This window comes from Hemibagrus wyckioides, linkage group LG15 (genome assembly GCF_019097595.1).
Source record: "Hemibagrus wyckioides isolate EC202008001 linkage group LG15, SWU_Hwy_1.0, whole genome shotgun sequence".
NCBI lineage: Eukaryota > Metazoa > Chordata > Actinopteri > Siluriformes > Bagridae > Hemibagrus > Hemibagrus wyckioides.
Genome location: NC_080724.1, coordinates 870182 through 1012166, shown reverse-complemented (window position 1 = coordinate 1012166; position 141985 = coordinate 870182). Strand labels below are relative to the sequence as shown.

At 40.3% G+C, this 141985-nt stretch overlaps 11 protein-coding genes across 18 annotated transcripts in view; 2 read left to right on the top strand and 9 right to left on the bottom strand.

Moving 5' to 3' along the window:
• cfap126 (cilia and flagella associated protein 126) overlaps positions 1-2218 on the top strand; it is a 2413-nt gene extending 195 nt beyond the window's left edge. Inside the window, exons 1-5 of the mRNA XM_058410300.1 lie at positions 1-60; positions 177-239; positions 327-398; positions 1571-1768; positions 1847-2218. The exon at positions 1-60 is cut by the window's left edge and continues 195 nt beyond it. Of these exons, the coding sequence (XP_058266283.1) occupies positions 34-60; positions 177-239; positions 327-398; positions 1571-1768; positions 1847-2077 (591 nt within the window). The 5' untranslated portion in view covers positions 1-33 and the 3' untranslated portion in view covers positions 2078-2218. The remainder of the gene's footprint in view (positions 61-176; positions 240-326; positions 399-1570; positions 1769-1846) is intronic.
• Positions 2219-2439: 221 nt separating this feature from the next.
• Positions 2440-10773, bottom strand: b4galt3 (UDP-Gal:betaGlcNAc beta 1,4- galactosyltransferase, polypeptide 3). The gene is made up of 8 exons (XM_058410299.1): positions 10073-10773; positions 9825-9897; positions 8409-8680; positions 8069-8304; positions 7751-7941; positions 7127-7249; positions 5394-5498; positions 2440-5032 (listed from the first exon to the last, which is right to left on the bottom strand). Exons 3-8 carry the CDS (start codon positions 8671-8673, stop codon positions 4705-4707), a joined length of 1248 nt encoding a protein of 415 aa, XP_058266282.1. The 5' UTR covers positions 8674-8680; positions 9825-9897; positions 10073-10773; the 3' UTR covers positions 2440-4704.
• A 1682-nt stretch (positions 10774-12455) lies between these two features.
• bgnb (biglycan b) lies at positions 12456-27163 on the bottom strand. The gene is made up of 8 exons (XM_058410883.1): positions 26893-27163; positions 19537-19829; positions 15825-15937; positions 14791-15004; positions 14555-14665; positions 14265-14358; positions 13674-13812; positions 12456-13445 (listed from the first exon to the last, which is right to left on the bottom strand). The coding sequence occupies exons 2-8, from the start codon at positions 19817-19819 to the stop codon at positions 13248-13250; spliced, it is 1152 nt and encodes a 383-aa protein (XP_058266866.1). The 5' UTR covers positions 19820-19829; positions 26893-27163; the 3' UTR covers positions 12456-13247.
• A 7768-nt stretch (positions 27164-34931) lies between these two features.
• si:dkey-32e6.6 (extracellular matrix protein 2) lies at positions 34932-51240 on the bottom strand. The gene is made up of 9 exons (XM_058409845.1): positions 47708-51240; positions 46042-46094; positions 45177-45651; positions 44930-45045; positions 44006-44138; positions 43223-43380; positions 42998-43137; positions 37276-37602; positions 34932-35469 (listed from the first exon to the last, which is right to left on the bottom strand). Exons 1-9 carry the CDS (start codon positions 47865-47867, stop codon positions 35292-35294), a joined length of 1740 nt encoding a protein of 579 aa, XP_058265828.1. The 5' UTR covers positions 47868-51240; the 3' UTR covers positions 34932-35291.
• Positions 51241-51449: 209 nt separating this feature from the next.
• Positions 51450-53846, top strand: tnnc1b (troponin C type 1b (slow)). The gene is made up of 6 exons (XM_058409846.1): positions 51450-51617; positions 52698-52728; positions 52876-53022; positions 53246-53360; positions 53458-53594; positions 53670-53846. The coding sequence occupies exons 1-6, from the start codon at positions 51594-51596 to the stop codon at positions 53699-53701; spliced, it is 486 nt and encodes a 161-aa protein (XP_058265829.1). The 5' UTR covers positions 51450-51593; the 3' UTR covers positions 53702-53846.
• Positions 53847-55026: 1180 nt separating this feature from the next.
• On the bottom strand, positions 55027-63816 carry tktb (transketolase b). Its single transcript, XM_058409843.1, has 14 exons — positions 63581-63816; positions 61725-61842; positions 61483-61596; positions 61242-61339; positions 60968-61159; positions 59592-59719; positions 59292-59488; positions 59027-59191; positions 58601-58757; positions 58313-58443; positions 57748-57831; positions 56806-56902; positions 56036-56155; positions 55027-55867 (listed from the first exon to the last, which is right to left on the bottom strand). The coding sequence occupies exons 1-14, from the start codon at positions 63685-63687 to the stop codon at positions 55695-55697; spliced, it is 1881 nt and encodes a 626-aa protein (XP_058265826.1). The 5' UTR covers positions 63688-63816; the 3' UTR covers positions 55027-55694.
• Positions 63817-66211: 2395 nt separating this feature from the next.
• On the bottom strand, positions 66212-71786 carry lrrc23 (leucine rich repeat containing 23). Its single transcript, XM_058410278.1, has 8 exons — positions 71149-71786; positions 70869-71002; positions 69469-69578; positions 69085-69347; positions 68663-68793; positions 68418-68554; positions 67117-67321; positions 66212-66962 (listed from the first exon to the last, which is right to left on the bottom strand). Exons 2-8 carry the CDS (start codon positions 70965-70967, stop codon positions 66927-66929), a joined length of 981 nt encoding a protein of 326 aa, XP_058266261.1. The 5' UTR covers positions 70968-71002; positions 71149-71786; the 3' UTR covers positions 66212-66926.
• A 146-nt stretch (positions 71787-71932) lies between these two features.
• On the bottom strand, positions 71933-76593 carry si:dkey-32e6.3 (uncharacterized). The gene is made up of 6 exons (XM_058410277.1): positions 76390-76593; positions 75814-76126; positions 74888-75282; positions 74651-74811; positions 73851-73983; positions 71933-73765 (listed from the first exon to the last, which is right to left on the bottom strand). The coding sequence occupies exons 2-6, from the start codon at positions 76067-76069 to the stop codon at positions 73589-73591; spliced, it is 1122 nt and encodes a 373-aa protein (XP_058266260.1). The 5' UTR covers positions 76070-76126; positions 76390-76593; the 3' UTR covers positions 71933-73588.
• Positions 76594-77616: 1023 nt separating this feature from the next.
• Positions 77617-100002, bottom strand: usp19 (ubiquitin specific peptidase 19). Of its 5 annotated transcripts, XM_058410272.1 has the most exons (27): positions 99800-100002; positions 98882-98911; positions 98281-98597; positions 92595-92723; positions 92324-92460; positions 91702-92214; positions 91201-91546; positions 90783-90933; positions 90410-90481; positions 90199-90314; positions 89059-89282; positions 88266-88458; positions 88029-88162; positions 87746-87904; positions 87346-87456; positions 86982-87092; positions 86776-86877; positions 86530-86670; positions 86320-86438; positions 86074-86217; positions 85649-85986; positions 85432-85542; positions 85109-85325; positions 84789-84941; positions 84500-84666; positions 84033-84208; positions 79334-81596 (listed from the first exon to the last, which is right to left on the bottom strand). In XM_058410272.1, exons 3-27 carry the CDS (start codon positions 98441-98443, stop codon positions 81321-81323), a joined length of 4503 nt encoding a protein of 1500 aa, XP_058266255.1. In that variant the 5' UTR covers positions 98444-98597; positions 98882-98911; positions 99800-100002; the 3' UTR covers positions 79334-81320. The 5 variants fall into 5 exon arrangements, with proteins under 5 accessions (XP_058266258.1, XP_058266259.1, XP_058266255.1 ...); XM_058410275.1 differs by lacking the exons at positions 79334-81596; positions 98882-98911 and adding an exon at positions 77617-79308; XM_058410276.1 differs by lacking the exons at positions 79334-81596; positions 98882-98911 and adding an exon at positions 77617-79308 and having other exon boundaries at positions 89059-89276.
• A 1825-nt stretch (positions 100003-101827) lies between these two features.
• On the bottom strand, positions 101828-131707 carry lamb2 (laminin, beta 2 (laminin S)). 3 transcript variants are annotated; one of them, XM_058410268.1, is made up of 35 exons: positions 131399-131707; positions 131221-131296; positions 121372-121541; positions 121125-121260; positions 119028-119101; positions 118759-118947; positions 118585-118648; positions 116693-116895; positions 116478-116598; positions 116204-116392; positions 115930-116109; positions 115541-115653; positions 115109-115188; positions 114869-115004; positions 114587-114745; positions 114376-114503; positions 113769-113898; positions 113492-113684; positions 113226-113369; positions 112909-113140; positions 110631-110794; positions 110331-110366; positions 108872-109096; positions 108201-108418; positions 107952-108048; positions 107337-107709; positions 106354-106538; positions 105958-106199; positions 105678-105878; positions 104972-105116; positions 104276-104483; positions 104021-104162; positions 103769-103945; positions 103534-103693; positions 101828-102722 (listed from the first exon to the last, which is right to left on the bottom strand). In XM_058410268.1, exons 2-35 carry the CDS (start codon positions 131249-131251, stop codon positions 102586-102588), a joined length of 5382 nt encoding a protein of 1793 aa, XP_058266251.1. In that variant the 5' UTR covers positions 131252-131296; positions 131399-131707; the 3' UTR covers positions 101828-102585. The 3 variants fall into 3 exon arrangements, with proteins under 3 accessions (XP_058266251.1, XP_058266252.1, XP_058266253.1); XM_058410269.1 differs by having other exon boundaries at positions 131221-131292; XM_058410270.1 differs by lacking the exon at positions 110331-110366 and having other exon boundaries at positions 131399-131706.
• A 1039-nt stretch (positions 131708-132746) lies between these two features.
• lamb2l (laminin, beta 2-like) overlaps positions 132747-141985 on the bottom strand; it is a 41766-nt gene continuing 32527 nt past the window's right edge. For both annotated transcript variants that reach the window (XM_058410244.1, XM_058410245.1), the window contains 11 exons: positions 141905-141985; positions 141424-141796; positions 141131-141315; positions 140786-141033; positions 140443-140658; positions 138473-138617; positions 138093-138300; positions 136442-136583; positions 136083-136259; positions 135839-135998; positions 132747-134568 (listed from right to left, as the gene is read on the bottom strand). The exon at positions 141905-141985 is cut by the window's right edge and continues 16 nt beyond it. In XM_058410244.1, the coding sequence (XP_058266227.1) occupies positions 134432-134568; positions 135839-135998; positions 136083-136259; positions 136442-136583; positions 138093-138300; positions 138473-138617; positions 140443-140658; positions 140786-141033; positions 141131-141315; positions 141424-141796; positions 141905-141985 (2072 nt within the window). In that variant the 3' untranslated portion in view covers positions 132747-134431. The remainder of the gene's footprint in view (positions 134569-135838; positions 135999-136082; positions 136260-136441; positions 136584-138092; positions 138301-138472; positions 138618-140442; positions 140659-140785; positions 141034-141130; positions 141316-141423; positions 141797-141904) is intronic.

Sequence of the window (141985 nt, the reverse complement as noted above, 5' to 3'; positions counted from 1 at the left end):
CTAAGCGACGGGTTGCCGATCGATCGATTAAAGATGTCGTCGAGTTTCTCCGCAAACCAGGTCAATATTTATCATTTTAATCAGTATAAATATAGTTTTTCTATAAAAGTTCTTTACTTGCCACTTCTAGTAAATTATACATATATTATAAATAACGTCTATCTTTTTTTCTGTAGTATGACAACGCTTTCAAATCGAATAAACTCCAGAACTGGACGGTACCAAAACACTACAAAAATGTAAATCTATTTATTTTTAACTATTTGATATCTCAATATAATCTAAACGTCCTCCTGCATGAGAAATATGTTCTGTTTATATTTTAGGAGCCGTCTCCAGCAGAGGGCCACACTCTATTTATAGCCACAGACAGAGGACACCTGCTTCCTGGTGTGAAGGTCAGAAATAAATCTGAATATAAAATATACACACACTTTAAATCAAATCAACACACTGCACCGACCAGGGGTATCATTTCCAGACCTTGTTTTTTTGTTGTTGTTGCTTAAAGACACGTGATACACCAGTCAGGCATAACATTGTGACCACCTGCCTAACACTGTCAGTCCCCTTTTGCTGCCAAAACAGCCCTGACCCGTCCTGCACTGTGTATTCTGACCCCTTTCTATCAGAACCAGCATTAACTTCTTCAGCAGTTTGAGCAACAGTAGCTCGTCTGTTGGATCGGATCACACAGGCCAGCCTTCGCTCCCCACGTGCATCGATGACCAACCTGTCTCCGGTTCACCACTGTTCCTTCCTTGGAGCACTTTTGATAGATACTGACCACTGCAGACCGGGAACACCCCACAAGAGCTGCAGTTTTGGAGATGCTCTGATCCAGTGGTCTAGCCATCACAACTTGGCCCTTCGTCAAACTCACTCAAATCCTTACACTTGTCCATTTTTCCTGCTTCTAACATCAACTTTGAGGACAAAATGTTCACTTGCTGCCTAATATATCCCACCCACTAACAGGGGCCATGATGAGGAGATACTCAGTGTTATTCACTTCACCGGGTCATAATCTTATGACTGATCAGTGTATAACTCTCTGGTTATTTATCAGGCTTAATCACCAGGAAATCATCAGACTGCTGAAATCTGTTGCTCCTGGACTAGAAGTGATGATCCCTGAGTTACACAGATCCACACAATACTCCTTACTACAGTCTTATCCCACTGCTGGTGTGATGTTGACTCATAGCCCCAGGGTTCAATCATAAACTCAAGTTAGTGTCTGTGTGGAATTTCGCATGTTCCCTCTATGTCCATGTAGAAGGTCCTCCTTCGCAAAAACATGCTTGAAGTTTGATTGGCTACTCCAAAAGGCCCCTCGGTTTAAATCAGTGTGTGTAAATCGTACAGTGAGATTAATTGGCATATCCATGGTATATTTTGGTAACTTTTTCTGGGGTAAGCTCTGGGTCTCTTATGACCCTGACTAGCATAAAGAAAGACGAAAGAATGAATATTACCACATTTTACATATTTGTTGTTAGTGCAACTCCTTTGGTTAAACCTTTCAGCTTTAATTAATCTCCTTTCTACTGAATTTATTTTTTCTCAGCGTGGATGTCCCTGGACTTCATTCCAGGGGACCTGGGACTTACCGAGGCATATCCCTCCAGTTCACCTTAACCCTACGGCGCGTTCACAGGAGGGTCAGCAGCGCCTCAGGGCACAGGGGCAGGTGCACAGCCCAGTTCCATCACTCACTGGCAAACTGAATGTAACCAGTGAAAACAGCAGGACACCACAGTACCAGGTAAACATCTGTCACAGTCCAGTTGTAATCCTGTTGAATTCAAACATTAATTTGAATAATCAGACGATGTTGTTTCAGGTCACTAGTGGTGAATATCAGCACAAGGAAATTTCTGAGAGCATTCCTGCTCCAGACAGACCCGAACTGGAAAGGCCCAGTCCAGCCCAGTCTAGACCAGCAACTCAGCAAAGTCCAGCCCAGTCTAGACCAGCAACTCAGCAAAGCCATGCCGTGTCTCGGCCAGCCTCTACACAAAGCCAGGCCAAGTCCAGACCACTGACACAGGCCAGCCAAGATCAAGATCTGTAGAGCACCTAAAGCATGAAAAAATAGACTACAAGGTAATGTAATTATAGTATGGAGTTAGTGGTGAAAATATGAGTTTGTATATCAGAATCTGAATATAATTTCAAACAGGTTCTGTTCTTTAATAAATGCTTACTGATGTTCCCATTGCATTCAGCTTGTTTTCTGGGAGGAAAAAAGTGAGGTTAAGTTAGTGTTAAGTTAAGTTAGGTGTCAGTTGGATCATCACAAGACCTGAAGCAACATGGTATGACATTAAAATGTTTAGGAACAGCTACCAAAATTCATGAACAAAAAAGTCACTAGTGAAAAGGAATGTGCAATACATAAAGACTTGTTCAAAATATCTCCAAATAGCCAGAGTCTGTCAATTCAACATCGTTTATTTCTCTACATAACTCATATGGTGAATGGAATAAAGCATTAGCACACCTGTAGTCCCTCAGGTACAGAGCATCAACTAATTTCACTAGTCATCGGTTTAATGTCCAGAAGCAATTTATGTAACGTTACCAGCAGCTACAATAACTCGCAGGAACATGGGGAGATCTTGTAAGTCATCAGTAGCAGTACTCAAGGATCCATGTCAAAGGTTCGATCCAGCAGTCGGAATACTGAAATAAAGTGACCCGTGGGTGATGGACGGTATCCTACCCTAGAGCAGTTCTGAGTCTGAGATCTAATCTTTAGGCGCCGTGAGAAGTGAAATGCTTCTGGACATTTCATACTCTGTTATTAACGTCCGTGAAGTTGCCTATAGAATATAACAGATGGCTCCAGACAGTATGGACTCCTCTAGATATGTGATCAAATTAAAAAAATAAATAAATAAACAAAACTCAATCACAAAGATCATTACTATAACTCTAAGCAACTGGGAAAATGAGTTGTGTTTAGACTATGATACTCTTAGATATTCCAGTATATTATGACTATTCCTAAACATCTCATATAAAACTACTGTATTAAATAAATATATTAGTGCCTTGGACATACGGTGTAAAGAAATAGGTTTTTGGGACACATGCTAATAAAGAAAAAGGGTGTGTACCTATTTATACACACACACACACACACACACACACAGATAAAGATAATATCGATAATTCTATTTATACTCTCTACTAGATTGTGGTGATGAATAAATAAATAAATAAATATCACAGGTGTATTTCATTACCTATGGTAAGGTTAAAGCACTTTTAAAGTACTACCTCTAATGAAGTCTTCATTAAAAAATAAAGATAAAGTTTTATATGCAGGTCTTTGTTATATTCTTTGTCATATTTAAATCCTGCCACACACACACACACACACACACACACACACACAGACACACAACCACTGGCAGCTTCAAATGGGAGTTTGTGGGGAGAGAACATTACCAACATAGTTGGAATAAAATACATTCAAATAATCATTTTCTGATATTGCCGGATACAAGAAAAAATAGAAAAAGTGCTCTATACCCTCGGCAAGGAGACAACACATTTACAATACCAACTATCTTCAGCAGTGTTAGGGTTCAGAAAGAGATTCAATTTCAGATTCGTCTCTGTGAACTGATACTTGGCCGATTTTTTTTTTAAATGAGAAATGTCATCTTTTGCATATGGTATTATTTTTCTAGAATAAATATAGCTTATGTACAAAGATTATAACGATCGTTATATCGATTAATCCGCAGCAACACGTTCCGTTAGACCTGCAATAAAACAATTCATCATCGTATCTGTGATAACTCTCATACAAATCTAGTGGAAAATATCTCGAATAAATCTAATTCACTATTATAATGTAGAAGGATCAAAAACAAACTTTTAAAGACAGAAATTTTTTAACTTATCGATTTGTCAGCTATTTAGCTTACCCTTATGATTGTCTAACCAAAAAAAGAGCCGTCTGGCAATAACGTATATTCCCTATTCTATTTGGAAATTATTATTTGACCAGCAAAAAAAAAAAGCACTTTTAGACATTTCTAAAATAAAAACACAAACCTGTGGAAACACAATGAGCTGCACATTTTCATAAGCAAGATCAAAACTAGAACACAGTGCTAACAGTCTGTTCAAGCACAAGCCCACAAAGCTGCATGGTGATGAGAAATTAGGAGCAGCAGCAATTCAGAGCACTTAAGTAGCCTGTCACTCCCATACACAAGTGTGCACTAATACGCTTGTCTTTTCCATTAAGGACATATGTAAGAGGATGCTGATGGAAAGCTGGTTCTAGAGCGAGAAAAGGCACAAAGAGACAGAACCCACACGTTGGTGTGAAGATTAGCAGATAACCGCAGGCTGGCTGAATGATAAGCACACAGGACTAGCACTGGTGCAATGTGTCTCTAGAGCACAATTATTACACACGAGCACATCATTTTCAGTAACGTTTAGCTCAGTGAGTTTCGTGGCAAGGAGATCGTCGGGAAATGGTTCAGCAGAGGTCTGTGCAAATGACACCATGCCAGTGTGGACATTCAGTGCAATAATTCAACTGACCTGCAAGCTCACCTCTCAGTGCAATACTTGATGATATTAAAGAGGAAACAATACAAACTGGTATGTGCAGTACAAGTCCACTTCAGATCCACGTGCACTGCCGGCGCTTTATGGACTAGGTCTATTTCATCAAACACTTTCCTGTTTCACAGCAGCTTCCTGACCAACGTCTGAACTCCTGTTGGTTACTTTTAGGTGACCCTCCTCTAATGTGGTAGCTTGACTGGACTGCACTCCTAGTGTTTCCTTGTCGTTGTCTCTGTCTTTGGGTCTTTCTGCAGGATAAGGAGCAGGTTTAGGAAGTGCAGACTTTTTGGGAGGAGGATGAGGGTCTTCACCAATATTGACGCTCAGATTGGTGTAGAGCGGCTCTAACTCTTTGGACAGAAGCTCGTAAGTGAGCGAGTTGAGCCCATCTGATCTCCAGTTTAGCCTTGTGTGCTTCAACAAGTCAAACCTGTGAGTGAATCAAAGAAGAGGAATAAGCACATGATGGGAATGGTTTTGTAATGCAGACACACACAGCGCTATGATATTTTAATCGAATTAAGATACACAATCTACCATGTAGAGGTGTGTGCATCTCAGATAGTTTCATAAAGTATACAGAACTCCTTTAAATCACAATGGTAACCAGGATAAAGCAGTTACTAAGACACATGCCCAATACACACCCACGCTAAGGAACACTATGGGCTTCATATTTGAGCACATGCTTCCACTCGAGTGAAAATCAAAACCACCCACTCCAACAAATTTGTGTTGGTTTCCCTGAGATCCCAGTCCAGATGCACACCTTTACTTCAATGCATGATTACCTTCTGGGGTTCTGCTCATTACCCTTGTCCCCCTTATGCTTAATCATCTTGTAATGACCCACAGCCACAGGAGGGCGCACTATCTTCATCCCAGATAGACGAACTCTGTGGAGACACACAACACGCATAACAAGTGGAAAACAGAAATGCAATGCAGGAGCAATAAGAGAAAAGACATCATGCTGTAAAATTGATGTAAAGATGTTGTGATAAAATTGAAGAAAGGTCTTATGTGTGGAGAAGCTGCATCTTCAAACAGGATTAATGAGAATGAAGTGAGCTACGAGTCGGCTGTTAGAACGGACAAAGCTTTACTACAGTGATATAAAGTCACTGGATGAGGCGACTTAAGGAGGTTGTGTTTTTCTATGCATTTTGTAAGAAACTGTAAATTATTAGGTATAAGACCAAAACTCAAGATTCCTTACTTCTGGATCCCTCCAGAAAAGGTGGCAATATAGAACAGCTTCTTTAAACCCACCTTTCCCGATATTGACAGCAGAAATAGACATCTATACACCAGCAAGCCCATCACTACCAGGGCCAAGGAGCAGATCCCTACATCTCTATATTGTAGACACACTTATGACCACTTTATTAGGAACACATGTACCGTGTATTCATGCAATTATCCAGACAGACAGTGATGGGGCAGCACGAGCGGATCATGCTGATACCATTAATGAGCTTCTGTTGTGCTTAGGTTCACAAGCAAGCAGTCAGAGGAGAATGGCCAGACTGGTTGAAGCTGACAGAAACACTACTGTAACTCCAAAAAGCACTCATTACAACCATGGGTATACATACAAGCATCTCAGAATCCAGAGCATGTTGAAACCTGAAGCAGATGAGCTAGAACAACAGAAACCTCAATGGGTTCTACTTTTTTCAACTAAAAACAGCTGTTAGAAATTACAACAGGCTTACTGAAACCAAATAGATGAGGATTGGGAAATTATCACCCAGTCTGATCTCCTGATCTTTATTTCTGCTGTGGCATGCAGATGAGAGACAGAATTTTGAATCAACTGAATAAATCCATGGGGCCACGGTGGTGGTGGTGGTGTAATGCTGTGGGGGAATGTTTTCTCACCACACATTAGGGCCCTTCATATCTTGTGAACATTGTTTGAATGCCACAGATGGACGAATTCCTTTATGGCTGCAATTTACCCATCTACCCATGCGCAATGTCAAACAGAACACAACATCTCCACCTGCTTCAGTGAACATGGCTTCAGTGGCCTCCACATTCACCAAATAGTTGAGGTGGTTCTGAGAGCAATAGTCAGATCCTGCCAGTATGGTGTTCCTAATAAAGTGTGTCTTTGAGATGGACGAGGAAGTAAAACTGAACAAACAAAATTTCAGAAAACTAAAAACAAAGCTATATATTGTTCCAAAGCATCAACTTTTGTTTAACTTTTAAACACAAAATATTCTACATCCAATGCTCTTAGACATTTAGAAACAATAGAGAAAAGCAAAAGTTGAAGCCTTTGAACATCAGTGCTGGTCATTCAGGCATGTACTTACTGACCCTTCCAGTGGCTATGTAGGAGTGATCATGGAGGAGTGAAGAGATGCAGTGGTAAAGAGCATGGTGATGAGAGGGTCAGTGAGAGCGAAATGTAGAAAGAGAGGTAAAAGACACATACAGCGTGCAGCACATTCACATGATGCATGATTCTAATATGTTTGTTGAGTGCGTGTTCATGAAACTTGGACCTCACCGAGCAGCGATGTCATCATCCTCTCCTCCCCAGCCCCAGTACTGGTTTGGGAAGCCATTCATTTTGAGGTACTGGTCTGGAGTGACGGCAGACACTCCACCAAAGTACTGAGGATATGGAAGCCTAGAGGGGAAGAAACACTGTTTATTGTAGTCTCTTATTTATGTTGACGTTCTTCTGCAAGCCTTCTGAAGACGGTGCTGGACCAAGGCCAGGAAGATAATCAGCCATCCTAACAATGGACTCTTTTCTCTGTTGTGTTCAGGGAAACGCTTCAGCTCCTTGAAGCCAAACACAGAGAGAATGAGGAGGAGCTTCTTCCCAGAGGCCATTCAGGGAGGACCAGGAGAACACCAAGAGCCTGGACTTTTTCTGGACTTATGTCATAAGACCCACTACCTCAGCCAGACTTTTTCTATATTTTAATTATTTATTTTCCATTGCAATTTTCCACCAGATCTTCCCTATATGTAAATTTTTTAATGTATCTTATTTTTATTCTTTTACCTTTATCCTTATTGATCCTATTTCCATATGAAGGACAGTCATAAAAAGCATTTCACTATATGTCGTACTGTGTATGATTGTGGATGTGACAGATAATATTAGATTTTGAATTTGAACCTGTATCTGAACTTGTCCATAGCCACAGAGAGGTGAGTGGGGTACTGTGGGTGGCAAGTGTAGGTGTTGTGGTCATTTTCTGGAAGCAGGTCCACATCGTGGAGGAAGATGCAACCCCAGTCCTCCTCCTTCAGAGCTTCCCGCACTCCCACGTTCAGCAGTTTTGCACGATTAAATGTTGAATTTCCTGACTGACAACAAGACCAAAATATCCACTGAGAACCTGATAGCAAGGATTCATTACTAAATATGACCGTTTTTAAAAAACATAACTTCAGCAAGATTTGGATTCAGTAAATGTGTGTGTAATGAAGAAACCTGGTGTACGATGTAGATGCCATAGTGTATCTGCTGCCTCTGCAGGAAGGGGTGCAGATGGTAGAGGAGTGTTCGCAGGTGGCTCTGCCGGTTCCGGTAGGGGACCACGATAGCTGTGTGGTGCCTCGGTTCACAGTCCGGAGGACGGTAATGGCCTCCTGGGGTCACCAGAGGGTTCTTCTCTTTTATCTCCTCCAGGGAAAGAGGAGAGGACAAGCGCACAGACACAGGACCCACTAACACAATGCACAGAAAAAAACAGAAAACAGAAATAAAATATGAATTATTTTTATAACTGCAAACCTTAGCCATTCTGACATCTATAAAAACAAGGACTTACCAAGCAGTGGTGATGGCAGCAAACAGCCCCTATGCTGCTGCTCGGCTCCGCTGGGGTGAGGGGGCAGCAGGGCACTGAGCTGGCTAAGGTTTGTGTAAACGTCATGCGGCCGAGAGTAGTCAAACTCGGGTTCTGAGGAGTGCACCAGCACAGAGACAAGGCCACGGAAGCCTCCCAAGGAGAAATAGAGCACAAATGCAAACTGGAAGCCCACCAGCAGAGCTAGAGTACAGGGAGAGTCCAGAGCTCGGCCACAGCACAGCATCACGGCACTGAACACAGAGAAGGAGAGACGAGGAACAAAATAAAGAGGTAGAAGAAGAGGTCATTCGGGTCATGATTTTGAGAAAGGGTGGGGGTAATGAGATATTAATGACAAAAGGGAACATGGAAAGGAGAGAGGAGCTGGAAGTAAAAGGTTAGGGAGGAAAGGCATTGCTCACGCTGATGAAGTAATTACTGATATTAACTGACAGCCCTGTTTTAATGTATTAGAAAGGGACGGTCATGTGTCCTGTAAACTGACCACTGTATAACAAGAGACACCAGTCATTAAAATCAGGAAGTGCAATCTTTAAAATGATATGTACATGCTTTATATCATTTTCAATTTAATCAATAGATCTATCTATCTATCTATCTATCTATCTATCTATCTATCTAAAATTAGAGAAAAAACATTCTATACTTTGAACACATATAGCAGGACTTGTTGAAGCATCCTTTAAAAAAATATGCAAATACATTCAAGAATTCTTCAAATATATTCTAATTGATCTTTCATAGAGAAGGGTATTTTAAAAGGTACACATTTGTGTTGAACTGAATGAGCATGGATGCCAAAAACCCTTACGAAAATTATAATTAGTTTGAAAATGAAGACTGAAGTACTTCTTTAAAGAGGAAAAAACCCTCTAAATATTCAGTAATATATCCCGATCAGGCTTGATCAAGTTGATGTTAGAAGCAGGAAAAATGGACAAGCGTAAGGATTTGAGAGCCAAATTGTGATGGCTAGACCACTGGATCAGAGCATCTCCAAAACTGCAGCTCTTGTGGGGTGTTCCCGGTCTGCAGTGGTCAGTATCTATCAAAAGTGGTCCAAGGAAGGAACAGTGGTGAACCGGAGACAGGGTCATGGGCGGCCGAGGCTCATTGATGCACGTGGGGAGTGAAGGCTGACCCGTGTGATCCGATCTAACAGATGAGCTACTGTTGCTCAAACTGCTGAAGAAGTTAATGCTGGTTCTGATAGAAAGGGGTCAGAATACACAGTGCAGGACGGGTCAGGGCGGCACAAGGAGGACCAACACAATAGTAAGCAGATGGTCATAATGTTATGCCCGGTCGGTGTATATAGGTGTATACTGCATGAATGGCAACAGAAGATGTTACTAGTAAAGAATGACAGTTTACCTGTGCTCTCATCCACACTAGCCTGAGTGCTCAGCCTCCTCTTCCTCTAGCACGCGACAAAACATTGTACAACCTGCACATGTATAATAATAATAATAATAATAATAATAATAATAATAATAATACTGATCATCATGATGAAAAAATAGCATTAATAAGTAGTAGTAGTAAATATTTAGTGTAATATAAAAATAATGAGGAATGTGTTAAATGTTAAACAGAAATGCTGCGATTTCTCCTGAACTCACTCTCTTTAAGCGCAGCTTCTCAAATCCAGCCCGAGGCTCCAGTACCGGCCTTCATCCGGTGCCGAATCACCAGTGCTGGGATTTTATCGGCTGTCGGTGATCATCTCGACCGCAGAACAGAACCATATGCAAGCAGACCTCATTCCGCACATGCTGTCCGGTGAAAGAGCGTCCGTTCAGGCGTCCAGGTCCAGTGTGATGACAGAGTGCTGCGCGCTGACGGCCATGTTGAGGGTCCAGCGCAGTGACGCGCCTTCATTCATTCACCGGGAAGCAGCAGCTCAAGCCTGTGCACCTCATACCCGAGACGAAGCAGCAGCACAGATAGAGGCAAGATTGCCAAAAACAGGTCGATGTCGACTTTCTTAGTGTAATGTTCCCAATATTTAATCTATTTTTACCTGTTTGATCCACTTACACACAGCTCAAAAGCTTACAGTTGAATAAATTTCGCTGCGTTGATTCATCCCTAAACTAAAAAAGTGCAGGCGTCTAAAAAAAAGAAAAGCACAACGATTTTTTTAGGTGCTTAAACCCCATGCATCCCCTGCATGCACTGTTTATTGCACTGTACTGCGCCAGTGCTTTCCAGTTTGGGGCCTGATGTGCGCGTGCACACATTTACCACGCACACATCTGGATTAGTCAAAAAAAAAACCTTGATGTGGAGACTGGTAATTTCCACTTTACGTTTGCAGCAGGTGTGTGTGTGTGTGTGTGAGTGTGTGGGAGAGAGAGAGAGATTTGGCGACTCCAGTGGTGAAGTACAAAACATGATTTTGCTTCACGTTCATGAAGCGACTTGAGTATTGTGACCAACACTGATTAGGCATAAGATTATGACCACCTGCCTAATATTGTGTTGGTCCCCCTTTTGCTGCCAAACAGCCCTGACCCGTCAAAGCATGGACTCCACTAGATCCCTGAAGGTGTGCTGTGGGATCTGGCACCAAGATGTTAGCAGCAGATCCTTTAAGTCCTGTAAGTTGCCAGGTGGAGCCTCCATACAGGACTTAAAGGATACTTTTGATAGATACTGACCACTGCAGACCAGGAACACCCCACAAGAGCTGCAGTTTTGGAGATGTTCTGATCTGGTGGTTAAACTCACTCAAACTTACACTTGTCCATTTTCCTGCTTCTAACATCAACTTTGAGGACAAAATGTTGACTTGCTGCCTAATATATCCCACCCACTAACAGGTGCCATGATGAGGAGATACTCAGTCTTATTCACTTCACCTGGCACTGCTTACTGCCTGATTGGGGTATTTTGAGCGAGATAAAATTGTTGTTATAGAGGTCCTCCCCAAAAATCACATAGTGGGATTGGGCCTGTTCTCATGGAACAGGGAGGACAAAAATGTCACCTCTGGAAGATCTAAATCTGTAAATTATTATATTTCTGTGCAGTATATACTATACAATATTTTGGTCCTCCTTCTTTGCCATGTCTGAACTTTTTGTGCCTGAGTGTGAATGGATGATCTGCTGTTGCTAAAGATGTACAGTATGTAATAAATGCACATTAATATAATTTATACATATTTATCATTTTGTCAATTAATGTCTTGCTGATTCCATGATTATGTGTTTAAAATAATGCAATGTCAAGTAATGTTATTTTCATTACTGGTAATGTTAATTCAAAAAGATATGTTTGGTGAACCCCATACCCCATAGAACCCCATACCCGGAGTGCAGCATTACAGAACCCCATACCCGGAGTGCAGCATTACAGAACCCCATACCCGGAGTGCAGCATTACAGAACCCCATACCCGGAGTGCAGCATTACAGAACCCCATACCCGGAGTGCAGCATGGTGATGGCAGCATCAGGATTCAGGGCTGCTGTACTTCAGACAGAACTGGGGGTGGAGGGAATCATGAATAGCTACAAATACCCGTTGATTTCAGTGCAAAACCTTCAAATGTCCACACTAATAAGCTGAAGATGAAAAGGAATTTCCCCTTTCAGAATAACACTAACCTAAAGCATGCATCCAAATCCAATCAAAAAGTGCTTAACGAAAAGAAACGGGAAAATATTGCCACACTGATAATCTCTTACTCAAAAAGACTGAGTGGTGTAATAAAATCAAACAGTGTTTTAACGAAGTATCAGTTTAGGGGTGTGCACACTTATGTTACCAGGTTATTGTAAGTTTTTTAAACTTTTAATTTTCTCTTAATTTTTATACCTTGTAATTTCACATGGGTGGAAACAAATCTGACTTGATTTATCTTGGTTTAATTTTTACATCACAAAAACCTGCCATCATTTTAACAGGGGTGTGTAGAATCTTATATACAAACTGATATTGTGTGTGTGTGTGTGTGCAGTATATACAAGATTTGCATACTGTATTTGCAGATTTTAGACCATTATCAAGTCATAAAGAATTTTATTTTATTCTCAAAATGCAGCAGATGAGCAGAGTACAAGCATGGACAGGCTCAACCCATCCTGAACCTCTATCTGGAACACGATGAGGCAATGTGCAAAACAGTACATTAGCATAGATCAGCTCCAGGCTCAGTAAAGACACTGAATGGACATATGAGGCCTGGGGATTGTGACAAACTGCATTGTAAAGCATAGGACAAGTAGTTTTCTAACATATACAGTATACGTTTACTACACCCCCTCAGCAAGAGATGCCGGAAGTACAAGAAGCAAGACAGTGACTCAGTAAAGACACTCATATAGGCAAATCTACACATAAAGAGCACCGTATCATTAAAATCTATACTTAATTTCTCTGTTCAAATAATAATAATAATAACAATAATAATATTAATAATAATAAAAATAATAATAATAATAATAATGACACATAGGAATTACTACTACAGCATATTGGTGAACAATAACGGTTATTATAAAAACTGAACTAAACTTTTTGTATGCCAGCTCGGTGAATGTTTGAGTGAATATATCCTAGCATGTAGCCAGGCTGTGCTCTCAGGCTGTACATTTGAACCATGACAAGCCCCTTATTTAAAAAAAAAATGCTTTTAAGCTCCTTCTACATCAAGGCCACTCTAATCTAACCCCACTGTTCATTTTATCTCCTTCCCTAGGATTCTGATGTCCTTTCCTCTCTTCAGTTTTATTTTTATATTGTTCAATATCCATCACTCCTTCTTTCTTCTCTCTGCCTCTGCGTGCACCTATTTTTTGTAGTTTCCAAAATGGATAGCCAGGCGGTCAGTAATACAGCGGAAAGTTGCAGGCTGCACTTCCCAGTACTGGACAGGATTTCCATAAAGACTAATGCCGTTGTAGAAACTCTTCTTCATGTGGTAGCTTCGAGGGCAGAAGTCATCCACGTTGACCTGGGTGATGTTGTTGGAATGGAGGTACACCACCTGGAGGGTTTAGATTAAGTCATTAGTTTAGAATTAGAGTCAGATTTGTTTCTTTAGTGATGGTATAAAGGTCTAGCTTTTCTTGCTGCATCTCTGTTGACCTGCTTCTTACTGTACAACACTGAGCTCCCTGTTTCTGACCATGACAGATCTGACCTATTCCAGATATGACCTTGTGAAACATATTTACTTTATGCTTTCCTCAGTTCATCTACCATCTTCACTTACCTGCAGATACTTCATGTCAGCCAGGCCCTTGGGGACACGGGTCAGCTGGTTGTTTTCTAAATGCAGTTCTCTCAGGTTTGGCAAGTAGGACAGACTCCCGCTCTCAATATGGAGAATGTTGTTAAAACCCAGGCCCAGTCTGGCAACGGTATATGAAAAATGTACATGTGAGAAACAGTACAGGATGCCAGCAGATTAAGGAACGTAACATGGAAATCCACTAAAGCTGAATAGATATTTTAGCTCCACCAGACAGGTTATACAAAAGAGTTGATCTAGATTAACTCCCACAGAGGCCATTTTAGCAAAAATAGGACAACATCTCTTTAGTCAAATCTTGTTTTTTTATTATTATTAAATTATTTAGAAAATATAAGTGCCACATACACAAAAATTACCTGTTTCTGTGTGTTTTCCCATGTAAATTAACCTTGAATTTCACTGTTCATCATTTAAAATACTCTAAACTGTAACACTTAAACTATGGCCTCATTCCTCAGTGCGTGTGTATGGATCAGAGCATTAGGTGGCACTGTTGCCACAGGGAAGCCCCAGCGCTGCAGACGCTTGGGAGTTAAGAGTTGGACAAACCTATACAGTTGTTTGTAGCGCCTCAGGTCTTCCAGCTCAATTGCTTGGATCTGGTTATGGTCCAAATGGAGCTCATGGAGGCTGTCAGGGAGCTCTGAGACAACAGAGATTACTCACAATACAATCAGTTTCATATTGTGCGCAACTGAATTTATATCAGAGCTTAACTTAACATCTGTAAACATGTATTCCTCCCTTTCAGGAAGACTAATATGAACCCGAGAATAGCGAAGCATGTGTGCGTTTGGTTAATTATATAAATGGAATAAATAGCTGACTCAGATAATCACCTTTAGGCACGCCAGTGAGCTTGGCTTCTGAGATGCGCAGGTAGCTGAGTTTGAGACCATTGAAAGCTCCGGGCTCAAAGCCACTGTTCTGAATGGGGTTCCCACCCATCTCTGCAAGGAAAGTTTCGAAAGATGGTCAAAAATTAGTCAGAGCATCCACCACAAAACCAACAGTCTACATCTAAAAAGGGAACTACTGAGACACTGTTCCACGTTACAGTCAGGGAGATCCAGACCTATGCAGTTCATGCTGCCAAGACGGGAGAAGGTGCCCGCAGACACCTTCCTAATGCGATTGTCATGGATTCGCAACTCCACCAGCGAGGGGGGCAGGTTTTTGGGCACGGCTGTCAGCAGGTTTTTGGAAAAATAAAGCTTCTGTAGGTGCTTTAGTGGTGTGAAGGCCCTCGGATGAACTTTAGAGATCTGATTGTTGACAAGTGACAAAGCCTGATGGGACAGAAAAAAACAGAAGGAAATCAGACATGACAATCTAAAGCTGGGCAAATAATTAGTGAGGCTCAGAGCTGTATTTGTTATTGAGTTCTTAGAGTTATTTGCCTGTTTGATTGTTCAGCTGAATTTTAATGGGTTTAATCCAAACCTCAATAATTAAAAAAATAGCTCAGATTATAAATAATGTATAATATAGCTTATAACTTTAATCTAACAAATTCTGTAGGGAGAAAGTTCTGGAATAAAAAACTCTATGGCTGAATATTACACATTTATGTTTATAGTGAGCCTGGATTGTAATAAAATAAATTTGTGCATGGGGTATACTTCACAGGTAATGTGGACCTTGCAAATGTTTGAAAAGTAGTACCCTAGTACCATAATTTAGGATCTTCTGGTTCGTTAAAGGAAACCCCAAACTTAATTAAATAAAATGAAATAAAAGCCATTTTAACTGTATTTTCTTTTTTTTTTCATGGATTTGCCATGTTAAATATTGAGTTTGGTTGAAGCCCTAAATAAATGAAGAGGAAAAAAGTGCTTGGCTGTGAGTGCGCGACAGAACTAAAATATTCAGTTTGGCAGAAATCCACGCTCCGAGAACAGCAGGGGCATTCTGTTGTAGGACAACATGGTCTGTTTCACCATCCCATTGGATTGTTTTGTCATCTTTCCTCCCACATATTTTCCCTCTATCTATATATCTGTTCAGATAGCTGTAGTTCATCAGTTCTTTAACCCTCCATTAAATTCTCTCTAAAAAATGCCCTTTAATGACTTTTCTTCTAGTGTGTATCTTGTTAGCCTTACTCACATAGAGGTTACTGAGACCTTTGAAGTCATTCTCCTTCAGCTCTGTAATGTGGTTGTTCTGCAGGTCTAGCAGCTTGGTGTCAGTGGGGATGTTTTTAGGGACCGCCACCAAACCTGAACACAAATTATACACATTCTATTTATATCATTTCTATAGATGTACAATTGTGTGTCCATATGACTTACAACATAAACACATTCACAAAACTTCAGCAGAATTTCACTTTGTAGACACACACACACACAATTCTAGTCTACTGAAATAAAGTGTCAGTTTCAGGGACCAACCAAATGTCCCCACGGGGTCAAAACTGTCTGATATCTGACTGTCTGATTGTGGGGACTTTTTATTTGATCCTCACCAAGATGCACTATCACATGCACACCATATGCTCTCCAGCTGGTTTAGATTCACATAAGCTCTTAGGCCAGGGCTTGCACTGTGTCAGCAAGTGAAAACCAATAAATAAAAATGAAATGGAACACCCCAACTCTGACATCTTCTGTCACATTCAATGCTGAGAAATGAAGTATTTACTGTGAGCAAAGCTTAGTGTTTTTAAGATGTTCCATGAACCATTAAGCTGTCTGATTTACAGGCAGCAAAGTGACCACATGAACATTAACAGCAGTCAAACATGCCGGATTTATATGGAGCTGCACTCTGAATGAGAGGTAACTATAACACAATCTATAGTGATATTCTTTGTGGGTTTTGGCCATGACCAACTTGCAGTAGTTTATTGCTATAAAACCTGCAGCAGGATATTCAAGACCCCCAGTAGAGAGGAGTGAATTATACCACCTCCTCCCCTATTTAACTGCATTCATTTCCAGTGCAGTAAATGTTAAATAACTCCAGCTTATGGTTTAGAGTCATGAGATGGAAATTAAATACTACTCACCCTATTAGAGGCCATTTTATGCATCACTATGTACTATCATTATGTACTGGAAACGGTAGCTCAGTATTTGGAAGGTTGTGGGTTTAAATCCCAGAACTGCCACACAGTCACTCAGGGGCTCTTGAGCATGTTCTATATACACGTACACTGATCAGGCGTAACACTGTGATCAGTAAGAGGTGAAGTGAATAAGACTGATGATCTCCTCATCATGGCCCCTGTTACTGGGTGGGATATATTAGGCAGCAAGTCAACATTTTGTCCTCAAAGTCGATGTTAGAATGATGATTTGAGCGAGTTTGACCAAAAGGTCAAATTATGGTGGCTAGACCACTGGATCAGAACATCTCCAAAACTGCAGCTCTTGTGGGGTGTTCCCGGTCTGCAGTGGTCAGTATCTATCAAAAGTATCCTGTAAGTCCTTTAAGTCCTGTAAGCTGCGAGGTGGGGACCCACAATCAGGCAGTAAGCAGTGAGCGGTGAAGTGAATAAGACTGAGTATCTCCTCATCATGGCACCTGTTAGTGGGTGGGATATATTAGGCAGCAAGTCAACATTTTGTCCTCAAAGTTGATGTTAGAAGCAGAAAAAATGGACAAGTGTAAGGATTTGAGCGAGTTTAACCACCGGATCAGAACATCTCCAAAACTGCAGCTCTTGTGGGGTGTTCCTGGTCTGCAGTGGTCAGTATCTATCAAAAGTATCCTTTAAGTCCTGTATGGAGGCTCCACCTGGCAACTTACAGAACTTAAAGGATCTGCTGCTAACATCTTGGTGCCAGATACCACAGCACACCTTCAGGGATCTAGTGGAGTCCATGCCTCAAAGGGTCAGGGCTGTTTGGGCAGCAAAAGGGGGACCAACACAATATTAGGCATAATGTTATGCCTGATCGGTGTATATATTTGCTGTGCCATTAAGTGGGCATAACTAATAAAATTGGATATGTATGAGTATATGTACATCATTCACGAGTATCTTTATCTTTGTTTTTTTTTATCTGATTTCCACCTGCCACTCCAGAAAATACAATAAGCCAACCCAGTCTGACTCTTTACTGGTATCCAACAAATCCCCACAATCTATCTGATTTCCAACCACAACTCAAAACTAAATTGCACACCAACTGCAGCAAACCAACTGCAATGTCCCACAAATCTGCGATCCAAAAGCTGGCTTATATTTTAAATAATTTAGACACACAAGTGGCTAAAGGGCTGTTTCTAAATCTTTCAGAAATAAGCACAGACAGCATTATATGATAAAGTCATAAAATATACGTATGTGGGATTAAATGCATAACTGGGAATTTCATTCATTCATTCATCTTCACTAAACACTTTATCCTGGTCAGGGTTGTGGTGGATCCAGAGACTCACATTGTGCCATACACCCTGAATGAGATGATGCTCTATCAAAGAGGATCATGCACACAAATATTCACACGCTCAATGTGCAGAGTAACATGTTATAGTTTTGGAATATCATACTTTAATGTTATTTTTGTTTTTGGGAGGAAGGAAGAAACCAGAGAACCCAGAGGAAACCCACACAGCCACAGGGAGGACATGTTTAGAAACTCTATACAGACCTGAGGTCAGGATTAAAACAGAGATCCTGGAGCTGTGAGGTGCCACCTCTACCTGCTGAACCCTTGAGCTGCCATCCAAAAGATGGTCCAGTTAGCTTCAAAAGCTAAAAAGGGTTTTAGCTAGGTTAAAAAAAAAAACCTTGATGGCTCTTCAGATGGTTATTGTTTTAAAATGGTTAATGTTTTTTTTTAAAAGGGTTTTACTTGAACTGAAAAGTAAAACCCTGTGTTGTAGATTCTTTAAAACTGTGCCAGAGGGACAAACAGTAGAACCCTTGAGTATGGCAGATGGAATTGTTTTCTCCAACAATGTTCTCATCATAAAGCAACAGACACACAAATATACAAATAAATAGACTCCCATGCTCAAAACACACACACACACACGCACACACACACACGCACACACTATATACTATATATATCTAAAGCCTATATATATATATACACGAAAGAAAAAAAAATGTGTGTTTTTGTTGACTCTCTCTCTGTCTCTGTCTGTCTCTTCCCACTGCCTGTGTCATTTATAGTGTCTTTTATGGAGACATTTGTTTATGACAATACAATAATGACAAATGTACACACAGTTTGAAGTAAAATAAGATATTTCCATAAAAGTGGAAAGTAAAACAAAGGACGACAAACAGCCATCTGGTAATATTTCACTCTTTGACACATGCTTCTGTTAACAGTGATATCTGTCCCAATATCTAAAGGTTCAAAGGATAGATCGTCCATTTTGTTCTTAATTTATGGACAAACAAAAGCTCTTCAAAGTCAGCCTTTCAATATGTCTCTGTCTGCAGGACGTCACTCTTTCCCCCTTTTTTTTTGGTAAAATATCCCGTGTCTGCCCCAACAACAACATGAAATGTCTTCTTGACGCTTGCAAGGAAATTACACAGAGAAATCTCATTTGCCATCAAAGGCCACATTTCCTCCGGGCTATTTGGGTAAATCCCTAAAGAATGCCTGTTTTTTTTCTCTATGTCTTGCTTTCAGACTATCCACTGGGAATACTGCATTTTACTGCTGCCTGAGACAGAGGGGTTGGGTTTTTATCTTTTAATTGATTAATTGATTTAATTGATTTCTTTCTTAATTGGTTAGTTTGCTTGTTTATTCATATTTTAACTAGGGATGCATCTCTCTTGTTCTCTCATTTCTCCTTTAAGCACACACACACACACACACACAAATACACACATATTACTCACCCAGGTCAGAGCATTGTACCACTTTTAGATGACATTGGCACCCAAATGGACACATAGGAATCTCAATAGGTGGCAGATCTGTGGGTAGCACAGCCGAGCCGTCTTCCTCATCCCTCATCATAACTGTCAGACCATCCCCATCGCCGTCCATCGCAAAGTCCCAGAAGCCTCTCTGCTCAAAGGGCAGTGCCAGTGAGAGTGAGGCCAAGCTGAACACACTCAGCAGCAGCAGGAGAGAGAAGTAGGAGAACATGACTGAGATACTGACAGAGCACAAACACATACGCTCAGACCTGAAAGAAAGAATTAGAAATAGGCAGACATGAATGTAGAGAAAATGTTTTATACAGCTGATCAAATCTAGTGTCCACATTAATATTTACATTTTGTGGTTTGTTGAAAGTTATTGCTAGGTCTGCTCTCAAAAGAGACTTTTGTACACAAACTTCCATAACCCAGCAGCTGGGTCGGGGAAAACAGAAGGTTAGTTGAAGGATGTTGGGCTACTATCCCTGTGATTCATAATGAAACTGTAATGCACATGTTTACCTGCTAAAACTAGGATTTGACATTTGCACGCTGGGCCAAAAAGCTTGTCAAGCACCAAAAATCTTTAGATACAGACTTCACAAATCTTAGGAAAAAGTAATAACGCTGCACCCGTGCGTAATGCAACGATAATAGGCCAATTGTACTGCATAAATTCAGACCAGCTTCTCTTCAGCAATACTGCTTTCTTTCATAAGTCAGCGAACTCAGCAAGTCTGTTAAGCATTGTTTTCAGTAGAAACCTTTGAATAAAAAGCCAAGTGGTTCACTGGTTTCTGCCATGTTTACATTTATCAGGTTAACAAACCCTGCACCTGTATTGGAAATAAATTAAACACTTACAATCCAATAAATAACTCATTTCCACATATAAACAGTGTACTAACTTAAATCCTCTGAAAAACATTATCACATATTAAGTACTCAGAAATAAAGACATCTGACATCAAGGTATTGTCTATCTGATGTCTTACATTTTCACATAGACCATATTGTGTTGCTTCTAACTGCCTCAGCAAAAAGGTTTTTCACCCTATTGTGTGATGAATGTGAGCTCAAATCCTGACTATACCAATGTCACCAATGGCCACAGGTCCAGTCAGAGAGACGCGACATACAAAAGAGAGCAGTTATCCTATCTGTCAAGCCTGTTTAGCTGTGCTTCCTTATGAACAGCACATGGAGACATGCTGACAGAGCGGCGTGTTCCTTAGAGAAAGCATGAATTAGTGCCTTTTGCTCTGCAGCTGCTAGATCTAATGCAATGTTGAGTATTAACATGTGCTTATGTGAAAACTGGATAAAAAAATCTGAAAGAAAGAAAGAAAGAAAGAAAGAAAGAAAGAAAGAAAGAAAGAAAGAAAGAAAGAAAGAAAGAAAGAAAGAAAGAAAGAAAGAAAGAATATGGTCTATGTCTTGGACAAGCACTTTAGCCATTAGAAATGTAATATACACCGATCAGCCATAACATTATGACCACTGACCGGTGAAGTGAATAAGACTGATGATCTCCTCATCATGGCCCCTGTTAGTGGGTGGGATATATTAGGCAGCAAGTCAACATTTTGTCCTCAAAGTTGATGTTAGAAGCAGGAAAAATGGACAAGTGTAAGGATTTGAGCTTTGAGTTTGACGAAGGGCCAAGTTGTGATGGCTAGACCACTGGATCAGAGCATCTCCAAAACTGCAGCTCTTGTGGGGTGTTCCCGGTCTGCTGAAGAAGTTAATGCTGGTTCTGATAGAAAGGGGTCAGAATACACAGTGCAGGGCAGGTCAGGGCTGTTTTGGCAGCAAAAGGGGGACCAACACAATGTTAGGCAGGTGGTCATAATGTTATGCCATCAGTGTACAGTATTGTATTATTTAAAAAATAATAAAACCAGTTCCACTGTTATGTGGGCAACAGGATACGGTGTCCCAGGCCTGAGCCATGTGCAGACCCAGAGAATCCACTGAGTAACTTAAGTATATGTGTTAATCATTGCCAAATCTGATTTCATAGTTGTCATAGATGTCAAGCTTTTAAACAAATCCCCCAAATCGTAGCAGAATGGAGAAAATAACGAGACAACCTGTGCGCATGTGTGTGTGTCTGGCTCAGGACTGATTATACAGTTTGTGGTGGCAGTGGAAAAGTCTAACAGGCCTTTTACAAACACACAAGCTTTTCATTAGACAGGAAAGGGGAAGGTGGGGTTATTTCAGTCATTCAGTCCTTATGTACATGTCTGGGAGGTGGACAGCAAGTTCATGATGTCATGCCTAAACCTCTTCCAGCTGAGGTGATTGTGTCTCACTGTGACAAGAACTGAGATGAGCTAATGCTTCACTCTGTGGCAAAAGGAGAAACCAGCACATGACTGCAGATACTACAATCATAATATTCTCATAATCTTTATTTTAAACAAAGCTTAACTGATCCACTTTTCTTCACTGTCCATGAACCCTGAACACTTAATCTGACAATGAATCTAACTTACCAAATTATTAACTCTATATCCAGACCTACCATCTTAACCTGTAGCACTGGATAAAATCAAGAAGGTCATTTACATCGATCAGCCATAACATTATAACCACTGACAGGTGAAGTGAATAAGACTGAGTATCTCCTCATCATGGCCCCTGTTAGTGGGTGGGATATATTAGGCAGCAAGTCAACATTTTGTCCTCAAAGTTGATGTTAGAAGCAGGAAAAATGGACAAGCGTAAGGATTTGAGCTTTGAGTTTGACGAAGGGCCAAATTGTGATGGCTAGACCACTGGATCAGAGCCTCTCCAAAACTGCAGCTCTTGTGGGGTGTTCCCGGTCTGCAGTGGTCAGTATCTATCAAAAGTATCCTGTAAGTCCTTTTAGTCTTGCAAGTCGGAAACTTACAGGACTTAAAGGATCTGCTGCTAACATCTTGGTGCCAGATCCCACAGCACACCTTCAGGGATCTAGTGGAGTCCATGCCTCAACGGGTCAGGGCTGTTTTGGCAGCAAAAGGAGGACCAACACAATATTAGGCAGATGGTCATAATGCCTGAACTATGTGTAAGATTATCCAAACAGCATGGCTCAGAGTTTCAATTCATGTGCTTTTTTATATTCATTTCCTTAGTGACAGATTAAAAACACATAGAAACTTGAACTCTGTGTGCAGCCTTAATGTTGAAAAAGCATTCAAAATTCAGAGGAGAAAATTCCCTCTGACGCTCTGGAGGGAAATTGCCCAGGCTAGGTTATACAGCAGGAAGAGGCACAATCTAGTCATAGCACACACTCCAGTACGGATTGTTCACTATTAAACTACTGAATTCTTAACCTCGCTCTTGTTGTGTGATGAAACAACATTCTTTTTGCTGCTGCGACAATAAATACAGCTGGACCATGCGAGGGCAGGACCTTCGATCTGTCCCACAAACAGCGCACCGAAGAAAGTAGAGTCTGGATTCTTCCCCACATATGTGCTTTGCAGTCTTTTTACCTAATTGGGTATGCATTACAGTCTCAGCTTTTATTAATGGTCACAAATCAACACTATAAAATACTACACTACTTATCACATTGTTTAATAACTGAAAAGTACAGGCATTTCACTCATGCACTTGAATTAAATGTAATTATTCTAAAAATACGGTATGTTCCTCTTTGTAAAAATAGCAGCTAAATTACACCATACTCTCAGTTCGGCTTGGCCGGAGGAATGCCGGGACTAAAAAAACAAAAATCACCCATTCGTCTCTGCATCCTGCTTGCCCTGCAGTCTACAGAATACATTAAATCCATTATAACACCGTATTGTGAATAAGTATATATTTTAATAAAAAGGAAATATACAAAACTTTTCTCAGGCACATTTTAATAAGCTACAAGACACAGTGAGACCCTGTGGTGTGTCTATGATGTGGGAAAACTTTTAATCACGTTCAGATCAGCAGGCTATTGCAGTAGAATTCAGCTACTTAGAAATAAGCTGAACTGTCCTCGGTAACAGAAGGATCCGACTGTGAAATCCTATTTATATAAAGAAAAAAGAAGGGATTAAAGAAAAAGAAAAAAGGGAAGCCTCACAAAAAATGTCTGCTTTTTGCAAAAGCACACAAAAAAAGTTAAAAGTTAGAGCTGACCCGCAGAAGGACAAGGGTTACACCAAAGAATGGTTTCTCTGGGTAATTACTTGACCACATTCCCCTTCTCCAGGGGCTGAAGGCAACTATTTCTGTCACCCCATCCAGGCACTATGTTAGTCTTGGTGGTGCAGTGGTGTGTGAGAAAGAAAAAAGAAATGAAAACAAGAACAGAAAGAGAACAGAGTGCAGTGTGATGGGAAATAGAGAGCTGATCTAAAAGACAATCGTCATGCAAATTGTATGGAAATGATATTATAACTTCAATTTAAATGCACAGCTTTTAATGACATCTTGCAGAATGTAGACACATCATGACTCTGAGGGTTTAACCTTCAGCATGTGCGTCACTGCTCCATAAAAGTTTACAGTTTTCATAAATCTGTAGTAGTCTCCACCTAGTCTGAGGACTTACAAGCATGAACGTAAAATTATTCATTAGAAATACAACCCTCCAGACATTAGCACTCATTTGGTCAGCAAATGAACCTTCTCTAGGTAGCTAAGCATGTTTGATTACGACAGTAAAACAACATTAACAAATCATTTCCCCGCTGATGTTTATGTTCGTGTTTGAATGAGACACCTTCAGAAGTTGAATCTAATAATAAGGACTGTCACACCATCATCATCATCATCATCATCATCAAAAGCCACTGTTTTGTAAAAAAAAAAATTAGGGAGAGGTCAAGACTCAGGTCCCACTTTTAAACTCTGTTTGAATCCGAAGTCATCAATTTGGTGAGAGTGGGAGTGATGATAAAGTGAGTGTTTGTTAACGTCACCTTGCAAGGAGATATTTTGAACATCCCAAAAATAAATAACCCTAAAACCGGGGCTTCAATTTTCAATAATTTAGTATTCCTACACTTTTCTGGAAGGCATCCGAACCAATCACACACATATTCATTTAGACATAAAAATAGTTAAACTATTAGATAAATATGGGTCGTAAAATTGAATGTCCAGTAGAGATAAAAAAGGCAACATTCATTTGGGATAATCACACAATTTCTGTCAGTGCCATGCCAAATTTAGAAGGAATAAAACATGTCATTATTACATATGGCTCTATAAAAGGCAATGAACTGGCATAAACTTTATTTACCAGCAGGGCAACAACCTCCAACCATTTCCTGTGTCCTGTCTGAGTGACACTGATGGTTAAAACGGACAATTAGTTAATATCTTAATGTCTTTTATACTCTCATTAGATAAAATATTATTGACTATTATTATTATTATTATTATTATTATTATTATTATTATTATTATTATTATATACAATTTCCTGCACTGAACATCCCTCAGGGGAGTCCATTCACTGCTCTGCTCCTTTACAAACTATTGGGTGGTTCCTAAATATGAACGCTTAGCTGGAATTAACTATGCTCTCAGCTGTAATTTGGTGACTTGTGTCCCTAAAAAAGCCCCTGTCTGGCAAAGTGTGTGACACCACTCTTTTTGGATGTGGTGTCTGGCTTGAAACTCAGCACAAGTTTGTCTAATCAGCAGAAAACAGTACTAAATGTAGGGCTGCTGGAGTTAAAAACCAATTCACACACTACTAATCCTTGGAAAACAGTTTAGTGCTGTCCCTGATACTGTTCTGTTTCTTACGTCCCTACGACTCGTTTAAAAAAAGGACAAGAAGCAGACTGAGGAGAAGATCGAATGTGGAAAGAAGACAGAAGTTATTAAGACGTAAAATCTCCTCTCCTTTTCCACGGCAAGTGTAATTAGCTCAAACATGGGTTGTGCCACTGTGAGCCTAACAAGCTGCGCATTCGTACACTGGCTTGCATAAAGTATTCACCCTCCTGGAACTTGTCCATATTTCGCATGTGTAACAACCTGGAAATGAAATGGACTTAATTGGGATTATGTGTCACGAAACAACACAAAATAGCCCATAATTAGGAGAACCGGTGCATTTTGCTAAATTATTTACAAAGCATAACGATTCTGTTTGCTCATAAATATCAACCAGCATTGTTGTGAAACCCGTCAAAATCTGTATTTCTGTTTAGCTCTGCGTGGTTGGCATCAAAAGTCACAAGATGAAGGAAATTGACCTTTGTGCAATTAATGAGATCTCGGTAGAAATATAACTTAAAGTTTCTAAAAGTCTACAATACATATACAATGCAATACATATGAGGGATGTGGTAGCTTAGTGGTTATGGCATTGGACTAAAGGTCGTCAGTTCAGATCCCAGGTTCACCAAGCTGCCACTGTTGGGCCCCTGAGCAAGACCCTTAACGCTCAGTTGAATAAAAATGGGATAAAGTGTAGGTCACTCTGGATAAGTGTGTCTACCAAATGACAGAAATGTAAATATCCATGCTTTTCCTGTACATGCTTTCATTCCACAGTGTCATAATTTTCCTAACTGCTCTGTTTACACCATGGGCTGAGGCAGGGGCCCAGAAACACAGAAGTAGGCAGGGGCCATGGAACATGTGAAATAAGTGCACATGTCTGTTGAAGGTTTAGGGTCTGGCAAAATTTTCCCAAGGGGGTCTAGACATGATTTCTTCAATTTATGTTCTCAACCTTATACTGTTATTATTATAACTGTTCCACCTTTGAGGAACTGTTGTGAAGGTTTCATCAGAGAGAGCATTTAGAATTATGGACCTGTTGAGTTACACTCTGATCTAATCATCACACAGCAAACACTACTTTCTTCACACAGAAGAGGTTCACATGTTGTCTACGTTCCACTTGGCATGATACTAGGTAATGAATATATTATTTATTTACACCTACATTAGCTTTAAACATGTCCTGTCAGTATTTAAGGTGAGTGGAAAATCTCTGTAATTATTGTCTTTCTGTGAATGATTCCTTTAAATGCACCTGAGTAGCGTGTTTCTGACTGATGCCCTAGAGCGCCATCTAAAGGCCAGAACACACATTACAACAAATAATACACAATAACAGAACCGCGCATGCAGAACAGTCTAACACGTGTGTGTGTGTGTGTGTGTGTGTGTGTGTGTGTGAAGCTGTATCTAGGTTAAGGCGATGTCTGGACTTTAATACTGACATTAGTGTATTATATACTAAACCTTTTTACTGGCTGCGGCATTGACACCAATATTACACACAAGTTATTGAGATCAGCTGTTTAACTACATAGCGAATATAAATATAGTTTTATATTCTAAAAACAAAAACATTAAACTTACCTTTGGTTAAACAGCAATATCCCTAAATCCTCTTTCAGCGTCAGCAGTCCCTTTCACTTCCGATAGTCTAAATTCTATTATTTAAGAATAATAATATTATTTTAACTCAGTAGACTTTAATATTTTAATATTTTGCTAGCACCGAATTTTAAAGAGCAGTCTCCGTTTTTTCGGGTTATCAGGTATCTTCTAGTCTGCAGCTGAGTGGAGACTGAAAGTCCTTCAGAAACATCGGAGGAGCTGGAGGAAGTTCAGCCCAACATTTCTAACAACCTCTCCCACACAGGATGCTCAGAAAGCACTGAGAGAGAGAGAGAGAGAGAGAGAGAGAGAGAGAGAGAGAGAGAGATTTAGTTATTATACAGAGAGAGAGTTAGTTATTATAGAGACATAATTAAGAGACATATTACAGAGACATAATTAACGGAAGCTTCCTTCTTTTTTAATTAAAAAAATGCCATAGTGTAAATTCAAAGTTTTTAGTAATCGTTTGTCCTAAAACAGTGCTCCCCCTACCGTCTGTACATCTCACTGCACTAACACTTTTATTTGACAATTAAATCAAATTCTTGTCTTAGTTACACAAAGTGTGAAGAGTCAGATCACCCACAAAAAGACAACTGTCAGAAAAGAGTGAGTCTCTGTGGTGCCTGCGGTAAAGCATTAAAACGTGGCATGAATAGGGCAGAAGAACCACAATGAATTGTGTGTTTCGAACCTGTGTTGCACACTTAGTCATAGTTGTGGTCTTAAACCACAAGAACTATTCAGACTCGGACACGATGCCGTACAAAGTCAAAAGTCTGGACATATGCACTACCAGCTGCACGCACACGTCAGTGCTTGTTGTCCCTCCGACTTTCTCCTGAATCAGTAACAAGATTTATCTTTAAAAAGAATGCAGTAGGATGTGTGAGAATGTGTTTTTATTAATAGAACCTGTTCTGGTGGTGTTATTGTTAAAAAGCAATGCATGTGTACTCACATGGCCACACGAACATGCTGTACATGCAGCATAGAGTGGATTAATCCTGAACAATATAAATAAGATCTCCAGGATTCATCATGTGCATTCAATTAATTCATAAACTCAAGCAGCCAAGGAGCAGCACATAATGGTGATTTATTTCTACAGCCTGCTTCTTGTTTCCCATTGGCAGCATGTCTTGGTGTTGTTTTGATTAAGTCTTCCTAAATGCTAGCACTCATGACTCAATGAGATTCGAAGACACTAAGTCGTGTGCATTGGCATTTCAGTGTATATAAAAATTTCACTATATTTAAAAGGAATGTGTTTTTCCCCACCTGTATTCGATCAGTCCTGGTACTCACTTATTATTTAGAATAATTTAGTTTATAGAATAATTATTTTTTATATATTTCCACCTCATATATTCACTATAAAATATACAAACATAATATCTTTTTGACTTTGTAGTTCTAAATATTAACAAATCAGCATTTATTCATAAGCATAAACAATGATATAGTAAAATTTTACTCATGTGAATGAAATAAAAACTTTACTTTTTTTATTTTGCATTGTTTGTGCACAATCAGATTCTTGTTCCTGAAAGACAGGAATTGAACCTGATGTGGTCTTCTGCTTGACCTCAAAGTTTTGTGTGTTCTGAGATGCTTTTCAGCTCACCATGGTTGGGAAGAGAGCTTATTAAAGGTGTTCTATGGGGTTGAGGTCAGGCCAGTCAAGTTCCTCCACACCAAACTCACTCATCCATGTCTTTATGGACCTTGCTTTGGTCACTGGTCACTGGTGTGCAGTCATGTTGGAACAGGAAGGGGTCATCCCCAAACTGTTCCCACAAAAAATGTCTTGGTATGAAGCTGAAGCATTAAGAGTTCCTTTCACTGGAACTAAGGGGCCGAGCCCAACCCCTGAAAAACAACACCTGAATTCAGTGATTTGGAGGGGTGTCCCAAAACTTTTGGCTATAGTGTAGGTCTCTAATCTGGGGGTTTACTATACAACAAAAACCAGCGTGTCCTAATACTTATATCTTCTCAGTGTACTGAACATTTGGTAAACAAAATATGAAACAGTACTGTAGGTAGGTTTTAGACTAAATGGGACATCAGCAGTTTTGGTCCTTCATTGCTCAGATGACTGAATATTGTGAAACCCAAAATGGGTCCTTACTATTGTTTAGCACTGAATACAGTCCTCTAGTGCAAAGGTTGTCTCTGAGACTTTCAGCCATCAGTTTATTTGTAACAGCTGAGCTTAAGCGTTGGATTGAAATTACTGAAGATAGATGAAAACTTGGCAAAAGTTTCCTTGAGCACATCATGAATGTGTGATGAATAACCTACTCACATTTGGGTGCTATGATTATTCAGTTCTATCAATTCCTTCAAGAACAACAATGGCTGCAAAGAATATAACTGGTTGTAAAGGGGAAAGGCACAAAAACAGGATTAACAACTAGGAGAAGGTCTGCAACACCGCTTATCATCTAAACTGCCTGGTCAAAAAAAAATCACCACCTTGATTTAACTAAGCAAACAGGGAAGAGCCTTGCACTGGATGATTACTGGAGTTATTAATATATTTCAGATGGCAACAAGTAATTTAACCCTAACTGATGCAGTGAGTGGCTTCTCATTTCTCAAACAACGTTGTCGAAGATATATCCTGCGGTCGTGGAGAAGATGTTACTCTGTTTCAGAAGGATCAAATGATTTAGTTGTAAAGAAAACAACTAAAGAGATTGCTGAAATTGAAAAATTGGGTTAAGAACTGTCCAGCAGATTATTAAAACCAGGAAGGATTGCGGTGAACCATCATCTTTGAGGAGGAAATGTCAGATTGAACTGAAATCAAATCATAAAAACAACAACAGATGAGCTCATGGCTATGTGTAATAGTGAAATTGAGAGCATTTCCACACACACAGTGTAAGACTAATTGATAAAAAAAAGACTTAAGTCTGCTAGGGAGCATAACGATTGGACTCTGGAGCAATTGAAATGGTCATGTAGTCAGATTTACCCTGTTTTAGAGTGATGGGTGCATCAGGGTAAGAAGAGAGTTGGATGAAGTGATGCACCCATCATGCCTAGTGCCTACTTTACAAGCCCGTATGAGCAGTGTTATGACCTGGGGTTTCATCAGTTGGCCAAGGCTCGACAATGCTATGTGCCCGAATATTAGGCCAGCTGATGAACTGAATATACTGAATGACCAGGTTTTTTCCAGCAGTGGATTTTTTTCTTCCACGATGGCACGGGCATGTTCCAAGATGGCAATGCCAGAATTCAGTGGGCTCAAACTGTGAGTGCTTCAGAGAGCTTGGGACAATTTCAATGGATTGGCCACCACAGAATCCAGACCTTGACCAAATTGAGAATCTTTAGGATGAGCTGGAGAAGACTTTACACAGCAGTCTGTCTCTCTCATCATCAGTACAAGATCTTTGGCGAAAAATGAATGCAACTCTAGACGGATAGAAATTGAAGTTGTGACGTTTCATAAGCTTACTAAAGCAGTGCCAGATCGAAGCAAGCGGCGGTCCAGTGCATTATTATAGTGTACAGTGTATTTTTTTTAATACTCTGGGATACAGTTGTTTTCTCTGGTGAATATTTTAAAACATCCCAAGGGTTATGCCACAAATCCAGGAATACTTAAATTCTTTTACCCAGAGGCCCAAGAACGGAATTTCCGCCTGTTTTGTGGTGACCGTATTCAGCATCGAGTTTCTTTGTCACGTCACACTCCACACAGGGGGTTAATGCCTCATATAAAAGTAGATACTCAGAACTTTAAAAAATTTTCATTCACTATATTGCCAAAAGTTTTGGGACATGCACATGAACTTTAATGACATCCTATTCTTAATCCATAGGGTTTAATATGGCGTTGTCCTGCCCTTTGCAGCTATAACAGCTTCAACTCTTCTGGGGAGGCTTTCCACAAGGTTTAGGAGTGTGTTTATGGGAATTTTTGACCGTTCCTCTAAAAAAAGCTCAAGTTCCTCACAAAGCGCATTTGTGAGGTCAGGCACTGATGTTGGACGAGAAGGTCTGGCTCACAGTCTCCACTCTAATTCATCCCAAAGGTGTTCTATGGGGTTGAGGTCAGGACTCTGTCAAGTTCCTCCACACCAAACTCACTCATCCATGTCTTTATGGACCTTGCTTTGGTCACTGGTGTACAGTCATGTTGGAACAGGAAGGGGTCATCCCCAAACTGTTCCCACAAAGAGCATGAAATTGTCCAAAATGTCTTGGTATGAAGCTGAAGCATTAAGAGTTCCTTTCACTGGAACTAAGGAGCCGAGACCAACCCCTGAAAAACAACACCAGAATTCAATGACTTGGAGGGGTGTCCCAAAACTTTTGGCAGTATAGTGTACATATTTTAGTTTTTCTAACACTATATGGACAATAAACTCATAGAAAAGTTAAAAAAAAACTTTAGTGCACACTAAAGTTTATATCTGTAAAGTAAATATTGATATCAAACCCATTTCTGCTCTCTGAGATTCTTCAAGTGCTTGTTCTTCTAAAATTTAAAGGCATTAAGACAGATTTTATATCAGACTTGCGGCAATAACATTGAAAATGTCTGATAAGTCGATTTCCAGTCCGCTGGCTTAATGAAATGCTAATGTACTGGTAAAAATGGTTAACTTATGACTCCTTATGAACATTTTCACAGAGTTACACACTGTATTTTGGCACATGCTCTCCAACCCCCCCACTGCCGTTATGTGTCCCTCTTTCCTAAACAGTGTGATTGTGGAAGGTTGTGTCTGGGTTTGTGTTGTTCTGGACCATGTGTGAATTGGCCACTGGGGGGTCAACATCTGTACCTTTTCCATCTCCACAAATAACAAACACAGGAAGCTCCTGTTGCTGATCAAGAGCTGACATGAGGCAAAATTAAAAAAAAAAAAACAACCTTAGTCCATTTTAGGGATTTTTAAAATAATATAATTGATATGAATGTATAACTAATACACATTTGTTGTTTATAATTGTTGTTTAGCAATTTTTAGAAATCTGTGACATTCCTTTTTATTGTTATACAGACAGGTGGAAATGCCATCATCTGGTTATGGTACATCTCACTGTTAAATAACTGATGAATAAATTTGTATGAACACTGGGCTGTTACACCGGCATTATTTGTGCTTTCACACTTTTTCTGAAGAACCCTTATCCTTCAGCAGCTGTTGAACTCTCGCATACAGAGCCTTACTTTCTAACATCTTGCCACATGCAAAGACAGTTTCAGATGGTGCACTGAAAAGACTGGAATAGATTTGAGATTAGATGATTAAACAGGGCTAATATCTCTTCACTGCTCTGATTTTCTAATCAGTGGATGTCAGGACAGTTGTAAAGCTGACACCACTGTGTGTGGGAATACTAAAGTTGCTGTCCTTTAACTAATGTTTAGCGACAGTAAGAAAAGAGCAGACGGTACACAGAGGAAGATACTTCTGCTGAACCATAACACTCAATATGACATTTTCTGAAATCCACAGCGGCTAAACGTTACCCTCCCTGACACATTCTCCAAAAACAAGTTAAAGTGTGAAGAGCAAAAGAAGGGCTAGAACGGATGGGTGCTTTCTGAGACAGCCACCCCCTCTCTAAAACGACTGTACAATTATGTGGAATTGAGATAACCGCACAGACAGTCGAGGCAGCGGGGGAGTTTAGAGAGGTAACGTGTGATTACATGTTCAGCAAAAAAGGAAAGCCGGGTTGCTGTCCTCTACATACTGTAACAGGGTTAAGAGGGTGGTTAGGTACTCACAGCTGTGTTGTACACACTGAATGTCGCAGCTAAAAGCTGCATTTTCTTACTTCTTGCTATTTTTTTGTTTTTAACTGCAGATTTTTTGTTTGTGAGTTTAATCACTTGGGTAGAGTGTAGAGCTTTGTTACTCCTCCTTTTTTACACTATATTAGCCAAAAGTTTTGGGACGTCTGCCTTTACCTGCACATGAATGTAATATGGAGTTGTCCCGCCCTTTGCAGCTATAACAGCTTCTGGGAAGGCTTTCCACAAGGTTTAGGAGTGTGTTTATGGGACCATTTTGTGTGTTTTTGACCATTCCTCTAGAAGCGCATTTGTGAGGTCAGGCACTGATGCTGGACGAGAAGGTCTGGCTCACAGTCTCCACTCTAATTCATCCCAAAGGTGTTCTATGGAGTTGAGGTCAGGACTCTGTGCAGGCCAGTCAAGTTCCTCCACACCAAACTCACTCATCCATGTCTTTATGGGGCCGAGCTAAGGGGCCGAGCCCAACCCCTGAAAAACAACACCTGAACTCAATGATTTGGAGTGTCCCAAAACTTTTGGCAATATAGGACATATTGCACCATTTAAATTTTCACCTCATTTAATTCTATTTTAGGTGATGTTTCACTGCTAAATATTTTTATTGGCATAAAAGTGAGTCAAAAATAACTTCCACTTTATCCTACCCGCCCTTTCTTTCACCATTAGTCGTCATTTTGTTTTTTTCCAGTGTTCTGTACATTAGGAGTTTTCTAGAGTTTTGTGGGCATCATTAAATGCAAATGAGCTGTCTCTGAAACCTTTGTAAACCTGGCAGAAAGTCTTTGTCCTGTTTGGCTTATGCAAACACTTATACACAATTTTACTAAAAGATTGATAAATGAGGTGCATTGTGCAGAGTAATCCAAACATGGCTCTGTAATGTGAGATCTGCACCATAGCTAAAGGACTGACAATGTTAACTATAGACATAAACCTTTTGTGACAGAGTCTGATTGAATGCAGATTGAGTCAAGATTCATGCAATGCACAATGTCATCTCTGTTATGTGGACTTTTGTTGAACATTGAGCTACTTTTTGGTCTTTCTGGACAATGTTCAGCACTTACCTTTAAAGACAGAATGTTTTGAGATGTTTTGTTTATATTTTAAAATAGCTTTGACAGTCATAAATGAGAATTTGGATTATTTAATACTTTCAGATGTCTGAACTTGGGTTTTGGTGAATTGCTACCAGTGGAAATTATAATTCATAGACTAGAGGGAAAATGAATAAAAACTGCACATTCTGTCGGTCATTAAAAGGTTTTTGTACATAAAAGCATATTCCAACAAACATTTAAATCGGTGTATTGTTTATGTATGTGCAGAAATGTCCAGAGTAGTCAGAAGAGAGCGGAGGCTTACTGAGTAAATGAACCAGTATGAGAGAGAAAAAGAGAAATGAGAGAACCTAATTCAGATAAGTTTGAAATTCTGGAGACACACCGGGGATTAGATCCTGTGTCCTTGTACAAATCTTGCTGGCTTTGGTTACCATCAGAATGTGGAAAGTGAGAAGGAGGGAGAGGATGGGACCGGCAAACAAGAAAAACATTGTATACTGGAGAAGTCAATCTGGCACAACCATGAAGATTAGGACTTAAAAGAATTGATCTGGACACTGCGCACTGTGAGATTTAAGTTAATGACAAGTTAGAGAACATTGAAAACAGCGATCGGATAATAAATATAGCTGGCCAAGTATCAGGCCTGTTGTGGCCTTTATATGCTAAAGAGGAGCTCAGAAATGTCCCCAGCTTGGAGCTGAATGTCTGGACCTGAGTTCTGTTACAGAATTTCTTCCTCCATTTCTCCCCTGCTGCTCAGGGAGTGGAGTGGCTATAAGAACATGGGTATTGTTTTCTGCCAATGGAGCAGCCACAGGGCTATAAAAAAATTTTTTTTTTGGAATTTGGTCCACCTGAGGAAAGCCAAATAATCACCCATCCCACACACACACACACACACCTTGTACTTTTGTGGTATTACTGCTGATACACACACTTGACAGAGTTGCTCTCCTGTAGAAACTCTGAGAGCCCTGTGTAGATTCTACACTTATTCTATCATTCTCTAACCTCAAAGATTTTTAATCACTGAACCTCTTTGGTAATAGTTTGTGTTATTAGTTAATACTTCATGAGATGATCTGTATAGATTTAGAATTACAACAATCATATGTCTAGTTTCCCAGGTACAAATAAAAAGAAACACAAGATTGATCATCACTTTGGGAGTGAGTGTGAAGGCACTTTTGTATTCAAGACACTTTACAGACATTTAGCCAAAGAGTTGTATTATAAGTATTGATATGAACAATATTTAGCACAGCACTGGCATCTCTTCCAAAAAGAAAAGTAACTTTGTTGTTAGAAGCAAAGATACTGCTGTGGCATGAAGCCTGGAATAAGCAGACATCCAGAATACACAGAAAATAGAGCACAGTGTCTTAAGAAATACAGATAAACACCCTGAATTACGCCTTTGAATTAAATAGTTAAATAAACAATTCAAATTAGTGTGTGCTTTTAAACTCAACAGTAAAGCAGGTGAGATGTGAAAGGTGCAATCTCCACAACTTTTAGATGATCTCATTATGATTCTGTGGCTCCAGGATGACCCTCTGGAGTTCAGGGATGCAGGACAGAGCCTTTCGGGGAATCCTGTTCACATCCAGGTAGTTGTTCTCCAGGTGTAGAGCCAACAGGGGAGACGAGTTAGTGAGACTGATTTTACACACAGATTTCACCGGGACAGCACTGAAACACATCATTTATATAAAGAGTTACTTACACATACATCTCTGACAAATACTTAACATACACACCGATCAGGCATAACATTATGACCACCTGCCTAATATTGTGTCGGTCCCCCTTTTGCTGCCAAAACAGCCCTGACCCATCCTGCACTGTGTATTCTGACACCTTTCTATCAGAACCAGCGTTAACTTCTTCAGCAATTTGAGACCGGGAACACCCCACAAGAGCTTCAGTTTTGGAGATGCTCTGATCCAGTGGACAATTTGGCCCGTTTGGTCAAACTGGCTCAAATCATTACCCTTATGTCCATTTTTCCTGCTTCTAACACATCAACTTTGAGGACAAAATGTTCACTCTATATATATATATTTCATCATCTAAGAAAGATTTGACTTCCAAATACGGTGGTGGCTCAAGTGGTTAAGGCTCTGGGTTGTTGACTGGAAGATTGGGGGTTCAAGCCCCAGCACTGCCAAGTTGCCACTGTTGGGCCCTTGAGCAAGGCCCTTAACCCTCTTTGCTCCAGGGGCGCTGTATCATAGCTGACCCCAACCTCCAAGGATGGGATATGCAAAGAAAAGAATTTCACTGTGCTGTAATGTATATGTGACAAATAAAGGCTAATTATTATAAATATTATATTAACTCTGTCTAGTAGCTGTAAAGCTGTACGAGTCTGCCTGGCTATAAACTGCAGGGCTGTGTAAACACTGTGAGTCTCTATAGCTGAATCTACACAGTTACTGGCAGACAGCCAAAGGAAACACATTTCTTTTTCTAACTAGTCTGGAGTTTTCAGTGCTTTAGGTAGGGTATGACTGACAAGCTAGAGTAACCTAAACATGCAGACAGGTTTATGGTTCTGAAATTCAAACCAGATGCTGAAAAACACGCCTAATGGCTAATTTTGCTTGAGAAATGAACAATAAGAATAAATGCAAGCAGGTCCTCAGTGATTACTAATCTGGGTTTTATTATAGAGGACATGGTCTTAAATGCTAAATTGAGGAGCTCTGCAAATTTCACAGATGATTCTATAATGTATTTGAGTCAAAGTGAATATTTGATTTGAAACTAGCATTATACCAGACTTAAGATCTTCTTAATGGAGTGGATCAGTGATAAGTGAAATTTACACAGTTCATTAATTCACCCTAAATATAGCTAAACAGACATGTTTAGTGTAAGACATTTGGGGTTTTTAATCCTATGTAGTCGATATGTAGTTAATGTTCTCACCCAAAATCTTTTTCATAAACACATGCCCACATCCAGTGAATATATGCTTCGAATTACACCCAGTACCTAAATAATGACTCTAACTGACATTGATGCTGTAGAGATGAACAAGAAGATTTCCTGTTTTTTGCCACTAAGCCATACACTAGGTTTAATTTCTGCTTAAAGATACATGGAAAGCAGTAGGTTGTGCAGAGGACAATTCAGTTTCACTACAACATATGATGTAATTTGCAAACATTCATCCATTTCTTGTAAGCTACCTTACTTTTTTAGCATTAGTGTCAAACATGCCTTATTTATGACATTTGTCCTGTTACAGATGGGATTTCTCACTGAACCGATGCTGCTGGTCCTGCTGAGGTTAGGTGATTAAAAATAGTATGAATTAACAGGGTTTTTTTTAGTTATATAAAATAATTACAATAATTAAAACCAGTTTATATAGTAATAGCACTCTACAGTTGTGAAGAGGCACACCTAATCACCAGATAATGTAATATTATTTATATCAATAAATGAAGAATGTAGACATCGTGCAGCTGTGACTTTACTCATCCTCACCTGATAAGATTGTGATCTAGCCGCAGCTGATGCAGGTTCTTGAAGTAGCGGATGTTTGGTGGGACTCGCTCCAACCTGTTGTTGTCTAGGTGAAGCTCCTCCAAAGTTTTGTAAGCTCCACGGAAGGCCTTCCCTAGCAGCCCATGCTCCAGTAGCTGGTTGTGAGAGAGGCGCAGTGACTGGAGGCCTGGACGCAGATGGCTCAGAGTGTCAGGAGGGATGGACTGGATGAAGTTGTGCTGCAGGGAGAGCTGTCGCAAAACTCTGGGCAAGTGAGCAGGTACCACGTACAGCTGGTTGTGAGACAGATCCAGAGTCTCCAGCTTCCTGAGTGAGTGGATAAAGAATGAAATATATTTACTATGAGATATGCATCAAAACAATGTGCATAAAGGTTCTGACACAGGAACCAGTAGACATTTACATGGGCTTCCACTGAGCTCTTTCCCACCTCCCAAAAACATATCAGAAGGTAAACTGTCTACACTGATAGGTATGAATGAGTCTGTGTATGTGCATGGTGTCCTGCAATGGCCACGGTGCGTCCATGCAACATGCCCAGTGTTTCAGCAATAAGTTTTACATCCAGCATGATCGTGAGGAACATGCTACTGAAGATAATGAATGATGAATAATAAGGTGACCAGTCAGAATAACTTTGAGTAGAATTGTGGTCCTCCTTCTCTTTAATAGTGCAGATGGAGCCAAACCTTTCCATCAAAACGTCATCCAAGGCATAACAGTTTTCCTTAACGTTCCAGCTCTCTTTATTCCTGAAATCTATTGCTCAGCATCCTGAATGTTCTGCGGTCTTCCGTGCAGTTTGATGAGACCCGTGACCGCTAACAGACACAGACACAGTACACCTAGACTGTGTGTGTTCACAAAATAGATTAAATAAATAAAAGCTAGTAAATACATGAATGATCTGTAGAGAATGAATAAATGATTTAAGTTTAAAGTTAAACTAAAGTAAAAATTCTAAATGACCTTGTAAAGATGATTATTAATATAAAGGAGTGACACACTGTAAAAGTGAGTTTGATCTTCAGGATTAACGTGTGCTTCCTGACTCAGATATTCTGGCACTGGGGTTGTGTTCTCAGCCAAAAGCAATCAATACATCGCAGGCAGTCCTACTGAGAAGCTTAGGTCATGCGATTGCCACCAGATGCTCACCAGAGTTATACAACTAGGCTTACGCAACACCGCACGTTGGCTTGGACAACCGCTGTGCAGTCATGCACAAGGATTTATCCTGGCTCTGTTTGCTCCCTTAATTTCTGGACGTATGACAGACACAGGAGCTGCAGGGAAAAGGATGCTGCAGCAGGACACTGCATTCTGTCAATTTACATACAGTATACAGCATCTGTCTTGATTTTTTTGAAAAAAATGATGACTAGAGGGTTTTTTCTTTGTATGAATGAATTTTTTCTGCCTAGGGGAATTTATGTAAATTGTTCTGCCATGGTATTGTGTGTTCATACATGTCCCGAAGTTCACCCCTATCAAAAAATAAATAAATAAATCCTGACCACTGTAATTCTTTCTCATTATTCAGAGCATGGGTCTTTCAGTTCATATATTTTAGCTGTCCAGCCCTCAGTATCCGTCAAACCCCCCCTTACACTCTGTTCCAGCTCACAGCTAACCAGAAACAAATGGAGCTCTCCTGGAGGTCCCCTTCTTTCTTTTTTTTCCTCACACACAAACAGTAACAAGCAGACTTTTGAGCGCACACAAACCCATACAAACAAATCGTCACCCCTGCAGAGTCCAGTGGGTCTTTCACCCTCAAGCTGTTCCAATTCCCACAGCATTAAACAGAGAAGCAGGGCAACACATCACATTATAGGAATGTTCCAGTGACGGTCATCTGTTGTGTATTTGCTTTTAACTCGGGTATAAATTCTGGCATTTTCCTGTACCGAAAAATGGAAAGAAACAATTTCATAATGGAAGTCTACAGTATGGCTGTCGGGAGAATCTACAGAGGTTTATTTAAAATGCATATATTCTAAATCAGTTTTGTTCATCTTCAATTATAGATAGTCAGTTTATTCTTTTAGGAACAATTTTTTCAAGAGGAAGAATCTATAGTTAGCAACATCGTTGTTTAGGTCCTATTGTGCATAGACATTACCAGCACTGGACAATTAATTAAAGACAACAGCTTGAGCCTTGTCTCATCATTAGAGTGTGGTGTCTGTATTTCTGAATGAGATGTGTATTTAAACATCACAGATCACATCCAGCACCTTTTCAGTTATTAAGAATTCCCGTACATGGTCATTTTATCATTTATAATTTAATGGTGTTTAAAAAATGATGTAGTATTCCTTTAAAATCACTGGTCATGCATGGGTCACTGGTAAAGGAAACAGGCTCTGTTCTCACTGCTCTTCTCTGATCTTATAAATTTAGTATACCATAAAAAGTGAAGTAGAGCAGCTTATGGACTTTTAATAAAACACACTGCCAAGCTGTTCAGTTCTTTAGGAGGGGCAGTGTTTATGTGTGTGCCTTTGGATGAAGCTAGACACTTTATTGTGTATTTCCTCAGTGGGTTATACCGAGGACTGTTCTACTCTGAGTGCACTAAAGAGTTAAAAACTGGCAGAGCAGCTAATGAGGGAACATGTAAAGGTTGGTGGTGGCAATTAGACCAGCTTCACAGAGCGGAATTAAGGAGTCTGTTCGGACTGGAAGGTGCTCACAAACACACAGGAGATGAAAGCAGTGAATTGGGGTAGATGCGCAAATTTACACAGAGATAATAGCACAGTGCTGTTGATGTTGGCTAGATCACACACACAGACGCATCAAAAAGATGAAAATGGCATTGGTTAGTGGCACTAACATTAAGTGAATATGATAGTAGAGTTGTTAAGATAATTACCATCTACTGAGTGCCACTGTAAGATTATAGATTTCTCCACTGAGAAACTCATAAAAAGATGCTGTAAAAAAAAAAGTCTGCAGCAACAGCAACAAAAATTACGATGATTATATCAACCCACTCCTGTCTTCTCTCCATCTCTGCTCTCTTCTTCTTCTTCTTCTTCTTCTTCTTTGTTTCTAACATTCCTCTTTTCAGGAAGAATATAACAACATACACAAAACCAGGCATAACATTATGACCACCTGCCTAATATTGTGTCGGTCCCCCCTTTGCTGTCAAAACAGCCCTGACCCGTCCTGCACTGTGTATTCTGACACCTTCCTATCAGAACCAGTATTAACCTCTTCAGAAATTTCAGCAACAGTAGCTCGTCTGTTGGATCGGATCACACGGGTCAGCCTTCACTCCCCACGTGCATCAATGAGCCTCGACCGCCCATGACCCTGTCCCCGGTTCACCACTGTTCCTTCCTTGGACCACTTTTGATAGATACTGACCACTGCAGACCGGGAACACCCCACAAGAGCTGCAGTTTTGGAGATGCTCTGATCCAGTGGTCTAGCCATCACAATTTAGCTCTTTTGGTCAAACTTAAAGCTCAAATCCTTACACTTGTCCATTTTTCCAACTTCTAACATCAACTCTGAGGACAAAATGTTGACTTGCTGCCTAATATATCCCACACACTAACAGGTGCCATGATGAGGAGATACTCAGTCTTATTCACTTCACCTGTCACTGCTCACAGTGTTATGGCTGACCGGTGCATGTGTTACACAGCATAGTGTAATGTATCACAGAATCAATTTATCAATTATCAATTTCTCAAACTTTGTGCAGCCAAGGACAAATTTCATCATGGCCCCATCAGAACATATTTATTTGAACTTAATAAAACTAAAATCTAAATACTAGGCTTATTATTGGAATGTGTACATTAATATTTAGGTTATTTATTGGAGCCCTCAAGCTTTTTATATTCCTGAATAGTTTGTGAGATTTAGATTGAACCCATTAAATTCCAGTGACCAGTCTGCATATAATATTTTTGGTAATTGGGTTGTGATTTTCAGACCACAACTGGCAGTTCTTACCAATCCTTAAACATGTTGCTTGTAAATGAAATAGCTCTTGTCAGAGACTACATCGCCTCCACTTTCTTAATCAGACAATGTCGCACCCTCAAGTCACTCTCAATGTGCTTTCAGTCATATCAGAAACATTCCATCTAACTGGACGATGACGATGATGAGCACTGCTGAGCGTTCTAGCTTTCGGGTCAGTGGTGTCACTGGACTTATTTGTACTGAGTGACTGACCCTGGAGAGATACACAGCTCCTCTGTATGTATCCTGATGTAACCTCTGGGTCTGAGGTCTGAGCAAAACCTGACAATTTTACACTTTCAGAGCTAAAACACAGGATGTTCATCAGTTTAATTATTACCTAAGAAAAAATAAACAATGGATTCTATGAAACAATAGAAATCCTGTGCTTTTACTGTAGTCGTGGCGATACCTGGGTGATGTGCGCCATCTAGTGTAGAGAATAAAAATACAGAAGTCGTGCTGCCTCAGTATGGGTGATGCTGGTAGATGTCTTGGCCAGGATAAAGGACAATCACTAGTTCAGTCATTAAGTAAAAATAAAAAAAAGGATTCTGGGACAATCTCCCAATCCTCTGCTTTTATAATATTAATGGCAACAGGCTGTATGACCAAATGGACGCGTGACCAGAGAACATTACATTTCAAAACCTTGAGCATTAATATGGAGTTGGTCAGCTCTGCACTGCTTTAAAGAAGGCTTTCCACCATATTCTGGACTGTGGCTGTAGGGATTGTGGCCATTCACCAAGAAGCCGGACACTGATGGCGTTATAATTCACCGCAAAGTTGAGTTGAGTTTCAATTTTTGGAAATCTACTTCTCCAACCCTCAAAAAACTGAAGTCTTTATGGACCTTGCTTTGTGTACAGGGGCAGTGACCACTCCTAGGGCCACTTAATTTCAATGAAAGGAATTCGTACGGCTAAAACATACAAATACGTTCTAAGCTATTGTTTCCTATGTGTCATATGAGTGTTAAGGTCAGGTGTCCACCTGCTTTTGGCCATATAGTGTACAAGGTCAATGTGCACCATCTAGTGTAATGGAAGGAAAATGTGTAAATGTTTCTACTTTAAAGAGATTCATTTATTCATGAATTTCATCCTTTTTTTCAGTAACTGGTTTATTCTGGTCAGGATCATCGTGTGCCTGGAGCCTATACTGGGAACACTGGACATGAAGGAGAAGTACACAGGGCACCATGCACTCATACACTTACATGTAGTGACTGTATGTCACTCAGTATATATTTTCTTTATAGAATCAATAATATTAAATGCTTGATTTGTGTAAATTAATCTGTAGTTTTCCATATGGAGCATTATTTGATATTCATTATTCTAAAAGCTTTATCCGAGACAGGGTTACTGTGGGATCTGTATGAGATGACACTCATAAATGGACACCACACTCACACACTCATTCATGGACAATTTACTCTAGTCAATTTGCTTACTGGAATATTTTTGGAAGGTGTGAAAAAAGTATAGTACACAGAGGAAACCCACACAGACACATTAAAAACTTCACACAGACAGTAACCTGGGCTCAGGATGGAACCATGAGGAGCCGTGAGGTGGCAACACAACCTGCCCTTTTACTCTGAATGTGGACAAAAAAGTGTACTTTTCCTGACCAAATAAATACTCCTCTCTACTACTGCAAACGTGAAAACTGTGCCGTAAGAAATAAAAGACGTGTAACTCACGGCAGGTCAATCCAGGCTCTGGGGAAGAAACTGGTGTCGCTCAGGAGGTTGTGGCTCAGATCCAGGGCTTTCAAGTGACCAGAGTTCTTCAGAACGTTTTCCTGGACCTCCACTACCTGATTGTGTGGCATACTCAAATCCTGTAAGGACAAACGGTCACATGCATAATTATATCAGAAAGAAATGTATTATAAAATCAGCTATAACGTATTTACAAGAGCTGACCTCTAGAGTTGCAGGAAGTCCGTACGGAAGGCAAGTGAATCGGTTGTTGTCTAGCCTCAGGTGTTTGAGAGTGGTGAGGTGTTGGAAGGCCAGAGGCTCAACACTGCCCTCCCACAGGATGTTTCCTGCCAGCTCTAAGTGGAGCAAGCTTGTCAAACCTACAGAAAATTCAAAGGACATTTTGAGACACTAGACGTTCTTATATAAAACTTTTTTACATCCTCTTGACCATCTTGTTCTACATTCTATAGAATAGGTTACTCTAAACTCTAACGCTAACAGTGCTAATGAACTTTAAACACCACTGCTGAATGCTAGATTCCCCGGTAGTAGAAAGGATTATATTAATGTGATCATCTGATATTATATTTCTCATAGTAACATCATGCACAGGTACCTGTAAGGTGAACGCTCCATATAAATATATCTTGAAAAATATCTTTGATAAGGTTATTTATTCAATTTTCACTTCAGTTTATTTGAATAGCGCTTTTAACAATCATTCAGTTTTAGGCTATTTTACTCATGGAAATTAATTCTGTTTACTTCACTATAAAGTTAATAAACAAAACATTAATATTTAGAGAAAATCTAAATTCATGCATGAAAATATTTTTTTTAAAAGCTGTGGGATTTACTGTTACTGGAAAATATTGGTCTTGGGCTTGGCATCGCACCGCCTTGTCACTGATGTTTAACAGCACAACCTGTCGAGTTTTATTCCTTACATCTCACTCTTCACTGCATATCATTTTTAATTAAGACAAAACCATCAGGTCCAACCTTCCAAGTTGTGAGAAAGCACTTGATTTATCTTGTTGTCGTTGATTCTCAGCTCCTCCAGAGATCCTGGCAGTTGTGGGATTGTTTCTAGTCCATTGCCATCAAGAGTCAGCACTCTTAGGTTAGTCAGATTCTGTAAAGGATAAATAAAGAGTGTGGACATAACTGTGAATAACTGCAGAGTACAGCTGTGGACTGGGTGTTTTACATGCTTAAACACCATCTTTTAATCATGATGCTAAATTAATCTGGCTGCATGTTCAGGAAAACCACTAAATGAGTACTCTCTGGTTTTTGGTAACTCTTATAGTGGTAGGACATTTTAAGCTAGAAGCTTTCTTTTTAAAGCCCTGCCCTCTGTGCAGTCCAGTGTCACACTGTACTATTAGAGCTACCCCCTAGAATCCCCTGGCCATTGATATTGGTGCACATCAGGATCGGATGCTGTAAAATACGACCTCATTTCCCTCCTCTTTGAGAGCACCGGCTCCTTCTGGTCATTACAGAGCCATCAGAATACTCTAAAAAATGCTGAAGGTCTTCTGCAGCTCAGAGAAATAATTATACTGGGGGAAACTGAGAAATAATGTGGGAGATAAATTGAGTTCATTGATATAAGACCATTTTGTAAGATCACGTCTACATTCCTACACCCGGATTCATCTGAATATCTTTCTGAATTTTTCATCTGAATGTAGAACATTCAGGCAGTGCCGAAAGTTGATTGAAGGACTTATTTTTAGCTGGATTTGACTTGTAGCAACACAAGAACCCTGGTATTTTTCTTCTCTGACTCTGTTGTGATAGTTCTTTCATTTTTAATAATAGCTTGATATCCTCTAGCCTTAACATTGTTTGTTCATGTCTTGTAGACACCTGTGTAAGATAATATTTTATAATACATGTAAGGGAGGTATAGAACACCTTGAAGAGTTCAGGGCTGATAGAAGAGTCATCCAGAAAGTTTCTGCTCAGGTTGATCACCTCCAGGTTGGGCATACCAGAGAAAGCCTCAGAAGGTAATGTAGTGAAGTTGTTTCCTGTGACAGAGATGAAAAAAAACGTTAAGAAATTGAAAAAGATATGCTTTAACTGAAAGATTTTTTGTTATATAGTTAAAAAATGTTCAAGGTACAGATCTTCACACACTACATTCCTCCTCTAAACTCACCAGCTAGGTCGAGTATAGTGATGTTAAGGTCATTGATAAGGGGAAGTTCAGCAATGCCAGCCTCTGCACAGGAAATCTCGGTTCCATTCACTTGGCAACCCTCTGGTAGCAGTTCAGCGGTACTGTTCCCAGCTGCTTCGTTCTCCTCTTCCTCTACCTGTTCTTCTTCCCCTCCTTCATTTTCCTCTTCTTCACCTCCTTCTTCTTCTTCTCCTCCTTCTTCCCCTCCTTCTCCACCTTCTTCTTCTTCCTCTTCTTCTTCCTCTTCATCATCATCATCTTCTTCTTCATCATCATCTTCGTCTTCTTCTTTCTTTTTCGTTTTCGCCGGCTCGTTAGCCTGGCCAAGAAGGCGGCTCTTTTCGTTCCTGAGCTCGTGCAGTACTGTGCTGAGTTTACCTGAAATTCCGTCTCTCATTTTCAGGATGGAATTTAGCTCCACCCACGCTGCCAAAGTCCGCCCCAGATCTGGCTCCTGACAGAAACATGGAGCCCATCATTAGACATAAATATACAGAAATGACTGCGTTTGGCACAAACATGAAAAAAGACTAAATGTAGTGGATAAACAGGAGAGCCAGAAAAAGAGCAGTGCCAATTTGTGAGATGAAAAACTATAGTTGAAGACAAAAATAGCCAGTACACTCATTATAACAGGGGCACACCTACTCAGCTGACCGCAAACTGGGGCGTTTAATGTACATGTAACTGCACATATATATATATATATATATATATACAGTACGTACAGTAAAGTAATTGAAACTTGTTGGTTTTGCTATTTCTTGTCATTTAATCATAGCTTAAGAAGTAAAAAAAAAATGAGTTTGTTGTTCCTCAAGTGTTCTGACAGACCCAGGCTCACCTGCTTGTCCTTGGCTGTGCCTCTTTTTGGCTTCTCGGCTGCTCTCTTCTCCCCTAAGAACAAATACTGGAATTAAGTCACTGCCACACACAGCAAAGTGCTAATTAACTTGTACATAGATCATCAGCTCCAGAATTATTACCATTTTTTCTTCATAAAGAAAAGGATATTAAAATGTATTTGTGGTTTAATCCCAAACTGAAAATATAAGAAATCTAACTTCATTTAATTGAAAATTTAAAAAAAATCTTTTTTAATTATTACCACTGCTGCGTTTAGTACTTTATGCAATCGCCCTTGACCGATATAGCACACTTTTCTCCTATAATGCTTAATGAGACTGGAGAACAAGAGCAGAATCTGAGGTCACTCCTCAGTACCGAAGCTCTCCAGATCCTCATCTCTCCTCTAGACTCGACTCTTCTCCTTTTCACCCATCTGTACCAGAGTGATAATGATTGTTGGAGCTGACTGTACCTAAGCCATGAACACGGCACTTGGCAGAAGTAAATGCTGCATTTACACAATTAACTGATAGTTAACTGAAACAAAACATAAAGTCTATCATTTTCTTCTTTTATTTCTGAGATTATAGGTGATCTAAATAAAGAGAAAATTGTGGGTCACTACCTTCAACTTTTCGAGAAGAAAATCCACTGATGCTAAGACAAATTGATAATGGAGTCGTTATCTATTCAGCCAATCATGTGGCAGCGGTGCAATAAATATACAGTTCATCTCAGATACATTCGGGTACTCTTCATATTAAACATATCATAAAGAAAAAGTGTGATCTCTGTGACTCCTGATTGTGGATGATGTTGGAACCCGAAGTGCTGGTTTGAGTATTTCATCTCCTGGGATTTTCACACACAACAGTCTTTAGTATTTACACACAATGGTGTGAAAAAAACAAAACATTGTGAGTGACATTTCTGTGGGTGGAAATACCCTGCTGATGAGAGAGGTCAGAGGAAAACGGCCAGAACAAGAATCTGAGGCTATCGAGAGCACAGTCAGTCAGATGTTTCAAGGTGTTTCAGACTGCAGACCCTACACTAACAGGACGTTTTTTTTCTAGAGACTTTTTCTCTAGAGACTGTTGTATGTGAAAAAGGAGATCAGCAGATTCTGGAATATTCCAACCAGAACATCTGGTACAAAGAACCATATCACTATAGAGAAATTTCAATTTTCTTCCTTCTGATGCTTGATGTGAACATTAAGTGAAGCTCTTTAGATGCAGCTGCATTATTTTATGCATTGTGCTGCTGCAACATGATTGGCTGAGGGGTTAACTTCATTAATGATAAGTATACAGGTGTTCCTAATAAAGTGGATGGTAAGTGTATATACAAACACGTTAATTAAAAAAAAATAATTGACTTTTTAAAACTGAAAATAAACTGGAAATAATTCAAAACAAAAAAGAAATGTGAAAATTTTTTTGACTATTCAATAATCAAGATGTCCAATTTCTCAGTATTTAAATTCATGCAAATATCTGATATTAACTCTGTTAGCTCCTTTATACAAGAGGTCAGATTTTCACAAGACATGCCGATGGATTTGATGTAAACATTTTTTACAGAAATCCACTGGAATCAAATTAGAAATCTAATCTCAAACACTTGCACCATTAGAGCATCATTACAGCAAAACTTACTTGAATATTCCACTGCTGTCTTCACCTCTGGATTGTTTGTCACGTCAGCACTCGTCCCATTCTCAGCAATCTTTCCCAGTGCATTTGGCGGGTCTGCTTCCACAGCCCAAGCTCCTACAAACACACCTACACAGATACACAAAATCAACGCTGACTGCATGGTCCTGATTTACTGTGAGCTCTAACACTCAGTGTGACCGTCTCGCTCAGTGTGCACCTGATGCCTGCCCTCTTAAAGAGTCAGCTGGAGGAAGAGGAGAGTCCAGGAGGAGGGGGTTAATCATGTACAAGGAACATCCTTGCCTGGAAACCTTCCCATTTTCAGAAACATCATCCTCTCTTTTACGCATTCAGTGGTTAAGCTGTGTTTGCATTCTGAAACATTTTTAGAATGAGAGAAGGAGGGAGAGAGAGAGAGAGAGAGGACACAGCAGGACAGGGAGAATGGCAGACAGTGGTATTAGCCATGTCAAGCCAGCCAGAGTGACATGACTTCACACTTTGTAACACTTATGATAGACAAATTGGGAAAATAAGAAAACAAGTGTGAAAACAGGGAGTGGACAGGCTGACTCGGTCACGTCTGTCTCCGGCTCTGTGTGGCTCAAGGCCAATGGCATGTATGTCTGAAAAGGAGACGGACATGGGCCAAAAAAAGAAAAAGACAGTGCTTAAAAACCAAGAAAGTGAGAAGCATCACACACACACACACACACACACGTATGGGGTATCTCTCTAGAACAGCTTCGATTTTACTGCTAATATATATAATTTTTTATTAAATTAATTTCCAGTTTATTACAAATTCTATTTATTTATAAAGCATTGCTACTAACCATGATCATCTTTATAGCTGTTATACTTTTTATTTATTTATTACTGAATATTAATATGTGTCATTGATAACCCATAATTGGGAGGGGGGGGTGTAATCCCAGTCTGATGTGAAGTGGACAAAACTGAAGGTTGACCACTTGAACATTTTACAGAATCATTCCACAGTGACGGAATCTGACTGGTCAGAAGGTGTTTTCTATAACAGCAGAGATCTGAAAACAGTGCTGGCTGTTTTGTTGTAAACCTCATTCCAACACATTACAGTCTCTACAGCAACAACACATTTTCAGGGACGTGGATGATGGACGCTCCACTTGTCTCTTGAAGGTTCCACAAATTAAATGAATTATAAATATAAATACATGTGGTTTTAAGTATCATTCTTTAATCGATTAAAAACTGGAATGATTAACGAGTAGATATTTTTATCCCTTACTTAATCTAATGCTTATTAATGTTTAATTTAGAGTAATAAAGTTTGAAATTTTGTCATCCTACAAATGGTTTGGATTCTGTGGAGGAATAAAAAAGTTCAGGAATAAAAAGCTGTACTATAATGGTTTCCTGAAATAAATCTGATTTACCTAGTGCAGAAATTTACCAAGTGTGCCTAATATTTGAGTAGTTGGTTAATGCTCAAAAAATGACCCTGTTCTGCAATCATACGAGTGTCCAGGGATATTTTTAGACAGAAGGGAGTTCTGCTGCAAATAATAAAAAATAGAATAAACATCTGGGGGATTTAATGCTAAACCTATCTCAGCTTCAAGAATTAAAAGTTACGACAGGTTCAATGTAAGCTCTCTCTCTCTCTCTGTCTGTCTGTCTCGCTTTCTCTGTCTGTTTTTTTTTATCTCTCTCTCTATCTGTCTCTCTCTCTATCTATCTATCTATCTGTCTCTCTCTCTCTCTCACACACACACACACACACACACGCATGGGGGAATGCTGACCACAAGGAATCACTGTAGAGTGAGAGATAGCCCAGTGACTCCATTAATGTTTGCTAAGACGAACACAGGCTACAACACAGACTATTACTACTATACTGTTTATATAGCGAGTACATGATTTTCCCAAACCTCTCCGAGCTGATATATTTATTTTTTTTAATAACCTGCCATAAGGTTTAAATGCTAACGTCAGAACCCGTGTAAGTTAGAGATTTGTAGAGGGAGAAGGGAATCTGTTCAAACGACTGGACAGCCAACAAACAACTGAACATGACCACGAAGCTGACCATGTGGCCAACCTAATTATTTACAATAACAGGCTTCGCCCCGTAGGTTTGCTGGAAATGATGGTTTATAACAGTGCTTTATTTAAGTTCTTGTGTAAATATTAAAATTCCCTGAAAGAACAAAATACGTAAATATGTCGAGCTTAATGCGTGTGATCTTCCAGCCTTTTTCTCAAATTAGTTGCGGTGAAAAAGTCCAAATTTCCAGAGAGCTCCTGTCCTGTGTGTCCGAGACGGACTTTTATCCCGAGTCAGTCTCCAAACAAACACAGACTAGGAACCAGTACAAACCTTGTCATTTTTATCTGACAAGCCACACACACTCCTTTTCTCTCACTAACGTGTGTGTGTGTGTGTGTGTGTGTGTGTGTGTTTGAAATAACATTGAAATAACCCTCTCCACCTGCTCCCCTCCTCCAGCGCTCTCAGATCAACATGTTCTCAGAATAAGGTCAGAGTTGCCAGATTTGTTATAATCCCCGACTAGTGTTCTATTCTCAACACCCACAAAATCTTTTAAACCTAATTATTCACAATAATCAGCAACTACTCCGAATGTCTATTCTGTAGCAGCAGGGACACTAACAGAAAATGTTACAGGGTTGAGGACAGAAGTTTGGACATGCCAACATGCCCTGGATGTTTTCAGTATGAGCTTAAAAAGGGCCTTGGCCTGGTAGTTTTAATGCTTCAAAGTGATGGTTTTGGGTACTAAGGGATTTTTCTTTTTTAAACAGTTGTTGAGCTGAAAACAAACCATTTAATCTGGCAGCAGTGAGCGAGGTGGCTGTGGTGGGTACGAGCAGGGTGTGGCGAGAACATGGGTACCTCGTACTGCCAGAAACACGTCGACGTCTTCACATGCTGGGCAGCACAGGTTACCGGCTAAATGTTCCACAGAGGGGCAATGCAATGGACACATCATTCTAGGGCTAGACAATGTAAAATATATAAATAAATATTGCTACAAATTTACACTGGATGCATTTGTTTTAGTAATTCTTTTGTGTTTGTTTTAGCACGCAATGTTCAGTGCTTGTTAAGGCCAAAGGGCACCAGAGCAGCTGCAGGAGCAATGACATTAGAGCTGTGACCCTCACCCGGGTCCACCCCAACACAGCTATACTCTATAGTCCTACAGCTATACAGCTATGCTGCATTGAAATCACATACTCCCATACTAAACAGCACATGAAAACAAAATCCTGTTATATGTAGCTGAGTTATTGGATTGTTTTACTATTTAATGTGTCTATAAGTGGACAGAGAATATATAGACTGTATGAACAACAACAGGTGTGAAAATAACAGTGGTGTAGCAGTTTGACAAAGGCCTGGCTTTTTATGGCCATTTCCCTTTGTGCAGGGGGCTTCTCTTAGAGGCCTAGCGCTCTTCCCTCAGTGATTGGCAAATGCAGGTGACCGGAGGTTAAGTTTAGAGCTCGATATGGGCCTGCAGGCTGGATAGCCACATGGAGCAGCACCAAGGACTTATTGTCATAACTGACGTTCTCCTGCCTGTTGTCTCTGACATTCCTCTGCTATTTATAGCCTATTCCATCCCTAACCCCATTCTCTCTCGTCCCTTTTCTTTTTCTATCCATCTCTCCCTCTCAGATAGGAAAGGGGGAGTGACAGCAGACTTCTGTCTTTTCTGAGACACCCATTCCAGGCATAAAGGCCAGACAAGGTGGCCCTGGGACTCTTTGTCCTTTGTCCACAGTGCTGTGAGGAGTGCTGGATTACCTGAGAGGGACCATCATAGACAACTACACAGTTTGAGAAAGGAAGTCAGAACTCAGAACAGCCATGGATGATGTATATAAAGCAGCGGTAAGCAATTGTTATGGGCTAAAGGGATGTAGGTTGAGCAACCCAAACCTTGATGATAAACATCTTTTATAGTCTACAGTTGGGTTAAACATTGATATTCTGAACCTTTTCACTTAAAAAAGTATGGATTAAGTAAAATATAACAGTGCCTGAACACTCAAGGTTAAACCAACATTTGGGGTCAACAGTAAAGCTATTCAGCTTTTTCCTTTTTTTTCACTGTTACTGGAAATAGTAGTAACAACTACTGGACTTAATGGACCCGAAGTTCTAACAGCAGTAAGAAAAAGATTCTTTTATTTACTACCACGGGAATGTATACCTTAAATAAAAGAGAGGACAAGATGGTGTGATGGAATACTGTAATGATAAATAAGCAGATTAAAATATTAATATAATGTAAAATACAAAAAATAAAAGTAATATCCTTTAGAACAGTATCCCAACTCTGGACCTGAAGAACCATACACGTTAGTGTTTTCTCTGCTTTCTCTATCACAGTCAGTTTAATACAGGAAAGGCTGCTAATTCACTGATTAGTTGAATCGGCTGTGAGGAGGAAAAGGACCAAATTATGCAAGACAGGGATACTCCAGGCAAAGGGGTGGCAAGAGACTGACCACAGAGTGTTTCTCTACAGATGGGTTCAAGTAGAACTCTTTTATAGAGGAAATATTAACCTCTTGAGACATTGAGGATTAACAGAGTAAAATAATAACATGAACTATATTTCATAGTAACGTTCATAACTTCAGATTAGAGATGAATGTACACACAGCCAATTAAGTTTACATTTTAACAGCAACACAAATAAAGCAGTGCTGCATAAAACATAACACAGAAGCTAAAAATATCGTACAATAGCTGGTGATTGCATGCAGGGTCCAAAGGGCAGCGTTACTGAGATTAACAGTCGGTTGTGTCTGGTGTCCAGTGTCTAGGTGTTAGGTTTGGTGTCAAAAATAAAATCATGACTTATGTGTGTAAAGAATAGAAGCTGCTCAATGTCTGAGGAATGATGTGTATCAGATTGCAGTCTAGCGACTGAACCGTCACCTGATTATTTCTTTTCCACAACAGGTCGAGAATTTAACAGAGGAACAAAAAAATGGTAAGACTTTGTTATTCTCTATTGTAAATGCCTCTAGGCCTTGTTCTCTGTTTAGCTCTGGTGTCTTAACAACCCCGCTCTGAAGGGTTATCAGGTCATGTGAGCTGCATGAAGTCATGTGCGTGTGTGTTAACGTGTCTCTGGCAGAGTTCCGTGCTGCCTTTGACATCTTCGTGCAGGACGCTGAGGATGGCTGCATTAGCACTAAGGAGTTGGGGAAGGTGATGAGGATGCTGGGACAGAACCCCACACAAGAAGAGCTGCAGGAGATGGTGGACGAAGTGGATGAGGATGGTACGCAAGCTGCTGAGATATTTTAGGTTTATTTGATGCATTGAACATATTGAGGCTTCACCACAAAACAAGGCTCTGTAATTAAAGAGCCAAGATTTTCCAAAATAGCAAACAGCTCTTCCAAGAAAAGAAACCTCAACCAAAAGTGTAGTCTTAGAGCTCGTTAGCGCATGAACTAATATCACATCTCATGTGAATATGGTGGCTGTGTATTTTTGTGTAGGTAGCGGGACAGTGGACTTTGACGAGTTCTTGGTCATGATGGTGCGCTGCATGAAAGAGGAGAGTAAAGGAAAATCCGAGGAGGAACTGGCCGAGGTCTTCCGCATGTTTGACAAGTAGGGAACGTAATGATTCTCACCATCACAGCTTCAACAGCTGCACTTGGTTCGTCTGTAGAGTACTAATTCAAGTAATTAACGTTCTCTCCCGAAGAAACGGAGACGGGTACATCGACCTGGACGAACTGAAGAACATGCTAGAGTCGACAGGCGAGGCCATTACAGAGGACGACATCGAGGAACTCATGAAAGATGGAGACAAAAACAATGATGGAAAAATTGACTATGACGGTAAATGAAAACTCGGAGAATTTACATATTACAGAGAGTTAGTTCATTCTAACATACTCCTTCTCAAACCCACAGAGTTTTTGGAATTCATGAAGGGTGTGGAGTAAAAATCGTGCCTGATGAAGACCCCCATGCAGATTCAACAGCCCCCAGCATCACCTCATCATTCCCTGTCCTGCAGCTGGGACATCACCACAGGGTCACCTGTAATCTGGCGAACATGCAACAAACTCTCGAATATGCTGAAAAAATCCTTACAAGACATGTAAATAATGTGCATTATTACCTTTCCTGTATTGGTTCTGAATGCTGTATGCCCAAGATAAATAATTGTACCTTACATCATGCCCTCATCAAAACAGCAACTTTGTGAGAAAAACCTGTAGTTTCTGTAGTCTTTGTAATCATGTCATGAAAACTGCATTTCTAAAGCCCCAGTGTTGTCTGGAATCAAATGAAGAACTAGAATGAAAACATGCATACACTCACTGGCACTTTATTAGGAACACTACACTAATACTGGTTAGGTCTTCCTTTTAAAAACAGTCTCAGGATGGATTCCACAAGATGTTTGAAATGTACTTTAGAGATCTGGTTGATGTTGACAGGATTGTATAATGCAATTCACATCAATTTTTCAGGTGCAATTTCATGTTTTCTATGCTTCCACACCCACAGCCACTGGGAAGACCACTGGTATCACGGTCATGTTCATCAAACCAGTTTGAGACATCATTCACTTTGTGACATACTGGAAATAGTAATTAGAAGAAGGTGAATTGTGGCCATACAAGGATGCACATGGTCACCAACAATGCTTAAATAGGCTGTAGCATTTCAAGTGATTGGTATTAACAGCCTAAAGAAAACATTTCCCACACCATTACACCACCTCCACCAGCCTTGACCGTTTATATATAGCAGTTTCGGTCAAGCCCACTGCAGCCTCAGATTTCAGTTTTTGGTCGACAAAAGGTCAAATCCACTGTGGTCTTCTGGTGTAGCTCATCAACCTCAAGATTTCACACATTGTGCATCTCATCAAGATTATAAAGTGGTCATCTGCATTGCTGTAACCTTTCTGTCCTGTTTGAACAAGTCTAGCCATTCAGTATTCATCTCTCTAATCTCTAAAGGCATTTTTGTCCACAGAATTTCTGCTCACTAAACATTTTCCTTAATTGGACCATCAGGAGTAAACTCTAGAGATCATTGTGAATAAAAATCCCAGTACAAAGATTAGAGCACAGAGCAGTCAGCACAATACTACAATCAATCATTTGGAATGATTTGGGAGATTAGATAACTGCATGAATGGGTAAGTGTTCATTTGTAAGTGAGTATTTTGGCTGGGATGCAGCATGGTGGCTGATGAAATAAGAGTTCATTTAGATTTAGCAGACACTAAATAAGCACAAGAGGAATAAACAGCGTGGGTGAACAGTTATCTTTATTACTGCTTGTAAAGGCAGACGGATCCAGAGAATTCACACAGCCAATGACGATCTGGACAGATCAGTAACATGACGCAAATAGATGACACACTGGGACACAAGACTAGCTGCAAACGAAGCAAATACACGGTAGCTTAAACAGAGGAGATGCACTCAGAGACCCTACAAGCGCCTCGGTATGCATTCCTCTCACACACTCGGTGAGGAAGTTCAACTGAAACCATAATTTACCCTCCAAGACAGTGAATACTTCATAGTGAAGGTAATTCATACTGCAGGAAAAAAAGATGCAAGAGGAATGTAGGAATTGAAATGGAAAGAAGTTAAAGTGATGGGTCATAAGCACTGCACCATGATTTAGCAAATTATATATTTTTATAAATGACTAACCATTATATGAAGGTCATTTCATCGGTCAGGATGAATGTGTAACATAACCAGAATGCCAGAGATGTTACTCAAAACCTGTACAAAGCTTTAAGAATCAAGAAAGAATTTTTTTTTTTTAACCTTTTCAGGTTTTCTTAGGTCATTAAACGCAGTGCTCTAGTCAGGGAAAGAACTTATTACAGGCCAAAAGCATTTAAAAGCCTGTTGTATTAGCGGTAGGTCAGCAGGAAGGAAAGACCGGTGGGAATAAAGGGATTTAGTTGGCAAAAGTGCCTCTGACTGCAGCCACAATAGACTTAGCACTGATGCCAAACATGTCCAGCAGCTCCTGGGGTTTGCCACTCTGGGGCACTCGGCTCACAGCCAGTCGATGGACCACGACGCCCGGTTCCTCTCCCACTGCTGCCAGAACAGCCTCGCCCAGACCACCTGCACAAAAAAAGCAGGACATTACTACACTGTTATTACAAACATGACTAAAAACCACCTCCGATTCTGAACACTGAAGAAAAAAAAGGACAAAGTTTCAGAAGCTGAACCCCAAGCTCTTTCAGGTCCAGAAATATCCTGCGACACCAAGACCAGAAAACTGCTTACCCTCTTTGTAATGATCCTCTACCGTGATCACTCTGCCTTGAGTGGCCCGAGCACTGGCCACAATTGTAGAAGCGTCCAGGGGTTTAATAGTGAACGGGTCAATTACACGGATGTTCACACCTGCAAATCAGATGGACTTTAGTCATCGTTAATGTTCAAATATGATATTGGGGGGAAAAAAAAAAACTACTAAATATGAATCTAGATCACATCATGGCATTAAAGTTTACAGTTATCTTTATACATAATTAATACACTACTGAAAATTAAGGGATCATCATCACACACTGGATCTCAATGAATGAAACATTCAAAAATCTTTGACATTCTGTAAATTCTTGAGAAATAAATGTGAATATGGTCAATGGAAACCAAAATCAACCCGATGAGAGCCGATTCTACAATCAAAAGTAAAAAATTGAAATAATTTAAATTCCATGATGATACAACCTGAATTTCATCACAGCAACGGGTGGTGTTTACATGGCCACATGAGGCTTTGTACCAGAAGGAACCCAGGTTCTACTGCACCAGAGTGAGGTCTGAATATGGTTCTGAGGATTTCATCTCTAACAGCACTAAGGGAACTGTTGGCCATCATGTGCAGGTCCAGATGACCATGGTCCCACACTATCACTGACCTACCTCCAAACTGATCATGCCAACTGATAATCCCTAGTTTTAATAATCCCTATCTTGATGTTAGTGTTGTGATTAAGTGACCCCTTCATTATTTGAGCAGTATATTTAGGGTAAAAATGGACACTAACCTTCCTTAGCCAGAATGTCATGTGCAGCAAGGGCCTCATGCAGCGTGACACCAGCTCCAATCACGGTCACTTGATCACTGTTAGACTGACGCACCACCTACAGGACAAAAAGTGAAACAACATCCAAGTCCATTAAACTAAAAAAAAAAAAAGAAAGAAAGAAAGAAAATCAGGACATTTCCGTTTTAATATCCATGCCTAACAGGTATTCAAACCAGGCTTACTGAGAACAAGATGCAAATAATTGCTGGGGTTTATAACTTCAACCTCATTACCAACATAATGCAAATCTGCCTCTCATCTGTCTCAGTAGTGCCTTCCTACCAGACCAACATCCCACTACAGCGCCCTCTAGTGACCGTTGTAATGGTCTAGTTGCATCAACCCGCATTACACAGCAACACAGAATTAAATGATCATCAATGTTCATGTTACCATGAAGCAACCAGTTTGTGAATATCTGCTGCATGGAAACAAAGGTGCTTCTTTTACAATAATTAAATGGCACTATAACAGACATTTGACCCTGAGCCTATTCCAAAATTTACATTTGTGGTATTTAGCAGAGGCCCTTATCCCAAGCGACTTACATTTTATCTCATTTTATACGACTGAGTAATTGAGGGTTAAGGGCCTTGCTCAGGGGCCTCAGTAGTGGCAGTATGGTGGACCTGAGATTCAAACTCAACCTTCTAATCAGTAGTCCAACACCTTAAACACTAAGCTACAACATCCCCCATTAATCAGTTTATTCTATTTAATCAGTTCATCTGGATTAAAAATATTATTTCTATATAAAATCCTACAAACATTCAACCACTTGATGTGCACTGTGCTGATGACAATTAGTGGATGGACCATAATGCAGTGACCCAAACAATCTGAGCAGCGCCAAATGCATAACAAGGCAGCACAGAGTCAACACCAGGTTCAGACTCTTACCTTAGCTTTGCCAATTTCAAATTTCTCATCTGCCTTATATATGACTGCTGTGTCTGGCCGGCTGGTCCTTATGAAACAGATACCCTGAAAACAAATTATAGACAGCATTGAAAACCAGAACAATGAAACTTGACTCTTTGCATGATTTGATTTTAAAAATTATTTTTATATGGAGTATGGAGAGGAGCAAGTCTCTCAAGACCCAAAACCCCACCTGTCCTCCACAAGGAGAGGGGAAAAACCTTATTTATAAATACACTTGAATGCTAAGGCCATTACTATTTTGTATTTCTTTTTTGTCTGCAATATGAAGCAGTACTTTTGACCCCATTCTATGACTAGTGGTAAATAATAGTTCAAATGCTTTTTGTGCCATGATCATCTTAATTTACATTCAGCATCGGTTCCTTGTACTTGAATATGGCACAAAAATCATTTGAAGGACATATTAAAAAAAAAAAAAAACATTGCAGATCAATTATTGTGGTACAGGAGTGTAGATGGTGTAAAAATGTATTAGTATAAATATAGAAGTATATAGATTCTCAGTAACATTAACAATTACCTTTGTATTTGCTGCCAACTCTACTGCCCTCTCAGTAGACACTCCATCACTAGGGTAAAACACAGTGCATGTTGGGATAGCACGGAACATCGCAAGATCCTCCAAAGCCATCTGAGAGGGTCCGTCCTCACCTGAGCAAGACCATGCACACAAAGAACACACGTTAACCTGAAAAATGTTAATGGTGGGGAACAAAAGAAGCAAAAAAGGAAATTTACAATGGAGGGGGAAAATGTAGAGCAAGAAGTCCTGCAGAATATAGTTTAGAAGCGAACAGACGGGTCTTACCAATAGAGACACCACAGTGGGAGCCCACCAGGTTGACATTAGACTGAGAAATTGCTGCCATGCGGATCTGGTCATAGGCACGTGATAAGAAAGCAGCAAAGGTGCTGGCGAACGGGACCGTGCGATCTCGAGTGGCACAACCAATCGCCACGCTTACCTACAAAGAACAAGAAAGGTGGATAGTAAACAAACATGCCAACTAATCTAAAACTTTTCAGTTTGACTTAAAATGGCCTTTTAAATAATAACTCTTAAATCAGTACTGGGGACGACTTCTAAGGTGTGTTAAGTCGCACCCTTCCGAGTAAAAACTTAATATGTGATAAGCATGTGAAAAGATTCAAGACAGATACAGCAAACACCAGTGCTAGTCTTAGAAGTGACTAACGCTTTGGATATACTACATATTTTTATAAATAAACACACCATGTTCTGCTCAGCAATAAAACACTCTATGTAGCGATCAGGATGGGCTTTCTTAAAGGTCTCGGAGAAAGTCGAATTTTTGGTATCTCCATCCAGAGCCACAATACGCTGGCTGGCATCTCCCATCTTCTTTAAGGCAACACCATAGGCTTTCCTGGTAGAGATCTGCACACAAACAGGGAAAATGGTGTTTAGAGACATAAAAAAAAGAAATTAATAAAAAAATATGGTTGTTGCTTATTAACCAAGTCAATATAGTAATCACCTTGTCTCCAGATTTGTATTCTGGAGGAGACTGTAGGTAGATGGGACTTGGGTCTACAGGAGCTGCATCCTCATTAGGTAGTGCAGCCTGGAGGGGTTTACTGGAAGTCTGGATCTGGTTCTCAAGATGACCAATCAGCTCATCCACACGGTCCTTAGGGATGGGCTTGCCATGCCAATTATCAAGGTCCTCTATGCCTGAAAAGCAGAGTACACGACATGTCACAAATAAATGTAGCATTAGCAGCAATACTGAAGTAGAGATTATGCAGCAGAAGCAGAAGTTACATCACCAACTCACCTTTCAGACCTTTGCCCTTGAAGGTTTTGGCTACAATAGCAGTGGGCTTCCCTTTAAAACGTTCTGCATGCCACAGCTGCTTACACAGCTCTTCCACATTATGGCCATCCACCACACACGTGTTCCAGCTTAAAAAAAAAAAAAAAAAAGACAAAAAAATAAAAATACACTGCTTATTGATCAAATATTACATTTAAAAAAAAAACTATTTAGTATAAGGTGTAATATAAAGTACAAGAGAGAAGAAGAAAAAAATCTGGACTTTGTGTCTAGATTTCAATTGAGATGACGATGATAGAAACCATGGACAGGAATTGTAACACTAAAGCGCCAAATATTCTAGCTCCATCTATCAAGCTGGCAAATGAAAACCCTCCAGAAAATGTAATAAAATCTCATCTTTTTTGCCTTCAGTATTGCTTTAATAGGTGTTAATGATCACTTGTGACCTAAGCAACTAGTAATGTAATACTGGAGAAAAGGGCACTAGATAACACACCCAAAAGGAAATTAAACAATTTTACATGATGATCTAATATACATTACTAACACTAAAGACTTGTGATAAATTGTGAAGAAAAATCTCAATAGTTGAGTAACCAATTCAGACACCCCATTAACAGCTGCACAAGCTTATTTAGAGCGAACTGTGCGGCCTAACTCAAAAGAAGCCACCTAACCTTCATTATACACTGATCAGGCATAACATTATGACCACCTGCCTAATATTGCCTCTGCTACCAAAACAGCCCTGACCCGTCCTGCACTGTGTATTCTGACCCCTTTCTATCAGAACCAGCATTAACTTCTTCAGCAATTTGAGCAACAGTAGCTCGTCTGTTGGATCGGATCACACGGGCCAGCCTTCTCTCCCCACGTGCATCACTGAGCCTCGGCCGCCCATGACCCTGTCTCTGGTTCACCACTGTTCCTTCCTTGGACCACTGATACTGACCACTGCAGAGCAGGAACACCCCACAAGAGCTGCAGGTTTGGAGATGCTCCAACACTAACAGTTGCCCTGATCATGAGATCGGTCTTATTCACTTCACTTGGCACTGCTCAGAGTGTTATACTCACACACACAGTCAGGATAAAGGGCAAAATGTCCAGAGACAATATAAAGAAAATGAAGCATGGAAGAAAGATGTTTGTGCCTTTGAGTTTTGCATGTAGTACTTTCCATGCTCTGCTTATTCACCAACAAAAGGGAACATGAAATCTAGCCTGTAAGACACAAGAGATCAACTCCTGGAGACACTGCTAGTTTGGTCAGGAATTTTGGAGGTCAGTGGAAGGTCAGGAATTTTGAAGAGATAAAAAGGAAAGCAGGAGAAAGGAGAGGGAAAAATCACGTGCGCGTTTGTGATGCTTACCCGAAAGCCTTGCAGCGCTCAAGATAGACATTCATGTCATGCTTCAGAGGTGCAGCCTCACTCTGTCCCAGGCGGTTCACATCCAGAATGGCCACCAGGTTGTCCAGGCCATAGTGGGACGCAAAAGCCATGGCCTCCCACACGGCACCCTCAGAGCACTCGCCGTCTCCCAGCAGGCAGTACACACGGTAGCTGCACAATTACAGTTATTTTGTGTGAGTAGAAGGTTAATCATGATCACCGTGCAGATATTCATATGGTTTAGCTTCTATACCTGGATTTGTCAAAATGCTTTGCAGTGTAAGCCATCCCACATGCAGCTCCCAGACCCTGGCCCAGGGAACCCGTAGCCACATCCACAAAGGCCAATTTCTGGAAGGAAAAAAAAATGCATTACGTAAAACAAAGCAAGCTACTGAACAGCTAATCAAACTGAATGTAGAACACTCAAACAGGTCACCACAACCACTGTATTCTCTTAGTGCATGTTCTGTTATAAGCACGGTGTCACTCACAGGTGTAGGATGGCCCTCAAGGTCACAGTCAATCTTGCGCAAGTTAAGCAATTCGGCCTCTTTCACATAGCCAGCTTCTACCCATGCTGCATAGAGAATGGGCGCAGCATGACCCTGAGATAGAAAAAAAGGAAAACAAGCTTTACATGCATCTAAATATTTCAAAATAAAATCATAGAAAGTCACATTTTCACCTGAAACAAGTGGACGAGTCTTGACTAAAGAAAAGCTAACCGCTCTACCTTAGACATAACGAAGCGGTCGTTGCAGGCGTTGCGCGGATCGTCGGCTTTGTAGCGCATGGTGTGGAAGAACAGCACAGACATGATCTCAGCGGCGCTGCAGCATGATGTTGGGTGTCTGTACATGGAAGAAACACACTAATCAGAAACAGAATAAAGGGTAATTTATATTCAAGTTAGAGACACCCCAAAAATACATGCAGGTTATCAACATGGGTTTAAATGAGAGGAATCTGGCAACCCGATGGGGTGTTACACGGGGTTAGTATTCCAACACCCACCAGTTGTGTGTGGAATTTATACATTAACCAACATTACATGTGGACATGGGCAGTACTCTGTCTGCAGACACAGCTGGTGCAGGCATCTGAGACAAGTTAGTAGTTGATTCCATTGTGAAGGACCCAAATATCATAATTTAACCAGAAGGAGGGCCTGAACAATTCAGCGCTGAAAAGATCAAAGTTCATGCAACAATCTGAACTGCACTTTGTGCACTTAAGAGGCACTGATGGGGTTATAATCTCATACAGGACATTCAGAAAGCACAGGGTTTTTCATTTGGACTCATCACCCCTAAACACACACACACACACACACACACACACACACACAATGTTAACTAGAAGGTCACACAAAGTGCAGGTTAGGAAACCGTTATCTCCGAGCCGAGAATGGTTAAATTCTGACTAAACCATCTCTTTAGTCTGCAAATATTTGTTTGCATATTACAAAACAGGGCAAGGAAAACCGTGAAATTTCTAAACCAAGCAGCTCCAAGCAGTAGTTATTGACACACCGTGCATGCAACTTCACAACACAGTCCAAAATGTTCAAATATGGGGCAATTCATTAATAAATTACCATCTGGTTCCTACAGATCTTTATAAAAGCTGAAATACAAAAAGGACAAGGACATAAAAATCAAATGGCCGGACTCTTCGAGTGCTTAGGAAAAAGGAGAGAGACATCATAAACAGAATGAGGAAATAAAGGCCAAAAAAAAGAAAAGAAAGCGGTCACTTTAGTAAATCTAGGGATGAATAATACAGCCTGGAATTTACAACACTGCTCTGGTCACTTAACACCACAAACTCTCTTCATCATCATGACTGAAATCATCATGTTATCTAGTGTAATGCAATGCTCTGTGTCACAGGGATCAGACATGACTGTTTGTAATTCTGCTTTTCAAGCACACTGCGATAATCCCAGCAAGTTTCAGCTAAAATTTCACCAGGTTATCTACTCAGCCAATCAGTGCAACAACAGGTCTTTTGCACAACAACTATTTGCACATGTGGCTGCGATCTATATATTCTTCCCCAAATCCCAAGGTAAGGGGGAGCACGAGACGTCCGGAGGTGCACGTGACACACTGTAGCGCGCGCTGCTGGATTTGGGCGAAAAAGAAAACACCACACGAATACAAAGTGGATCTTCATCAAAAACCCGACAGCTACCATGAGTCGCGTGAGATCTGACACACCTAGCGAGGTTAGCAAGCATTAGCTACTCGATAAGGCTAAGCCAATTTTCTCCCCGCCACATGGCCGGCCTCGGTTATGGCTGCTAAATAATATGCAATAGCACATATAGGTGAGTCTGCTACTTACTGTAGCTGGTAGGACACTGAATATACACTAAATATATTGACATGGAAAAGAAACATATACACGGGCTGCAAACTAGCTAAAGTCTTCTAACTCGCCTCTACCTAGATAAACAGAATTCAATAAAAATTTTCAGGCGAATGAAAATCACAGTTCTAACTCTCATCCCGCTGAAGATAAACCCCTGGATGACCGAGCAGTAATCTATTAGCCTGTTAGCTTGCTGAGTGCATCAAAACTTACCCTGAATTTGAGGCGCATGTCGCATTGATGGAGTGAATTCTTAGCTTGTTAGCGATGCTCCTCAGGCCCTGAAGAGTTTTCTCGTCGGGTTTGTGGTAATTCTCCATGTCTGGGGATGTTTAACTGAACGGAGATGTTGAAGTAATGGATGTGGAAGTTTCAGAAAGCTGCTAGGAAAAGTGGACCGAAGAGCAGCGCAGGGAGCAACGTGCTAGTGCTGAAGGTTTTAAGCGAGGCTTGACACTGGCCCCGCCCACGAAGCCATCTGATTGGCTGATCTGATTGGTAGTGCGACATCGTGTCTGTAACTGTGAGCTCTTCCTCATTTAATATTTCATATAAATAAATTCCTGATAAAAGACCAAAAAAAAAAAAAAAAAATCAGCATAATGGCGTAGTGATATATTTGGTATATAATGGATCGTTTTAATCCAGCGGTGAGCCGCAGATTAAGATTAAGAATCACTTTCATTCCATTTTATTTTATTTATAAGGTATGGTATATTTCCACAGGCGTGTGTGTAATATTTATAATATCTCTAGCTCATAAGGAATGCGATCATTTTCATATAGAGATTTTATTTAACGCAGGTCTCTGTCACTTTAACACAGAGTGTGGACGCAGCATGAGTCAACAAGGAAGGAGTGAATTTTGCTCTATCATCCTTCATTAGGGAAAAACACAGTGTGTAATATCCTTATATACATACTGTACTTACTGCTATGTACATAAGAATGAGTGAGTGAGTGAATGAAAGAATGAGTGAATGAACAAATAACAAAGATAGAATGAATGGATGAGTGAAAGAAAGAAAGAAATAACGAAAGATTGAGTGAATGAATGAATAAAAGAATGAATGAGTGAACGAATGAATGAATAAATTAAGGAAAGAAAGAAAGAATGAATGAATGAAAGAATGAATGAATAAATGAGTGAGTGAATTAATGAATGAATGAAAGAAAGAATGAATGACTGAATGAATGGATGAGTGAATGTGTGAATGAATTAATGAATGAAAGAAAGAAATAATGAAAAAATGAGTGAATGAATGATTGAAGGAAAGAACGAATGAAAGAAAGAATGAATGAATGACTGAAGGAAAGAATGAATGAAAGAAAGAAAGAAAGAAAGAAAGAATGAATGAATGAATGACTGAAGGAAAGAATGAATGAAAGAAAGAAAGAAAGAATGAATGAATGAATGAATGAATGAATGAAGGAATGAAGGAAAGAAAGAATGGATGAAAAAGAAAGAAAAAAAGAATGAATGACTGAAGGAAAGAAAGAATGAATGAATGAATGAATAAATGAATGAATGACTGAAGGAAAGAATGAATGAATGAAAGAAAGAAAGAAAGAAAGAATGACTGAAGGAAGGAAAGAAAGAAAGAAAGAAAGAAAGAAAGAAAAAATAATGAATGACTGAAGGAAAGAAAGAATGGATGAATGAAAGAAAGAATGAATGAATGAATGAATGACTGAAGGAAAGAATGAATGAAAGAAAGAAAGAAAGAATGAATGAATGAATGAATGAATGAATGAATGAAGGAATGAAGGAAAGAAAGAATGGATGAAAAAGAAAGAAAAAAAGAATGAATGAATGAAAGAAAGAAAGAAAGAAAGAAAGAAAGAAAGAATGACTGAAGGAAGGAAAGAAAGAAAGAAAGAAAGAAAGAAAGAAAAAATAATGAATGACTGAAGGAAAGAAAGAATGGATGAATGAATGAAAGAAAGAAAGAAAGAAAGAAAGAAAGAAAGAAAGAAAGAAAGAATGACTGAAGGAAGGAAAGAAAGAAAGAAAGAAAGAAAGAAAGAAAGAAAGAATGAATGAATGAATGACTGAAGGAAAGAAAGAATGAATGAATGAATGAATGAATGAATGAATAAATTAATGAATGAATGACTGAAGGAAAGAATGAATGAAAGAAAGAAAGAAAGAAAGAAAGAGAAAGAAAGAATCACTGAAGGAAAGAAAGAATGAATGAATGAATGACTGAAGGAAAGAATGAATGAATAAATGAATGAATGACTGAAGGAAAGAAAGAATGAATGAATGAATAAATGAATGAATGAATGAATGACTGAAGGAAAGAATGAATGAATGAATGAAGGAAAGAATGAATGAAAGAAAGAAAGAAAGAATCACTGAAGGAAAGAAAGAATGAATGAATGAATGAATGAATGAATGACTGAAGGAAAGAATGAATGAATAAATGAATGAATGACTGAAGGAAAGAAAGAATGAATGAATGAATAAATGAATGAATGAATGACTGAAGGAAAGAATGAATGAATGAATGAATGAATGAATGACTGAAGGAAAGAAAGAAAGAAAGAAAGAAAGAAAGAAAGAAAGAATGAATGAATGAATGACTGAAGGAAAGAAAGAATGGATGAAAAAGAAAGAAAAAAAGAATGAATGACTGAAGGAAAGAAAGAATGAATGAATGAATAAATGAATGAATGAATGACTGAAGGAAAGAAAGAAAGAAAGAAAGAAAGAAAGAAAGAAAGAAAGAAAGAAAGAAAGAAAGAAAAAGAAAGAAAGAAAGAAAGAAAGAATGGATGGATGAATGAAGGAAAGAAAGAAAGAAAGAAAGAAAGAATGAATGAACATGTGTACAGTGACAACAAGCTTTATATCTATTTGAATCTGATGAATAGTAAATACAGTCTGGATTTAAATATTTATAATAAATTATTGTTCTACAGAGACTTTATTCTCAGACAGGACACTGGATTAGTTCATTATGTAATACACAAATCAAGTCATGTTCATATCGTCACTGTACAATAAAATTCTTATTAGTGTGTGTGGTTACACAAGACTGCAGTACAAACATGTTCACACCCCAAAGACTATACAACATCCATCAAACACTCCACTACATGACACCATAACTCCACACAATACCTTCATAAGACAAGAGGTGGAGTAGTGTAAAGTGTAGAGTGTCTAAAAGAACAGTACAGTCAAATACTGTAAGCATTTCTCAACAGGTTATGATACTGCCTGGTGACTTGGGGAAAAATTCTCCGTTAATCTTGTAGGAAATTGTGTGTCCATGTTTACTTCACCTACTGTTAATGTCCTATTGTTACTAAACATTTATTTTCAGTCGGTTAAATTCACTGACTTTAAAGTAGAACAGACAACAAATCAAAGAGGAAACCAATCATCTTTAATAAATCATGCTATGTGTACACGAAACAGAAATTATAAGAAACAATTTAGTCAGAAAAAAATAAATAAAACAATGAACTTCTACAGTATTGTACTGAATCATCTACAGCACATCTTTCTTCTGCAGCAGGACAAATGCACCTTCACTCTCTATACTCCTGTTTAATGTTCTTCTTGTTCTGTGAAGTTTTGTAGTTCCTAAAATCAGAGAAGACGCAATGATGAAATGATTTGAGATTCACGGTCACCTGTATGATCATAACTAATGATCTCTGATATTAACTATAACTGTGCTCTACACCGCTGTGAACATTAACATGAAATTTACTGCTCCAGGAGGAAATGTTCATACCCGGATTCTCTCTTGAGCTTCAATCTGCTCCACAGGAGAGACATGAACCTTGTCTAGTCTTTCAAGAAGAGGGAGGCGCGAGATGACAATGAGCCGATAATCCTCCGACTCCGACAGAGGATTGTCCGCCAGCACGAGGGCCCGTAATGTGCCAGCAACACCGTTCAGGCTTTGTAATGCATGCTGGGAAGCTAGCATGTTTCCTCTTTGGGGGATAGTGAGAAGAAAGAGGAAGAAAAAAGTTAGAGAGACGTTGCTGGAGTATACATGCTCTGAAGGTAAAGGCTGATTTCACACATAAGGGGTCATGACACATGTCTCAAGTTTATGTATTTACAAGTATTAGTTAATCTAGCTATGGACTATCATTAATTGGACCAACTGGACAGAAACTGGAGCTTCTCTTTAGAGAGTTAAAAAAAATCTACCAGAATGTGAGAAGAAATTATGACCCCTTCTGACCCCTTTCTATCAGAACCAGCATTAACTTCTTCAGCAATTTGAGCAACAGTAGCTCGTCTGTTGGATCGGATCACACGGGCCAGCCTTCGCTCCCCACGGGCATCAATGAGTCTCGGCCGCCCATGACCCTTCCTTGGACCACTTTTGATAGATACTGACCACTGCAGACCGGGAACACCCCACAAGAGCTGCAGTTTTGGAGATGATCCAGTGGTCTAGCCATTACAATTTGGCCCTTTTGGTCAAACTCAAACTCAAATCCTTACGCTTGTCCATTTTTCCTGCTTCTAACACAAAATGTTGACTTGCTGAGTAATATATCCCACCCACTAACAGGGGCCATGATGAGGAGATCATCAGGCTTATTCACTTCACCTGGCACTGGTCATAATGTTATAGCTGATCTGTGTACTGTGGGTGCATCCTGTTAAAAGATAACGATCCAAAATAAGAGGTAAAATACACAGAAAGTTAAAAAAAAAAAAAAAAAAAAAAAAAGGCTAAAGTTGTGACATATCCAAATCTGATTTAAAGAGGATGTATGACATGTGGCAGGGTGAGAACAGAAATATTAAGGAAATTGTTCTTTGATATTACAGGTCAGACGATATGTAAAGAAGGTGGGAAGATGAGAGAGTGTTTATGTGAGATTTAATTTATCTTGATTTTTTTTATATTAAGTAACATACTGGACAATTTTGTTGATTATGGGAACATCAGAAAAACAAAACATGAAATAACTTTTTTATAATTTGTCCTAAAAGCATGCCAACTTTTAAACTTGACCACAGAGTTATTGTGTTTCTGCACTGAACTACATCACTCTACCTGTCAGGTACCTGATATTAAGATACTGCAGAGATTTCATACTGGAACTGATACCATCAAGTGTCTCCAGCTGGTTGTCTCTAAGGTGAAGGACTGTTAGGTGTTCCAGTTTGTCCAGTCCTTCTAATCGTTTTATTTTATTCTGGGCCTAGAATGTTGCAGAATAAATCCAAAGTTTGTGGGCAAAGAATAAAGCAATAAATCATAATTTCCAATAAAATTCACCAAACACTATTCACTAATACGACCATCTCACCAGGTAAAGACGGCGCAGGTTGGGGAGATGAATACCGTCTGTAGTTTCTAAATGGTTTCCTCTCAACTCTAGAGATACTAGATTGGTCAGCTTGTCATAATCAAGGCCAGACACTGTCTGAAGGTTATTACCTAAAAAACAGGAGCTAATCATTATTGACTGAACACAATTACTGCTTCTTATCATCTCTTGTAGTTGAATGAATTCAGAAGTGCTTCATCTCAGCTAAAATAGAGTATGTATGTATGTTATATATATATATATATACAGAGTATAGAATATACAGTATGTATCATAGTGTTTTCAGTGGGTATATGGCTGGTCTCTGTTTAACAATTGTTAAATTTCTATTAAAATTATCCATTATACGTCTCAGTAAAACAAATGTAGACTTCTGAACTGCCCAGTCATGTGCCACCAACCTCTAAGATTAAGGTTTTCCAGTGCAGTCCCACCAAGGCCCTCTGTGTCACTCAAACAATTGGACATGAGGCTTAGCCACTGCAGATAAGGAAGCTGGCTGAGTGGCTGACCCCGAAAACTCTGAATCCGATTGAAATCTGCCTTTAGCCAAAGAAGATCAGTCAGAGTAGCCAGTGGAGAAAGGTCTGTCAGGTAGTTGGATGAGATGTCCAGGAAACGCAGATGGACAAATGAACTCAACACAACAATGTCTTCCAGATTCCTGATTAAACACAGACGAAGACAATAGATAGTTACATGTGTTTGTTTATCTCTAAAACACAAGTACACCAAACCAAACGAAATCCATGTGCTCTTCACATTCGCTTCAGTTTCATTATTACCTGTTTTGTAGGTCAAGTCTGACGTATGCATGAGAAAGTCCATCACCTGTCCGGCACAGTAAGGAAAGGTTCTGTCCAATTACATCCTGTGTTAATGAGCAGGGCTCAACCTGACCACAAGGTAAAGCAGAAATATGTTTGGATGTGTTTGTCGTCCATTTGATTAATAAAACGTTATAAATCATTTGCATAACAGTAAATACATTCAGTATTATTGGCACCATTAAACAAGATGAGAAAAAAAATGTCTTTCTTAAAGCTGAATTGTTGCTGGACCTTGCAGCCGGACAGTGATCTAAAATACACACCCAAATTCACACAAATATGGATCAATAACAGTCCAGCTTTTGAAATGACCATCTCAGCCTCCTGAACTAAACTGCACTGAAAACCTGGAGAGTGAGCTGAAGAGGAAAGCCACAACTTATAGGAGGTTGGACGATCTGGACAGATTTCTTGCTTCAGATTCTCTGATATCATCATTAATTACAGCAGATTCAGTGCTGCAGTGATGGCATCTGCGCAAAAGTTCAGAAAACAGGAGTGCCAATAATTGTGAATTGTTGTTTTGTTAATATATATATACATACACAGAATAGGCATAACATTATGACCAGTGCCAGGTGAAGTGAATAAGACTGAGTATCTCCTCATCATGGCCCCTGTTAGTGGGTGGGATATATTAGGCAGCAAGTCAACATTTTGTCCTCAAAGTTGATGTTAGAAGCAGGAAAAATGGACAAGCGTAAGGATTTGAGCTTTGAGTTTGACGAAGGACCAAATTGTGATGGCTAGACCACTGGATCAGAGCATCTCCAAAACTTGTGGGGTGTTCCCGGTCTGCAGTGGTCAGTATCTATCAAAAGTGTCTTTAAGTCCTGTAAGTTGCGAGGTAGGTTCCATGGAGGCCCCGCCTCACAACTTACAGGACTTAAAGGATCTGCTGCTAACATCTTGGTGCCAGATCCTACAGCACACCTTCAGGCAGGGACGATTCTAGGATTTTCATTTAAGGGGGGCTCAGCCCCCAATGAGGGTATAATAGTAAAAAATAAATAAAATAAAGGTTTGACTAACAGGGTAGGATGGTAAACACACACACAAACACACTCTCTCTCTCTCTCTCACACACACACTTGTCCTCTGATCCTCGCTCTGTGACTCCGTTCATATGAAATTTAAAGGGGACTGAGGAGATCACCAATTTGTGTAGAGTTTATGGAGAATCTCAGAATTTTTAGGGGGGCTGAGTAGAAATGTAAGGGGGCTAAAGCCTCTTTATGGGCTCTAAAAACACAAATAGTTTTTTAATAGCCTTTCACAGTAATTCTGCACCTGAGTGTAAATGAACATTAATAATCAACATTAAAACCGTCATCAGGACAAACTTTATTTCTAACCTCGTGCTGTTTGGCCGCTGTGTCTGCTGGGTAATCCTCCTCCTCCTCCTCCTGCTTTTCCTCCCTGAATGTCACTTCATCTTCATCAAATACTGACATGTTTACTAACCAGGCTTTATTCCAATACCAACGATCTGCATATAAAAATAAAATAAAATAAAATAATAGCTAAACTAGTAATTCACTCGTTTTAATCACTTAACCAGAGAACATAGGTTAAAATCATATATTTGTTAGATATTTCCAAAGTTTTTAATTCTATTCTGATGTTTTTTTTTACCTGCTGCAGATTAATTCTTTACTCGTCTCTCTTGCCAGTCATGCAGTGTACAGCGGTTACTATGGCAACAAACGTCTTCCTCCAAACGAGCCTGCGCGCGCTCACTAACAGACAGGGCGTTCATTAGCCACGCCCACGCTGCACTAATTATAAAGATGTATGGCTTACCTTTTTAAGGAGAACTGAGTGAAAAACACTTTTAATGACATGTTTGCTCAACTGGAACACACCTTCACTGTCTGAGGTATTTACTCTCATTACTGAGGCATTTACTCTGTAGCTTACTTACTCATGACATCAGGTCTAACAGGATTTTAAATAGACTTCTTCCTATTCTACAACACTCTAATAATGCAAGAAGACAGTAGACAGTAAAAAGGACTTCATAACAAGATCCATGACGTGGTCTGTGGTCTTTAATTATTATTTATCAATCAATCAGATCCAGAGACTATTTATCTGAAGGACAAAACAGTGGTCATGTGAGAGGAAGTACAGTTTGGTGTGGATGTCTGATGTCTGCATGCCGGACAGAGAAAAGTCCAGTCTCACTCTATTATAATAATAGATTATAGAAAAAAAAAATAGAAAAAAATAGAAGAAAAAAAAAGTTAGCTACATACCATATCTAATAACCTCCTTTGGCGTGATAAAGGTTATACATCCATGTAAATATCTGCCTAATAACTGTACAATATAATACTGTCTTAAAGGGATAAATGATGGAATGTCCTGTTTGTATTACATACTGTACAACTGATTAACTACAAAAAGATCAAAATAAATAAGTTATTCAGTTTAGTTTAATAATGAAGAGAAAAGCAAACAACAAAAATAACCTCTGAAACCTTAAAAAATACAGAATACTCAATAGCGCTTACACCAATCAGGCATAACATTATGACCACCTGCCTAATATTGTGTTAAAAAGGACCCCTTTCTGCTGCCAAAACAGCCCTGACCCATCGAGGCATGGACTCCACTAAATTCCTGAAGGTGTGCTGTGGGATCCGGCACCAAGATGTTAGCAGCAGTTCAACTTACAGGATTTTTGATAGATACTGACCACTGCAGACCGGGAACACCCCACAAGAGCTGCAGTTTTGCTCTGATGCAGTGGTCTAGCCATCACAATTTGGTCCTTTTGGTCAAACTCACTCAAATCCTTACAACTTTGAGGACAAAATGTTGATTTGCTGTCTAATATATCCCACCCACTAACAGGGGTCTTATTCACTTCACCTGGTACTGGTCATAATGTTATGACTGACCGGTGTACATCACCCAATATAATATGAAAATAAATAAATAAATAAATACATAAGTAATTATGATGCTGTGTCTAATTTCAGTAGCATGAGTAACATACCCTCCACTGGCATTATTTTACCCCTGAACATTTCAAATGGACATACATTTCTAAATATATCAGTGAGCAATGCAGATGATCAGAATACTACTATGTCCCATTTTAAACCCAATGTCCAAAAATTCAAGTATACTCATAATGATCAAACCTAAATATAAATGTACCAAGCCTATAATAATGTCCAGTAACATAGGAATCCCTGAGTAATCTGATGACCAGAAAAGCTTCTCTACAGAGGGGATGAGAAGACTGAAAGATTGAATAGAACTGAATAACTTCTGAATAATTTCAGTACTAGTTATGAGATGAATTATATTGTTGTATAATGTTTTTGATAAAATATTACATTATTTATTTTGGTACTTCAATCACCCAGATAATATTACTTCTAGATTTTCTCTAATGTTGTCTCTCACAGCAGAATCCTGTCTCGTGTTTTGTTCTGTGACTGAGAACTGCTTTGCATAAAAATGTCAGGATTTCAGCAGTTACAGAAATAATTAAAGCAGCCTGTCTGCCAACAACACTCACAGTCCAGTCAAAATCACTAAGATGACATTTTTCCCCTCAGTCTGATGGTTGATGTGAACATTACCCGAAGCTGCTGGTCCATCTCTGTCTCATGATTGTCTGATTAGATTACTGCACAAGTAAATAGTCATACCATTGTTCCTAATAAAGTGCTCAGTGAACCTAAATTTAATTGTTGCATGTCAGGTTTTAGCTGCTAGTGTGTGTGTGTGTGTGTGTGTCTGTGTGTATACTGTTTTGTCCTAACTGACCTCATGCACTCTGAGGAAACTATGCTTGTGTTATGAGCTACTGAAGCCAAGAAACCATCCAGGTCCTTTCCACAGCAGTACTGTTTTTTTCTCTAAGCTATGTTTTCAATCACATGATTATTAAGTCTACAAAGACTTTCCAAAATCTACACACTGCACCTTTAAAGTGACACACAGATGGTGTTAATACACTTTAGCAGATGTGAGAACATCTAGAGCTAATATATGTTTAGTGCAGAACATTCGAGTAAACTCAGTACTGATTCTCCTGGAAGGAAGCGTGTGAGATCTATCCGAGTTGCTGCCTGAGGTTCCTATCATAGTTCTCCATGCAGATCAGAATACGCTGGGTGAAGTAGCTGGGTTCAGAAATGGCTCTGAGGAGGTCAGTCTGAATCAGACACAGGTCATAGAGCTCCGAAGTGGAGGCTGTGCGCGTCTCCGAGCTCTCAGGATCCAGAAATACCTACAGAAGAAGGATTGCAGGCAGTTGCTTTAGCTGCATTAGCATGTGGCATTTAGTAGAAAGAGACCAGGGTTTGTCCACGCACCTTAGGGTGAACGATAGTGTCATCATTGTTCAGGTGGATGTTGTCATCAATAAAGATGTGTTGGATTGTGGGGTCAAACGGGTCGATCCACAGTGGCTTTCCTCCCATAACGGTGTACGAGTTTCGTGCCCACCTGTTTAGATTAAAATGATTATGAGTAGCTGTAAGTTCGAACATATACTATTTACCTGATGGACAGATAATTAATGTTCATAGGACATCTGATCGATGGCGTGTAACAGAAAAGGTTTTAAATTTCCTGCAGATGTGAGTAAACATTACGATATGGTCATTAACATGAGTGTGCAGTACTGAATAATGCACCTTAGGCTAGGAGTATGTCTATATTATAGCACACAGAACCGGCTAAATTTATTATAAACTACCGTACAGATGTACAAACAAAAACAAAAACAGCACAAGTGGGATTAAAACAACATTCCTGTAGCTGAGACCAATTACAGTCGATCTAACAGGACACAACTGGGCAACAAGAAACACCTGTAAATCATGTGTTCCAATATTTTTGATCACTGGAAAAATTGGTGGCTTTAAACAGAAGGAGATGTTCTAAGTGCTTTAACACATCTAGTTGTAAATATCAGGAAATGAAAGCTGAAATTCTGACCCATTATATCAAATGTCTTCAAAGAAGGTGAAGAGAAGAAAGAATAAATAAACAGGCAGGCCTTTTAGTTCCAATACTTTTGGAGGGGATGGTGTACTGTATAATTGCCGAGGTTTTCACTCAGACCACAATGATGTAACTAACCAGGATGGACCATAGATTAAATACTCACCAGTTAAAGTGGTCCTGGAAGCCACCCAGACCCTGTGAGGAGCTTAAATACCGGTATGGACTACGTTCCCCGTCCTGTGTGGATATGTGCATCTCTCCGTGAATCAGAATCACACCCTTAGTGTTGCATCTGATCTGCCCTGGTGTTGTGTCCACACTTAGCTGGACAAAGTGGCAAAATATTCAATGTGAGTTTTTGTAAGTATTTACTTTACTTTACTTATTTGTAAGTATCTACCTTCAGTTCTGGAAGTACTGGGAAGAGTGGATGTGTGCCGAGCTCGAGGACTTGTTGAACAGCCTTCAGCAGGCGTGGGAGATCTGAGCCAAAGGTGCGGAAGAAAATAGAAAATTCAATCCCTCGCGAGGTCAGATCCTGCAACAGCTGGAAGAAAGAGGGCAGGATCCAGTGGTACAGCTTTCCATCTTCTCCTTTTACAGAAAGCTCCTTGTGCGCAGGTAGGTCCAAAGGCCAGCGCAGCAGTTCGAGATGCTCCTCAAGAGCCTTCCGGAAATGCCTGCCCGGCCCAGCTGTGGTGAAATCTACTACTCTACCAAACTGAGAGTAGTAACTCACAGCATCCTCACTCGGCGGGAGGAGAGACGGAGTCTCACACATCCACTCCCATTTTCCTGTGGCATGTACACAATGATCAGGTTATATAAAGCCAAAAGTTTTGGGACACCCCTCCAAATCACTGAATTCAGGGGTTGTGCTTCAGACATTCTGGACAATTTCACGGTTTGGGGATGACCCCTTCCTGTTCCAACGTGACTGCACACCAGTGCACAAAGCAAGGTCCATAAAGCAATGGATGAGGGAGTTTGGTGTGGAGGAACACTGCAAAGCGCAGGACACGAAACTTGCTCATCCATGTCTTTATGGACCTTGCTTTGGTCACTGGTGTGCAGTCATGTTGGAACAGGAAGGGGTCATCCCCAAACTGTTCCCACAAAGAGCATGAAATTGTCCAAAATGTCTTGGTATGAAGCTGAAGCATTAAGAGTTCCTTTCACTGGAACTAAGGGGCCGAGCCCAACCCCTGAAAAACAACACCTGAACTCAGTGATTTGGAGGGGTGTCCCAAAACTTTTGGCTATATAGTGTATCACATCATCACATCTCCCAGCTGTGTGTCCAACAACAACTAGAGTCAGTCTCACCTTTTGACATCCGTCCCCAGGTCACAGTGGACAAAAAATACTCAAGAGCAGCGACTGTCCCTTGTTTCGTAACAGCATCAGACACCAGGATTGTGTTGTTCAGATCCACATGAAGGACTATTTTCTTTTTCCTAACTAACAGTGAAGCTGATGAAGATGGATCATCACTGTCCGAGTTCTCCTCTGCTACACCTCCATTAGTTCTGCACTCAGTGCTGCTGTTGGGCTTTTCACTGGACTTTTGTGAGACAGACATGATCTCTATTCCTCCCTGAACACTGAGAGCTGAACTAATAAACCGAGCAGATTATCACTGTGAAGAGAAACAACTCAGATAAAGACAAGAAGATGTACTGCACTTCATTAACCAAAGTAATCCTGGGACAGAAACGGCCACACAGCTGTCCAGCTCAGGTCAGATCTGGACAGCCTGTTTAAATCTGACTAAATATAAGGAGATTAGAATAAGAGATTAATTTATCTTGCTGTAAAATAATTCTAAGTGACCAGAAATGGACTGCTGTGTGATTCTCCAACAGCCAGCATGAGGAGAAGTGCAGAAGATTCAACACTTACAGAGGCTGAGATCGGATATCACCACTTCTATCTCCACTCGCTATTTATATGTTCCGACTGCAGGTTTTATTCACTGAATTACTCCTCACTACGGTGCTGAAGAAATAAATAAACTCCACACACACTCTCACACTCACACACACACTCACTCTCACACACACACTCACTCTCACACACACACACACTCTCACACACACACACACTCAGTCCCCGGCATGCAGAGCTCCGGGGTTACAGTAAAACACTTCCGTGTTCGCTCTGTCACGTGTCAAAACTCGGTCCGTGCCGGAAACACGACTTGTACTGCGCATGTGCGGAAATGCGTCTACGTCTTGTCTAAAGTATGACGAAACGATTCGCGGGAGTTCCGGGTATTTATAATACTGTTGTTATAAACTGTAATTTAAACATAAACTGTAATACGAAATAGTATTTCGTAGTGGTAAATTGTCACAGTGCGCATGCGCAGTACAAACCGTGTTATCGGTACGGATCGAATAGTGACATGACGCTCCCAGGTTAGATTTTCTGCGCATGCGCTTTTAAAAATCAAGCTAGGACGTTGGGAGGATCTATACTACGCATGCGCTAAAATGAATGCACAGGTGTATAGTCACATCTTTTAAACCTAAAGTTTCATTCATTATAACACAGGAATGCAAAAAAACCTGGAAATATAATACTGTTATAATATTCATAATATAACACGCATTAAAAAACTCCCTGGACTCCTCTCTAAACTCCACTGAGATCCTGAAAAATCCATTTAATATTAATTCATTAACACAAGTTTAAATCGAAATTGTAGTTGATTTGTTCATATTGCATAATTATATTATAAAATTAATGCATATCAAAATTATAAACTGAACTGAATGAACGGAAGCTCTTGACCTCTGTGTGAATAATTCCCTGATTGGATAACTGTATGAATGTGTAGGTGTTCCTAATAAAGTGGCCAGTGTGTGTATGAAATAGTGATCCAAGTTTTTAGGGAACTGCAGGTCACACGTGGATAAGAACACTGAAAATTCTGTAGACTTCAAAATCAGAAAAATCATCACTTCTACATGGTGTGTGTTTCTTTATTAATAGTCTGCTCTAATAAACCACTTTAATGTTATTATTAAAATGGCATGGACAATTTAATGATTATTTCATGGCCACAATCTAATCAATAAATAGTTGTGGTGAAGAAGTAAAGAAACTGTGGCACAGTAAAACAGATGAGGAAATGACTTGTTTATTGTTGTTTTTTTTGATTGACCTGAACACGTACAATCAGGAGTCCAGCAAATCATATCCCGAAACACGTGTTTTAGTATAAAAGGCAAGAGAAAGGTTTACGGTTGTTCTGTATTTACATGAATTTGTTGGAGTTTTGACCTGAAAATCATCTCTATATGTACATGAAGCAGAATGAATGAAGAACAAGAAGACAGGACCTGGACCATCATCGTGAACAACCACCTTTTCCCATGTCATTATTAAAAACATTAAACTGTGATGTAATGCCAACATGTCCATCCTAGCAACAGCTACCCTGTGAAAATGAAAAAACAAAAATACACCAATAAACACCCTGACAGCTTAATGACAGACCTGTCCTTTTTTAATAATCTAGAACATGAGAGCAGTTTATGTTTTATGTATACGCCATTATTAACCTTTCTCTGTACAGATGGACAAGCTTCAAAATGAATCAGAAAATCAAAATAAATTCAAATGAAAGCAATAATCACCTGGCAGACTGCAGCTAGACATTGTAAACTGTTCCTGGACTAAAGTTTTATTGTTTAATATTAATATTCTTCTTCTTATTATTATTTACCCTGAACACTGGTCCAACTTCATTTATCTTACAGTTAAAGCTAATCTTCCAAATGTAACTGCTTAAAATTTGAGATTTAGGTTACAAGACGACAAAACTATCATAAAGCCTTTTAGTTATCTTACTCAAAGTTTTATTTATATTAACCATTTAATATCTTTTTATTCACAGCAGCATTCTCAGCGTCTGTTTAATATACAGTCTAATACAAAGGAAGAAGGGGTCAGAAATAAGAAACTGCTCCAAACAAACAAACCAAAAAAAACAAACATTACACTACAGTTCACCAACATGCTGCAAGTTCAGGTTTTTTTGCAGGGTTAATGCAGACATTTCCACAGGGTGTTGCGTGTAAAAAGGAAGAAAGAGGAGAAAAATAACTCCAATTATTAATAAAACAAAATTATTACAAATAATAAACAAACGAGATTCCGGGAAAGATTCAAAGAAAACCACTCCGATGAGCCAGTCCAGACTGGGTGTAAATATGACCGTGAATACGAGATCCGTCCACTGGGTTCGTGCAATACATGGGCACCACACCGCAGGTCAACAACTGATTCATTTTCTTTTAAATCTTAGACAAGCTGTCCAACACCCTCAAAATGGATGAACATGAATACATGAAGACGTCGTGGTTGTGAGCCCCGCCCCAACACATCCCACCCCATCCCACCCGTGTAATCAAACGCTATTAGTGAACATCCGTGTCTCATCTTAGGCAAATGCACCTAGATCCAAACTTTAAGCATGACTTCATGTGTGTTGGGAGACGAGCACATTTATCTAAGTTCTAACATTTTAAACATTGCACATGTGCAACAGAAGCACCTTTGCTGTGCTTGATCAGCTGATGAGCACTGAAGTCTCTTTCAAGGAAGAAGTCTCCCTGAGGCAAGGGCCGCTGTGCTGTCTGGTGGTCACTTCACACAGCTTTAGGGGCGAGTTTAGTCCACCTCTTCCATGCTGGTGTAGGACGAGCCGGAGCATTCCGCAGACCGGGCAAAGAGGTCGGACGTCACTTCTGCACCCAATTGAGGGGGTCCTTCTGCGTCCAGGTCTGTCCCGAAGAGTGCCTGGCTAGAAGCCTGTAAAATAAACCATTGTTATAATGGGAGATTTCACGCCCCGTCTGGTGCACATCAACGCCAAGTGAGAAAAGGCTACACGCTCCTTTATAACTATAAAGCAAAGCCAAGAAGAAAAATCACTGCCATTCTGCTGCAAGGAAGGAGAGAAATGTTATTTGCCGGATAGTTATAAAGATTACAAAGAAATCAAGCAAAAATACATGTGTGCACTGGAGGACTGTCATTTTATTTACAAAACAGAATTACAGGGAACTCGACTTAAGCACTCAGGACACTGCAGTAGACTCTGTGGTGATGATCACGGCAAAAATAGAACGTTAGCATAAATAAATTAATATACATACTTAATATAAAACAGCTTCTAAAACATGGAAAAGTATTTTATACAGTTTGCACAAACCAACCAAAGATTAAACACTAACATCATTACAAGAGAGAATTAAATGAAACCCAAGGCTGTGCAGTTGCAAGAATGTAGACTCATCATAGAGAGATATTCTCATGAGAACGATGTGGAAAACAAGAACCATTTAAAGTTACAATAGTGTATATATGCAATAACATACAGGAAACAGCTGTTTCTAGCATCAGAGTGTGTGTGTGTGTGTGTGTGTGTGTAAACCTGCATTAACATTTACGTCGTAATTTATCAAATAAGTCGTTTAGTGGTATTAAAAGCATTTCCTGGAGATAATCAGACACAGTGCAGGATAAATGGCTTCAGTAAATATTATCAAATTACATCCCTGAGGCCATGACCACTCCAGCTAGCACTACATTCCCTTACAAAGTGAAGGCCATCAAAATGTCTAAAGAAAACACACATTACTGTTTATCTGAGAACATTTACAAACATTTACTAGAGGTGTGCATCAGGACTGAGATCTCACAGCATCCACCAAAAACACCATGGGAATGGGCATGTCCTTGTGGTCAGTTATGAAGACCACAGGGCAAAACATTAAAAAAAAAAGAAAAGAAAGAAAGACCACATTCATTAACATGTGTGACGCCGTGTGCATTTTTTTTTTTTTTTTTTTTAAAACACAGGGTTGCCCAATCCCTAGGGGCACAACCTAGACAGGGTGCTTATAGTAGAACTGCACACACACACACACACACACACACACACAAGCCACTCAGCCTTCAGTGCATGTCTTTTTGACTGCAGGAGGAAGCCAGAGTACTCCGAGAGAAAGGGGAGAACGTGTGAATCAGGGTGAAGTGGGAATTGAACCCAGAACAATGGAGGTGTGAGGCACATGAGGCCCTCAGTCCTGAACACCTCTAATTAAAGCAAGGGGCAAAAAAAAGAAAAGAAAAAAAAGACAGCGATATCACCAGCTGGCAAAACAAACAGAGAGAAAAAGAAAAAAAACAATCAGATTAAAATGCTAACCAAAAACAACAGAATTCAAAGATCATTCTGAGAGTTTAATCCACAGCAACAAACAAAACAACAGTCGTCATGGTGGACAGAACAGCACCCATCAGTAAGAAACTCACCTGAATAAAATCTAGATTTACACAGTAAGGCCAGTCATTATGGAGTGACCACAGCTGTAGATTACTGAGAGAGTATTTTAAAATCAAAGTCAGCGTGTTGAAGTTTCTACTGAAGATGATGTGAATAAGAAATAAAAATAATGTCAGAGTTACAGGATGCCCTGAGTTTGCCCTGTAATCAAGTGTCTTTAAGGTAGTACAGATTATTGTACTGTACATAAGTAATAATTTATTATACACTGTTCTATTTAAAAATCAAAAATAAAACAGACATTTAAAAATGTTCATTCTATACTTATACAGAAGTCACAGAGGCTCTTAGCCTCATTTACACAATAAATAAACCATCCAGCTACAGCAACTGTATGTGTTTTAGATGCATGTTACACGTGTCTGTGTGTGTGTCTCTCTCTCTCTGTGTATATACACACACACACACATATATATATAAAACAAACACACTGTACATATATACACTCTACATGACACTTCTCAGCTTATCCCTAATGAGACTTGTATATCAGGGGATAGAAGATGTTAAGCAGCAATGCGAACACTGCAGCCATAGTGCCCAGGAGGAAATATGTAGTACGGTCATCATCAGAATGATCAGAAACGCCTTCCTGTCTGCGCCATGAAAGCCCTCTATGCCGGTCACCCTCTTCTCCCAGCCTCGTCCTGGGTCTTCTCTGTCGCAGTCTGGGCCGGAAGAGGCTCCAGGAGGGAGCGCCTTGTTGCCCTTCTGCTTCTTCCTCCAGTTCCTGCCATATCAGAGACGCCTGCGATTGGCGGAAACCTGTGTCAGCTTCTGGGACAGGGCCAGGCCTTAAAAGCACCCAATTATAGTCACAGCAATACCTCTGCTCACCCAAATTCCCACTATGAATGACAACAAAAACATTCTACTGGCTAGATACACTATATTGCCAAAAGTTTTGAGACACCCCTCCGAGTAACTGAATTGAACTGAACAGTGAAAGGAACTCTTAATGCTTCAGCTTCATACCAAGACATCTTGAACATTTTCATGCTCTTTGTGGGAACAGTTTGGGGATGACCCCTTCCTGTTCCAACATGACTGTACACCAGTGACTAATGCATGGTCCATAAAGACATGGATGAGTGAGTGTGGTGTGGAGGAACTTGACTGTCCTGCACACTCACCCATGTCTTTATGGACCTTGCTTTGGTCACTGGTGTACAGTCATGTTGGAACAGGAAGGGGTCATCCCCAAACTGTTCCCACAAATTTGGGAGCATGAAAATGTCCAAAATGTCTTGGTATGAAGCTGAAGCATCAAGAGTTCCTTTCACTGGAACTAAGGGGGCAAGCCCAACCCCTGAACTCAATGATCTGAAGGGGTGTCCCAAAACTTTTGCCAATATAGTGTTAAGTTGGTCACACATATAATCTAACACTTCTAAAAACATTAATAGGTTTAAAAGCATTACAATAAACAAACAAGTGTTCATTAGCTACAATGGCAAGGTTATGGTTATTCTAGCTGAATAATTGATTAGTAACACATTGACAGCCATGTCAAGGAAAAAACACAACCTCCCGGCCAAACAGTCCAACTAAAGCACTTTAAGCTGAATACAGTCTTACTTCATCTTCTTCTCTTCTAATTCTAAGCTGACATAAAATAAAAGTATTTATAATTACTGCATCTTACATGGCACACTTGTATTTTATTTGCCTTTTTAAAATTTAATGTTTAGTCTAATACGAGCACCAATCCCCGAGTATTTCTAGTAAAACAAACTGTAGTTTAAACTCCTTAAATGTTTGTGATTACATACTGAAGGTGGAATAACTTTGCATACGGAAGTGTAGCTGCAGCCTTGGCAGTCAGTAGGTCTTTGCATGGACATGCTTTACACTAGTGGGACGCGGTACGTTCTGTATAAAAACCACTGAACTGTGACTGGGTGATAGATTCAGCTTGTGAATGTAAGACGTTATAGCTGTTAATGTAGCTTTGAAGTCAACAAGGTGATGAAGTCGCTCTCATAAAACATCCCTTCATTTCTTTCAACATGTGGCATCTATAATATAAGGTTATGATGGAAAAAACCCAGATACTTATTTGGCTTGAATATAAATATAGAGGAGACACAAAGGTTGGTTTTTTTAAACTTGACTGGTCATTAGCTCACAGCAACCAGCAGACCAGCTGAAGGGACAGAATATTTCTTTACTTTAATTCTTTCAATAAGCTTTCATAAAGCATACCCAGGCATTCCACCAAGCCCTTTACTTTATCATGACCTCATTTATTTCCACACTGTACTCACAAGGCCATGTATTTAGAGCAATTTGGCCGACCCAGTGTCAAATCTGCTACTGTTCACACTTAAACCACTCCTAAATAAAAAATACTAAGCTTAAAAACCCACGTTAATGTAAAGGATAAGGTTTTGAATAGACCTTTAACACTGAGGTCTGGTACTTACAATAAACCATGAAGGTAGCGTAACAGTTTCCTACACCAACCCTTAATAAAAGAGTTAAACCTCAGTCGTCAGGATGTACATAAATCCCTGTTCATTTTTAGCTTGGACACTGCGAACTTATTACAGGTCAGATGGACACTACACAGACAGAAGAGCTTATAAACATTTTTAACACAATGTACACAGAGTCTAAAACTTTGCTGTTGTGCCTCGATGAGATTTCAGCTCAACATAAGACAAAATAACAAACCTAATCTTTTTACTTTAGTCTGCTAAAAGACACAGACTTACATTTAGCATCTATCATGTACCAAAGTATGAATAAATGACTTATGCAAGACATGCATATGTTTCTTCATGGTGGTTCCAACATGAACAAAAAAAAACTAAACAAAACAAAAAACCCCACAACAATACATGACCTGTTAAGTACACAGCTTAAAGTTTAGTATTTAAGAGAAAGGGCACAGAAATTAAAGAGGGAATAAAGTGAGAAATTTCGCCCCAGGTATCCTCAGGTGTTTAACCTAATGCACACATTTATTCACATTTCCCATTGTATGGTGCAGCACTTACTTCAAAAACAGTCATTAATCATCCAGAGAAGTTAACACAGACCCCAAGCCATTAAGTGTAGTTTTGGCAAAACCAATAGGATTCCTCTATTCCTTGAGCAGAGAGCTTGTGGGATGTGAAGCGGCTCCCTCTAACGCAGAGAATAATGAAATGTTAAATGGAAGAAATTGTACTCGGCCCACCTGACTGGCTGCTGCTCCGGCTGCAGCGGGAGACTCGGCTCCCAGCGGGTCGAGCAGGCGAGGAGGTCGTTCTACGGGAGAATTCCTACGTCGGTAGAACAACACATAGGCGTAGCGGGTCACCACCTGGCTCTCTTCTACTGTAGTCACGGTGCTGTCATCAAACAGACGCCAGCCTGAGCAAAGACACACCAGATCAGTTAATGCAGGGGGAGCGATACTGATATTGCTTAATAAAAAAACCTAGAAAAACATAATATCCAAAGATGACACAGAATTTTACATAATGATTCAATCTTAAAATGTTTTTCATGCCCATATTTAACACTCCCAGCTAAAGACCTAGCATAAAGAGTGCCATATATAATCTGGATTTATTTATAAAATAAAATAAAAAATACTTGCACAGAACTTAAAAGTGCACGAGTACAAGAGGTTAATGACGGAAACAAAAGAGCTGGACCTACCAACATCACTGCGCTGACTGTTTTTGTCATTCGGTAGACGAGCATAAGCTGTGTAGTGACCTCCAATCATTCCACCATAGTGGTTTATAACAGCATATAGGTCATAAATAGGGGGCTGCTGGACATCCTCCTTCTGGCCAATACAAAATTTACTCAAGTCCAAGTTCCTATGGACGAAGGCAATCAAAACAGAATCCACTGCATAATTAATACACAAACAGGCAGAAGAAAAGGAAAAGAAAAAAAAACTCTTAGGATATACTATTTATAGCTAGGAGATTTTGCATACCTCACAGGGAAGTCCACCATGTCATTTATTTTGTCTCTCCAGATGAAGCTTCGGAAAGAAAATCGTTTGAGCTGGATGATGAGAACATTCGGCAGACGCCAAAGCAGAAGCTGTTTGGAAGCCTCCCTGTGCTGCTGACATTTTGGACAGTACCTAAACAACATAGGAAAAAGTCCACAAGAGAAGAAAAGCTATTGCTAGCACAATGTAAAGCTAACTACTGAAGTGAATCCAAAATGTCCCCTTTCTCTATTTCAAATATAAGTACACTCTAAAGAGTGTGAAAGCCATTATTTCATTTTTTTTTTTTCATTTCCTACCATGCTTCCTCGGGTGCTAGCACCTCAGGTTTGGTGAAGAGGTTGAGACACTGCTCGAGTGTAAAGTGTCCTGCCCGGGCAGTCTCACTGGCAGAGCCTGGGTCCTCATCAAACTCCAGCTCTTTGGAGCGCACCAGCACATACTCTTTTAGCCGCTCATTATTCTTCCACACCAGCTCCACTGTGCAGTCTTCAGGCACCTCCAGAACTCCATCACCTATATAACAGCAGAGAGAAAAATCAGCAGGTGGAAGAGGTTCCTCTGAAAAAATAAAGAGGCTTTGAATTTAAAATGAAGACATGAGAAAAGATGGAGGTTTAACCTTTGTCTTCAAGTTTAACTTCCTTGTTGTTGGCATCTTGTAGTGAGATATAGAATTGAGAACCACTCCTGTAACTACATTCTGAGGGTTGTTGGTACCCAGTGACTGCAGCTGAAGAACACAAACACACACACACACACACATTAACTACTGAAATATCCAGAGAAAAAAAATCAAATGCATAAAAAATGTATAATTAATTCCATTATGAAGATACCTTCTGGTTTCACAGCCTTTTCACAAGACGTTTCTTTCTCTCCAAAAGGATCCTGGGAGCAGGACAGCAGCTCAGAGAAGGCAGAATCTGTGGTTTGAGTGGACAGAGAGTTCAGGTCTTCGGCTGAGTGAGCAGAGGCCTGTGCTGCTGCCATTTCAGAAGACACACTGGCCTGCTCCTCAACTTCTCCTTCTTCAACTGCATGAAGTTCTTCCTCCTCTGTACCAGATCCCTCAGCAGTTGAACCGGTTGATAGATGGTGATCAGCACGAGACAGGCTAGCCTCAGGGGAGGTCCGACCAGATTGGAACGGAGGACGGAAAACGTTCACTGAATACCTGCACATGAAAGGAACACGGTTTAAGAGAGATTGCCACACCAAATCGGACAGTTATATCCAAATAAAGGTGGTCTGTCCAGCTTACCTGGAATATCCCTCAAGTAGCTGAGTGAGGCGGGTGTAGGTCAGCCTCGACTCAGGCACACTGATCAAAAATGGCAGGCCTACATTCTCAGAGTTGGGTCTGCATAGAGATTTATGGGTGGGCCAGTGGTTCTTCTGGCAAGCCCTATATGACAAAAAAAAAATATGTTTTTACTTTCTAGAATGTGGAGAAATATGAATAACACCCCATCCACGAACACAACCAGGAACTGAATTCACGACTCACTGGTTGCAGTAACCCACACGATAACAGCGTGTACAGCGCCTCAGTTTCTCATCGTCTGACAGAGGAGGTTTCTGACAGGCAGCACACTTGAGTATAGGAATACTGGGAACCTGAAGCCTCTGCATATATAAAGAAAATAATTAAATGAACAAACAAACAAAAACTCAATGTGAAAATAGTTTAGTGACGTGTACTAAAAGGCTGCGAGACCTGATGGACCCTAAGCAGCACCACTTTCTCCTTAGTCAGCTCTTTGGACAGCACCTCGAAGCAGAAGAGCATGTCGGTGGATGAAACGGTATCAAGGGCGTGAGAAGGAAGGAATATCCGATGGAAACGATTTTTCACCACCTGAGGAGGAACGAACAACACTTTAAACCATAGAGCTAAACTGTTTAGCCATATGAAGAACTGAAACAGGGGTTAAACAGTAAACTAGTAAACAAACACACATACCTCTGCCAGTCTTAGGTTCTCTGGTTTGACTCTCACACTCCGGGAAATCGACTCCAACACTTCTGCTGTGCTCGAGTTCTCTTTACTAACACTCACCAAAAACTACAGGACAGATTCAGAAAGAGGTTTAGTGCAGCAAATAAAGGAAAAATGAAATAAATCCAGTGGACTTGAGTTCAGGAGCAAAAGAACAGACTGAGTTTTACCTTGACTGGTTTCTTGTGGGGCTCCTTAGCAAAATAGAAGACAGTGAGCACCTTTTGTTTCTGAGGTAGAGGGACAGGCAGGTATAGGAAGGGGTCAAAGGTAATAGAAACCTAGAAGAAAGATGATAAGAAGTGATTAGATTTTTAAAAATAAAACAAAATGGTGAAATATAACCACATTTTATAGATCTTTGATTTCTTACAACCGTGCAAGTTTTCACACCAGTCATAAAACCCAAGCACCATTATCCAAATAACAACCACCACGGAGGGGTGCTGTAACTCAGCTTTTATGTAATTTACCATCATGTAGGTGTACACATTTACAGAGACAGAAATACAGAAAACAGACACATTTATGTACCTTGGAGCACATTGGGCATACGAGCTTGGACTTGTACTGGCCTTGAAACAGATCAACAATGAATGAATCATTCCTCATTTTGTGCCTTTGCCATGCTTCTTCTGCAACAACCTGTCAAATTATAATTGCACAATCATTTAAACATCCCCCTTTTCTCCCTTTATTCATAAAAACAATAATATATGCATGTTTAAATAAACATTTTTCTGTATCCACTCTTAGGTATCAAAGCAATGCAGAACGAACAAATCACTTTTTATTAGAAATAAAATATTGTTTATAACGAACGCAAACCACTAGCACTCTATAGCTGTAAGTAAAACTCATTCAGAGAGACGTAGTATGTTAGTGGAGGTCGGGTTAGTTGTGCTATATTGGAATTAGGAAGAAGGAGCAACACCTCATCCTGGCGGCCATCTGAATCCACCGTTTCTGTGTAGGGTTTGTTTTGGATACGGTTCAGGTCCTCGTGCAGACCGTCCAAGAGGAACGCCATGAATTCTTGGGCATCATGTTGGGCATAACCTGTAAACTGACTGGCCTTACTGGCCACTATTGCCTACAGGAAGAGAAGGACAAGCACATCTGTTCAACTGATTGACTTGGGTTGTTCAAAGAAGCAGCAGAACCTAAAGTCTATACTAAGCTATAAAGTACAGCAGCATTAAGAAGACAAAACCTACCTTTAATTTGGAGGGCTGAAAAGCATGGTGAGTGCCTTTCCACAACGCCCGCAGCAGCACTGCAAACCCAATGGCTAACCTTCCACCGGTACCCAGGGGGTTATTACAGTTGATCTCTGTCTCAAACGCTCGATCTGAAATAAGGATAAAATTCTTAGCTCAACAAGAAATATAACAAATTTTCTCCAAGAGGTCAGTGATTATTGTTATTAGATTTAATTTCTGAAATCCCCTTACCATGGAAATAGTCTCTCAGTTCACGCGTGTTGGAGAGAGACTGGATTACGCTGTTCATAAAGCATGTGTTTCCCAGGTTGACCAGCCCTGTGAAGCCAGGGAGACACACCTTCTTCTCCTCCTCTTCCTCAGGTCGCTCACCACTTGCAGGAGGAGCATGGGTCATTGGTTGCACCATACATGTGGGCTTTGGCTGGGGAGAGAGTCCAATCAGTTATGTGCACCCAGTAGGACCTGAAGGCGTTTTCTTATTCAGAAATAAAAACTGACCAAAACAAGAACACATCTAGATCATTTTCCACCAAACTGACACTATTGCGGTCAGAATTAAGACAGTAAGTTAAGACTGCAGAATCTTTCAAATGCACAACACTGCCGAGTCTATAATGGAGGAAGAGCTGGAACATGGTTTCTTCACCTAAACAGCGGTCAGGTTTACCAGCTTATGTAATCTATGACAAAACTAGCACAGGAAAAGTTTTGCTACCTTATGATTTTATTATACTTTTGGGGGTTTTTTTTCAATTCAACAAAACCTAAAGCAAAATAGTCATGATCTAATCAAACTTCTGTTAAAGCTCCTGCCTGTATTAATCCATAATAACTACTGGATCCTTTGGAAGCCATGTGATGGTTAACAGAAAAGCTCCCCTCCAGTATTGAGATACTTTATTCTACTACTTGCTGCAGTGGAAAATGCCCTAAGCTCTTTTATCAACTGTCCTAACACAAAGACTGTGAGGAATGAAAAAAACAAACTAAATGACACAGGATTGCACAGTTTTTGTCTTACCGTGGTGATTGCTGGCTCTTGTTTGATTGGAACATGATCAGAGACAGAATGTGGAACCACGGCATCTAACGCACCATCCTCTGGTGTCCGAGAGGATTTAGGCTTCTCCTCCCCTGCTCGAGGCTCCTCCTTGGCAGGCAGAGCATGCTGACTGCTCCCTGGCTGACTCTTATCAAGGGAGGAAGGCCCAGAGGGCACAGCAACCTTCGCACCCCCCACTGCACCTTAAACAGAGGAGAATAGAGCTTGTGGTTAGAAAATAAAAGATCAAATCTGAATGGCAGTTCCAGAGGGAGAAAAATAACTAGCCTTTCATCATTATATTCACTAATGATCATCTAGATTTGCAAAATAGATGTTAAAAAACGGGGTATAATTACAGAATTACTGTCGTTAGTAAGAAGTACAGTGCAGCCTGGACTAGGGGGATTGGCAGAGGGACAAGGACATGCTAAGCGGCATGTCTGTATTGAGTTACTAGATCGTTCTCTGCTTACACACTCCTTCTGTGAATAGTGCCCTCATGTCCACATGTAAACACTTGTCTGCTACTCCAGCTACAACAGAACCAAAGTTTATTCTTTCGCACCCACTAAAGTTTTGATCCAAATTGATCCGAACTGAGGGAAGGCGTGTATGATTTTCCTCTAAAAACTGGCACAGTTAGGACATGCCTCACCACGTCATACCAAATTCAACAGGCTGCTCTCAGGTAAACGTTATTTCTGGGGGAACTAGATCAGGTAACCATGTCCCACAGAGTTTTTATATGTTTTAAATGCAATTTCAGGTCCATGTTACGAGATACACATTCCATGTCGGTCCACTTCAACTATAACAGTGTAGACAGAAACATAATTCATTAGGTTAAAGAGTAGGAGGATATGGAATTTATCCCCAAAGCTTGATAAGTGTAATAATACAAACAAAAATTAAGTGCTCAAATTCCCAGGGAGTGGACGATTCCTTGTGGCTGAAGTCCTTACGCTGGAAATTCTGGGCTGGCAAACTACTCATAACCCAGCACTGACCATGAAATTTTGGAGAAAGCTGTTTTTCATCATTAAAATGGTCCACAAAAAATGGACTACAGATATGTGTAATGATCTGGTAAAAGCAAGTAGAATACAGGCAGCAGACCTTGTGAAACCTGGGCTTCCAGACCTCCCCATCGCTGACTGTGCCTCTTCCTCAGGGTGATGTCTATACGAGATGGAGTGAAGCAAAAACTACACTGTTCCGGCTGAATCAGGTTCCTGAAACCCAAGTTAATCCAATTTAAACACATGCTGGACAAACTAGCCACTGATGCTTGAGGTACTAATATTAACCACTAGCCAGAAGCACTTACCTGAGTTTGACTTGCCACTTGAAGACAGTGTTTGGTCCACAGTCTGGATGTTGACGTAAAAAATTAGCATCACTGAAAGGAGAAATACAATAGTAACTGAAATGTACTGGTTAATAATGTATTTAGAATATCTTTAATAAGTATTATCATTTGCTAGTATGTGGATTCTGCATACAACATCATGCATACAGTTTCAAAGTATTTTCACCACATTACCATTAGCAAACTCCTGTTATAGTAACTTGACTATTTATTTCTCTCACTGTAAGGAGGTCAGAGACAGAATCCAGAAAAAATGTAATTTCACAATGCATTTCTGATATTCCTGAGCATTGCACCTATCCTAGAAACTCATCCTTGAACTTCCACTCACCTGGTCTGGAAGATGAGGGTGAAGTCTTGTTCCCTGAAGAGCGCCTTGGAAATCTCTCTACAGATTTCCTTCAAGTAGACATTGACAACCATCAGGTCTGTCCCTTTCTCATATGAATCATTCTTCACAAATGACAGGTTCACCATTGGCTCTGGACCAAAAATAAATAAATAAATAAAAATCATCAACCAAAATCATTTAATCGGTTTCCAAAGGGCCGAGACATTCTGGGACAGTGAATGTTGATGTCTGAATCAAACAGGACAGCGCCACAAACATCTGACAGCACTCCCAGCTTCAGGGACTGACATTTAGGTGTTAAACACAGTACATCTGTTAAAGTGTGACAAAATATAAAAAACAAGCAACATTGCAACCCATGCCTTATATGTTAATCTAGTCAGAATGTTGGACTGACCTCTGTCTTTCTCGAGACTCTTCTCACATGGTTCCTCTTTAGATCTGTCCCTCTTCTCCTCCTCTGTATTTTTAATCACTTGCCTCTTGGAGTCAATTGTTGGAACGATCTCTCCAGATTCCACACGGTGAGCTGGGACATCCGTTTGTCTTCGGTCCTGCATGGCGCCTTCATTCCTCCCTTGCTCTTTGTTTTTCTCTCTGTCTTCTGGAGCAGTTCCTCCTCTGCTGGTCTCCCCAGTCTTACAGGTTTCTCCAGGAGGTATTACTTTGGGAGGAGATGGCTCATGTGGTTCTAGCCTTGGCTCACAAACAGTTACCTGATTCTTATTTTTACCCGCTTCGGCCTAAAAGACAAAAAGACAAGTGACACCATATAACACCATTATACCGATATGACACACCATTATGTCAATCATAAACATAAAAGAATAATGGATAAACATAAAGAATGAAAACATTTTGATAAGAATCTCTCAGATAACATGATATTGCCCCTGACCTGAGTGCGGCCGTCTGTCTTTTTTTCCATCTCTTTCTCTTTTTGTACTCCCTGGCTTGCTTTAATCTGGGGTTGTAATTTGCCTTCTCGGGCAGTAGTGGACACAGAGGCAGATCCACAGCTTGTTAGGGGTTTGCCATTGACTACTGGTTTGAGCTGATGCTCACGTGCAGGGCTAGATGCTACAGTGGGCTCCTTTGTGCTTTTGGAAGGACGGACAGTTCTCTTGGCAGTGGGCTCAGGTGTCAGGTCTCCTTTAGCACCGGTCTTAGTCTCAGATACTCTGACACCTGCACTCTCAGTGTTCTCCACCTGTTTCTTCTTCATCCCTCTTTTTACACCACGGTCAGGTTTACTACATTTCGGATCTGTCGGTGGTGCCTGCTCTTCCAGTCTGCTGGAAGGTTTGAGCGTTTCAGAGCTCAGGCTGGATTTCTCAGAGCGGTCCGTTGATGACTTTTGACTGCATTCATTCTCCCTCAAGATGTTCACTGGACTGTTCTCTTTAGTGTTCTGGGAAATTAAAGCAAAAACAATTAAATAAAAAAAAAAAAGGATGAATATGAACCACTGAATAAAAACTTCCCTTGAAGGTCTGTCTATTGAGAGCAGCTTTTTATACCATAAGAGTGGGCCAGTCGTGGAAGGGGACTTTCTTTTGCATGATGAGTTGCAGTATGCTGCCTTTCTCCTTGTACAGCACTTTACTGCAGGAGCTCTCTATCTCGGCGTGTAGGTGACAGCTCCACTCTCGCCCATCTGAGATCACAGCACACACAAATCATACAGCAACACAATACATCAATAATTAAATGAAATGTATGACAAGAATGGGAATGGGCTTTTAAACTTTGATGAGATATGACGGTACACAACACGCCATGTTTAGTTACCTGGGAAGCGGACTTGGCAGGCCGTGTCTGAAAAGGCAGTGTCAACATTCTCCAGCTTCAGTGCACCCTCACCACACCGTAGCTTGACGATCACCTCATCTGCATTCTGCTTCCAGTCTAGAAATACATCTGTGTGAGCAAAAACACACACACACACACACAGGTTAATGCTGTCCTGTCAGCACCTTGGCAATGAAAGTAACTTTCACACTCCCAAAAAAACTGTTGCTATGTCCATCATGCTTTGTCACCAGGCCTGCGCCAGTAACCGAATGATATTATTCAGGAAAGCTTGTGTGTGGGGTGGGGGGACTAACACAGATTTTTATTGTTATATTTCCAAGTTTGAAGCCAGAATAATTAAAGTAAATTCTACTTTCGATCACACTGCTCACATGCATTTCAGTATCATTTGCTTTTAAAGGTTGCAGCAAAATATCCCACAAAAGCATGTATTTTCACTGTCATTTGTTTAACGAATTGAACGAATACTACTACTATCAAGACTACAAATGATAATTATTTTATTTGTTTGTTTTACTATAAATTCTGCTTCTGCTTTAACACGTCACAGACTCAGCGAGCTGAAAAGGACGACACAGGAGTCAGTGTTTGCTGAACTAAATTATTATTTGTACACTGTTAATTATTTTTAAACTATAGTTTACACTGAAACAAGGTCTGGGAATCAGGGCCGGGAAGCCAAGTTTTCACTTTCAGATAGAGCTTACTATACAGTGCAGAGTATGAAGCTGGTAGGTTTCAGCTCAACTCCATCTCAAAATGCATGCAAAGACTTGAAACTAGCCCAAAGAGTACAGGAACTGAACCATGGAGACAGATTTGACTTGTTTCTCAGTCTTTACACAGGGAAAAAAACCATGTTGGGAACAGAGCTGCTACACAACAAAAGCATTATTATCTTAGTGTTGTGTATAACTATAACCAGCAGTTCCGTGATTTGGGAAAGCCAGCATTGTTTTTAAATCACAATCACAATATATAAAAGACAGAAACCTTAACATTCACATTCTCTGATATTTTTAATGATCACACTTGTTCAGGTCAGCATCTCTGCTTGTTCCATCATAGACACTTGCTACAATGATGTCCACATTTATGTGCATATGATCCAGCTTACTTCTAACATACGCACATAGTCTGATCAATGAGCAGTCCATATAGATGACATGGTGATGGAGCAGCACAGATGGATGGTAGGTAAAACTGGGGTGGTGGTAGCTCAAGTGGTTAAGGCTCTGGGTGGTTGTAATTTCAGGATAACACAGCCTTTAGCACATGTGTGATTTTTGACCTGATATTTAATTAATTCATATTCTCTCATATTTGACATTACAGGGTAACACTAACAAAGCTACAGCTGGCTAGGGCTGTTTAGTCAAGATGTTTAGTGAAATCTAAGAAATAAATACACTTAAGTCATCAAGTCAATAAAATAAAACAATATAATGAGAATACTAGACAACTGTCTAACTGCTCAGCACAGAGCTCAAAGCTCATCCTGCATCCAAGATATGCAGGAAGAACATGGAGACCTTTACAAAGGAAGGGGGAGAGATGTGAGTAACGGATATACACTATATTGCCAAAAGTATTCGCTCACCTGCCTTGACTCGCATATGAACTTAAGTGACATCCCATTCCTAATCCATAGGGTTCAATATGACGTCGGTCCACCCTTTGTAGCTATAACAGCTTCAACTCTTCTGGGAAGGCTGTCCACAAGGTTTAGGAGTGTGTTTATGGGAATTTTTGACCATTCTTCCAGAAGTGCATTTGTGAGGTCACACACTGATGTTGGACGAGAAGGCCTGGCTCTCAGTCTCCGCTCTAATTCATCCCAAAGGTGTTCTATCGGGTTGAGGTCAGGACTCTGTGCAGGCCAGTCAAGTTCATCCACACCAGACTCTGTCATCCATGTCTTTATGGACCTTGCTTTGGTCACTGGTGCACAGTCATGTTGGAAGAGGAAGGGGCCAGCTCCAAACTGTTCCCACAAAGTTGGGAGCATGGAATTGTCCAAAATGTCTTGGTATGCTGAAGCATTCAGAGTTCCTTTCACTGGAACTAAGGGGCCAAGCCCAGCTCCTGAAAAACAACCCCACACCATAATCCCCCCTCCACCAAACTTTACACTTGGCACAATGCAGTCAGACAAGTACCGTTCTCCTGGCAACCGCCAAACCCAGACTCGTCCATCAGATTGCCAGATGGAGAAGCGCGATTCGTCACTCCAGAGAACGCGTCTCCACTGCTCTAGAGTCCAGTGGCGGCGTGCTTTACACCACTGCATCCGACGCTTTGCATTGCACTTGGTGATGTATGGCTTGGATGCAGCTGCTCGGCCATGGAAACCCATTCCATGAAGCTCTCTGCGCACTGTTCTTGAGCTCATCTGAAGGCCACATGAAGTTTGGAGGTCTGTAGCGATTGACTCTGCAGAAAGTTGGCGACCTCTTCGCACTATGCGCCTCAGCATCCGCTGACCCCGCTCCGTCAGTTTACGTGGCCTACCACTTCGAGACTGAGTTGCTGTCGTTCCCAAACACTTCCACGTTCTTATAATACAGCTGACAGTTGACTGTGGAATATTTAGGAGTGAGGAAATTTCACGACTGGATTTGTTGCACAGGTGGCATCCTATCACAGTTCCACGCTGGAATTCACTGAGCTCCTGAGAGCGACCCATTCTTTCACAAATGTTTGTAAAAACAGTCTGCATGCCTAGGTGCTTGATTTTATACACCTGTGGCCATGGAAGTGATTGGAACACCTGATTCTGATTATTTGGATGGGTGAGCGAATACTTTTGGCAATATAGTGTATATTGGGAGACAAAAGTTCACCTTGACTCTTATTTCCATGTGAAAAGTATAGTCAACTTAATATTATGGCTTTCCTTACCAAATGACAAAGATACACCAGTAAGGGCTGTTTTGTCGAGAGAATATTTGTAGCTGGACAAAGCACTTGAGCCTCAGTGTAGTGCTGAAGTGTGAGTCCAGCATGCTGAAGAGGTGCTTGTGTGTGTGCTGGACTGAGAGCTGGTGCAGGGTAGAGCTGCTCTCATGACCTTGACAAAGACCTGCTTCACTGAGGCAGCCTCTCACAGAGTTGGATTACAACACTTCAGCATTCAGCAGGCAAGCGCGCACACACACACACACAAACAAACAACACTGTATGGCCTTTGAGAAACAAACCAACCAAGTCCACAGGTCTAATGTCTCATGAAGCTCAAAAGAAGAAACTGGACATTCTGATAAGAAAAAATACAGATGTTTTAGGGTCTAAAATTGTGTGCGTGTGTGGATAAAAAAAATGCAAATAAACCCAAAAAGTAAACATCATTATAAAAAGCAAAGAGTGTAATATTTAGAATAAAAAGTCATGCTGCTTAGAGAGAGAATTTCCTTCTTTATGAGATGAAAACTAACATATCAGCGTGGGTATATGATGGTTTCTACTGATTATGACAACACCAGGCTGGGAAGTTAAAGTGCTCACCATTATTCAAGATGAGTATTAAACAGGTGCTTTTCTCACCTTAATAATCAAGAACCACACCTCAGGCTTTTAGTCATTTAGAACCCCTGGAGATGGCTAATAGCTCTAAACTGATATGTAGAAGAGAGTGACCACAGAACACGGCCTTTCAGCTTTCCCTCACGCTGCAGACATTAGTTTTACTTTCGGTCCCTTGCCTTCTTCCACAAGTATTTCTTTTGAACAGTAGACGTTGTAAAAAAACAAACAAACAATGTGCTGTGCTGCCCTGCCCTCTAATTAAACAAGCCACTGACAATCATACGTTAAAGGACACTTTTATACTACTTCCTCATAGCTTTTATTGTATTCATACCTTTCAGTTAAGGTCCTAAAGCCTGTTTTATCCTGTGACATTTCAGCAGATTTTTTACTGGTCACTCTGTTTGAGATGATCTAAATGTCCTACAGCTCTCCACATCTGTGGTCATTTTTAAAAAATTTCAAGCTACTCCAAATATTCTGCAATCACAAAATTGAGAAATACTGGAGGGACTGATTTCCACACAAACTATCCTGATATATTTGCTTACAATCCTTACAGAAAATATTTTTAACAATGCATTTACGTCTTTATCACACTGACTGCTGCTGAGTTACTCCAGCTTCTGCTTTCCTCATCACTCCCTCACACACAAACACAGCAGGGAACACGATTTTAATCACGAGCTCACATTCACACAGTAAAATGCACGATACATGTGTGTGATACAGCCATGTTATAACAGAAAGGAAAAAACCATGACTGTATGCCAACAGACAATAAATATGCGGAATCTTATCAGTGTCAAATCTTTAATCTGAACTTTATTTTGAAATCTGGGCTTTATGACAGGTTCTGCTATGCGGTCAGTGAAAGATCAAACAAATCAAGACGACATCTAGAATACACCAGTGATCCAGACTGGGGAAAAAAGTTAGTGGACACTTGACCATTCCACTATACACTATATCACCAAAAGTATTGGGACACCCCTCCAAATCACTGAATCCAGGTGTGCGTTGTTTTGTTTTGTTTTTTCAGGGGTTGGGCTCGGCCCCTTTGTTCCAGTGAAAGGAACTCTTAATGCTTCAGCTTCATACCAAGACATTTTGGACAATTTCATGCTCCCACCTTTCCTAAACCTTGTGGAAAGCCTTCCCAGAAGAGTTGAAGCTGTTATAGCTGCAAAGGGCGGGACAACTCCATAATACATTCATGTGAATGGCAAGGCAGATGTCCCAAAACTTTTGGCTAATATAGTGTATGTGTACAGGATCACATAATTATATATGATATCTTTCACTGGAACTAAGAGGCCTGAACACGAGCTGCATGAAGACCTGGTGTGCCAAAGCTGGTCTGAAAGAACTCAAGTGTGACCTCAACCCCACTGAACACCTTGGGAATGAATTGACACTGACCTTCTCATCTGCCTGACCTCACGAATCCTCATGTCTGAATAAAACACAAACATGCACAGCCACATACCAGAACCTACTAGAAAGCTTCCCTGAAGAGTGGGGATTATTACACCACCTGGAATGGGATGTTCAAAAAGAGTATAACGGTTACGGTCAAATGTTTGGTCACATAGTGCATGTCAAACCCAGTCTGATATTTCATGCCAGAGAGAGAGAGAGATCACTTTCTTTACATAAAATCATTTTTGCAAATCGATGAAAATTTATTCTGATTGCAGATTTCAATTGATTATATTAAAGGTTTTTTAACAGTGTGTATGATCTCTACTTGATTCCTGACCAGTATCAAATTGTATTAGGTCATGTCACAGATAATCCTCAAAATGTTAGCTTGACAAGAATGAAAATGATTTTTAATTAGATTCGTGTGTGTAAATCACTCATTACTCAAACTTCCATTAATGAATATATTCAGATACACAGACTTATTCACATGACTTATTATTTTACTGTGTTATAAGACTGAATTGAATGCATTTAGTTGCATTTGGGTTTTTTTCTGGTTAAAGAGTATAGTCGGATTATTAAGGATGAATGTTAACGTAGGATCCAAAAGACTATCAGTGGTATTGATGATCTTCTAAGTCCTAAAATAAAAGTGCAGTAATTAGACATGCCCTTGAACTTGAGCTGCATCATGGCTCTGAAGGCTCACCTTTCTTAGTGTCCAGGTTAGCCGCAGTGGCCGCGCGCTTGGCCTCTCTGCTCTCCTGGTTAGCTCGGTCTTTTTGCTTCTTCTTGCTGCTGCTCTCCTCAGCTCCTCTCTGCGCTCTCCGACGGCTCGCAGGGCCTGATGCAGAGCTGCTGCTGCTAGCCATCTTCAGCCACTTGCCGCTGACAGGGCGGCTGTTTCTCACCTCGCTGCCGCCGGCCGAGCCGCTTTCACTGGGGTCTGAGTCCGAGCTGCGCCGCTTCCTGCACGGGCCGGCTATTTTGGCGGCGTTGCTTTTCCCAGCACAGAATCGGGATGTGCTGAAGACCAGAGCAGGACAGCGGTCATTGTGTGTGCGTGTTTATTAAAAAAACAATACTGCAAAAACCACGAATCCGTATTAAACCCCATGACTAGCGCTCTGTGCGTTAAGCTGCAGTGTCATGCTAACACCCTGAAGACACTGGACACTCGGCCAGTCCAGCTGAGGGCTCGCGCTCTCCGCCTTCAGCTTAGCGACTAAAATGTCGAATATCTACAACATGACAAAATATTTATGTGAAAGAAATATATAAGGACGATGTCTAATAACAAGGTTACGTACCTACTCACTGGGGAGCGTTCGACTGGCGCACTGAGGAGAATTTAATAGAAAGTTTGACTTAACATGCCGCAAAAATACTTAGTAAAAATGTGTGAAAACGAGTGACCACAACGAGACTGACTGGACCGACCGACTGGACTGAGGTCTGCTCCCAAATAGCTGATTGTTATAAATCATCGATGCCGGTGTCGGGTAACACTAGCGAGAGAAACCGGATTAGCTCGCCGTCATTGTAGCGCTAGCTCACCGGCTAGGTGAAAGAAAAGGCTTTTCAGTGAGACGCTGTGGAGAACTGAGCTCTGACCAAAAAACCTGTTCCAAAATAATTCCACTGCGAATTCAGTTACACTTTTCATCAGCTAGCAGGAGTGTCAGCTATCTAAATACACTACAGCTTTAGAAGTTAGCTTGTTTAGCGAGTTAGCCTGGTCTCGAGCCTGTTTTTTTTATTCACGTTTTCGTGGCAGATAAAATTAGCCTCAATACAAGACACGGAATTTAGATTAGATTAACAATTACATGGTACTGAGCCTGGCAGAAGAGAGGCGAAAGCGCTTGAAGAACCCAACAGCGAGAACCCTGGTTCCGAGTGGACTAGCTAACTAAGCACACAGCTAAAGACAAACACCGGTTTGTTTGTTAGCTAGCTTGTCACAAAGCCCGACGGAGTAGCTAGCATAGCATACACTTCTCAGTTCCAGAAGTGAAACAGCAGAATTATTAACAATTCGTTTAAGACACGATTCATCATTATGGCGATGGTTTGGTTTAGGTTAAGAGTAAACTCGGGGTCAGTGTCAGTGAGTTAACCAGGCAGCGCGTGGTCACAAAACCTTAAGCTCCATATAATAATAATAATAATAATAATAATAATAATAATAATAATAATAATAATAATAAGTGGGCCGTCGATCTTACCTCGAAACTAAAAGCTCCGTCCTTTCCAGAAAATTCTATCCAGGGCCCATTGCTGCTCGGACAGTGGAGATTAAAACCCTTCTTGTTTCCTCAAACCGGTCAGCAGATCCCAGCACGCAGGTTGGGGCAGAAAACACACCGGACACGGGTTTCAGATCGCACGAGCTACCCTCCTGCCTGACCATCCGCCACGACTTCCGGGCTCAGCCAGCACGCCTTTAATTGACCACTAGAGGTCAGTAGAGTATATTCAGTAAATAATCGAGAGGTTAAAGAAGTAGTTCCTCGTGTTTAACCTTATTCCATATCCCCCTGCTGTCTAGAAACTAAAGTGTAGATGAATTAGAACCTGTGTAGATGAATTAGGTCCTCAACTGACCTGAAAAGTGTTCCTCATTATAATCTCATTAACCACTTTATTAGGAACACCTTTACACAGGTGAGGTGCGCCCAAATCAAATACTGATGCAGCTTCTTGTGAGCAGAACATGAGTGGTCTGTCCACTCTGTCCACACTCCATCAAGAAGAAGTACACTTCAAATACCTGGACGATGAACTTATATTCAGGGTTAAAAAGTAAAAGTTGGACACTACGTGCACTCACAGCTTTGCTTTATGTAGAGTTAGAGGCTTGAGGCTGACCAGGTGCTGATGCTGGACGAGGAAATTTCATTCCAGTGGACACATTGTGTGATTTATTTTTCAACATTTAAAAAAATTCACGGTATTCTACTAAAGCTAGAGTTGTTGCATTACGTGTGTATGATGTTATTTGGACTGGAAAACGGCTTTTATTTCTGTTTCGTAAAAAACTGTTGGTGTTCCATTTGTGATGATATAACCATTATAAAAAATCATCTCATGAAGAAAAGCATCTCAGGATGCACAACACATTCAACCTAGGCAGAAGAGCTGGTCTTATTCTAGTCTTCAGCTTGTTCTTGGTTGGAATCTGAGTAAACAAAATCCTTGTCCTTCTGTAATCTGCAATAAAAACACTATGACTTGCGTTCCTTAAACATCTGATGTCTCCTACAGTACCCAGGTATCACTTAAAGATCATGTGTTCCAGTTTCTGTTGTATTCAGGGAACAGGAGTTAGGGAACAGGAGTTAGGGAACCAGGAAGAAGTCTATCAGGGAGCAGAGATAACGACTGGAAACTATTTAAAGCCTAAAATCTGAAGTCTGGAAAAAGTCTGAAACTCATCTATTACATGATAATGACTTTGTTGGAAAGTACGTTTGAAATGAAATTGTACGGTTATTATAGCTCTTAGAGAATTTGTTGATCTATCACCTTCCCAAGTTCCCAGGATGATGTGATGTGTGGTGAATTAATCACTTGCAAGACAATCGCATATAGCCTTGGAATTAATTTTTATTAATAAGGAGGTATTAATTACACATACACTATATTGCCAAAAGTTTTGGGACGCCCCTCCAGATCATTGAGTTCAGGTGTTGCTTTTCAGGGGTTGGACTCGGCCCCTTAGTTCCAGTAAAAGGAACTCTTAATGCTTCAGCTTCATACCAAGACATTTTGGACAATTTCATGCTCTTTGTGGGAACAGTTTGGGGATGACCCCTTCCTGTTCCAACATGACTGCACTCCAGTGACCAAAGCAAGGTCCATAAAGACATGGATGAGTGAGTTTGGTGTGGAGGAACTTGACTGGCCTGCACAGAGTCCTGACCTCAACCCCATAGAACACCTTTGGGATGAATTAGAGTGGAGACTGTGAGCCAGACCTTCTCACACATGACAAATGCGCTTCTAGAGGAACGGTCAAAAATTCCCATAAACATACTCCTAAACCTTGTGGAAAGCCTTCCCAGAAGAGTTGAAGCTGTTATAGCTGCAAAGGGTGGGACAACTCCATATTACATTCATGTGCATGGAAAGGCAGATGTCCCAATACTTATGGCAATATAGTGTATCTGGTATTTGTAGCTTATGCCAATTTTTTTTTTCTTATTTTCAAAATAATTCAACCAGTAAGTATAAGTACAACAAATCCATAAACCTTTGGTGAAAAGAACATAATTTATTGAGAGTGTAACTAAAGCAGTGTTGCTTCATCTGCAGAGGAACAGTGGAAGACATGGACAATGTGATGATATGATTATTTCAAGTCTTGAGGCAGGGTCAACACATTTAATCCCTTCATCTGTAGTAGCTGCTTTATCCTGGTCCAGTATAATAGTCTAAGAATGATATATAATAATACTTTCTTAAACATTAAATATTGAAATAACTAAGGCACTATTAGTTACTGCAATTTATCTTCCTTTCCCCCCAGAACTCTACTGCAAAACACTGATGATTCTTGAAGAAGAGACTCAGTTTATTTTCTGACCTGAGGATGAATTTATTCGTCCTCATTCTTTCCGCCAATTAGTATTAGGTATTGAAAAAAAGAGGTTTTTTACAGGAGTATCCCCTCCAGTCCATTCAACCAATCACAACTAACAAAACTCATCATAATACCTGTTCTGTGTCAATCCTGATATGTTGACCCAGAGCACGGGCAGGCAGATTTCATTTGTTTTTCTATTGATTTTTTTTCCAAACTATGACTTTCTTTACTAAAATCTACTTCACAAGTCCTGTATGTTTTGTTGGCGAATATCAGAATATCATTACTGGTCTCTATGATAATTAGGAAACACTACTACTGCCACTACTATGAATGATAATAAAAAATAATAATCATTATTATATTATTTATTATAATAATAATAATCTTGTCTAGTGTGAGTTTTGTATCCCCTGCTCTCGCAGTTTACTGGCAGGTATTATAGATCTGGATTTGCTTGTTGATGGCATCCAGAATCATCTTCATTTTGTCCTCTAGGCCATCAAGCTGCCTGGCTTTGGCCTGCAAAGTCTTCTGATTCTCCTCATAGTCTTTCTCAAGTTCTGCAAAAACACAGAAGACTGGAGTTAGATTTTCAGCTGGTTGATAATTGTAAGCAGAGCCATAAGAGGCGAGGTCACTCTGCTCTAACTTATTCAGAGTTGAAAAAAATGAATGAGAACAGAGATATGGGTGATGATCATGAGGTCTGCTTCTACTCTGCTGATTCAGTTTGGATGAAAGCATCTGACAAGTGAATAGGAAATGAATAACCTTAATTCATGAGAAGGTCGATGTAGATATAACAAACCAGTAAGAAGTAATGAAACTTCATTAAGCTGATTTGTAATTACATAATAAAACCTTGTTTATGTTTATTTCATTTATACCCATGAACAGACGGCCACGTGTAACATCTTCCATATCATGTTTAACTAATGAAAATAGATAGATTCTGCTGAAGGAGAGCTTTGGCACAAGTGCCTACTGTTTCTTAACTGATTATTTTGAGAAGAAGTAGCAGCTTATAAATATGCCAGTGTGTGGTCAGTTTCTGTTTTATCTTTGTATTCTACAAAACAATGCCATGACCATCATGGTTGTGATTTGAAGGAGATAAATTTTAAACCACGGATATAGAAACTCTCCCTGTATGTTACAGATTTTATGTGATTTATTCATGAGCCATACAAAGGATGACCCGGACCCATAGGCTGGGTTTTTATCCTGACCTTATTGAACTAATTGGTTGACCAAAACATAAAACAGCAATTTGTTCTCAAATATTAAATATTCCTGTTTAATAAACATGTTTTGTATCTGATTTTATTCCACTTGTTTAGGAATCTCCAGAAGAGATTCCCTCTCACTCACCTGACAGTCTATGCAGCTTGTCTTGGGCATCCTTAAGCAGCTGCTTGGCTTCATCTCTTAGTCTCTCTGCTTTGTTCTTGGCATTCTGCACTGCGCTTGCCTTCCTGCCAACTAGATCTTGAACACTGCGGTATTTATCTGAAAGTTCACCATCTAGATCCTGAAAATGACAGTGGACAAATTTAGTATGAGAGGGAATCTGGTACACAGAACACCAGTAAAGTAGTACACATACCTGTTTTGCTGTATTCGCCTTGCTTTGTGCCATGGTGGCAGTGTCCTTAGCTCGAGCTGCAACCATGCTATTGTTGGCCTGTTTGGCCTTTAAGGCTGCTATCTGCTGTCCCAGATCCCCAAGCTTGTTCATGGCATCATTTAAGTCCTTCTCGCTTGCAGATGTCTCAGACTGAATCTTTAGATTGAGAAAGTAAGTCAGACTAAACATATCAATGACTCAAACTCAAATACTGGACACGTGAGGTTATACCTGAGCCAATCGGTTCTCAGTCATGCCAATGTCATCCCTTGCTCTCTGTATGGCCTTCTCAGCAGCTGCCTGGGCTTTACGAGCATCATCGAGGGCTTGTTTCACACTGTTTGCTGTGTTCTTCACTCTGTCTGCTTTATTCCTTACAGAAAAAAAAAATCATTTCAACCTTTAACCTTAAACTACACTTCCTGCATAACAACACACACACACAACCCCCCCCCCCACCCCCCCCCCCCCCACACACACACGTACTTGGCATTTCTGGCTTTCATAAGCAGTTGTTCTGCTTTGCGCACATCGTCTTGGGTCTGGTGAAGAATAGCATCGACGTTGGACAGACTTCTGACACGGTCTTTTATCTCGTCAGCTAGGTGTCTGATTTGCTGGGGTGAGGCTGGAATGGACAGCTCAAGAACCTGATTAGCCACAGCCTCAATGCTGTCTGGGTCAGCTCCCTCTTCTGTAATTCAATAGAAATCAAAGGACCTATGTATTAATAAATATTAATTTATCTAACTTGGTAAGATTAAAATGTGCTTAAATCTATCAATTTGTATTTTAAAGCCCAAATTCTTTAATTTTAACATTAATAGAAACAACCCCCAATTAGCACGAGCTTTATTTAAGTTGTCATAGAATTTCATTAAAGGTCTCTTTAAATCTCTTTTCTGTTTTGAAGACACAGTACATGATAAACACACAACAAACTGATTATATATGCACTCACACTGTGTTTTTTCACCTTCTAATATTACAGAATTAAAGTGAAACCTGAAGCAGTGACACACCTGTCAGTGTTTATAACGCTTCTGAGCACAGATGGTTTATTATAGACAGAGTCCATTACTTTGTCCCATCTGAGAGGTCACTGTGAGTCCTGCTTGGTAATTGGCATCTATTTGTGACAGTACGTATCGTATATGTAGTTATATAGAGGCAAAGACTCACGCATTAGGAAGGCACGTATCTGTTTAATGAGGTCACGCAAGTCGTTGTTAGATCGTTCCACTTTGTTCTTGGTATCGCTGGCTTTCATCAGAGCAGCCTGGGCTTTATCCTTGGCCTCCTGAGCCTTTGTTTTGGCATCTGCCACCTGAATTAGACAAAAAAGTTCCCTGAAACATTTTGATCTCTGTTTCATTATGTGACATGATGATATTGGTGAGAACATCTATACTGATTTATTTATTCATTCTTTCATTTTAAGTCGAGTCAAGAAGCTTTTATTGTCATTTCAACCATATATAGCTGATGCAGTAGACAGTGAAATGAAACGTTTCTCCAGGACTATGGTGCTACATAGAACACCACAGAGCTAAAGACTGAAAGTTGTCCTAGCCATGTAAAAAGTGCCATGTGCAAGACAAGAGACAGTGTAGAAACAGACAATACAAAACACTATAGGACAATCTACTCAGCAGCATGTTTTGAAGAAGTAGGAAGAAACCAGAGATACCCCAGAGAAACCCCCACAGACATGAGGAGAACATGTGGAACTCTAAATATACAGCAACCTAAACTCAGGCTCATGTTGCTAACCCTAACCCTAACTAGGGACTCTGGAGCTGTGAGATGGCAACACTACCCGCTGCACCACCATACCTACAGGTGAATTTATGCTATCATAAAATAATTTTAGAGCTGCTTATAGCACCTGCTTGAAGAGGTCCTCCACTTCTCCCATGGCTTTAATAAGCTCTTTTTCTGCATGCTTGGATCTCTCCAGGGCATTATCAGCCACAGCAGCTGCTCCATTACAGTTCAGTCCTCCACAGTGTCTGCGCCCATCATCACGACAATCAACACCACCACAAGGGCTCTCTGAACATGGGACGTCACCTGGAGCTCCACATACCTGAGTGAGTAACATGACATATGCATTAAATTAATCATGTTCATATGAAGGGAGACTTGATTAAAGGTTTTCCCCTCACCTTCTCATTGATCTTCTTTATATCCAGATTCTGGACCTTTGCATTCAGGTCAGTGAGGGCTCGCTTGTTTGCAGCATTCTTACGGTTGAAGTCATCTTTATTCATTGCCATCACTCGTTCTGTCTTCTTGCGGGTGTCTGCGGATTGGCTCACAGTACTTGGGATGTCAATAGTGGACTGGTTGGTGCGCCGCTCTGCGTCACGTGACTTGTTGTAAGAGGCACGGATGCTATCGTAGGCACCTGAAATTGAGGTAATCAAACATATATATTGAATATTATATGGGAGCAGGTAGAATCAATACTAAGAATGGTCAGACTCCAGGCATTATGGACAGGTGACATATGGCTAATGATTTTTTAACATGGATCAGTGTACTATAGTCTATTGGCTCACCCAAAAAGTTGGAATTTTTGAGGATGTCAAGCTGGTTGTTGAGCCTCTCAGAGCTAAGGCTGAGTCCTTTGGCCTCTCTCTCCAGTGAGCTCAGCTGATTGCTGGCCTCATAGTTGCTGTCCTGCACTGTAGTTAGGTCTCCCTCCAGCTGGGTCAGGGTGTCTGTTGTCTCACCAATGCGAGTCCTAGAAGAGTAGAACAACAAAGACATGTGCATGTTTATGATGCTGTCCAGATGCCCTGAATGCTCATGAATCAGAAGACAGGTGAAGAAAAAGCTTTCCTAATCATTATAGATGATTTAAAAGGATGTCTGATGTTCCCTTATCATGTGGTGTATCATCACTGGCCTATCATAGGTTACCAGAAGGATGCTGGATAGTTTTGGATATTGTAAAGGTATTATCCAAAACCCATGTTTGTTCCACTTTATTTTAGTAAGCTCAATATCCAGTTTTTGTGGCCTTGAACCCATTAAGCCAGAATAGTTTCGCACTGCTAGCCTCTTCATCAGCAAGCCTCTTTATTAGCAAATGGATACACTAATGCACTAATATTTCATTTAGTGAAAATATTCATCAACCTTTAATAATCCCACAGCAAGAGAGACATACTTGTGAGCACAGGATGCAAAACCATAAAAGCAGATGCGGCCTTCTTGCCAAATGTTGACCAGTTACCACTACACTAGCCTTTCACCTGTCTTACAACGAGTAAGGGAATAAAAATATCAGCTGCCCCTAGCAGTCATAGTTAATATAACATACTAATTATTATCCAATTAGTTGCCAGTGTTTCCTTCTCATACACTGACTTTCCAGTGCTTTTCAATATTGGAAGAAAAATTGGGAAGGTTTCTCTGATTTTGCTTTTACTTTTAAAAACAGAAACCACATACTTGGAAACTTGACCAAGCTTTAACACCTTAAACTCTGCATTGCAATTTAATTATGCAGTAAATTATAAAGGTATAATTCTTGTACCTGAGGTACTCTATCATGCCCATTAGGTTAGTCACAGCTTCAGCAGTGGCGTTACGGGCATTGACGATGTCCTGTGCTTGAGCCAGCTTCTCTTCCAGCTCCTTAAAATGCTTCTCATAGGCGCCAGTCAGACCTGTTGTCTGGATCTCCTTAGCCCGGGCTACAAGGGCCTTAGTTCTCGCAGCTAGATCTTGGACGATGCGATCCCAGTCCCCAAAACACTGGTGGCAAGGCTGGCAGGCTGGAAAAATACCTGAGAAGCCACGGGCACATTGATCACAACGGACACCAGATACACCCTGCCGACAAGCACAGTGACCTGTCGAACGGTCACACTGGGATGTTTCAATGCCCCGAGAGTCACAATCACAAGCTGCAGAAGGAGAGAGGAAGAGAATATAAAAATGAGCTTTAGTAATGATTCTTGTTTCAGTAACATTTCTCATGAAATACAGTTAAGATACGGTGAACTGTGAACTCTTGCTTATATAAATAACAGTTTAAAATGGCATTATGTTCATGTTCATGATAATGAAATTCACAAAGATATAAGAGACAAACTGAAAGAGTAGCTCCCATAAGAGTGCTATATTTCATTTAGTGTACAAAGTATACCTCTGCAGAGGATTCTGGGATCACCCCAGAAGTTCTCCTGGCAATCCCTGCAGGTCTTTCCTCCGAAGCCATCACGACACTGACATTGTCCTGTGAACTGTGGAAGACAGCGTGCTCAAAAGAATGACGTGTACTAAAAGTGTTTTGAAACCACACCGACCTGAAACACTGAGGTATTTCGACATAACAGCAACATGTGATGCATTTTATTATTAACTGTTCACTTAATAAGTGGGGAGAGACCGGTACCTCGTTGCATCCTGATGTGTACGCATTGTTGGGGTCACAGTTGCAGGATTCACACCCGCGGCCACTGGCCAGGTTCCAGTAGTTCGGTGCGCAGTGATCACAGGTCAGTCCGATGACATTAGGCAGACACTGGCACTGTCCTGTAGCACGCTGGCACAGGCAGTCATCTCGGGATAGACACTGGCTGCGCTCTGTACCAAGGAAGTTGCAAGTGCACTCTGGGAAAAGACCAACAAGCAGCATGAGCATGCTCCAAAATGTTGGTGAAATGTTGAGAGTGGAGAGAATGTTATGTAATTAAATGCTAGACATCATTCTACACACCACTCCCTATATCATTAACATGCTATAAAGGAAAACATTTGTGATTTCTATATTACACGGCTTGTTTGAACATGGCTCTGTAATAGTGCAATAAAATTAACAGAATGATGAAACACATCTTGGCATTGTTAGCCCATTGTGGTTGTGTCTGTCTGTCCACAGTAACAGTCCATGGACAGACAGATGCAACAGTCTTCAAGTAGAGAGCATTATGGACACATTATATTAGGGTGAATTATAGGATTATATCAGTGCATTAAATATCATTTAATACAACGTCAGACAGTGAAACAGAATGTCCTACAAAATACAGAACCTCTCATAAACTAAAAATCTACTTTACTCACTCCGGCAGTTGCGACGGGAAGCATCCCCGTAGTATCCGCTCTTACACACTGCACACTCGGGTCCCTCGGTGTTGTACAGACATTTGAGACACTCCCCAGTCCGTCTGTCACACGACTCGGGATCCGATAGGTCGATGTTGTTACTACAGCGACATGGCTGGCAGCGGCCACCAGGTTGAGAGGGATTACCATAGTAACCAGGGGCACATTCCTCACAGCGTGCACCTGGTGGTCAGAGAGTTACTTTAGAAGAAATAAAAGCTGACCAAAGGAGCAGGTCAGTGCTAGAGTAAAATGCAAGGAGAACAGAGAGATATTCATAATCATAAGCATGATTTCCAAGTATCTTTGTCCCCAGGAAACAACCTTGTTTAAGGTATTTGTTCTACAAGATGTCCTGTTTAAGGCATAAAAGAGAGCAGCCCTTGGTCAAGGTTTTATACTAAGAAGTCAAATGGACCTTATTACCAACGTAAAAATGCATAAAGTAAACGAATTCCATGCAGAAAACTCTACTGAACCGATCCCTACCCTTATTCAAAAACAGAGATAAGCACGGATGGGATTACTGTAGCAGGAATCTGTTTATTAGCCACAACACCAAAGCTCCTTTGTAGTCTTTTGGCAGATAGAACGAAGGCATGACTTTCATATGAAACAGAGCAAAAAAGCCTCATAAGACAGGAAGACATTCCCGGTATTTCCCTCTGATAAAGGATTAAAGGGCTGCTGATTGGATCTGGATTTGAAAACCGAAAATCTGGTTGGCCAAAACACAAAATCTTATTTGGAATATAAAATCTTCCTTTTTGTCCAGAATTCTATTGTTCAAAATTATTTACAGCACATCAGGAGCCCAGTTCACAGACATGAAGCAACATGTATTAGATATAAGTAACTAGTTTATAGGTGGTTTTAGGCTAGAATGAACAGATATTAACATACAAAAGCTGTGATCAAATGTTTTAGAAATCTAAACTAAATTGGAGATATCAGGACACTGTTCAGGAGATATCAGCTTCTGTAATACGAGCACAGGGCCTTCCCATCCCAGTGCAGACGTTAGATCTTTAAGGACAAACATGACCTCCTGGAAAGCAGCTTATGTTATACAGCATCATGTGTAAACCAATATCAACGATTTTAGCCAAGACAGTGTTTGAGGTAGCCCTGTGAAAAGAATCATGTGTCTACTACTAAGTCAGACAACACAAGCAAGTCAGCTATTTGCAAGTGAGCGCTTCACTGCTCAAACACAGGTTCAGGTAAAGGGTCTACGGCTCCATTCGCACACATTCACGCTTGACTGGTGAGTCCATAGCGCTGCCCTAGGGCTCTGTGTAATTAAATTGCATGTGTAGAGGCACAGCACCATGAAGGGGTTTGGGTGCTGAAGCCATGCAGAGAATTGTGGGAGCACAGGTGAGGGAGGGGTAGGGGGATCTCTAGGGCTACTCACGCTTGAGGACAGTCCCTCCTGAGCGTTTAACAATTCCTGCATATATTCAAAAAGAGTGAGGGGACAGTAACAGACAGAATTATTTCACTTCGGTCTAAACACAAAACAAGGCTTATACCCTGTGGTCACTGCACCCCGACAAATGCTAAAGTTATAATTTGCCCACAAATCATTAAGCAACTTGTAATAAATTGTTTTTTTCTCCCACAACCTCCCCTGATACGCATGTCTTTGTTGTAATTGTTTAAACAAAATGCACCTAATTCTTATTCTTTAGTTCTGAGGATTGAGAGGACGCACCGGTGTAACCCTGTTTACAGTTGCAGACCACCTGTCTGCTGTGGTTGTCTTGGTAACAGGAGGCAGCAAAGTGACGTCCACTCTCAGGTCCATCTGGACAAGGGCATGGCTGACACCTGCTTCCTGAACCCAACACTGGGTTTCCATAGTATCCATTAGCGCACCTGAAAAAACGAAACTGCTGGTTAGAGCAATATATGACTTCATACAGGTCAGGACCCTCTGTCCATATCACCCTTTTCTGTTACTTGTCAGCTGGACCTTAAATGGACCTTACTAAAATAAAATGACATTGTGTTTTTATAAATTAATTCAGTGCACTAAACACAAACTGCCTTCGGTTTATTTCATGTGTATTGTAAATGGACAGTATCTTGAAAATATGCACCTTTTTGCTCACATTGAAACTTCTTGTAATATGTAAATGATGGCAATACTACAGTGGCTGTGAAGTGCAAAACAAATGAATAAATCCCAAAACACAAGGATGATTCAGACAAAGTGGACAAACGACCTTTCCGCTTTGTCTGAATTGTCCTTGTGTTTTTGGATTTGTTGTTGTGTGTTGCACTTCTCGGCCACCGTACAATACACTTGGTCATCAACTTCCTGTACTGTTTCTGGCTTCCATTTGTTTATAATTTCCTTAAAGGCACCCACTGCCATGGACCACATGTGTTTTGTCTAACAGAAATGGGAGAAGTATGAGAGGCTGGATAGAATCTGACAAAAATGTCTTTCTAAAAAAATATTTTAATAAAGATCTGGCTTAAATAATTTAAGTACTCAAGTATTTGATTATGTTGTCTAGTATAATATAAGTGTACATCCTGCACAATTACGCCTCATGTTCTGTTGAGATTTGTTTTAATTCCTTGTAGTTTGGGGGTCACTGTAACCCCAACGATTAAATTGTGAAAATGATCATTATAATATTGAAATAAAGCTTTTTTTCCAGCTTAAATGTTTCTTTCCATTTATCTTGAGCTTATTGAACTGACATAAGAAAAAACGTTATATATAAAAATACAAAATACTTATACAAAATAGTAAGATTATCTATGTTTGCAGTCAATCTGACACCGGTCAGTTATCTTTTTTATTTTGTTTTGTTGTAAAAAGAAATAATTAAACTAAATAAAAGCAAAAATGTATTTTATATGTTCACTAACCAGACAAACTAACTATGTACAAATGTACAGTGTCCTCCAGGCTACAGGGCAGGCCAGACACAGGCTTTGTCCCTGAGTGCCAGTGAAAAATAACAGGTACAAACACACCACACTTCCTAAGCTCCGTGACTGATGTGCTCTCTGTAAGAGATTTTGTTATTACCAGTATGTCTTGAACTGCTGATATTTAAAAAGTTTTTATTTTATTCCCTTTAAAAACTTTACTCTATAAACACAGGTTATAAAACAAATGTCCATCCATCCATTTTCTATACCCACTTTATCCCTAATTAGGGTCAGGGGGATCTGCTGGAGCCTATCCCAGCACACATTGGGCGAAAGGCAGGGGTACACCCTGGACAGGTCACCAGTCCATATAGACAGACAACCACACACACTCACTCCTATAAGCAATTTAGAATGACCAATCAACCTAATGTACATGTTTTTGGACTGTGGGAGGAAACCGGAGTAAACCCACACAGACACGGGGAGAACATGCAAACTCCACACAGAAAGGACCCTGTCTGTTCAAACCCAGGATTCAAACCCAGGACCTTCCTGCTGTGAGGCAACAGTGATAACCACTAAGCCACTGTGCTGCTCTATAAAACATATATAAAAAATATAATACACAAAAAGGATGGCCAAGGACCTTACTCATGGTGAAAACCAAAAAAAGACTAACTTTAGATGCAAGAAGAACGTGTGCTCTACACAAATACTTTTTTTTGTTAGTCTTTAAATCATTTTTTTTTTCTGTAGCAGACCTGGCATTGTCCAGTAATTTTATGTGTGTGTGTGTGTGTGTGTGTGACAGAGAGAGAGAGAGAGAGAGAGAGAGAATAGAAACATTATCATTAATAAAAAACATTTCTGGAAAGATATCATGTAATTAGGAAGCATTATAAATGATCAGGATAAAACAATAATGATGCATATATTTTATCACAGTTTAAAGAGGCTCTTACAGACCCCAAACTGAACAAGATGGTTATTAAACATATTACTGCTTAATAAAGATGACCTTTAAAAGGTCATTGGATTCTTGAGAGTATAAGTGTAAATGGGATTTTAGAGTCGTCATTGTTAAGATCTTTGCTTACTTTTCACACTGGTCCCCAGCTGTATGATCCCTGCAGCTGAGACAGACGCCAGTTCTTTGGTGGCATTCCTCTGTGTGTCCGTTACACTGACACGGTCTGCAGTTGGGAAAGCCCCAGTGTCCGGCCTGGCAACTGTCACAGTGCCGGCTGAATGCTCCTGGCAGACATGAACACTGTCCTGTGTGCTGATCACAGAACTGACTGCGAGAGCCCTCCTGATTACATTCACATGCTACATAAAGAAATAAATGACAGAAATATTTTTTTTTATTCATTTATTTGTGGCAAAATATATTTCTGAAACATTTAAATCTCACCTTTGCATCCAGCAGGTCCAAAGCCATAGCTTCCTGGAGCACACCTATCACAGCGCCTGCCAATTACGTTCGGCCTACAAGGACACTGACCACCACGCACATCACACTGAGAGCTGAGTGAACCCTGGGGGTCACACTGGCAAGCTAGGTGGAGTAACAGACATAAACAAACAAATAAATAAATAACATTTCTGAAGCTATGGAGTTATAATCACAGCAAAGTTCAGTAGCTTTGCTCTTTCCTGTTTGTCAGTGAGGTCACTCACGCAGTGCTCCGTCATTAATGACAGCTGACATGCTAAGGATGAGTTTGGTGCACACTTCGCTCATGGCTGGGCGGGACACACTCTTAGCACTCTCATGGCAGCGGTAACGCTCATAACTTTGCTTCCGGAGGACAGAGGCAGGGTCACCCACTACAAACATGTCCAGGGAATTGTAGCGAGGGAGCAGGGAAATCTAAATAAGGACCACTAGGTATAAAAAGCTGGAAACAATATGATATTCATTTCAAATGACTTCATGAAAATGATCTTTACTTACAGAGTCTATCAGGATGTTGGCATTGCTAAAGCCAGGAATGCTATTTTTGTCTGTGTAGCTGACGAACTCCAGACGGAGTGTATAGCTGACTCCTCTCTCCAAACACACTGACCGGGGCAGAACCATGAACCTGCAGAACAATATATAAACCACAGGAATTAAGAAAGATCCAGGATTACTTCTCACCATGCTCAGGTTTAAAAACAGTGAAGAACAGAAGTACACCGATCAGCTATAACATTATGACCAGTGCCAGGTGAAGTGAATAAGACTGATGATCTCCTCATCATGGCCCCTGTTAGTGGGTGGGATATATTAGACAGCAAGTCAACATTTTGTCCTCAAAGTTGATGTGTTGATGTGTGATGGCTAGACCACTGGATCAGAGCATCTCCAAAACTGCAGCTCTTGTGGGGTGTTCCTGGTCTGCAGTGGTCAGTATCTATCAAAAGGGGTCCAAGGAAGGAACGGTGGTGAACCGGCGACAGGGTCATGGGCGGCCGAGGCTCATTGATGCACGTAGGGAGAGAAGGCTGAACCGTGTGATCCGATCCAACAGACACATTGTGTGTGTGTGTGTGTGTGTGTGTGTGTGTGTAAAGCAGACCTTGATCCAGAGGGCAAGGAGACAGTCATTAGATCATCTGCAGGAATGGTATTTCCACATGGGCTGCTGGTGGGAATTGGACCAGGCCTTATAATCTTTACACGCACCTCCTGCCAGTCCTGTGGCATCTATAAAACACACAAGAACATGTACTGTATTTGTATATACTTTTATATACAGTTGCATGAGATAGCATAAACATGATTATTACCTGAGGCTCATAGCGTATAAGAACATCATACTCCATGGAATAAGGAACGTTGTTGATGGAAAACTCCAAAGTGCTTCCTTCAGGAACTCGTGCAAACCCAGTGCCAGTCCAAGAAACTGGTCGACCTGACTGCCACTCCCTTTCCTCAATAGTGCAGCCCTATAAATGTCGACATTAGCCTCAGTTGTAATTATAAACCTTCTAGTCATGAGTGTTTAATCCTGCATGGCAGTCTAATACACAAGTTCTAGAGACAGTAAAAGTTTTCAGGTCTGTTCTTACCTGACCAAGCTTGGCAAATTCAGCCTCATAGATATAGTAGTCCAGAGCCATGAAGAAATACCCAGTCTCTACCTGGTTGCACTGGCGGCCCACCATGTGACTGCGGCAGTGACACTGACCTGATTCTATTGAGCATCTGGCAAATACGTATGTTTAAATGTAAAAGTAATACATTAGTTTTTCTCTTATACGTTGCTAAAGAGGTGTATTACACACGTTTTATATGAACACAGGACTTACTGGTTATCTATAGCTCCACCTACATCACATTCACATGCTCTGCAGCCACTGGCATCATGACTTAAGGCCCAGTGCTCTGGCTAGGAGAAGATAATAGAAAATAAGTATGGGGACTGCAGGAATATAAGATAGAATCTATTTCTTTTATAATAATGTAATGTCAGTTAGGTAAATCAGGCACACAGATTAATTGGATTTTGATGAGAATGGACGGCATGTGTAAGACCCGCTAGTGGTCTTATCTCAGAATGCTGACCATTTTAAGCTCCATGTAAACCAACACCAGTGGGCTAAATGTAGACACCAAGCACAACTGTGCAGCCCAGTTTCCTGTGTACTATTACTGTACTGGAGATGCAGTTCAAATCAGAAATACATTTTTAATCAGTGTTGTTATTTTTCCTAGCGTGTGTCTGAACTCTATATATTTACCAGGCACTGGTTACAGGTGCGTCCAGTGACCATGCGCTTGCAGAAGCAGTCTCCTCGGACAGGGTCACACCGAGGACTGCCAGAGACTGTTCCTCTGGGGTCACACCTACATGCTGACGAGAGAAAAACGAGTGAGGAGGTGCATTAATTAACCACCATAAAAATAAACAAATAGTGAAATACTGAATATACTTTAAGGTGAGACTCCAGCAGCTTTTAAACCTAATCTCTAACCTAGCACTCTAACCTGCAGCAGATGAGTGATTACTGTGTACAAGGACTTTTTAAGCATGGAGAAAAAACTTGTTGACTCAAACTAACTTATAACTGAAGTTTAATAGCATTGAAACACACTTTTGTGGAACAAGAAAACTATGCAGACAACTCACGCTGGCAGCCCTGTGGGTCATTAGCACTCAGACCAAAAAAGCCAGACTTGCATCTATCACAGCGATGGCCTTCAACATTCTCCTTACAACGACACTGACCAGCAATCATTCCCACAGTGGGGTCATCATACCCATCACACACACCACCATTTACAGAGCCATCCGAGTCACAGTTACAAGCTAGAAAGACAGAAAAGAGATCATATGTGATTAAGAGACACATGGGACTTTAAGGTCATATTCACAGTTTGCTAAATCTCATAACTGCACTGACCGACACAGATGCGAGGGTCTCGGATATCTCTGGCTGGGTCCTGGTAGAAGAAAGGTTTACAGGTTTCACAGTTGCGTCCCATGGTGTTGTGCAGACAGTCGTCACACACACCTCCACTGATGTTCCCGGTGGCCAGATACACCGCCATGTCAAAGTGACACTTCTTGGAGTGGTCATTACAGTTGCACTCTTAGGAAAAAGAAAAACAATACATGTTCAGACCTGATTTCATGTATACACTATTAATCTATGGGTTTAAAATTGTTTTAATTACTCTTGCAGGCATTGCTGTTGCGACCCTCGGCTGGTTTCCAGGGCAGATCGTTATGGAAATCGTCACACTGCTCACAGTTTAACCCTTTTGTATTGTGCTTGCACACACACCTCCCATGCACCTAGCAGAACACAAGAGCAGTAAAGGCATGAAAATAAAAAGACCGAAAATTATTCTCCTGGAAAGATTTTACTCTTATTGTTCTTATTGCTCACCATGCGTTCGATGTCATCCCTTATCCCATCGATGGGAGCGCACTCAGAAGCATGACCATAGCAGAAGCAGTTGCCCCTGACGACCAGCTCATACACAGCATAGTAGTACTTTTCCTTGATCTCGACCCGGGAGTCCAGTAGATTATCTCCCAGTGTGTGCAGCTTTGTAAAGTTCACACGCAAGTTGGTGATTTTCAACTGGTCTGTATGAGAGATCAAATAAATCATATAGATAATTTACTCTAAGTTAATATCATAGCTCTATCCTCTGTTATACTTCTGGATCATTTTTATCACCGCACACCACGGTTCATCCCACAGAAACTATACAAATCCCAGTTAACCCCTGCACTTTGACCCTGTTTCCTAACCTCTGAGCCTGTTGCTTTTCTACAGTCTTCCCTGGTGGCTTGGTCAGCTGAGCATGATGTTGCCGGTGTGTCCAGTGTGTCTCTTACACTTTACACTTTATATTGATCTGTCTTTTATTAGCTATATGTTTTCTGAACTACTCTGTATTTATTCTTAATGCATAGATCCTTCACTTGTCTGTTTTAGTTACCAACCAGAGCGGTCATGAATGAGCATTATTCTCTAGTCTTTGACAGTATGAATACTTACACATACTTACACCTTTTTTATTCAAATTCTCTCTAAATAAGAACATCTGCCAAGCGACTGAATGTAAATGTAGACTGTTTAGTGCTGCAGCTTTGCACTCTGGTACAAGCCAAATAATTGGACATCACATGATTACTCGTCATCTGGAGGAGCTGTACTGGTCAGGGAGTATATGGAAGACTGAAGCATGCAGGGTGTGTGTGTTTTGCGTGAGGGACTACAAATGGAGGTAAAAGAGTGAGAAAGAGTGTTGCTACACCTATTGTGCACAGCCTGGTCTTTCCATTCAGGAAGACAGCATGTGAGCTGCATCAGTCTTCACACTCCCACTCCTTCCTCACATATTAATGCACATACAGGGTAAGAGTGCTGTTTAGACCAAGCTGTTAATCATCAGCTGGTTAATCCACACAACAGCATCTCACTACTCCTGGAAAATACTGGGGGAGTGTTCACAAACTCCTTTTCCTAAATTATCATCCAATTATCACACCATATGGTCCATCCGTACAGCGTGTAGACAGATTAAATGAGCATGAGGGAGAATCAGCTAAAAATGTATTAGGGAGCGATAAGATAGATGGTTATGAAATACATATGATGCTAAAAAGCAGAAAGAGACAAGCAGGGATTTCTGAGCACATGGTTATGTTCACACTGCAGAATGTAGAATGGATGGCCCATGACCGATGGAAAAAGACTCTTTATAATGTAAGCTACATTGTGTCCGAGATATCTCGCGTTAGCCAAGGTCACCCACTCCACAACATTCTTCTGCTCTAATAATAACGTTTACGAATGTTGAATTGCGAAAGAATGTTTTCATGTCAGCGACCCTTAGGTCTGATGGAAACAAGAAAATACATTTTCTGCCCATTTTTTTTTTAATATATACTATATACATGTACTGAACACTGTTAATAATAATAAAAATATGCCCAGAATTCTGTAGTAAGCTCTTCTGACAGAGACAACACACTTCTACCACAACATGGAAAGATTTCCTCATGTGTTCCTGGGAATCTAGTTAAGTCAGGCCAGTTGAAATAACAAGGGACAAATTGAGCAGGAGGAAACAGCTGCTTTTCTCATTAGCACCCCTATATTATGTTGCCCTTTCTCCTGAGTGGACAGCAGTGGACATGTGGATGGAGCTCTGCTCATGAATGAACCAAAAAGAACCAGATGGAATTGTAAAAAAAAATGGATGCAGTGCTTCATAATAAAAAAAACTGAATAAAAAGAGAGAAACGGAATATTGCTGGACTCACTCTGAATGCGAGCGCTGTAGGGATCTTCGATTCGGATAGCAGGGTCCAGGACTCTAAAGATCACCTGGAAGGAAATGTTAGTGTCACAGAATGACAAACAAATAAAATGCACCAATAGAAATTCAGAAAAGGAAGTGGTGCTGGCTGACTGAGGTGTTCCTCCTCTGTTCTCACCTCTCCTTCAGTGGAAGGCTCGATGTCTGAATAACGTGACTCACAGATGAGATCGTCGACGTTGCGGAGTGGCCCCTGAGAAATTCCTGGGTAGACTGATGCACAGTCGTGGGCGAAGTAACGGTACACCTGCCAGGTATGTCCAAAATCTGCAGATCGCTCGATCAACATGGCAGCAGGACGGAACGTCTGCAGACAGATTCAGATTTTAAAAATAAATGTAGAAAATCTTATAGCTAAAAAGAAGAAAACTGTGACTCTAATCGTACCTTAAACGTCATAATGAGGTGAGTGAAGTGAAACTCTGCTTCAAGGTCCAACTGAATGTAAACATCAGACTTACCTGAGGAGAAAAACAAACAATTCAGCCAATTTTACTGTGTAAAGCAAAAATGCTTTTTATCATCTACTTTCAACAACATTTACATTTAAAAAACATCTAATATAAAAGAGCCTCCCTTTCTGAAACACTCACACCGCCTGGCACCAACAACCATGGTACCGTCAAAAACAAACACATTATTTTTTAATAATTGAAGCTTTGCATTAGCAAGGCTACCGGTGTTCCTATTAAAGTGGCCAGAGGTAAGCAAGCTCAAGCATTATTCTGAGACATAAGGAGCTAAATCAGGAGATGTTAAAGAGACGGGTTATATAAAGTGCATTAATGTTAAGCTGCTGTTACCATGTGAAAGATTTTTCATCTCTGCTCTCTGATTTCTATTTATAAAGTCAGTGAGAGGTGGGCATGCCATATATTCTGTTACAGCAACAACACTTTAACCTTATCTCTTCTCCCTCTTCTTCAGAAGTCTGTACAGTAGGTCTGCTCAATTTCATGAAACCTGCCTCACCACTGGCAGCTAAAGAGGAAGGAAAAGGAAAGGGAAAGGAGCGGTGGGGTGGGGTGGGGTGGGGTGGTGTGGTGTGGGGCGTAATGAAGCCTGGAAAGAATAAGAGACCGTGGGAGTGAAGGCTGGGGTGAATATGAAAAAAAAAAACCTGACTGAATAACTTTTGTGTTTATATTTTAGACAGAGCCATTATACTCCGGAGGTTTCAGTGAGGAGGAACACTGAGATTCTACTCAGCACTGGTTTCTGCCAAAAGACAAGTGGTACAACTAAACTTTTTAGTTCATTTGCTCCATCAGAAGCTGTGTTCCTCATATGAGTGTGTGGACGCCCTGGACAAGTGACCCACTGTTCATTAAACTGCATTACACACTGCAGTGGCCCTGGCACCATGGTGACTTCACACCAAAATAGCCACTATTTCCTGTCAGCTCATGACTTTCCATGTTCCTTAAAGCATTCAGTACCACAACACAGGTCATTAAGACAAAAAAAAAGCATTCAGTGGACACGAACTGGCCACACTGTTGGGAAATCATCCATCTACTGAAGTTCTAAAATAGAAGTTTATGAATATGATCAAATATAAATCAACAACACAATCCCTCTTTTAATGTCGTTCTGTACATGTTCTACTAAGCTTTAATGCTTTTAAAAACCCAACCTTAAATACAAAGTTATTTCCTGCAAACCTTCATATTAAAACAATCAAACAGAACAAAAATAAAACTCGAGCAACTGCACTGTTAATCCAGATCCCCTCTGTAAAACTGCACAGACATGCTGACTGACTGAAAGCCTTTCCTCACAGAGTTTGTGTTATTCTCATGTGTGCAGCACAACAACAGGTTTGATCATCGGTCTATGACGATTTTTGTTGAGAAAGTTTTATTTAGCTCATTTCTTCCAGGAACTGAAGCCATGTAAAGTTATAGAGCATTTAAAATAAAACAGTTAAATCCCACGTGATGTTTGTAGCTAAGACATAAATAATACATTACTGTGTTAGAACCAGGGCCCGGTTCAGTAGGTCTGTGGAATTGAGATGATTTTCTTGATATGGACATTTTTACTCCTTCTTTACTGTTTCTACTCTCTCTCATCTCTGCCTCATTCTATAAATAACTACTTTATGCTTTAAATATTTTATTAAAATATTCAAATGTCAGTGCAAATGAGCGTCTCCATGGCCCTTCTAACAGTATTAATAGGTTGCTTTGAACATTACTATTCTAATAATACCTCTTATAAAAAATATCTCTTGTGTGTTCTGGACGTCCGTCTGTCCGGCAGCTGGGTTTATAACGCTTAATGGCTGAAGCAATCCCAGAGGCAGCTGGTAGATTTCTTCACAAGTACACCAAATCACCTCATCACTTTATTCTGTACCTTTCATTAAAGCATCTCTAAATCTTCATGTGCTGTCCAGTTGTGTGTCTATTCTGACAGTTTTGATGAAACATTACAGAGCACGAGTTTGTTACTGTTAAATAAAACCAGTGATGACCTCACCATTCTCGGACTGCCACCAGCGCTTCTTATGGTCAGGTTTGAAGCTGGTGATGACGTTCTCGATGCGGTGAGTGATAGTGTTGTACACGGAATGGTACGGTCTGCGCGAATCGCACTGGAAACATTTCTTCTCCTCCTACATAAAGTCATATTTTGGAAACATTAAGGGATAAAAGTTCAGCAAACTCCATGTGGTTACACCGGTCAGAATAGTGTGGGGTCAAACAGGAAATGGCAGAGGCTTTACCTGTAGATGACTGACAATGCAGTAGGGTTCTCTCTTGGTGAGGCCACAGGTAGATGAGGCTTTCAGGTTTTTCTCTCGACCCACCAGGAGGTCACCGGTTGCTGGGTAACAACTTCCATGGGTGCATCCATGGGGGTGATCAGGTTCTTGGGCAAGGGTGGTGACCAAGCCTGAATCACAGAGATGGAGAAAGAATTATAGATCTGAAATGAAAATCTGTCCAATCATTGGGGGATGTGGTAGATTAGTGTTGAAGGACTACTGCTCAGAAAGTTGTGAGTTTGAATCCCAGGTCCACCAAGCTGCCAAGCTTGGACCCTGAGCAAGGCCCTTAACCCTCAATTGCTCAGCTGTATGAAATGAGAATGTAAGTTGCTCTGGATAAAAGTGTCTGCTAAATGCCATAAAGCTGAAAGCAAAAGAACAGGTAAAATTTCACTCTACAAACCTATGTTCCTTTTTTAAAAGCAGTTCCTCATGGTACCGCACAACTGACCTTATATAGTTAAAGCCTTGTTGAAATGAGAAAAATGTTAAAAAGGTTAAAACTCAAACCCTTCATGTTCTCTATTATCCCTCTGGGGTACACTAAAAAAAGCCTTATGACAAAGTGTATTAGCCTTGAGGAAGGTAAGAACTTCCCCAAAGAAGCTTTCTTTTCATTTTTTTTAAACACACAGTAATTAAACATCCTGAAAAAACTTTTACGTAAAACAACAGCAGGTCACTAAAACATCCATGGAGATGTAACAGAACTAACTGATTACTTATGCACACATTTAATTTTAATAAGGGCTTTAATAAATAAATTCAGTCCTGAACATCTATCAACTAAACGAAATATGGTAATCACACACACACACACACATGGACATAAGCAATATTACCATAATCATAGTTATATGAATGTATTTTTAAAAGCCTGGGAACAATTCTGCAGAGGGGAATTCACAGCCACTATGAAGGGAGACATGTCTCATTCTTCAAACAAGACAGCTGTGTTTGTTTGGCACCACACCACCTCTCACACTGCTGCCAGCTTCAGCACTTCACACACAAACTGTACACACAAACATACACACTGTAGACAAAACCTGTTTTCACATCCAACATACAAACTCACAAACTCTAAACACTTATCCGCTGCACGCATGCTGACTGAGAAAATCGTATTATATCCCGGAGTGTTTAGAAACAATAGAAACTTATCTCCACACCCTTCTCTGGATTTTCTACAGCTCCAAGCAGAAAGTTTCAGCTAGGACAAATCTAACCCCTGAACATCAGCGGATCTCACCTTGGGAAATGAATCTGTTCGGTTTAACAGTGAACTGAAGCAGGAAAGACAAAATGGAGAAAGAAATGGAATTAAGGGAAATGCAGGTTTTAGAGGATTACAGGTCTCTGAATTTAAATCCCTTTCCTCTGATTCATTTTGCATAAAGGGCAAGAAAACCATATGGAAATATAATCCCAGAAAACAGTACTAGGTTTACATGTAAACTGTGGTTTTGGTGGACAGTGATGACGACTCTAGTGCTTATATCTAATATGAGTTATTTTTTTAATCTCATATCTATTAGATGGATAAAAAACATGAGAAATACATCTAGAATAGCATTAGTTGATTTGATTATCTCAAACATAAGCAAATGTTTGTATTATATCTGATCATGAGATTATTACAATGGTTTTATTCATTTCAGGCTCTATATTATATAATTCTATTGCTTTTAAAGGCAAAATAAATTCTCTGCCAGTAGAACAGAATTATTTTAAGCTTGTATTATAATAGAGAAATGACAGATAAATTTGACTACAATCAAGATATTTTCACTGCTAATGTATAATTATTAGTATATAAATTTTAGTTTGGGCTATAATTCATGTTTTATATGTTTATGTGTAACACTTTATTCTGGATGAAATAAATATCTTTTAGTTTTAGTAATCATTGTTCCCTGATGTGTTGCTGGTGATCCAGGGGATCTGTCAGCACTCTGTGCAGGTCTGAAAGCATTTTCTCATCACTCGTGGAAAACAGCAGCTATATTTATCTCCTCAGGGTTCTATGACGTTTACTATTTCAGGTTTTGTTGAACTCTTTTGAGTTGGTTTTTGGGTGTATGGTTACCATAATAATCCTGTTTTTGTTTTTAGCCCCTTTAAAAGAAAGAACAAGGACAATTTTAAGAGCATAAATGTCAAAATCACTGCAGTTTCTTCAGCTGGCTGTTTCTCAATCATTTATCCCAAAGCGAGGAGGTTCGGGTCAGGCGGACTGGCTAACTCCCAACTCCTCCTGCCACTCTCGCCTTACATGGATAAGAGGCTGAGGAATGTAGGAGGACAGCTGGCAGAGGAAGAATACTGCAAGCACACAATTCATAACCAGAGGCCTTCTGTCAGCTGTTTCATTGAGAGACATGCAGCCAACCATTTAGGCTCAAAACACATTGACCGTAGCAAATTAACACAGAGCAGAAAGTGTACACAACCAGGAAAGATATTTATCATGTTTTACAATTACGGCTCTGTGGTCATTCACACCACTATTAATGTGAAACACAAATGTAATGGGTTAGGACTGGACATTTCCCATCATGCTATCAGGCTTCACATCTGCTCCGGCTAATCTCCCTGACATGAGCTGGAAGACAAGACAAAGACGGGGATTCTCTCTCTTCCTGCCCCACTGTCTGGCTGCGCTCATCCTAAATCCTTCACTCAGTTTTTTTTTTTCAACCCATCTCACATCACCTCTGTTCTGTCTAAGGCGTGTTCTGTGCTCTTCCATCTTCACTTCCTGCAGCTTGATTTGGCTCTATGTACCAGGTGGGGCTAAATCTCTGCAGGTCTGGTCTGCTTTGTTACAAAGCTGGACTCCAGCAGGCCTTTTCATTTTCTTAAACTCTCCCCATCTCAGTTTTCAAGGGTGAACAGTTGTCGCACAGTGTACAGGGAGAGAGAGAGAGCAGAGAATTAACCTCTTTATGCCTGTCTGGGACTCAGAGACGAGTCCTTCTCCTGGAGACACAGTGCTCTCTCCAAAGACATGTGGGGAAATGTGACACTTATACAACACATTCTTCACCCGCTGAACAAACTGGGAACAGCCTAGCACTTCCCAAACTCTTCATCCAGCAGCTCCCGCATCTCTCACAGGCTTTCCATGCTAATGCCGGATGTATGTGATGATTTTATGTGTTTTGGGATACAGCTGGAATTATCATTGAGCTGATAATAGTCCAAGGTAAATACTGTTTTGTCCTTGAAGCCTTCTCTCTAATGAGATTACAGGGTTCTTTTTTCTCCCTCTGGATGCATTTCCATACCCTGGTCAATCGTCCTCCCTGCCACAGGTGAGGGTAGTAGGAGGAACTCTGGGAATGTAAATAAATCCACATGCTTTATGTATCTATGAATCCTAAACTGAGGTGAATAATTATAAGTAGCTTATGCTATAAGGGTAGTTTCTGGGTCACCTGTTGATTACAAAGCAAGCACTGGGTAAATATGAGACCTACAGTTCTGCTTGGTAACCACACCCTCAGTACGTTTCTATTTATCTGATTTATTTAATATGAGCTGGTTGCTAATTCCAGCCCATCGTCCAGTCTCAGTGTCTCCTCTTTACTTTAACACCGCTGCTATTTGCAGCTCTTACTCTGGTCCTGACACTACCTCCAGATACTTCCCTCTACCCCCACATACTGTCCTCCATTACTATGACTGACTCTAAAGCCAGTAGAGACTTTTAAAGCTATGAACAACATGGCTTTGTTTTTTATTTGTTTGTATAATTCACTCATGTCTTTTTCTCTCCCTTTTTTCACAGAGTGTATAATGGTGTGTATGTGAGGTCACATGGTTCATCATTTATAGTAATAAATATAAAAAATCTGATATTCTGGAATTAAGTTATTTGTAAGATTTGCTCAACTATTATGACTAGAATGCAGAAACAGTCTTATTTGGATTTAAAGTAATATCTTAATTCGCAATGTGAAATAAAATGATCTTGATTTAAAATTCTACTTTGTTTCAGAATAATAGTTATAAATAAATGTGATGTGATTTCAGCCGTTGTTGTGCAGCTCCATCACAGCGAGAAGTCCGCTCAAACAGCAGCATTTCGTTTTAGTAAACTATTTCCTTTTTTAACTCTTGGGGAAACAAATAATCTTCAAAATTTTTACTTAGACATGATCTTATCTATTAAACACATTTACTGCTGGACAGTAAATGCAGCTGCTGTAAAAATACATGGCAACGTGTCTGTCAACACACACACACACACACACACACACTTGTGCCAAGCTGACCTTTTTCCTCTGACTATTAACTTTTCACCTGTCGTTTTGTTAATGTTTCTTCTTTGTACAGTCTATTAAAGTGACTGCTTAGTGAGGACTGGTAAGTACAAAAAAAGGAAAAAAAACCCCAGAAAAATAAACCTTTAAAAGTGATATTATGTTGTAAATTTTTAAACTTCCAAAAATATATTTTTATTTGCAGAAATCATTCACAAGCGTCTGAAATGCACGCTTGATTAAAACATATATTTTCATTCCTGAACATTCATAAACATAATCTGCATTTGTTTCTACAAAAGATGATGAATAAAGCTTAAAGATAAGGCTCAGTGAATAAAGATCATAAATATGTGATTATAAAACCTGAAGCCATGCTAATGGAGTGAAGCCGCTTCTCTTGCTTTTAGTCCTAGCCAGTGCAAACAAAACACAGCTAATGAACCAGAGTCCCAGGCTCTCTGGATCCACGCTCATCAAAAAGTCATATCAAGGGCTTCCCCTTCATACGGCTCTCATTCAGGGGCCAGTGGGTTTTTACAAGCTTTTAGCACTGCTCTGTTCTTACATGCCTGCTAGGAAAGAGGGAGGAGATGTTCAGGCTATTAAACTGTTAGGAACAAACCAGCCTTAAGGTAGATAGATAGTTAGTTTTGGAGATTTCTATGTGAAGTTGGAAAGCAGGATGCTGAGCTATATATATATATATCCTTCCTGACCCCTCAATTCATTTCTGTCTGTTTTTGTTGATGCTACAAAATTTTGCATGTCAATAATGTTAAGAGATACAGATAGAGATCGGGGAGCCAAGGGAGGAAACCTTGATGGCAGTAATGGCATACTATCTCTCTCCTGTCAATCACCGCAAGACTAGCCAACTGTGGGGTCATCTATATCGGAGAGGGAGACAGTGCTTTCCTTATATAACAGTGGCTTGATAATCGAGGGGGTTTTTTGTTTTAAATGTCTGTTAAAAAGCACATGAAAAAAGGAAAAAACAATAAGTGCAAATAATGAAAAAAAAAACAAGAAAGCAGGCATCGAGTTGTTAGTAATGAAAAGGGACAAAAGTCCATTGTGGGTTTGCAAATGCATTTCATAACTTCTCATGTGGTGAATGGTAATGATTCATCTGGAACTGCGGATCATGTTTAAAGTGAACTGCAAGGTGTCTGCACTCTACAGTAATACACAACCGTAGCTTAACTCTGACAGCCAGTCATTATTCACAACGCTTTGAATTACAGCCAAGTCTCTGCTCAGGAAACAGGCAGCATGCTAGCCAGGCAGAAGGTAATCATACATCCTGCACCCAGACTCCAGCCAACATGAGACAGAGACACACTGAGCCAAGTTAATCTTTGGAAAGTCATCATGCAGTCTTAACTATAACAAAGGCTAACAAACGATCCTAACGACTCTTAGATATAGCTCATAACACATCACCCTCCATTTTTCTTTCTCTCTTTGTTTACGTAATTCCAAATCCATGCCTCTAGGAAGAAACCGTATTCAAAACTACTTTCACATGAATACAATCATGGCTGCCCTGAAAACTGAGTCCTTCAATGTCGCTCTCTGTGCCCCTCTCCCCTGCTCCTCATAACTCTATCAAAGACTTTGGCTGGCTCATTGTTCTGCCGAGTGCAGTTCCGGAGGGGCATTCCAGCCCGGGCCTCACAGTGAGTGCCCTGCAGTCTGATTACTGCTCCAGCTCTTCACCTGTTCACTTCCCTCTTAACACACCACTCTGGACTGCAGACATTAGCATAAAAACACCGCTACAGTGAGAGGCCAAAGCTAAACACACTAAAGAACAAAAAAGCAGAGGAGTAGAAGGTCCTGCATACGACATGTGCATCAGCACTCCAAACCACAGATCTGAGCGTTCTGACATTTCAGAAGGTTTCTGTGTTTATTTTGATAAATTGAACCATTCATATGATGTAAAAAAAAAAAAAAAAAGATGAGAAAAATCCATATTAAACTGCAGAACGGATAAACTCTCAAATCTTATTGCTGAAAAGCTTTATGAAGTTTACATAAACAATAAACATGTATCATAATAAAAATGATTGGACCACAGCTTTGGTTAAGCTTACATTAAAAATACATTTATTCCTTAATTATGACACAATCTTCATTTTTGTCTTATTAACATGATATCTTTATATGACCAGGCAAGCCTCAACAAGAATGTACATTTAAACACCAAATCCATCATTACTCACTATGATTAATTGTTGATATGAATAGTTTCATATTAAATGTTAATTTTATCACATTTTATTTAATGTCAACACAAGGCTGGTGAGAGACAGGCTGTTTTAGCTGTGATAAGTAATAGCAGGAGTTATAACAGGTAATAACTAACTCGTTTAGACATTCCGCTACATTACAATTTTAAAAATTGTCATGCCATTACGAGTTATTATATTAAACACACACAATACAGTATAATTGATTCAAATGACCCAAAAGGACACAGCTAGACATCAGGCAGTAAATATGTCTGGAACTAAACATGTCTCGGCATCTGCTGACTGTCACACTTCACCTCCCACTACGTTCATTAGAGCTGTACTCAGCCAAAAATAACATTGCCACCATATCCCTCTTTCCTCCTCCTCCTCATCCTCATCACATTCTCCTGTTCTATAGTTTTATCATACAGCTCACACAGACAGGCCCTGTCGCTCATCACTTATCGGGGAAGGCTAAACAGAGAATAAAGGGAAAGAAAGAGAAGAGAGGTAAGGCTGTGCCCTAACACTGGATAATGACAAACTGAGAAAAGCAGATAAAATAAACTGATTGATGGCAGCAACAGTATGCGGTTTAGGGCACAAGACAGAAAAAGCAGGGCAACTGGAGAGGTGGCCTGTTCTGTGGTCTATATATGGGTATGGGATACTCTCAGACCATACTGTAAACATTGCAGTAACAACTCGAACCTCAGGTGTCTATCACTGAAGCCTAGGAATAGTCTGGCAATAATATATATATCTACAACTATCTCTCTGTTGCATTTGTGCCATTACCATCAATAAGAACTGTTCCAATTCCCCAGAACAAAGATGCCAAAGGGTAGTTATTGGCGCTGGCAATAAACTTTTGTTGTAAAATGCTTGTGTGGATATTTCAGAGTGAAGAATCACTGACTCTGTCATCAAATAGTCTATACTAATAGTATAATATATTTATATAAGATGACCAGCCATGCCTCATCAACAAGAATGTCCATTTAAAAACCAAACTCATCGTTAAGATTAATAGTTGATCTGGACATGTAATGCATTTTTTTCATATTAAATATTAATCTTCTCACATGTTATTTGATGTCAGGTTTTACAGATATTAAACAAAACTAAGAGTCAGATAATAGCTCAGAGGATTTTAATATGGCTCTACTGCTTTGCTGTCACTTTGTTAGCAAGCTAACAATCCACCTAATACCTAAAATAAACAGTTAGGAAGAATACCAGAGGATGTGAAAATACATTTCTGTTGCTTCCATGTTCCGCATTGTTCTTCTGTACTTCTGTAGTGAATTTGCCAGCTTTAAAAACTACATCTTTAAAAATGGAGACCGTGATTTAAAGACGCCTGTTCGGCTCTTCCCTCCTGATTAGTACTGCAATCAATGAATTTTAGTTCTTAGAAATAACATGACAGGATAGCTGACAGTCTATGGGAGGTTGTGTGTGTGTGTTTGGGGGGTGGGGTCATAAGGGGGTTGTGGGGGTGGTCACAGCATTCAGGTGGACAGAAATCACTGTCTGTTGAGGAGGAGGCTGGTTGTCCTGTTCCAGGTAATAAAGTTATTCCAGGTACACTGACCCAACACAGACACTGGAACAGTTTACAAATGTGTGTGACAAAAATTCTGCTCTGTCCATTTATCCATGTTCTGTTCAGCTTTTCCTACACAGGGTCACAGGGAACCTGGCACCTATCCCATGGAACTCGGGGCACAATGCATGCACTCACACACACACACACACACACACACACATTAAGCACACTAAGGATAATTTAAAGATACCAGTCAGCCTATCACACATGTATTTGGACTGAGGGTGAAAACTGGAGTACCCAGAGGAAACCCCCTAAAAGCACAGGGAGAACATCCTTGCACAACCCCGAAACTGTGAGTCAAACCTACTTACCCACAAAGCCACTGTACCCCTCAAATAGAGCGCTATAATGGTGAAAGAGTTTGTACTGGGATTAAACATAACCAGAGATTTCGCTCTCTCTCTCTCTCTCTCTCTCTCTCTCTCTGTCTCTCTCTCTCTCTCTCTCTCTCTCTCTCTCACTCTCTGTCTCTCTCTCTCTCTCTCTCTCTCTCTATCTCTCTCTCACTCTCTGTCTCTCTCTCTCTCTCTCTCTCTCACTCTGTCTCTCACTCTCTGTCTCTCTCTCTCTCTCTCACTCTCTGTCTCTCTCTCTCTCTCTCTCTCTCTCTCTCTCTCTCTCTCTCTCTCTCTCTCTCTCTATCTCTCTCTCACTCTCTGTCTCTCTCTCTCTCTCTCTCACTCTCTGTCTCTCTCTCTCTCTCTCTCACTCTGTCTCTCACTCTCTGTCTCTCTCTCTCTCTCTCTTTCTCTCTATCTCTCTCTCACTCTCTGTCTCTCTCTCTCTCTGTCTCTCTCTCTCTCTCTCTTTCTCTCTATCTCTCTCTCACTCTCTGTCTCTCTCTCTCTCTCACTCTGTCTCTCTCTCACTCTCTGTCTCTCTCTCTCTCTCTCTCCCACACACACACATTTGTTTTAATGTCTATGTAAGGACCCTTCATTAAATTTATTATTAATGCAGCTAATAAAAAAGATGCTACACCTAACTTGGAAACCTAACCACACAAACAAAAACAAAACATCTTTTAAATTTTAAAATAAAACCTTTTAAAAAATACAGGAATAAAACTATATAAAAATGTGTTTTTTGGCTCCAGCGGTCAGGACAAATGACAACGACTGTTCAAAGATCAAGGGTCAGCTTGGGTCCCATATATATATATATATGGGTCAATATATATATATATTTTAAAAGCCTCAGATAGAAACAGTGCAACTCCCTAGAGCTGATTTGGCCTATATGGAAGTTTGAGTGCCTTTCTTTTTCATTTTAAAATAGGATTTAGGCTCAAAAACAGATATCCTACAGGATACACAACATTACCAAACACACCATTATGTTAAATTCCCAGTTTAACTCATTAAGCTCAACCTTAAATTCAGTTATTTTTGTAGACCTGTAGGGAAAACCGTGTCACAAAGCATCTCTACACAAATCCAGGTCCAAACCTCTGAGTAATCGAGCTAAACATGACAGTTCCTGAGACAGCATTAGGAAGAAACCTTGAGAGAAAGCAGATCTTCTGCTCTACACCAGGAAGCTGGGATAAGCTTGTGATGGTTTACAGTGTTCTCCAGGAGAAAATGCGGAATTAGGAATTCAGCATGAGGTATGGAGTTTAGGTACTGGGTATTAGAATGTTATAAATACATTATAAAGTAAATAAGTTTGGACTTACCACAGATAAACAGCAGGAGCAAAGTGCGCATGGTGAGAAGATGCGCGTTGAACTTTCCTGCTCGTGGAACAGCTGGCTGAAGAGAAATACAACAAAAACTGTTCAGCAACTTTTAACTGAAATAAAAAACAACTCGGATATGACACAAAAAAATCTTATTTGCGAATAGGATACTCACAGCAGTACTCTGATACACCCTGTGTGTGTGTGTGTGTGTGCGCGCGCGCGCTCGTCCCCTCAGACTGAAGCCGCTGAGGTTGTACCAGGAGCTGGCCACAAACCCGACTGCCCACAGCGCATACTCTCTTAAGCAGCACTGGGAATGTGTCCCTGAAAACACGCACTGGATTTCGGAGACGCTGAGTCTATGTTCCAGTTCACAATTACAGAGACTGGAGTTTAAAAACAAAAAAAACAAAATAAAAAACCCATAACCCGACGCCTAAAACATGTGAAGTCCACCTCGATGTTTTTGAGACTGCCCAGCTGGCGAGCGCGCGCATTTGCAGAACGAGACGCGCGCCCGCGCGAGCTCATTTACAAGCGTGCGCTGGTTGCCATGGGCAGCACGTGCTCTCACACCGCGGTGAAGCTGGAACACGGTACTATTTTGGCTCTGCTATTTAAGGCGGTTTGGGAGTTTTACTCTCAGAAGAAAGGGTGATAAACTGCACTTTTCCCTGTCTCTGGTGCACTTTCGCCATTTGCCCCACTTCATCAAAAAATAGGCTAATAATTTGTTAATTTATTCATCTTCATCAGCTTTATCCTGGTCAGGGTGGCGGTGGACATGCAGCCTGTCCAGCCCAGGGAACAGTGTGCATGAGGCTAGAATACACCCTGAATGGGATACTCTTCCCTCACAGTTCACCATACACACACACACACACTTATTCACATGTTCACATGCACTTTCATGGGAGAACATGCCAACACCGTGCACACACAGGTACATAAACCCCAACTCCTTTTATACCTTCATGTTTTCCCTTTTCTGCTTCAATACATGTAAATTCTGCTTCATGTAAATACTATTTTTATTTAAAAACAAACAAAACAATTCACTGCACATTGTACTCTGTCTGTGTGTGTGTGTGTGTGTGTGTGTGTGTGTGTGTGTGTGTGTGTGTGTGTGTGTGTGTGTGTGTGTGTGTGATCGATAACCTGTGGTAGCACTGCTGGGGGAAGTGGAAGCTTAGTGGTTAAGGGGTTGGACTACTGATCAGAAGGTTGTGAGTTTGAATCCACTGCCACTGCTGGGCCCCTGAGCAAGGCCCTTGACTCTTGATTGCTCAATCGTATAAAAAGGAGATAAAAATGTAAGTCTCTCTGGAATAGGGACGAATGCCAAAGCCAGAAATATAAATGCTGCTCTGCTTTGCCACCATGGGATAGTTACACTTTTTTCTAATAGCATAATAATAATAATAAAGATATATTCATTCATACTGTCACAACTGATGCAAGTGTAATGTAGGTGTTTATTCTTACTATTCACTCTCTACAGTGTTGTAAAAGTCTGCAGATGGGTACTGGTCAATAAAACACAACCCCAGTTTAAACATGGCCCAGCATCATGATTATTACCTATACTGGAATCAATAGATTTTAATAAAAAAAAATCATTAGTTTAATTATTATTACATGTGTTTCATCATTAAAGAAACGTTTTGAGAATAAATAAACATATTCACCAAAAACAGAGAATTATACAGAGATAAAATAAAGAGAGAGTGAATGTTGAGAGCTGAATGTAGATCTGCTGGTACATGACGAGAAGTTTATCACTGTGTTTTTATAATCTTGGGGTCAACCTGGGCATCATGTTCAGATTTTGGATGTAATCATATGATTTTATTTGAAATTGGTTGTACACATGCTTTACTCTTTACTGAGGTCCAAACGTCCGAGACCACAATGACCGGGAATTTATTTTTACTTTAACAAAGGAAACAACAAATATAAATATATTTAAAACAAATAAAGTAGATGTTCAATATTTTGAATATTCAAAGTGTCATGAATCAAGGCTGAAGACAGATGAAAATGCAGACTTCTTTACCCCAAAGTGCAGAAAAGAACAAACCGGGGCAAAGCAATCATTGACTAGATTACAAACAAAAGCTAGACAACAAACTAATGACTAATCACTAAACATAGAACAGGTAGAAAACTGACCAGGAGAAATTAAACCCATAACCAAGGAAGACTTTAACTCAAATGTGCCCTCTGTTGGTCTGGAACAAAAGTGTCCCAAATATCCAACTCCAAGAATCTGCACTAGATCCATAGATAAATGTAAGCATTTTTGTGATATTGACCGTGTTAAGCGGATCATAAGGTTTTGCACAAACTTGAGTTCATCCCAGCTCGAGTGGACGTTGCATTAGAATTGTTGCATCAAATTACTGAAGATTAGAAGCAATTTGATTAGACTTTGGCAAACTGTAAGTATAATTAATCTCATCTAGTTTCAGCTCATTTCTGTCTCTGATAAACCTACAAAGAATGTTTTTAAGCTCGGGATGTGAAGCATGATCAAGTCATATGACAGGAAACAGTCCTCAAGTGCAACGATCCAGACTTGAATAAGATTAATGAATAGGATTATCAAACCGAGAACTCTCCGCTCAGTGACCGATGCAGACTCAGAGACAGAACGCTAAATGTAAAACATCAGATGTTAGAACAATCACTTGCTTTTAATTCCAAATACTGCAGCAAACATACATTTATCAGCCTCAGCAATTCACTCACATTAAAGTCCAGAATATCTTTTTAGATGTCATGCCATCTGTCCAACTGAAATGCCCTAAAAATTGAGGTAACTTGAGCACCTAATGTATAAAAAGTACTTGTAACAAATGATAATATTTCATTCTAGAACAGTTTGACAATACAGTGTGGTAGTCTGGCTTTCATTTACACAGAAAATGTATGAAAATAATCAGATTTTTTTATTAACCCCCATTTGCATAATTAAAGTCAAAATTTTTTAGTTAAAATTAAAAATTAGGATTTTTGTTTATTTGTAATCAGCTGCTCTTTCCAGGTACAGTTTAATCTGACAATTTTTTTTAACACATCTATAATAAGCAGTCACTCCCTCACATTATAATCACAACAGTTTTAAACTTACAATGACAAAAGTCCTGAGCTAACGTAGCAGGCTAAACAAATCCTAAAGTTCTGGATTAGTTGATTTTTATGGTTACTGACAGGTGTTATAGCCCGTGACTTTTTCCCTGATGAAATTTCGGATCTCTGTAACGTTGCTTTCCAGCTCTGCAAGCTCCTCTCGCTGTTTTTGCATTCTCTGCTCGTTCTTCTGCAGTTTTCGCTCCAGCTCTACAAACACAAAACAGCAATTGTCCCACAATTATTGCAGCTTACACAGAAAAGAAGGTCATTGCTAATTAAAAAGTAGACCCTTTAGAGTAGCCAAGCAGTACTGCTAATAATAATACATGTACAATACAAAAGTTTTGGGACACCCCTCCATAATCGCTGAGTTCAGGTGTTGTTTTTCAGGGGTTGGGCTCGGCCCCTTAGTTCCAGTGAAAGGAACTCTTAATGCTTCAGCTTCATACCAAGACATTGTGGACAATTTCATGCTCTTTGTGGGAACAGTTTGGGGATGACCCCTTCCTGTTCCAACATGACTACACACCAGTGACCAAAGCAAGGTCCATAAAGACATGGATGAGTGAGTTTGGTGTGGAGGAACTTGACTGTCCTGCACAGAGTCCTGACCTCAACCCCATAGAACACCTTTGGGATGAATTAGAGTGGAGACTGCGAGAACAGACCTTCTCGTCCAACATCAGTGCCTGACCTCACAAATGTGCTTCTAGAGGAATGGTCAGAAAATTCCCATAAACACACTCCTAAACCTTGTGGAAAGCCTTCCCAGAAGAGTTGAAGCTGTTATAGCTGCAAAGGGCGGGACAACTCCATATTACATTCATGTGCATGTAAAGGCAGACGTCCCAGTATTGACCTGGCTCACAGTCTCTGCTCTAATTCATCCTTTAAGAGTTCCTTTCACTGGAACTAAGGGGCCGAGCCCAACCCCTGAAAAACAACACCTGAACTCAATGATTTGGAGGGGTGTCCCAAAACTTTTGGCAATATAGTGTATTTCATGTAAACTCAAATTGAAGACATACAAGTCTCCTGCTGCTTATAACTTTGTTGTTGGAAGATATGTTTAAGACATAATGTTTTATGAATACAGCTATGACACTGAGGCACTGAGGATGAGGTAACAGCCAGCAGGATGCCATGAACACATTTGCTAGTTGAATGTTAGCTAGTTATTTTGGGAAAGCTGTGTAAGTGTTCCAGCTCCTTTGCTTATATAATAGTTAACTGAGATGAAATCAGTAAAGACCAGAACTCCTCAACCAACTATCCCTCATAATTGCTACTATCTTCTGTTTCTTTAGAAAGTTGGTCAGTTCAATACAGTAAAATGAACGTGTCTAAGCTTTTTCTGGTTCTGACCCAAGAGAAATAGTGAAATAAATTCTGACTTGTTATTACTAGAGTCTCCTACTACATTTTCACGGCTGATATCAGAGTGACGTGTTTAGCTCAGGGTTCTATAAACACCTACTTTTAAGTGTTTCCATGTCCTTGTTGGCCTTCCTGAGAAGATCCTCAGCCTCGTTCTTCATGTCCAGTGCTTTCTGGGTAACATTACCTGCTGCCGTTTCTCCCAAAGCATCAATCTTATCTTTTAGTTCCTTATAACGAATCTCAACATGTGACAAATCCTGGTGCAAGCACACACACACACAAATATAACCAACATGTAAATTCAGACCAGATATAGTGATGGAAATTGTAAACACATGTACCTTTGTTAGTTCAGAGGCAGCCTCAGTGGCATTGTCTGCGAGCTCCTTGGCTTCAGATGCCTGCATTCTGTTTTGTTCTGTCTTATTTTTCAAAATATCTACTTGTTCGGATAAATTAGACAAACGCATCATCATATCCATAAGGTTGTCTTCTAAATTTGAGAGCTTGTCTTCCACCTGGTCAGAATATATTGATGAGAACAAAATATAAACGATATGAGAGAAAAAATCAAGTAACGTTCCAAATATTTACAGCCCTGCCTACTAAGTGCAGTCATGAATGAAACACACACACACACACACACATATATATATATATACACACACACACACAATCCATGTACATAAACACACCATACCATAGCAGTGACGCTCTGTGTGCTGTTGAGGTTTTCCAAGGCTTTCTCTATCGCGGTCCTCGCCTTGTCTATGGCCTCCTGAGAGATGTTTATGGCCGCTTTAGTCTCATTGATAACATTACTAATTCTCTCTGCCCTCTCCCTACAGAAAGACAAACCACGAGTCACTTAATGTCTCAAAAACAGTATTAATATTACATTTACATTTGACCTACAAGAGTGCTTTGAAGTCTCTATCAATGAGCTAGTGTAAGTGTCTGAAGAGGTTGGTCTTCAGTCATCATTTGAAGACAGTCAGTGACTCGGCTGTACGGACATCCAGGGGAAGTTCATTCCACCACCTCGGTGCCAGAACAGAGAAGAGTCTAGATGTAGACCTACCTCTGACCCTGTGAGATGGTGGACCAGTCAAGCAGTGCTAGTGGATCTGAGGGAGCGAGGGTCAGTGTGAGGAGCTTTGAGGTCAGAGGGAGCTGGTTTGGTCTTGGCTTTGTAGGCACGCATAAGTGTTTTGAATCTGATGCAACTACAGAAAGCCAGTGGAGGGAACACAGCAGTGGGGTGGTGATGTGTGCAACTGTATGTGTGTAGCTGTAGGCTCACTTTATTAGGAACACCAGTACACCTTAACATTCATGCAACTATCCAATCAGCCAATCATAAGCATTCAATCATTGCAGATGTTGGTCATGAGCTGGACAGGAAGAACAGGAATCAGAGGCTACAGTGAGCACAGACTCACCACAACCCAACAGCAGGAGATTAAAAAATAGACTAGATAACGTTTTTTCAATCTGGCCAGTTTGGGTGAGCCTGTGCCCACTGCTTACTGACCTTGGCTGACAAAAGAGGAACCTGATGTGGTCTTCTGCGTTTTTAACTCATCCACATTAAGATGCATATGCTGCACATTCTGAGATGTTTCTCTCTGTACCACGGTTGTTCATTTGAGTTACTACAGCCTTCCACTCTGCACAAATCACTCGGACCGCTCTCCTCTGGCTTTTTTAGCACAAATGCCACTCACTGGATATATTTCTTTTTTTGCATAATTTTTTATAAACTCTAGAGACTGCTGTGTGATCAGTTTCTTCAAAGCTCAAACCAAAAAGCATAGCAGAGTCACTAAGATCACAGGTGCAGAGGAGAATGAACTAAAGCTCTTGACCTACAGCCGCATGATTTTATGCATTGCTCTGGATAGTTCCATGAATGAGTATTAAAGTGTCTGCTGACTCTGTGACGTTTCACTGACTCTGTGACGTTTCACTGACTCTGTGACGTTTCACTGACTCTGTGATGTTCCACACATAATGACATCTTACTGCCTATTCTTATTTAGAAGTTGGATGAAGCTACTTATACCAAACTGGTTGTCATAAATCATGCACATCTACAGAAAAAGTTATGAGATAGACCTTTTCCAAGTTTACTTCAGGACAATACCATTTTCTAATCGTTGCTAATAACGGGGCTTGAAAGATAAAAACAATAACACAGTTATGGGTTAGAGTAAGTTTGAAATTCACACAGTCACATGATCTGGGCATCTCTGTGAACAAATCCAACTAAATGAGCAGTATGTGGTGTTATTCCACTAATCACGTAATAGAGAGGTGTTTGTCTTTTCTACAATGTGGAAGTCTCTTACCGTTCATTGGTAGCTCTATCGAGCAGCTCCTTCACTTTGGCCAGCTGCTCAGCGGAGTAGCTGAAGACTCCATCCACGTCGGTGAGATTAGCAATGCTATCTTTGATCTGCATAACCATGCTGTCCAGTAAGGTCAGGTTAACTGGGAGAGTGATGGCCAAAACCTGCTTTGCCACTTTCTCTATGCTCTCTGGATCTGCTCCTTCCTCTAAAAACAATAAGACAAGAAAATATCAAACCTCTCAGTCACAACAATATGTGTAATAAACATCATTTAGCACTTTTAACTGTGAATATCCAGTTACATAACAGATTAAGAAGAGAAACTCTAATGACATTATCATATCATTACACAGAGAGTGAACTGAAGAAGCACTAACCAGTTAAAAAGTCTCTGATGGTTTGGATGAAATCTTTAAGTTTCTTATTGGATTTTTCAAAGAGCTCTTTCTTCTTCTTGGCTTTGTCCAGAGTGTTCATGGCCTGGGCCTTCACATTCTCCGTGAGTTTAGCAATGTCCTGGAGCTGAGATGAGGATTATAAAGAGATTATGTGAATTCTTGATGAGATAAAATGTTTTAAATGCATTTGTTTGAATAGAAAAAAAATCTTTTGTACTCCAGAAACACCCAAAGTCAACACAAAGATGATGTTTAATCTCATGACACTGGGCTTCCCAAACTGTATTGGGAAAAGATGATCCTGTATTTTCAACACAAACACATCGGTATAAATCGCTTGCTCTGCCTCTCTTTCACACATATACGGGTTACAATACAGCGTCATGCCATCGTCTTCAACTATACAGTTTATATCATCACAGTTTATAAAGATAATCTATAATATAACATCCATGTTTCTGACCATAGTGCTAACAGTTTCCTATCTAGCAAGCGTTTGGGATGAGTATCAAACTTCTTCCCTTACACTTCTTCGCTCACTTGGGGCATCGAGGAATGGAAATATTTCTTCCAGTCCATTTTCCTAGAAACTAAACAGCTAATGTTATGTTGTGAACCAGAGAAATTAGACATGAAGGAAGAGCAAATGTACACACTAACGTTCAAAGGTTTGGGATCACTTGGAAATTTTCTACATTTTAAAAACCTCAAATCGATCACATGATTTTAAAGAAAGATCTGCATTGTTGCACAGAGGCTCATTCTCAGTTTACAGGCTCAAAATGAACTTTCTTTCTTTTTGCAGTACAATTGACCTTACCATGCTGTGTACTATTCTCTTCATAGAACAGCACAAACACCAGGTTGCACACATTGTACTTGATGTAGCTAGGGCAACTACTTTCTGTCTGTTGTTTTATTCTGTAGCTCTATGTCGTCATGTTGTTTTTATTTAGCACCAGGGTCCTGAGAAACATTGACCATTTCACTATGTACTGTGTCAGCTATATGTGGATGAAATGACAATAAAAAGCTTCTTGACCCTTGACATGAAACTGCTTCTAACCAGAACAGAATGCAATAACGTTCCTATTATATACAAATAAGGCCCTGAAAACAAACACAGCCTTAAAACTGACAGGACATAAAAAGAGAGAACTTTTCACCAGGAAGCATGGTTTCTATCAATGTGAGTCCACAAACACACATTTTAACACACACACACAGACACACAGACACACACACACACACAGACACACACACACACACACACACACACAGACACACACAGACACACACACACACACACACACACAGACACACACACACACAGACACACACACACACACACACACACAGACACACACACACACACACACAGACACACACACACAGACACACACACACACACACAGACACACACACACACACAGACACACACAGACACACACACACACACACACACACAGACACACACACACACAGACACACACACACACACAGACACACACACACACACACACACACACAGAGACACACACACACACACAGACACACACAGACACACACACACAGACACACAGACACACACAAACACACACACACACAGACACACACACACACAGACACACACACACAGACACACAGGCACACAGACACACACACACACACACACACACAGAGACACACACACACACACAGACACACACAGACACACACAGACACACACACACAGACACACACAAACACACACACACACAGACACACACACACACAGACACACACACACAGGCACACAGACACACACACACACACAGACACACACAGACACACAGGCACACAGACACACACACACACACAGACACACACACACACAGACACACACACACAGACACACACACACACAGACACACACACACAGACACACACACACACAGACACACACATACCTTTTTGGCCATGTTCATTAGATCCTCACTGACAGCTGTCAGGTTCTTGGTGACATCACTGGTTTTCTCCAGTGCCCTGATTGACTCGCCAACAGTCCCGTTGCATTCTGGCCCTCCACATACCAGTGTGTCATTACTGTCCACACAACCAACACCTCCACAAGGTCCGTCTGAGCATAAACCATCAATGCTCGCATTGCCACTGCTGCCACACACCTGAGAAATGAGCACATGGAAGTATGTAATGCACCCAAAATCTGCTCCTGGTCTCCACATCAAAGTCGTCCATCATATATTTATTGTTCGTACGTCAGCATATGTGTGTCCTTAATGATTTATCTACCTTTTGACTCAGATGATGGACCCTTGTATCCATGTCTTCTGCTTTCTTTTTGAGCTCAGAGAGGGACTTCTTCTGAGCTGTGACATTGCGTATAAACTTGTCCTTCATCTGGTCCAGCAGGACCTCGGTGATGTTGCGTGTGTGTTGAGACTGCTCCACTGGACTCTGAGTCCCAAAGACAGAAGCATTGCATCTCTGCTCAGCGGCCAGAGACTCTTGGTAGTATTTCCGCACTTTGTTTAGCAGATCTGTGCAGTCAGGGAGAACGTATGCAAAAAAACTGTGCATTGCCTTAACACATTATAAAAGGCTTTCATAGTGTCATGTGATATTTTAAAGGTTTACCTGAAATTCCACCACTGAGGTAGTTCTTCAGCTCACTGAGCCACTGATTAAGGGTGGTGTTCAGATCCCCGAATTCTTGCTCAAGTGACGTCAAATTCTGTTTTAGGATGTCGTTGTGCTCTCTAGTCACATTTAGGTCTCTCTCTGTGCCCATCAAACGACCGTCAGTGACCGCTATCTCAGCCCTGAACCAAAAAAAGATTAAGATGAAGGAATGCTAGAAATCCTGAATGGATCACTGATACAGCGGTGAGTAGAGCAGTGCCCTCTAGTGGTCAGTGTGACTGTTTTACCTCAAGTCATCAGTGGCCTGGCTGATCAGCTGATATAAGCTGTCTGCTTCTCCATTTAGGAGCAGCTTATGAATATCAGTCAGCTTCTGCTCCAGCTCTTTGATGCGGGAGTCGCTCGTACCAGGCACCTCGCCCATCTCCAGGATCTTGGCTATGGTGAAGCGGATTCTGTCCATGTTATGTTTGACTTGGCACACAATGTCGTCCCAAAGCTGGAAGCAGGGGTGGCAGGGCACACATCTGGGGAAACCTCCGGTAAAACCACGGGCACACTCGTTACAGTGTTGACCTGCTGCCCACTCTTTGCACACACATGCCCCAGTGATACGGTCACACTGACCTGTCACTGACGCCTGACTGTGACATTTACATTCTGCCCGAACCGGAAGAAAGCAAGAATTAAAAGCAGCCTTGACCCAAAATCACACAGCCAATACTGATATGGAAACAGGTATGTCTGAGAAGAGTTTGTAACTCTTACCCTCACAGTACACTGCTGGATCTCCCCAGTGGAACATCTCACACTCAGTGCACTGCTTGCCTCCGAAACCGGGCCGGCAGT

Bases quoted from the DNA above. Each gene is read 5' to 3' on its own strand.
- si:dkey-32e6.6 (XM_058409845.1), bottom strand. From the start codon at position 47,867: ATGCAGTCAGCGTTGATTTTGTGTATCTGTGTAGGTGTGTTTGTAGGA. The intron at 44,139-44,929 runs GTGTTCTATACC...TATCCTTTACAG, and splicing joins TCAGCCCTGAACTCTTCAAG to AATCTGACTAACCTAAGAGT. The intron at 35,470-37,275 runs GTGAGGATGAGT...GATGTGTTTCAG, and splicing joins CTAGATCACAATCTTATCAG to TGCTGTCCCGGTGAAATCTG.
- bgnb (XM_058410883.1), bottom strand. From the start codon at position 19,819: ATGTGTTTGTGCTCTGTCAGTATCTCAGTCATGTTCTCCTACTTCTCT. The intron at 13,813-14,264 runs GTTTGTCCAACT...TACCGTTGCCAG, and splicing joins CGCTACAAACAACTGTATAG to ACTGGGCCTGGGTTTTAACA. The intron at 13,446-13,673 runs GTAAGTGAAGAT...TAAACCCTCCAG, and splicing joins CTGACATGAAGTATCTGCAG to GTGGTGTACCTCCATTCCAA.
- b4galt3 (XM_058410299.1), bottom strand. From the start codon at position 8,673: ATGCTGTGCTGTGGCCGAGCTCTGGACTCTCCCTGTACTCTAGCTCTG. The intron at 8,305-8,408 runs GTAAGTCCTTGT...GCATTGTGTTAG, and splicing joins GCTGCCATCACCACTGCTTG to TGGGTCCTGTGTCTGTGCGC. The intron at 7,250-7,750 runs GTTCAAATTCAA...CTTCCCCTCTAG, and splicing joins ATGGACAAGTTCAGATACAG to GCTTCCATATCCTCAGTACT.
- si:dkey-32e6.3 (XM_058410277.1), bottom strand. From the start codon at position 76,069: ATGTCTGTCTCACAAAAGTCCAGTGAAAAGCCCAACAGCAGCACTGAG. The intron at 73,984-74,650 runs GTGAGTATTTAA...TAATCTAAACAG, and splicing joins TTCCAGGACCACTTTAACTG to GTGGGCACGAAACTCGTACA. The intron at 73,766-73,850 runs GTGCGTGGACAA...CTTCTTCTGTAG, and splicing joins ACACTATCGTTCACCCTAAG to GTATTTCTGGATCCTGAGAG.
- lamb2 (XM_058410268.1), bottom strand. From the start codon at position 131,251: ATGCGCACTTTGCTCCTGCTGTTTATCTGTG. The intron at 113,685-113,768 runs GTAAGTAAAGAT...GTCCTTATTTAG, and splicing joins CCAACATCCTGATAGACTCT to ATTTCCCTGCTCCCTCGCTA. The intron at 108,419-108,871 runs GTGAGTAAAGTA...GTCTTTTCCCAG, and splicing joins TTCCCGTCGCAACTGCCGGA to AGTGCACTTGCAACTTCCTT.
- lrrc23 (XM_058410278.1), bottom strand. From the start codon at position 70,967: ATGTCAGTATTTGATGAAGATGAAGTGACATTCAGGGAGGAAAAGCAG. The intron at 69,348-69,468 runs GTAATAATGAAA...GTGTTTAATCAG, and splicing joins AGACTTGACCTACAAAACAG to GAATCTGGAAGACATTGTTG. The intron at 68,555-68,662 runs GTGAGATGGTCG...GCAACATTCTAG, and splicing joins ACCTGCGCCGTCTTTACCTG to GCCCAGAATAAAATAAAACG.
- tktb (XM_058409843.1), bottom strand. From the start codon at position 63,687: ATGGAGAATTACCACAAACCCGACGAGAAAACTCTTCAGGGCCTGAGG. The intron at 61,597-61,724 runs GTAGAGCGGTTA...TTTCTATCTCAG, and splicing joins ACCGCTTCGTTATGTCTAAG to GGTCATGCTGCGCCCATTCT. The intron at 61,340-61,482 runs GTGAGTGACACC...TTTTCCTTCCAG, and splicing joins TTGAGGGCCATCCTACACCT to AAATTGGCCTTTGTGGATGT.
- usp19 (XM_058410272.1), bottom strand. From the start codon at position 98,443: ATGGCTAGCAGCAGCAGCTCTGCATCAGGCCCTGCGAGCCGTCGGAGA. The intron at 92,724-98,280 runs GTGAGCCTTCAG...TTGCTCACACAG, and splicing joins TAACCTGGACACTAAGAAAG to ATGTATTTCTAGACTGGAAG. The intron at 84,209-84,499 runs GTAGGTCCAGCT...GTCTTTGCTCAG, and splicing joins CAGTCAGCGCAGTGATGTTG to GCTGGCGTCTGTTTGATGAC.
- tnnc1b (XM_058409846.1), top strand. From the start codon at position 51,594: ATGGATGATGTATATAAAGCAGCG. The intron at 52,729-52,875 runs GTAAGACTTTGT...TGTCTCTGGCAG, and splicing joins AACAGAGGAACAAAAAAATG to AGTTCCGTGCTGCCTTTGAC. The intron at 53,361-53,457 runs GTAGGGAACGTA...TCTCTCCCGAAG, and splicing joins GTCTTCCGCATGTTTGACAA to AAACGGAGACGGGTACATCG.